The 112,695-nt window shown below is 36.5% G+C and overlaps 8 protein-coding genes across 9 annotated transcripts; 3 read left to right on the top strand and 5 right to left on the bottom strand.

The window, feature by feature from the left end:
* Positions 1-1,588: 1,588 nt before the first annotated feature.
* LOC146145671 (GLIPR1-like protein 1) lies at positions 1,589-11,710 on the top strand. The gene is made up of 10 exons (XM_083389787.1): positions 1,589-1,767; positions 2,342-2,458; positions 3,098-3,195; positions 3,798-3,945; positions 4,765-4,874; positions 6,184-6,299; positions 6,772-6,894; positions 7,737-7,875; positions 8,907-9,033; positions 10,091-11,710. The coding sequence occupies exons 1-10, from the start codon at positions 1,687-1,689 to the stop codon at positions 10,211-10,213; spliced, it is 1,182 nt and encodes a 393-aa protein (XP_083245913.1). The 5' UTR covers positions 1,589-1,686; the 3' UTR covers positions 10,214-11,710.
* LOC146145670 (uncharacterized) lies at positions 11,087-15,857 on the bottom strand. Its single transcript, XM_083390646.1, has 3 exons — positions 15,710-15,857; positions 14,930-15,072; positions 11,087-11,185 (listed from the first exon to the last, which is right to left on the bottom strand). Exons 1-3 carry the CDS (start codon positions 15,855-15,857, stop codon positions 11,087-11,089), a joined length of 390 nt encoding a protein of 129 aa, XP_083246772.1.
* Positions 15,858-19,049: 3,192 nt separating this feature from the next.
* On the bottom strand, positions 19,050-23,335 carry LOC146145669 (progestin and adipoQ receptor family member 3-like). Its single transcript, XM_083389795.1, has 8 exons — positions 23,194-23,335; positions 22,788-22,936; positions 22,333-22,495; positions 21,653-21,808; positions 20,979-21,067; positions 20,596-20,695; positions 20,405-20,495; positions 19,050-19,773 (listed from the first exon to the last, which is right to left on the bottom strand). Exons 1-8 carry the CDS (start codon positions 23,206-23,208, stop codon positions 19,631-19,633), a joined length of 906 nt encoding a protein of 301 aa, XP_083245921.1. The 5' UTR covers positions 23,209-23,335; the 3' UTR covers positions 19,050-19,630.
* Positions 23,335-24,428, bottom strand: LOC146145668 (methyl-CpG-binding domain protein 4-like). Its single transcript, XM_083389796.1, has one exon. It carries the CDS (start codon positions 24,028-24,030, stop codon positions 23,539-23,541), a length of 492 nt encoding a protein of 163 aa, XP_083245922.1. The 5' UTR covers positions 24,031-24,428; the 3' UTR covers positions 23,335-23,538.
* Positions 24,429-26,214: 1,786 nt separating this feature from the next.
* LOC146145667 (uncharacterized) lies at positions 26,215-28,741 on the top strand. The gene is made up of 4 exons (XM_083390645.1): positions 26,215-26,353; positions 26,603-26,683; positions 27,851-27,969; positions 28,581-28,741. The coding sequence occupies exons 1-4, from the start codon at positions 26,268-26,270 to the stop codon at positions 28,739-28,741; spliced, it is 447 nt and encodes a 148-aa protein (XP_083246771.1). The 5' UTR covers positions 26,215-26,267.
* Positions 28,742-29,631: 890 nt separating this feature from the next.
* Positions 29,632-47,392, bottom strand: LOC146145666 (inosine-5'-monophosphate dehydrogenase 1-like). 2 transcript variants are annotated; one of them, XM_083390360.1, is made up of 17 exons: positions 47,041-47,392; positions 44,437-44,538; positions 43,973-44,021; positions 43,663-43,764; positions 43,420-43,494; positions 43,196-43,267; positions 42,854-42,988; positions 42,478-42,565; positions 39,600-39,799; positions 39,082-39,172; positions 37,362-37,457; positions 36,235-36,285; positions 34,164-34,307; positions 33,237-33,381; positions 32,342-32,485; positions 31,579-31,662; positions 29,632-29,944 (listed from the first exon to the last, which is right to left on the bottom strand). In XM_083390360.1, exons 1-17 carry the CDS (start codon positions 47,232-47,234, stop codon positions 29,923-29,925), a joined length of 1,794 nt encoding a protein of 597 aa, XP_083246486.1. In that variant the 5' UTR covers positions 47,235-47,392; the 3' UTR covers positions 29,632-29,922. The 2 variants fall into 2 exon arrangements, with proteins under 2 accessions (XP_083246486.1, XP_083246487.1); XM_083390361.1 differs by lacking the exon at positions 36,235-36,285 and having other exon boundaries at positions 29,633-29,944.
* A 6,787-nt stretch (positions 47,393-54,179) lies between these two features.
* On the bottom strand, positions 54,180-98,802 carry LOC146145664 (neuronal cell adhesion molecule-like). Its single transcript, XM_083389592.1, has 26 exons — positions 98,668-98,802; positions 96,360-96,477; positions 93,739-93,840; positions 93,137-93,252; positions 92,173-92,324; positions 91,584-91,716; positions 89,919-90,030; positions 89,081-89,206; positions 88,020-88,225; positions 86,569-86,712; positions 86,110-86,257; positions 85,026-85,230; positions 84,474-84,654; positions 83,873-83,977; positions 83,581-83,781; positions 82,179-82,299; positions 81,580-81,764; positions 79,478-79,636; positions 78,565-78,702; positions 77,943-78,078; positions 75,531-75,682; positions 74,979-75,101; positions 72,880-73,041; positions 60,478-60,603; positions 59,482-59,551; positions 54,180-55,772 (listed from the first exon to the last, which is right to left on the bottom strand). The coding sequence occupies exons 1-26, from the start codon at positions 98,747-98,749 to the stop codon at positions 55,472-55,474; spliced, it is 3,804 nt and encodes a 1,267-aa protein (XP_083245718.1). The 5' UTR covers positions 98,750-98,802; the 3' UTR covers positions 54,180-55,471.
* Positions 65,351-72,735, top strand: LOC146145665 (uncharacterized). Its single transcript, XM_083389591.1, has 2 exons — positions 65,351-69,223; positions 70,065-72,735. Exons 1-2 carry the CDS (start codon positions 68,824-68,826, stop codon positions 70,649-70,651), a joined length of 987 nt encoding a protein of 328 aa, XP_083245717.1. The 5' UTR covers positions 65,351-68,823; the 3' UTR covers positions 70,652-72,735.
* Positions 98,803-112,695: the final 13,893 nt, after the last annotated feature.

Here is a 112,695-nt window from a genome sequence, read left to right as displayed (position 1 = left end):
GAAACAAGCACCTCAAAAGACATAAGCTAAAGTTTTCCTTTTTCACTACATAAAAATTAGCAACTGGTACCGAAACGAATTATAATTCACATCTATGGCAAATAACGCAACCTTACCGTGAAAGAACTTTTAACAGGATACATACCAGGATTGAGAAAAGTGGTGTTTCCTTTAAAATTATCACAAATCACTAAAATAAGAAAATTGTGACCAAAAATTAAAAGTTTTTTTGGTAAAATTAAGGACTTAATTATATCGCAAGTAGTATACCACAAATGACAATCACATATCAGAAAACATGACCAATTGGAAACTGGTAACCGAAATAGAGATCAGTTTGGTGAAACTGAACAAAAAAATCAGTTTACGTCATACACACTTTGCACCGAATTCACTACAGTTGGTGAAATGTGACATAAACCTGCGCAACGTAGGCCTATTGGTCACCTTTCCGTACGTTATGAATTTTTTTAAAAGTTTTACGTTTAAACTATCAAATAGCTTAATTTTATACTTTAAATATGACCACGAAACCTTGACGTGTCTAGGCCTATAGCCAACGAGCACCAAGAGTTAGCCCAATATAGGACCACAAAGAGCGTAGGCCTACCGGTATTCAAAATAGGTCTACTCTAAACGGATAAGTGCCGCTTAACCACTGAAGCGACTTACCTGCGCGATTAACTTATTTTTCGATCAAGACGTAAAATTGCTTTACTTCACTAGGACGAGATGCGTCTACCCTAAAGGCCATTTCCCAGAGGAGAAAATATTGTAATCAACTTCAGAAATTGATATTAGTGTTTAGGCGTATTTGCCAGAAAATAAAGAAAGAGAAAAGAAATAGTTTGGGTGGCGAGATAGGATATTATTAACAACATTTGCATACAGCGCTAAATGTGGCTGTGGGCATAATCATTTTTAAGCCTCTTGTTTAGGAACGGTAAATAACGACCGGAGTTTAGCAGAGTCTGTAATAAATTACAAACTTTGTGGATGAAAGCAACTATATAAGAAGAAGTAAGAAAGTAGGCATTCAGTTTAGGAGTACGACAAAAGTAAGCATTCAATTTACAGATTTTTTTCTTGTTTCGTTCTTTTTAAGAATTTATACGAGTTGTCTAGCTCTATTAAGAATCTTGATAAATGGCTAGTTCTGCAACAGCGCGACAGGTCATTTTCCTGCGTCGGGTCGTACGTTTAAAGGTAACACTGATGATGACATATTAATTAAACACTCGTATTTTCAAAACTGAAACGACTTATGCTTAACAGTTTGCTACAAAAGCATTGCAAACAAAAAATCGCATAGCGATTTAAATGTTGAAAAATCTAAACCAGTATAGGACCGATCTCAAGTTAAGATTTGCGTCCCTAATGCCGTTGATTGGGGGCAATCAAAGCCCGATTGGCAAATACATTAACAGAACCGAACGCCGAAAGGTAAAAGAAACTGCAGCGCCCGAAAAGGCAACTTTCTCAATTCTTTATAAAGCCTGGGAAGTCGGGCGTTCACGACATTTCAAGCAACGTCACATCATTTCCGTTTCCCATTCAGTCTGAATCCACGGGCGTACAGAGACTCTCCGTCACATTTGCTTACATGGAATTCAAGGTGTCCAGACAGACCGAAATAGAGCGGGTTGACATGATTTAGGCGCTGCAACAAGCAAGCAAGCATACTTAATGCCGCCGACCAGTTATAAAAGTCATATTGTACTCCTTCTTGCGGTATGTTTCCATTTGCAACTGACAACTGCGCAAAAGGTGAGTTATTATAGTCGGTCTTAAATTTATGACGAGTTTTAGAGATGCGACAATTGACAAGGAGGTTGAAGTTTAAAAGTACATTTAGACTAGTGGTTCATAATATGTGTGCTTTTACCCATAAATAACAACAAAATTCGGAGTGTAATTCTGACAATAATATCAGACGCCATATTAAAAAAAACGAAAAGTGGTATCCATGCTTCCAATTGTTTGGCTTTGTAAAGTTTATTTGAATGCAATTAATGTTTTATTATATTGTTTATTCATTACTGGATATAGCAGGCTTTAATTTTAAATGTTTAAATCGAAAAATTCTTTCACCGCTAACGACACTAAAACGTTAAGAAAAACTGATTTGTTTGGGCAATAAAAGTGTGAGTTGGATTCTACTACTTGTGAAATCTAAACTACGGCTCAAATCTAAAGCTATAAATTGCCCTGCACCACCACATTATGCCACAAATTGGTTTCAGATTAAGACTAAGTCCTATCTTTGAAACTTGATATTTCGGCAAATATTGCCCTGTAGGCTACCATGATTGGCAAATAAACAGTGTTGTTCTTCCCGAAGGCAAAACCAGGCAGCGGCCCCTTGGAGGTTCATTTGACCGACGATCAGATAACTGAGATTGTTGATGCTCACAACACGCTTCGTGCTACAAGATCGTCGTCCAACATGAGATACTTGGTAAAATCACTTATTTTTAACCACCCAGATCCGCAGAAACTTGTTAAGGGGGTTTAGTAAAATACTACACAAAATTTACAAGTCAGTCTTGGATCGTTTATGTATGTAGAAAGCAAGGTAGCAACTTCCCGACCTACAGTAGAAATACAACTGATGCCAAAGGCTCAACATAAAATAAAAATACGTAGCAGTTCAAATACAACTGACGCCAAAGTCTTCCAAGAGAGTGACAATTGACATAATTTTCCCACTATACCTACAGCTACAACCATGTCAATACTTTCATAATATAAGTGACGTACCTTGATAAAAGTAGTATTAGAATTATTGAATAGATTCTAGCTCATATTTGATTAAATGTTCACTCTACAAGTCCACAAGATAATTGTTTTTAATTAAAACACCGGAGTGTTCAATTTTGACGTCGTCAGGTTAAAATGGTGATTTAAAGACAGGCGCTAATTTTACTAAAAATGTGTCAACAGAGCAAAAAATCCAATTAAACAGATCTATCACTGAAATCGACATTTTTCTTACGTTTTATTCATATTCTGTTACCCAAGTTCAGTAGACCTATATGATTAATACATGCCTAGTCCTTTTATTTGTTAAAACATGATAAGCCACATATTTTGACAGACGTGGGATTCTGAACTTGCAAAGATCGCGCGGGATTACGGACAGAAATGCCAGTTTTCGCACAACCAAAAAGCAGATCATTCTGTGTTTCACAACAGGTATAGATAAATATAATTAAGACTTTTTGTTTGGGGCAATATTTTTATGGCCATAGTCTACTGGCTTTGCAATGAAAGAAGTATGGTTCAAAAGAAAGAATACAAAATTGATTCTAAATGTGATGTATTATGTATAACATAAATGTATTTACGCAATGTAGCATCTATGACGCAAATTGGATATAAAGTATCATCGCCAAAACTTACATACAAATGTCGTTTTTAAAGATTTTTTTGCCACCTTTTTGATAATAGGACTACTTCATAACAAAAATAGGCGTGCGTAATTTGTGAACCAGACTGAAAACTACACCCAAATATTGGAAACTGCTCGATACTGAAATAAATCAGCCAAAAATCATTAAAATTAATTTATCACCGTTTAAATGTGCCTAAATTGGGCTTAACTTGCGTGATTTTAGTAATACCTTGAACGTACTCTGGCGAAATTATCTTTTCCTTATCGGGTAACTTTATGCCTTAGCGGTTTTGCCCTTCGGTTTTTAGATCACCCACAGCTGAGCGAATGTTAGATTTTTTGTTTTATCTATCAGTTTTATTTGCCTCGCAAAAGGGACTATTCGGCAGTTATTGTTTTTCAGCATCGGAGAAAACATATACGTTTCGCGACGCCCGCTCATTTCGTTCCAACCTTCCACAGCGGTTCAACTCTGGTTTGATGAGACCAAGTATTTTCACTACAACGAACGAACGTGCGACGCCGGCAAAAAGTGCGGCCATTACACGCAGGTAAATGTGCTAATGTGTTGTGATGACTTCACTTAGCGGTCACGAAACTTTTTTCATAAAAGGACGAATAGCCTAACTGTTACGCCCTAACTGTCGCGGGCCGGATAACTGTAGGGATTTACGATCGCAGAAAAAGTTTTATGTCGAATGTTATAAACTTGATTAACGTTAAATGAGTAAAATGTAAATATCTATGTACTGTAAATTGTAGTGAGACTTAGTAAGTGTCGTACCTTTTAAAAATTTCATCAAAATTTAGTTTTAAATTCCATTCGACAACATTTCCCCTGACTCTGCACTTGATTTAATTTTTCAGGCAAAATGCTTGGACTTAAGTGAATTACTCAAATGGCTTGGTTGCTTTCGCCATTTATTAAGTGTAGCCTAGTAAATGTTTAAACTTGAATGTTTGCATGTGTTGTATTGCTCGGAATTGAATGCGTTTGCCATTATTATATAAGTTTGAATTGTTTTGCACGACGTAACTTTAATAAGACATTTTCATGAAAATTACTTGATCTGGGGCTTGACTTAAGGGCAACTGATGACTTGACTTAATGAAAAAATATTTTGCAAAAGCTTGGCCCCAAAGTCATTTCAAAATGACTTGTTTTCGACACTGACAATGCCATACCAAAGTTCAAAGAAAGACTAAAATTTTTTAAATTTTAAAGGTTTGCCAAAAATAAATGATATTGGGTTGCATCTAACTTATTTTTCGAATTTCCGGCCATTTTAATAATTTAATACCATTTAGCTTTTCAGATCTGTCGGCCTGGATTGAGTTTAACCAGCCAATTTGTGTCAATTTACGCACAGGTAGTGTGGGCCGATACGTCACAGGTCGGTTGTTCGCTAACAATGTGCGATTACGTCAGTGATTTCGCTCAGCCCGACTCGCATCTCTTCATCTGCAACTACGGAAAAGCGTAAGTGTCGGAAGAGTGTATTTGACATTTGAAATAGGGACTATAGTGTTTCTTAAACTGTGTGATGCGGCGCATCAGTGTGCCTTCAAAGATTCCCATGTAATCCCAGCCATAAGATCGAAATAAGAACAACATTAACGTCGGAATAAACACAGTTCTGAATAAGACCAAAACAGCACTATTATAGGCTTCCTATAGTCGTAATAACGTCCTAAATATGTCGAAATAAGACAAATGGCCAGAATCAGGCCCATACCACATTTTACATAACCACAACCCCCACCCTTAAGTATATCACTTACTCCCCTAATAATTTAGCTCTAATCCATTTTCTAACCTCACCCATTACCCACCCCTAACCGTTTACGTCTTTTTCAGACGATTCAGATCTTTATTTTGTTAGTACTACAGCGTATTTGGCTTTATTATGTCGTTGGTCTTAACTATGGTATTAACATTTTTTGCTGCTCTGGGTATTGTTGCTTCGTAGGTCCTATTGTGTCCCCCCTTCCAACGTAACGATTCTATCTTGAAATGTAAAATAATAAACATATAGAATGTTACCAATTAGAGATAACTGAACTGTTAAACTAAGGCCAAATGTTGGGGTAATAACACGAAAATATTACCTTTTTGAAGGGTTTTAATCATCTGTTTTGCTTATTGGAGCATGATAATGACGTCATTTTGGACAGTTTTGGTATAAATAATATATAGCTATCAGAATGTTAATCGTGCAATTCCTACTTGCAAGCACGCGAGAAAATTGAATGCCAATGCATACTCCATTAGGAAATTGATAACATTAAGACCTTTACGTCCCGCCTTTCGACGTATTGAGGGTTACTGTCAAGTTATAAACTTGTTGTTTTGTAGAAATTATGCCGTGTTTATCGTTTTATTTTTTCACATTTTATAATTTGTGAACGAAAAGTATTGTTAGAGCGACTTAGATTGTTAGTGAGGTAGGCTACAATGTTGGTTTTAGAGGAAAACTATTTCTTTACCAAGTAAACGGTGAAGTGCACATTTATATTTTTAGTATGAAACTGAACTACACTTTCGAAAGCCCACTACAGTTTTTGTGTAAACAATTTTGTGCTCTTTATAAACGAGTTTGACTTTAAATAATTTAGACCAATTTTGTCCAAATGTGTAAAATTTTGACAAAGTGTGACTTTTTTCAAGTCAAAAAATAATCGCCATAGTAAACACGCGTGCTGTTACCTTTTTATCAGACGGCCATACGAGTTTTCTTTTGATTGTACGCTACAATAACCGAGGCTAATTTCACGTTTACTTATCGCAGAGGTAACGTGTACACGTATATTGCGAGGCAGAAGAAAATGATGCAGCCGTTCAAGTTGGGTAGGCCCTGCTCAGCTTGCTCAGATCCCTTCGATACGTGCAAGGCAAAGCTGTGCTGTGAGTATGGATTTTAACCTTAATTTGTAATTTAATGCAGCGATTTCTGCATTAAAGGTTATAAAATGAAAAAAAAGGTTATAAAAGAAAAAAAAATTATCGGTTGACAAACAAGATAACTATAAAAGTCTCAGCTTTAAAGCATTTTTGGCCATTTATTGTAGCCTACTATAAACGATCGGTGTCATTCTCCCTTAAGAAATCAATTCCAATGTTGCTGAAACTTCAATTACCAAAGGAGCTGTTACTGATTAATATTATTATTCCTGATAGCAACTGTTTGTATCTGAATCTTAAGTTGAAGCTTCAAACCTATATTTCTCATCAGTCGTCATTAAACACTGTAATTATAAGATTATTTTTATCCACATCAAAACACTTTGGCCCATAACTAATATTTGCCTCAACATTTTACGAAAGGCTTTGTTCCAAAGCTTAAGTTTACTGTATGCTATTAAATTTTTGTTTGAAGATAATATGGAACGTGTCGGAAAATACGACAAAACACCAAGAAGATCATTGCCTCCACTAAACGTTCCTGACAATCAACCAGACACTGGCCTTACTGACGAAGAAGTGTTACAGTCGTCCCTGGGTAAAACCATCGTAACTAAAGTTCTTATAAAGATGTTACTAAACTGAAATTCTAAATCCAGCAAGGCTTCCATAATGTCTTTACTGCATTACTGCAAATATTTCATGTTGAAAATGGATAAAGAGTTATTCGGAACGGTCAAAATGATAGCTACTTTTCCATGGGCTTTGATATTCTTACTGCAACCTCCAACCATTATGCCCCATTGCAAATATTGTTATTTTTATTGTTTATTCATCTTTAAAAAGTATGATTATTCTTATTTCTAGATAATGTCGTCGTTTTTAACTTACGCCCACCTAATATCAACACTTAACAATGCAAATTAGATTCGTGGAGTGTTAAACTTGTTGCAGCAAAGGTTTGGCGACATGACAAAACACCACATTCAAATTTATATAGTAAATGAGCAAGGCAGTTACACTATTTAAAATCAGTAAAGTAGCCTTGCTTGCAAGCATTAACAGGGTACATGATTAAATAGTTATAGGCTAGGTATGGTAGGATGCATAGTTTTGTATCAACTAATAGCCTATTTATTTGCTTTTTTTTTTTACCTACAGGTAAAGAAGGTTTTGCTTTCGCTGACGTTGTAGGTTTTACAAAACTATTTAAACAATGATTGATTGTACTCTGTATGGTTTTAAGCTTTAGGCAAAAATTAAAGCATCGTACGGCATTTATTAGATGAAATTTTCATTTAGGCCTTACTGTGGTTAATACAAGGCCGTCACATAAAAGTTATCAACTTGAATCGATACCAAAAAAGTGGGACACTTGTACCAAGTCTGTTTTATCACTATTTTAATCAGGTTTAAACGATTAATTCTGTTTGTCATCAGGAAAAAGCCTCCTTACAGCCGTGATAATGCTGAGCATATTTTGCGCTGCCCTGATGGTGTACGTCATCTACCGTGAACGAGTTCGACTGAGCTTGAAGCTACAGATCATGAAAACAAGCACCAGACACAAAAACTTTAGGTAATTATCTTGTAACTGTAGCCTACAGTTAAATCAGTGGTTCTTAACCGGGGTGCCGTGGCACACTAATGTGCCATTTCTAATGCTCAAGGGTGCCGCGAAATATTTTGGAATCTTTAGGAATTTTATTTTTGCTTTATATTGCGAAGCCATTCACTCTTTGCGTATGATTAGAGTAAAATAAATCAACAAAAAGTCCTACATTTCGTAGAGTTTATTTGTATTGTTCCGGTTTGGTTTATTTGTAGTAAGCCACTTGACATTTTAGTGAGTTACCTACTCAACGAAAATTCAACTAGGGGTGCCGCAACCTTATTATGTTTTCTTTGGAATGCCACAAGCCGTTAAGTTTGCGAACCACTGTGCGTTGTAGTAAAATGAGGAAACTTCATGCCAAATTTCACGAAGTATGAACGCTTTAAGTTCAAGGTAGGAGGTCTCCTTAGTTGGACCTTGTCTTAAACAATAGGCCTAATTAGGTCATCTTTTATCCTTACGTCTAGCATTTTCGTTAATTGGTTTACTGTAGTGTCACTATAAACGAGGTTGAAATCGCACATAAAACTGCGCACAATGCGGAAAACACTCTTGATTTGTTGCACTTTAATCGTCACGAAATATTGTAAAAAAAAGCTTAACCATAGAACAAGAATTGGAATCCAAAATATTTTGAAATGTTTCAAGCCACCCTTTGAGCTAGAAATGGCATCTGAGCGTTTTGCACCCTGGTTGAGAACCACTGGCCGATAGTCTAGAAAGGTCACCATTTAGGTGATTTTTAAGTGCGAGCATCCGTCGGATATTGAAAACAAGAAAATTGGTGGGTTACCGAAACGCAAAACGAATTATCTGTTAAAAACACCTCAAATTATCAGACTCATTTTTCGTGAAACGTGCGTTCGCTCGATTAGCTTACTTGCTTTGCAAGAATATATTTTGTCAAATAAAAGTTTCAAATGTTCCAAACTTGTGCAGTGAAATTGGCGATAACGATCTTAACTTCTCCAACGCCGCAAATTATTTTGTCGCAGTAACCAGAACACACCACGGACATCACGTGCAACGACTCCTCGTCATTCCATAGGGAACCTTCACGGACTTCACAACGACCTAATATCGTCTCCGATGCCGCAGCAACCGGTCGTTAACATCAAGCTGGTAAAACTAACTATTTGAAACGCAGCGAAACCTTTAGAGCAGGATTTCTTCGAGAACTGTTCCTAGGGGTGCGGGAATACTGTCTCAGACTAAAAATATATTACTGTACTTTATTTTATCGCTCAGTTAAATATAAAACTAAATCACAGTTTGGTATTGTGTTACTGTGCTGCAGTTACTCGTATGAAAAATTAAATCACAATGGTTTTGTTATTTAAGCCAGTGTTTCTTAATCAGGTGAATAGTTCACCCCAGGGTGAACCAACCAAAATGGGTGAATAAGGGTGAACCGTCAGAAATGGGTGATAGCTTGCGAGCAGGGTAGATATTCCGGGTGTGCGGTTATATATGGACGAGATATGTTTATCATATCATGAGACAAGGTGAATGAAATCTGGAGATATATGCTAGGGGTGAACAAAACTAATAAAGTTTAAGAAGCACTGATTTAAGCAATTCTACAAAGCGGTGCTAGAATTGGTTGGCGATTTGAAAGGAGTTCAGCAAAGCAAAATAAGAACCACTGCTATATTGGGGTTTTAAAATGATTTTTTATGTTAGCTATAATGGCTGTTTTATTGGTATTTTAAAAATGGGGTCCAAATTTGGAAATCTGCTGTGTGGGAAGCCGTTACCATCAAATTGTAGGCTACAACTGTACGAAGAAAATAAATATTTATTTAAATAACGATAACCGCTTTTCGCAAGATTTTACTTTTGATAGTAAACTTTATTATTTAATTTAAAAACCTTCACAAGCTTTAAAGACAAAATGTGTCACATAATAGCTTTTACGCAACCGGCTTTAATGAGGTAACGTCAAGTTTTAGGACACATTTTTAACGTGCCTCTGCGAGTGAGACAAAAATGTGAAATTATTATGATTGGGCGTTTTTCATGATAGCCGAACATTTTTTATGCTGACAATCTTCTTGTCAAGTAGTTTGCTCTTATCGTGCGTAAATGAAATTAAAATATACTTTTGCTGAAACCAGCATAAATAGATCGCAACTAGATGTCCGTTTTAAAGCTCTTTCTAACTTGAAGTTGTGTTTAGACTCCACAGAATCGAAGCAGCGAACTGACCGTTCCGAGCAAGGACATTCTGCGACCAAACCGCCCACCTGTGCCACGAAAGCACCCAAAAAGACCACAAACTATTCATTTTGGAGAACGCTAAACACCTACATATATATTTATCAATAGGATTTTAAATCATTCGGAAGCAAGCAGTGTTTTTCACCGAAGTATATTTTTGATTTTTTGCGAGAAAAATGTTGTTAGCACATTTGTTTATGTAGTTCGTAAGCGATTTATGCATTTCAGTTGAAAAACGAAAATGCTATGCGAAATGCCTAGATAAAATGTAGCATAAATGTCGTTGAAAGGTGGCTACTAGGCATTTGACACATGCCCTTTACAGAATATAAATAAATAAATTGTTGAAATTAGGAGTTAACTTTTAACGGCCTAAAATTGATTAAAAACTAAACTTTCCAAATCAGGTTCCTGCTCGTTTTCATGCTTGCCACTGATCTATCGCTTCTTTCTTTTGCTGTACATTTTCGCTACACTTAAAACTAGTTTTATAAAAACGCGTGCGCTGTATAAAACAAATTACCGAAAATGACTCCAGTTTATAATAACGCAGTTTTGTCCAAATTACGCTTTCTGCAGTGTAACGATCGTATTTTGGATTATTTTATTGTGGAAATTGCAAAATGAACTATGGACTTACAACGTTTCCTAGAATTGAACAAAACAAATGTCGTTAAAAGATCAACAAACTTTCGCATTTTAAAGTTAGAAAAGGAAGGTTTGCATTAGGTCGGAAACAAATCAACATTTAATAAACGTGGGAAAAATATCTAAATCGAAAAGTTTGTAACTCGCCGTTGACCGTGAAACTAAAAAAGGAACAAAAATAAATAGTATATAGCGAAGTAAAAATTTGTCTGCAGTCTGCACGCATAAGGCTGATTCGTCCAAAAGCACGCGCTGCGCCCCAATGATACGGTGTTCCTACCATTTTAGGGGATTCTCTCTGTAGTTTTTACCGTGAAGCTACAGTGGAAGCTTCCTGCGGCATTTCCTGCGCCATTTCCAGTAAAAGCTGTTCCTCGGCATTTCTCCATTGAGGACGAAGGAATGCCTAAGAATAAAAAAGGTGATAGGTATTTCAATCAAGGCTAGGGACGTTGCGTTTTCGAGTTATAGAGTTTGTCGTCCTTCGACACAAATATATTGAAAAATATAAAGCGGGGGTGGGCAAACTGCGGCTCGCCGGCATGTTTTTTGTGGCCAACTAGTCGAATCGTAAAAACCCAAAATACTCCTCTAGCACAAAAAAAGAAGGCTACCAAGATACCGTTTATAAACGCTTCTTTCTTTTTTCTTTATTTCCGCCAGTATTTATAACGTAACACCAGACATACAATCCGGAGAGTTATAGTTGGCAAAAGACGGATACTGAAAAATATTGTAAATTCGTGAGTGTTATTTTTTATAACCGGTATTATTATTGTGTTAACTATTACTGTTATGTTATATTACAATTCTGTTGTTATTGCTGAACATGCATTATTTACCGGTTTTGTATTGGAATAATTTTGAGGCTCTCTCCTACTTGTATTTTCTGCAAATGGCTCTTCCATTGAATACATTTGCCCACCCCTGATATAGAGACTTGAGTTTAGTTGTGTACAATGTTAAGTATTTCTATCAATTTTTTTGCGAAATCGCCGTTTGACTTATAGTGTTGTGTGTAGCAGAACGTGCTCCATTGAAAAATTTGGTAAAAACGTTTTTCTGACCTTTTCTGACTGATGTAAAAATAACGCGTAGTCTGATATTGCGAAATTTTGCTACAGGGACAGTGTAGATTTGCTACAGGGACAGTGTAGGTTATTATTAAAAAAAGTATGTAAAATAACCTATTTGTATTTAGTGAATATTGAGTGACGATTTTCAGATAAATTGTGTCGTAAAGCAGCAAAATGTGGTGGCTTATTCGAAGAAAAACTCAGTAACTTATTTTCGGAAGGACGCTGAGTCTCGACTTAGGCCCGAGTCCGACCTCCGACTCTGTATTACAGTCATTTACGTAAAATAGGATGGAGATGGAGAAATCCACTCATAGGGGTGTCATATAACTCATCGAGCCACAACAGTTTGAAAACATTCACTTTTATGCCATTCCACCTTTACGCATTTTGACTCGGTTTATTATTTGGTACTGCGAATACTGTGGAATCGGGTAGTCATACTTAGTGCAATTCGAGTCCAGAAACCCGAGTCCGACTCCAGCAAAAAATACAGGAACTCCGTCGAAATAGCAAACAAAAAGACTGGAATTTGTCTACTGAAGGCCGTGAGAAAAATAAAGACTATTAAAGGGGCCTTTAACATCTAAAGGTTGTGCTCCCCTGCCATAGAATCTGACAAGGGATAATACAAATATTAGCTCCCGTGAAACGACCAGTATCTACTGCAGTGCTCTCAATCACTTTTTTGAATTCAAATCGGCAGATCTTTAACCTAAAATGGCTTCTGTGATAGGATTCAGACATTGCGAATATCGATTTAGATCATGTAAGTCGTATCGAACGGGATGTATATCTTCTAACCACAATTGTAATCGCTCAGTAAAACTACACGGAGCACCGGTTGAGGAGGGCGGACTTAAGTCGTCATTTACACACCAAAAGTATCAAAAAATCAAACGTAGCAAGCCATATCAGACGACTTTACAAAGTCACCTATAGTCAAGTTGGAAACGTAATGTGACTGACAAACAGCGAGCAAGCTTCTGACAAAACGCTGTATAATTGTGTTCCGGGTACGTGAGTACTTGTTTACCCGTTGGCCAACACACTGTTAGTCAGTATGAGTTTGCATTGGTAACCTAACAATCGTATACAGTGGCAGGAAGTTATCCTCGAACGACTGAACAAAGGTTTTGTGCAGACTATAGAAGCGTGTAATAGTTATACGGAATTATAAACACACGTTGTATTGAGCTATAACATAATTGATTGGTCCAGGTCCGAAGAGAAAAAGGGTGCCGACCTTTCTGGACAATTGTTCTGAAACCGAACCCCAAACCCAAGACCAGGGGTGGGCAACATTTTTGAGTCGCGGGGCAAAATCAAATTCAGAAGCTTTGCGGGCCTTCAAATTTTAACTGTGTAGGCTTTACGCATCTTATAATTATAACGGCAACCCTCGACTGTTAATAAGGGATAAAACGAGGATATTTTGCTATTTACATTGGAGAAGCAGTATTTTGCGCAATACGTATGATTTTACTTAGTCAAAATGACCACAAAAATATAAGAAATGGCCTCGTGTACAGTTGTAAAATAGGTCGGAGCTGATGATTTGCGTTGGCGGGCCGGATCTAAGTTGCCCACCCATACCCAAAACAGTTTGAAAGGTGTATAATAGGTAACATACTTAAAAAATTAATTCGTATGCGGTAAAACCCAATGTTAATAAAAATGTTTGTTATTTTGCAGTAATTTGCTGGTCACTTTTTCCCCCACTAACCCTGCAATATCGCCATCTAAGGGGTCTGTGGCATAAATTTCATCAAATTAAAGCCACTTTTTTGGTGCGAACCTAGACTTAACCAGCAATGTGTTTGAACTCTAAATAAATATTGGTAAAAAGCGTTTGTTGTTTTATAACCTATAGCAGAGGTCGGCAACCTTTTTCTAGTTGCGGGCCAAAACCAAACTCAGAAAGGTCTCTGCGGGCCACACAAAATTCTAACCAAGAATTGTGTTATTAAAATGTTAGAATAACCTTTAATCAGGCGGGCGCGGATCTTTTTTTGCACTTTAAAACGTGTTTAATTACAGTTGTGGAGGCATTGGCACAAAGCGCGAAAAAAGCATTTGTTTGATTTGAAATTCAAGTTCACACGTCGTCATCCATACTACTAATGTGAAGTGTAATAAAACTACTTTGAGGAAACGCGACAACCCTTATAGTTAATCTAGTTCAGTGTTTATTAACCTTGTTGTATCCGGGCGCACCTGGCGAGCGCGATTTTTTTTTGGTATACTGTCATTTTTATTTAATTTCTTGCAAGTTTTTATTAAATTCCCCACCCACAAATAAAAAAATAAAAATATTGCTCGTGTCTAGTTTGTCAAAGAAGCGGCGGGCCGGATGAATTACATTGGCGGCCGTAGGTTGCCGACCTCTGGCTAATAGGCAGAAACACACTGAGTTGCTATATATGCCATGCTGATTATACGAAAGGTGTTTTGGAGGACCGAAACGGTCCCCCAATTTTCTCCAGCGGTTTCCCAAATTTTGGACTTGCAACTTTTTGGTATTTAAATGAAACACTTGCGGTCTCTTAAAACTACTTAGCGGTCACCCAAACCAAACCTTAAAAAAAACCTGTATACGACCATGGACAGATTAAAACGATTACCACGTTTGTAATACTTTTAGTTTACTTAGGGTAAGCGCTGTGACATCGTTGAGCGTTTTAGATTAGGACATGCTTTAATATGTTATAATGGATCACAAAGCGATAATATTTGTTTAAAACAAATTGGAACGAACCTAGATTTATGTTTAATTTAGGAAAATAATTTTAAAACCTTAAAACGTTACATAAAAATTAGCCCTCAGCGTATAGTTGGCTTTGTCGCGTTCCAGTTGACATCACGAGGTCTTGTACATAACTTAGGAAAATTAACGCAAGGCGCCATAATATTGAGGCTGCTGAACGCTATACCCTTTATGTGTCATACTAAATCGGTTGAATTAGTCTATAAATAGCTAGCGCTGGGAACAAGTTTGGAGCGCGGTCATAAAAGATTGGCAACCAATTAATTATTATAGAGAAACAATATTATTGGTATGATAATAAACGTACCTCCACGTAAACGATAGTGGCGATGATAGCAAGGAAAACGGCCAGAATGGCGATATACAGGTTGAGAGGTCTGCCGACGAATCGAGACGAAACCCGGTTCTGCAAACGCTCCAAGGACCGACGACCCCTCTCCTGGAATTTACCTGTGGCACGAGTTTTTGCGTTTAGCACAAATAGGGCAAAATAGAACGTTGCTATTGGGTTGTATGTTTTCTAAAAGGCACGGTCATGCACATAAGTATCTGGGTCTGCGACATCAACGAAACTTAATAAGGTAACTAAAAGTGAGTATATAACATTTCAAACCGGAGTAACGCGATTGACATTGCTATTCCCTGGCCGATTTGATTTACAAGTTTTGCAACTACCGTTAAATTATCTGGATTCAAGTTTCTTTTAACCAGTAAAGAGTAAACCCAGTGATTTATTGTTGTAAAGTAACCTCACAAAACCGACATTTACTAACCCAGTGGTTCTTAACCTGTCATGGCTTATGGCACCCCTCAGAGATAACAAATAGATTGCGGCACCCCTACAAGATTTTTCCGTAGGTAAGTTACTCGAAGTCACAACAAAGGGGACTGGAACAACACACGTTAACTCTACACAGCATAGGAACTTATAATTAGATTTATTCCACTCTAATCTTACACCAAAAGTTGTGAGAGTTGAGCAAATATCAGATTCTCGAAGATTCTCAAATATCTCTCGGCACCCTTGGCCATTAGAAATGACACCCCAGGGTGCCGCGACACCCAGGTTGAAAACCACTGCACTAACCCCAGGCTCCCTCTTGCATTCGCCGAGTCAGTGGAATGGCACTGTAGAAGGAATGTCGCTTGCTACTGCTTCGACGCGTCTTCTTGGCTTGGCCTTCGAGGTCTTCGGTGGCGCTCGGCCCTGCCTTGACTTCCTCCACGTTCGACATTTCTGCAAAACGATATTTGGGCCTAGGGATGTCTGATACTTGATTTTAAAACCGATAACGATATTAAAAGGAAACTATATCGCGATCCGATCCGATATCAATGACGTCATTTACTATAATTAAAAAAACAAATTCCAAGATAAACAAAAACTCCAAGCCAAAAGCAATTTCCAGGTTATTAGATATTCTTCAGTTGTTAACCTATGTTTTTGATTAATTTACCTTTCAAGGTTGAGTTTTTGCATTTTATACCAAACATGCAAGAAATTTCTATATTATCTTGGTGTCGGATCGGCACCGATACCACCCTTGTATCAGACAAGTAGCGATACTGCTGCATTGGGTATCGGCTCCGATCCGATATTATCGCACATCCCTATATTTGGGCCTTCAATCAGGGTTGTTAAACTGGGTTCAGTGGACTCTTTGGGATGAAATAATTGCCTTCATAATTTTGAAATATTGAGGTGCTAGAGACGCTTTCTTTGGGAATATATTTTAACGAGGGTTAATTGCCATATGTCCAAATTTTCGCAGAAATATCCGGAATAGCCTATATTGATACACTTTTTTGTTTCCTTGTGGAAATTTTACGTTTGGTGTTTAATAAATAGAAGCAAATATAAAATAAATGTTACATAAATAGTATATTTGCAGTTGGTTATTCAACCTGCCATCAATGTGTCCGGGATTTCCATTGTCAAAAACGACAACCCTAAATTAAACTCCATTTCACTTTCACTTTGTTGAACCGAAAACAGTAGGTTTTAAATCTACAAAAACTATGTGGCGATCGACGCTAGTCCATGCGAACTATTTTTTTCCTCAAGAAAAGTTTAAAGACAACTAGCTTAAACAGATTTGTTTCCCACAATTAGTTTCAAGTGCAGTAGGCGTTAGTGGCGTTCAAAAAACTTAATTTTAAAACTGTTAGCTTTAAGATTTAAAAACTTCAAAAAAAACTAGTGGGTGCTGTTAGGCAGGGCTGCGATTGCAAATTAATTGCAATCCAATTTCAGCCTACTTAACCGACTCGGTTGAGCATCTGACCAGCAGTCCGTATTTTGAGTACCGGTAGGCTACCCCTGAGGCAAACCATGAGTAAGACAGTTTGGGCACTGGTCTATAGACTCCCACTTTTTTCAAGGGAAAAATAAATATGTCAGATTAAATATAGCAATAATACTTGATCCATCCAAAACTAAACTCGCACCCTAATCAAATAATGTTGGTACGAAATATAAAGCTTCAGACGAAAATGTAGTAGGATTCTAGACCAGGGTTTCAGTTTGTCTCATTAAAGCCTAGTAAACTAGTTTAACAACAGTTGCAGAAGTTTAAGTTATTACAGCACTAATCACAAAAATATGCTGCTGACATTTCCTTACCTGCGAGTTTCTTTTTTGCAAGTGCGACACAGTTAAAAAGAATTCAAACAATACTACCCTTCAAAAGTTTCAGCAGAAAGCTTTACGAATCTAAAGAAATTATACAATTAAACAAATATACGTAAGAAAGGAAAACAAAGCCTGATTCCAATCTTCATTGTGCAATCACTTTTGATGAATTGTTATTGAATTCACAAAATATAAAGATTTTAACTAAAACTTTTGGGTTTGAAGGGTACCGGAACGTGATTTATAACTTTTCTCATTTAACAAAATATTTCATTCTGGAAACAACAATCTATTACAGAAAGGTAGGCGGGATTTTTTTATGTATTTGATCGTAAAACTTTTATTTCTACAAATTCGTATTGTTTAATTTTAGTGTGTCCCCGCATTTATTAAATGGAATAACCCATTACGCACTGTTGGACATTAATGGTAGGTTTTTCACTAACAACTAGGTGGTTTACACTTCAATCATATGCAACAGTAAACAATATAAGGTCTACCCAGGTCCCAGACCGAGGGATGTTCGACTGAAATTAATGTCATGACATTTCAAAATGCGTAAAAAATTCAGCATAGCTCCGTTTTCAATGAATACAGCTAAAAGCGCAGAAAAACACGTCGTTAAAGTATTGCAAGCAGGGCCGGATTAACCATTAGGCTACTAAGGCTATAGCCTTGACTGAGCTCTGGGAAAATTCGGCCCTCAATTTTTTGAAACATTAATTTTTTGTATGTATTTTCATTTGTAGCTTGGTTTGCAAAATTAGGCCCTTCGTCTCTACTAAACAGTCTTAGGCCTACATTAACCTTAATCCGGTCCTGATTGCAATAGAACATTTGTGTCTAGTTGAGTGTTCTCGCAACCGCGTTGAACAATACACCACAAGAGCAAATGCGTTGGCCGTTCGGAACAAGCTGATCAGTTGCCGATTACGAAAAACAAGGCGCATACGGGAAGGAAATAGGAAAGAACGATTTTAACAGGTTTCCTTTACACAAGCGAAACCAACACGATATAATCACAAATATAAATATCGATGCTCACTTCCTACAAAGTTGTATTATTGGTAGGCCCGGTCGCATAGCATAGCCTACCAGGGTGCATCGGTGACAATCTGACACAAAGTTGATAGGCCTATAGGAATTCTAGCCATGATTTAGCGATCCACCCAGCAATTTCTATCTTGAAAGAATTTATCAGAAAACTAATAAAATTTAACAAAAAAAGGTGAGCTAACAACTGAGCGTCGCTAAAGCAAATTGCAGCCTAAAAACCTAAAAAAATGCCTTTCAACGTTTTGAGTTGATGCATTTTGCTTGTTTTGAGCATAGTAATGACTTCACTTGGTATCGGCCACAATGCTTTTCTACAACATTGAACATCGGAATAAAATGCAAGTATAGGCTATCGTACAAGGCCTACCTCTTCAAGAACCTGATGTTTGTTCAAGCAAAAACAAATTCCGACATAAATACCATCTCTGTGTGCTTAGTTAAATTCACCAGATAGCGGATATGTGAATAGAGATACTAAAACCAATTATTCTCATACTTTTGGAATCATCACCAGAAATATTACACGTCACAAGAATACTTTTTCAATGTGTCGCTACAAAAAACTTGCCCCAACAAAGTTTTGACAGACCCCACTTTAAAAAATACTGAACTGGAGACCACTGTTTAACAACCGAGCCCTTTTCAGAGTAGGTCCACGGAGCAGTATCAGCATATAATATTATAATTAAGCGTCAGTACTGACTTTGCGTGTTTTAAAAAACGTGAATTAGGAAGGTGCACAATTTGTTTAGTAGAGCCTGATTCGTATTGCAATGTTGAAAACCAATGTAGTATTAAAAGTGTAAATTTCCTTTTCACGCAAGGCAAAAATACATATCGATCAATATTCACCAATAAACCAGGACAAACTGATTGAATATCAAGGAAGCACCAAAATAATAACAAGTTTTTAGTGATTTACTAAATTGTTTAATTCGTTCATAATTCTGCTAGTTCATCCTTAAAACACAAATGGTCAGTAAAAATATGATAAAACTGAAACTTTGGTCTGTTAATGTATTTAATCAACAAAAATAAACAAACGAACATATATAAAAATATCCATCATACTAATATAAATTTCATTCACACAAATTGCTCCATAAAAGTAAAACACTGAATTACGGATTTCCCATTCAGCTCAGGTCAATAAATGGTCAATTATTTTTACAAAAATAATAGAAATACGTAAATACGTCACCAGTTAAATCATGCACTAATCCGTTTAGTAATATTTGAATCGACAAACTTAACAGTGTGGTATATATTGCAATTGGCACTGCATTACAATTGCTTCTTTTTGGTTAATATGAATAGAAGTTATTCTATAGCTTTAAGGTCGGGACATTTGGAAGCGATTCTGTATTGGACCAGTTGTATTCCAATGTTTCTCCAGTATAAAAACGCTGCAAGTGCCATCACATGCCACCAATTATGACTGGATCCGACAAAATTAAAATATCCTGAAAAAATACACACAACAAGTTTGTTTTTTATACTTCAATAGTTAAACTAGTTGATTCTCCAACACGAACATATTCAGATAACAGTGTTAAGTGTTGAAATGATCCCAGTCAATTGAGTCATTGTTTTTTTTTAACGACTAAATATTTTGGGTAAAAAGATTTTTTGTTGAAATGACTTATTTTGACCTTAGAATAAATTGAAATGACTTATTTTGACCTTAGGTCGACTAAGATTATAAATCAATTGCTTTGACTGAATACAATTTTCGTTCAACGGAATTTAATTTATTTTATTACTATATTGTAATGCAGTTGTAAAGCAGTTGCTTGCCTTCTATTTTACTTTGTTGGTTGTTAGCTGAAAAATTGCTAGAAAAGGAATAATTAACATCGTTTTTTAGTTTAAACCATTCACTTTACATGCTATTGGATTAAATTGGAAAATGGCTTGAATAGCAAAGGCTTGGAAGTATTTGAATTTAAGTCGTTTAAAAATGACTTGTTAACAGTATTGTAGTATAACAATTTTAATTGCCGGTTAGAATAGTAATTCTTATGAAGTCAGTGATAATGACAAAACACTTTCATAAACAAACAAAAATAAAACTATTTAGGCAAACATACAGACCTGGAAAGTATCTTTCTGGACATTTTGCAAGGTAAACCACAAGAGCAAGTGCAAGAATGCAATAAAATGTAAGAACTTGAGAAAAAAATAACTAAAAAAATAAATCATGTTATATATAATCTGATTTGGGGTATTTTATTGTATTTTATAACATAGATTTTTAGGTTTCACAACAAATTTAACATACTCACGTCAATTTCCATTTTTGGCGAAGACATATACCAATGAACTGTTGGAAAAAAGGCTGTCAGTACAACTACTGTCAGGTGTGCTATACGAATGTTATTCCATCTATATAGGGAAGTAGTTACTGTCAAATAATCGATCTATTACAGTTTTTCATTGTGTAAATTAAAAAAAAGTTGTATAAAAACAAAAAATCCTGCATGTATAAACTAACTACTAGTTATTATGTTAAATTTTAAATAAATAGGAAAGACCATTTCGGTCCAAAGAACACCTTAAAAATTATCAAGATTCAAGACTATACAAAGAAAAGCAAACTATTTTTAAATAACTTTTATTTTTGTTAGCTAACATTTTTTCAAAGATATTTTTATGAAATGACACTTACTCCGGCAGGAAATAGCGTGGTGTTACCATGAGACCACCAGATATAAGTGTCATAATAAGAATAAAGCCCACATAAGAATGCTGGACAACCTATAAGCACATTGAAAAAATTAAAAAAAATTAAAAGTTTTTCTTAAACACAAGATTATTTTTAAACACCTACAAGAGTGTCCACAAACACTAGTAGAAAAAAGATAATCATTTATGACTTTAATTTCTTTGTTTGGAGTCTTTGGACTCCCGGTATTCATTAACATAACCAAACAGTATAGATATAAATGTTTTTATAAATATAACAATTTCCTAGAGATTAACCGAAATAAGTTTTTTACACTAAACCGATAACCAATTTTTTATGTTTTTCCAAGCGATACCAGATACCGGTAACGGATTTTTTGTACATATACTTAAATACAACAAAAACTTTAATTAAATTGAAGCTATACTTCAAATTACATTCAGTTTATCTACCTATTTAATTATACAACTCCTATATTGCATATTAACTTGCATTTTGTTTTTTAGGAAACCTAATATAATAAGATCATATAGTAAAATCAAGGCCAAAATATTTGCTTAAATTTACAAATATATACTGATATATCAATAGGAGTGGAATATCGGTCGATCGTTACTTTTTACTCTTGCTAGTTTATTCCATGACCAACATGATACCTTTGAGCAGTAAAATCCATAGTACAGCCCACTGTTATAGCAGCCCATGATACCCATCAAAATCCCAAACAGATCTGCAGCAAAACACATTTTGGCCACCTTTTCGTGGACATGACAGTTGAAAGTGTGGAACAGAGTGGAACATGCCATACAACTCTGAAAAAGGGGGTTTTAAAATCCTTGTAATGATGAACACAAATTAAACTTTAAAAGTATATATAAATAATAAATATATATTTTTATATTAAATATGTTTACCAACATAAATGGATATCTTACAGGTAATTTTCTTTAGGGATTTTGTGTAAATATATGTCACAGCTGATGTAAACACTGTAACTACTAACAAGATTCATACCTATAATAAAATTATTCATTTTGACAATTATAATTTTTTATTGCATTTTTCACCAACGCATTCAGGCAATATATATGAATATATCTTCAAATAATTTGGCTTTATCCTGCCATTCAATTAAACAGCCAAGAAATCCTTACCATTTATCTTTTGGATTCACAATTATTGCTTATACACATTTAATATGCTGGTCATACCGACCAAAATGACAAGTCCTTTCAAAAATTGTTTACATTATATACATACACAGCCAAACAAACTAAACAATATGATTTCATCGACACAATTAGTTTTGGAAAAAGATAGTATAAAATATATTTACCAAAACTCCAAAATAGTATACAAAGAAAATAACATAATCAAGCCGACTTGCTGAAATTGAAGGTAGCGTAACAAATCGATCATAGAAAAATAACATGAAAAACAACAGAAATCCAACTGCATGTGACCAAATATTCATGAACTCATTTGACTTCATGAAAGCACTAAAAGAGAAATTTGATAAGATTATGATCTTATTTTAGATGAAAACATTCTAGTCGTGCCAAATAAGGAATTATGCTATCATAAGAGTTTCTAACATCAACTATTATATTGTGCATAACACCTTTATATAGAGACAGCAGTCACAACCCATATTTTTAAGAGCATGTATGTCTGAATAGAGTACATTGTTATGCAGTCCGAATATAATGTTGCATGTGCTATTTAGATTTTTAATTTTTTTATACAAGCTAAGTTTAACATGCTAGGTAAATGTAAGATTTGGACACCCACCTAGCCAAACATTGTTTGCCCGATAGAAAAGATCTGTATCCGTGGGTTATGTATTGGTTACTACATTGGAATGAAGGCACTTCTTTGAGAGAATACAACTTACATCCTGGCGTTTCACGAAACAAGCCTTCAATATTGTGAATTGATATCTAAAATAAATAAAAACTGTATTAAATAAGAAGTAAAAACTGTATTTACAGTATTAATATTAGTTTACTACACAAGAAAATTCGATGAATTAAGCAAAATAATATTAAAAAATTATATTCGCCAATTTCTGTAACATTAACAACATTTTTGGCTTGTTTTTAAATTAAAATAATTTGGCTTGAGAAATGCAATGCTTTATTTGATACCCAAACAAAAATCTATCCAAAACAAAAATTAAAAAATGAAATACACCAACCTTTGTTTTTGACATTGTAACTTCTAACACAATGATAATTCCATTCACAATATTAATTGCAGCATGACGTTAGAATATTTACATATCGGTTGAACAAGATAATTAATTTAATTAGGTTCCTTGAATGTTTTTAAAATTAAACTAAAAAAATAGTTTACTTTAAATGCAACAATCACAATTATTAGCAAGACAAGACCATTTTTTTACAAAAGCAAAAAATACATAAAACTATACTAAACATGATTGCAGTTTAAAAAGATAATTACTGGTAAAAAAGGTAATTAACCAACTAAATAAACATGTAGGCTAAAACGATTGCTATTTTACCCAAATCAGAAAGAAAAACTATTTATAGTTCTGTTTTAACCATTTATGATACAACACAAGTTTGCCATCATTTGGTTCTACAAGGGTACCCTCATTTACACAGAATAATCTATAGGAGTCATTGCCATATTTTCCAATGCCATGTAATTCAATCGGATATGTCCAACTGACTGTAATAAATTCCAATGAGAACTTTTTAATTGCTTTTGCTCTTAAATGATGAAGCCCTAGGGGAGATAGCAAAGCCGCTATGGTTTCAGTTGCTGTTTGACATGCGATTTCAGCAGTCGGACACAAATCAAAGAACTTCCAAAGAACGGGAATTGCACTTTGGCCACTTGTCTTGTTTAAGAAAATAGTGGCAATAAGTAGCTTCCACGGATCGTGAAATAAAGTCTCTTGAACAAGATGATAAGGTGATTTCGGTGGAATCCAATGTTTGTTTACATATTTTTTGTCCTCCGAAGTTGAGTTTAAATAGCTTTTTAACTGTAATTTTTGCTTTTCCATGTGTCCATAGGGTAAGTTTTGAACCAAGCCAGAATAAAACGCAGAATACTACATTGGTTAGCTTAAAGGTAAAATATATAAAATTACTTAAATGTTATTGTTGGTACAAATATACCTTTTGAAAATACTATTAAGGGTTTTAAATATAAATTACGTGTAATGAATATAATAGTAAACACCATATATAATATCTTCACAGAAAACAAATTAGAATAACTTCAATCGGGCTTGAAACTAAGTACTAGCATTATTCCAATAATAAAACTGAAAAACAAACATTAAAACAATTGCAGCATATAAAATTTCATCGTAAAATCTTGCACACTGCAACACGAACCCATTTCACCACATCATAAACGAAATTCCTCGGCATTTTGTAAGATTTCACAGAAATAAATTCCAGCTGACCGAATTTAAGAAAACAATATAAACAGCAATCAATCATGCATAACCGAAGTTACCCAGGCATAAATATCAAAGGCTTATAATTTATTTCCTGTAATAAGCAGGTTTAAAGTAAAGTATGTGCAACCTTAAAGAGATTTAAATTGAAATATCTTTGGCAACACTAACCAACACATTTTGCTGAAAATATCGTATTTACAAAGCGCCTCAAAACGAACATCTATATTTCAACAGGGAAGAAATTGCCCACCGTGCTATCTGAACTCCAGTGAATCGAAACTGAAACAAACTGTCATTGCATTTTAAAGGGCATACTGTCAGGTCGCTGATAAATTCATTGTGCATTCGAAAAATCCAGCATAACTCCGCTTTCAATAAAACAGCATACGGCGCAGTACAAACAAATCTCGCCAGTAAGGCGTGCATTTCCTTGTGTCTGGTTTGCAGTAGAATTTGAATACAACTAACTTCCAGGAAAAGCAAATGCGTTAAGGATTAATTGGTAAGTTGACTACCTCGGTAGGTAGGATACAAACGGGAAAATAAAATACCCCGAAAAACACAAAACGAACACGTTAATTAACAAAAGCAGATGCTCGCTCTCTACAAACATATCGTCAGTCCGTCCACCGCAAACAACACTAAGGCCTACTAGAACTAGTTTAGGCAATTTAAAAACACCGTTAACAGATTTTTTAAGCGGAATTTCAAACGTATGCGTGATAGTTATTACGTAATACATATCATGGACTCAAAAATCAGTAATTTTTAAACTTTGTGCTCGAAACATTTTAAAAGGAAAATATAAATAAATATGCGACAAAAACATACAGAGCTTTAATATAATATCGTTCAGTACGGTACATAATTTTATAAAAACCCTAAAAACCTAATTTTATTTGTATTGCTACTCCAAAGAGAGACTGAGAGAATGAAATGGTGTTGGATAAAGTAGCATTTTGATAAAATTTAAGTTAGACTATATTTTAGAACTAAAGCACACAACTAATTCTCAAGTGAGTTTAGTGTAGAATCAAATGGATTTATCTCTAATTCTTCGAATTAGCCGACTAGAGTTATATGTAGTTGTCCAAGCTTGTTGGTAGCACAGGACTATAGGACGCAAGTCAAACTCTGCGGTGGTAGTGTTTGGGAAAGACGCTTTTGGTGGGAAAGCTCCTGGTGTGGTAACCAGTGTACCAACATTCCAAGTCGCTATACGTCGATCGACCTTGTCAAATGTTTTCACAATAAACATATAATGTTTCGTTGGAGGCGTCCCGACAAAGGGATGACTGGTGTACGACACACGTTCTCCACTATAGAGTTACATGTCATTGTAATCGCTACCCCGCTGTAAATGACGAGAGATGAATGCCTATTGGAAGTATTGCAGCGATATGATATGGCCTGGTGCCGATGTACATTGCTTATTAGCGGCGATAAAGAACATAGCCTACTTAAATCGAGAGTACAGAGGAAGTTTTGGGGGATTTTCTTGCAAAAATAGACAAACGTTATATGCGGAATATCGCTAGAGCTATATATAAGTAAATAGAATAAAATACAAGCGGTTAAATAGTAATTTCCGGATTTTCAAAATTAGAAAATAGACAGTTTTTAGCGTAAACGAGAAAACGTGCTTTACAAAACGTTAAAAATGAAATTGATTTAAAGAAGAGGAGAATTCTATTTTCGCCCTAATAACGACGTTTAGCTAAAAGACCAAACAAGGTACCGGTAAATTTAGTTAATCTATTTAATACCCTTTGCAGGATTGGTCTGTATTTTATAAACACCCAAAATATTCATATCAACACCAAAACTGAAACATGGCGGGAATCGCTGATGCCATCAAACTTCGTGAGTTCACCAACCACAACCCACAGTTTCCAGTCAGCGAAGTTGAAAAAATAAAGTAAGTGGATATCTAATTAATAATAATTGATAAACACCCGTGTTTTTACACCAATTAAAAACTGAAAAAAGCGAATGTGTTTAGTTGTAATCGACATGTAGACCAACAAGCCGTTTTGGCATTATTAACGATTATTGTGTTAATTGCGTTCGTTGGGTCACCACTTTAAAACCATCTAAGATTTTTGTCGTTTGTTTTTTTTTGCAATAAAAAAGTGCAAATTTGCCTGTTTTTTTTTAAACTCTGCAGGGCGCCTATAACCGGAAAGACGGTAAATGGATTGTACGTTTGTCAAGTGGGCAGATTGCATAGATCCGACCCATCACAACCGTAAGTAGATTGTACTAATGTTGTAACGACTTAAGTCATTCTTGACCTGGGTGTATTTAAGTCACTGCTTTCAATTGACTTTAGGCTACATGACTTGTCCTAAGTTATTTTTTAAATGACTTGTCTTAAGTTATTTTTTAAATGACTTGTCTTAAGTTATTTTTTAAATGACTTGTCTGAAAATTTTTAAAATGACTTTATTGTTTACAAAAATGGATTATGCCCTAACTAGCAGTGTTGTAAACAAATCATTTTGAAATAACTTCAGACCTAGTAAAGTCATTAGTAAAATGACGCGTCGTAAAGCAAGGAAATTGTTTCATATGCAAAAATACGATAAGTAACATAAAAAATGACTAACGAAAACACTTCATTTCAACCCAAGTCATTTGTCCAAAAGACACTAGTCAAGTCTAGTCATTTGTCCGAATAACTTACGTGAAGTAATTTGTGTGAAAGACTTAAGTCAAGTTATTTGAAAGCAATGATTTAAGTGCACTTAAGTCAAGTAATTGATTCAAGTCATTACAACACTGCTAATTGGGTCTAAATATTTATTAAATTTTGTTAGCTTGAATAGAGGGTTTAATGGCGATTTCGAAAAACATTGTTATTTATGCTGTGGTTATTGGTCACAGTACGGTACACTATTAACAACAAAGATGGACCAACAGTTAACATTTTACCGACAAATTCAAGGCAGGATACAAAGGAATACTAAAGACAGCAGGCGGTTTTAAAGAGTCTTAGTTAAGGCTACGCGACTTGTTTAAGAACGGTACTTTGCCCGAAATAGCAACGTGTGGGCAATTAATTTTAATTAACAGCGCGCGGGTATTTTGGGCACAAGTTTAACTATTAGGATTTACAAATGACTGGTTTTAGAAATTAATATAAAAAAACAATTAACAACAACGCTTCTAGTACCTTATGTAGCCTATTCTCGAAGTAGCTATAATAACACGAAAGGTTAAATTATTTGTTTGTTAAGGGTAGACGCTATTTACTCTTAATTCTTTGATTTTTGTTTCGGGTGCTAAAAATTAATGTGCCCTAAATTAAATTACGCTAAGACAAAACAAAAGTAAAAAATGGCCTTAGTAAGACTTTTTTTTAAAGTCAAGTTTTACATCTCCTTACTAAACCGCGTTTCATTAATTGTTAAAGACTGGAAAATGTTGCTTTTGATCTCTCATTTCCAAGCCTTGCCGATGTGGGACCAGTCACAGTGGGTCCTTGGAATCGATTCGACACCACTTATAAACTGCATTTCCCACCAGGCTGCGGTAAGTGTGGAACTACATTAAGCAATTTGTTCAGTAACTGGTGGTGATGTAATGATAAAGTGCGTTACGTCCGAATTTTTGCCAACTTAAATCCAATAAACTTTTGTCGCGCAAATACTCTGTGTCAACCTCTTTAAATGTACGGGAGTACTAATATTCCAATTGCATATTTGGGATAACAGTTGAGTTTCTTTAAGTTACTAGTTGTAGTACGTCGCCGTTATTTTTCACGTCATGTCTGATAACTTTTACGCATTCCGTAACTTTTATGCAAGAAAATTATTCTACTATAAAGCCTGGTTTTAGAAATATAATTCACCAAATGTTTGTTTAAATTTCAAGACGCAAAAAATCACCCAAACGCGAAAAAGTATCTCAAGATTATTTTGTTCAATTTAAAATGTCACAATTCGCAAGGTCGTTTTGCGCCAACTAAAAGAATACAAGAACTTGAGTTTAGGCATGACAAAAAAATATAGTTTTCAGGGCGGGGCGTCGCCTCTTGACCCCCTGGAACCGCCCATTTGCCTATTTTATGTATTTCAGTCACCTTTTGCTGCACTCGTTTTATAAGGCGCTGTTTTACATATGCTTATCGTTGATTATTGCAGATCCGATCGACAAGCTGTACACCCCGACGGCCCACAAGGCACCCCTACCGGTGGGGGCCAAGTCCCCCCCGTCCCTTGAAAAGCTGAACCCCCTTAAGGCCAGAAGCAACATGCCCGCCAACAACACGAGAGACTGGGAAAGAATCGCAGAAAAACCGTGAAATAAATAAACCATACGAAAAACGCGTTGATTGATGCAGTTTTTTGAACAAAACAGCAGTCCTTAAAAAAGTTTCAATTCTTTAAATTGGAATTTCCTCAGGCCGGTAACGTTGGAAAGGAGTTTAGGGTAGATGTTAGTCCAAAACCACTCATGCTAATGTTTAGAACAGTAGATAGGTAATTCCCCAAACTTTTCTTATTTAGAAAAATACATGGTACGTTAGTAAGAGCATGTGAGATTTAATTGCACCGTTCTTTATAAAATTACTAATACTATAGCTTGATAATAAATTGCAAAGCCAAAAATGTGGAGTAGATTGACATCATCTTTATTAAGACGTTTCGATACGAGATTGTATCATATTCAGGTAATGTGATTGATAGTAATTTCAAGAATCTACTATAAGTAATTCAAGCATCTACTAATATTATATTATATGGAATACCATTAGGTGTCGTGTTTGACGACCATTGTCAACTTTTATGATCTTCTAAGTGAGGCGCTAGCTAGAATTTTTTAGGAAACACAACAGTAAGCTTTTGGGTAGAGAGGTAAAATTTAGCAAAAAACAAATAACTTTACATATCGTCGAGGTAGAATTCCAATTAAATAACAGGGTGCTTTTGATTGTGCTCTCACAGTATGTTGGTAACTGAAAATGTATTTTGGGCGACAACAAAGTATGTTAAAGATACAAAACTAGGGTTAATAGTTTAATTAAGGAAACCATTGGCTGGAAAGAAATACGAGGTTAGTATCTCTAAGCAACTTTTAGCCCTGATCACCTCAAAACTGAAAAGCGTGGACCTCTTAGTACACGCTGTCGACTAAAAAATGTTTCACCTTATATTTTTGAAAAAATAAAGAACTCAAAGAGTTTACTGAAACAGTAGTTCGCGCAAAATTCGACCGAGATTTCCTAACCATTGATTTTATTTCGGAAAAACAACAACGACGCAAATGGAAAAAGGGGGTGGGGTAGACTTAATTGGATGGCAGTTCCAAGACAAAAACGCGCACAAAAGCACAAAAAAACGCGCACAAAAGCAAGAGAACCAATATGTCAAACCTCTCGCGAGACACGATTAACACAGGGAAACAGAAAACAGAGTGGGGCCATTTTATGACGAATGGGGGTTTACCCAGGACCTTTTGGGCGGTAAATTCAGTACGCTCTTGTCATAGGTGCGGTTTTTCGTAGCTGAAAGAAAAAACAACGGATTTTGTTATTTCGATTTAATATTCGCTTTACAACACTTAAAAAACACAAAACTCTGGTTTTACAAGTTTATGATAAAAGCAAAAAACAACAACATATTAATGTGCGTTTTTTTTTCGGATTGACGATTACTATTTTGTGAACACGCGTGGCAATTTAAAGAGCAGATATTTTACCGCATTCTCCACCATCAAATAATTATTTACCGAACATAAAAACAGTTTTTTTTCCGGTTTAAAAAAAAGAAACAGGATACAAGTAGGTTAGTACTGGACTGAATTACAGGTGTTTCACTGTATTCACCGTAGATTTGTCAGATCACTATGGACTATGGATGCTTTTTTTTTATTTCAATTTTTTGCGTATATATGCCGTTGTTCAGAAATAAATTTAAATCTATCTATATTTATCAATAGAAACAGTTTACCGGTATATAACAAACGATTTTTTTATTTTTTAAAATAGGAGTAACAGTAAACGTGTCTAAATTATACAGCAGATATTTCACTGCGTTCTTCCTTGTTATGCTAGAGTTATTTTCACCATCAAATATTTAAGATATATCTCTAGTACAGTGGTCGGCAAACTTTTTTTGTCCACTACGAAAAACAATGGCGGATTTAAGATATTTCAATTTGGGGTAAAATATTACACGGCGCCCTGATGTCCAACACACTGCCATGTCATGTGAAACATAATATAAAACGAAGGTTATACGCGCGAAGCGCGAAAAAATTTTGTTAACGTATAGTTGGCAAAAAATATAGCCCGATAGCTCCCCAGGGCCATATTTGGCATGTGGACCTTTCCAAGCTGAGTGAATTTAAAAAGTCTATGCCACACCAACTTTTAAATAAAATCCAATAAATTTACGGCTTTCACGCGGCCCACAACTACATAAAAACACTAAACTATCCAAAAGTAACTCGCGGCCCACTAAAAATGGCTCTGCGGTCCACATTTGGGCCGCGGCCCACAGTTTGCCGACCACTACTCTAGTATGTCATTTCTAGATAAACACAAATCAAAGACAGATAGCTATCAGCACGCATGGCAATGAGGTAGACACAAATATGATTGGACTAAGTACAAATTACGCCACTGAATGAACGCGAATGAATGACGTCACAAACAAAAAACGGCAAATCCAGAATACTCACAGGGGTAAATACTTGCGGGTAGGCAACGAAAGGTAAAATACACAGAATTTGAGCCAGTTTTTAAGCTCCAATTAATGATGCCTATTTTATTATTGTTTTTTAATTTTTTTTAGTGTAAAAATAACGTTTGTTTAAAAAACTTCATTTTTATAAAATAGAGTGCTGTGTTCTGCGTTTAGAAAAAAATTAGGAAACACTACAGTAAGCCTTGGATAGAGTTCAAATTTAGCAAAAAAAAAATAACTGTTGCATATAGTCAACGTACAATTTTATATTCAAATAACAGGGTGATTTTAATGATTGTGGTCCTTAATGCTGATCTTAAAGATATATTCGATGTTAAGGGTAAATTCCTTCCTTATTGCTGATCTTAAAGGTGAATTCTCAGCATACAACGGTCTAATTTGGTGAGATATCAATTAGGTATTTATTGACCAGCATGTTAAATTAACTTACGAATGCAAGCCGTGGACGCCTCCTTCGATTTGCGCTGACATCGTCCTTCGTTCGAACTTTAACTCCCCGCTGTACATCATCGACCTGAAACACAATCCTTCTTGTTAACGCCTGTAATTATCAGTTGAAAAAGTATAGCACCGACAAATAGAAGTCAGCACTTTAAAGCGAGTTATCGTTTTTGTTGTAACATTGGTGAAAAACCGGTAGTGGTAATTCTTCTTCACCTTACTTTTCAACCATTTCTTCAAAATTAAAGCAGAACACAAATAAGGAAGGCAAATTTTCCGGTATCTTTGTGGCAGTTAGGGCAAAATTTAACGCAGCAGTGGCAAAGCGAAAGTGCTGCGTATAAATTCTTCCCTACATATAACCCACATTAAAAACAGCGTCGACGATTTGACAATGTTCGTTTACAATTCTAACCGCTGATATATTAGTTCAACCTAAAAACTACAAAGAGGTGGCAACAAAAAATATTTCAATTACGTTAGTATTACAGATACGTTGGTAATAACAGAAACTCGTTCGCGAAAATTTCTTCAAACTATTTCAAAGCCAAATTAGGGAACGACAGAAAAAGACCTTAAGTAAATTAGCAAACCTTCTATTTGAATAAGAGACTAATGATGTCTTATTTTGTGGCGAAATATATTTCTTATTTAAATGACCAAAACTTATAAATGACTGTTTTGACCAAGACAGAAAAGTCTAAAGAATATTTGCGAATAAAACACAACGATGTAGTTGCGAAAACACCCACCTCAGTTGCGATAGGCTTCTGCTTCCAATATCCTGGCATCCGTGTTGTATACCGGCGATGAGGTAAGGTATGAAGGTGTGCACGGATCCCTTGTCCTGTACAGCACCCGCCACCCCTTGCGCCACACGAATCTTGTCCTTTTCGCTGCGGAATTCAACGTTTGGAACTTTAAACTATACGCTTGTAACTTGTAAGGTTAGGGAAATTTTATCGAAACGCGATACTTGTTGGCATTTCATATTGCCTGGGAGTTTTTTATCAACTATGCAAATTACGCCCCAATACAACTAGAGTTAACAAAGATTTTGCGCTTTGCACGTATTTGAAAACCGTTCTATGTCGCGAGATAAAAAGGAAAATTGCCAAACAACCTCCAAACAATAGTGTTGTTGACGCTGTGGCATAAACAATTAAAAAACAAATAATTTACAAATAAGTTTGACGTGCTTACAAGAATACTAATGTTTCTTTTGAAGTTTGAGACCAAAGCCGCAAAAGTTATTTTAGGAACTTAGAACTATGCTTGTAAGGTTAGAGTAATTTTACATAAACGCGATTTTTTTATTTGAATCTAATATTTCTATTGTCCAAAAATTTTCCCTCAATCAACATTCTTCGAAAAGTGTGTCCAACCATTCACATTTGGTCGAAACAAATTCAATTATTTTGAATAATAGGGTTTTTTAACTAACGGTAGTAATGTAACAATTATCCTTTAAGTCTAAACTTTAGAAACCCCGCCAAAATTGGATGAAGCAATAATCCTATAAATAAAAAATAAATCAGCATTTTATTTTGTTAAGGCCAGGCTGGACGAAAAAACAAAAAAAAGAGAAAGGAAAACGATTTATCGGCGTGCCGAAAGCCTTTTAATTCTCACAACCGCAAATGTTACCTGTAGTATCTGCTCTGACTTGATTTGTTGGCCTCCATTGCGTCGATCGAACCCATTCCTCTGTACTTCTTGAGGCGGATGCCGTCTGAGTAAAAGTACTCGCCCGGTGACTCGGTGGTGGCGGCGAGTAGCGAACCCATCATAACTGCGCCGGCAAAAAAGGTAAGTAGGTTGACGTGTCGTACAATGGTACAATGTAAAGGATTCTACCTTTTTTAAACATAAGTCGTAACTGAAATAAGTTCTTTTGGGATATATTTGTTTGACCAACGTTTTGGCTGACTATTCAGAAAGCCTTCATCAGAGAATGTCACACATGGACAACAAGACGCAAAGTAAAATGACACAAGCTTTCTGAATAGTTAGGCAAAACGTTGGACAAACGAATATATACCACAAGAAATTATTTTAATATACTATGCCTGGTAGCAACAGCATATTTATCAGTCTAAACTTCAAAAAAGACGAAGGTCCGTAGCTTATAAAAGTAGCCAACAATGGGTTTATTATTTGACTAACCGAAAAGTGTGTTTAAAACGGACTAATATTGGCAGGTTTTTAGCCTGAAGTATGAAATATATTTTTTGCAGAAATAATTACATTTGTTGGAAATTGTTGCACAAGTGGAAAGGTTTTCTTCATGGCTAAGATGGTTTAAGAAATCGCAGCTATTCATCCAATGAACAGCAATTTTTTCGTTGAAGTTACAAAAGTTAGCTATATTTCAAAAGACGGTTTCGGCTCTTTAAAATACCTTGAAAAACAGTTCGCAGAATCTTTTAAATACCATTTCAACATTGGTATACAGTACTCAGTGTTGAGATGAAAAGAAAAGTACGACAAAAGAGGTATTTTCTTGGGTTACATCTAAACTTGCAATAAAGCGTTGTTCGCGAAAAGGCACTACAAAAACCAAACAAAAAATACCTGTCGATGCTCCCAATGATAACGCCTTGGTCACGTGTCCGACATTTTGTATCCCGCCGTCGGCAATGACCGGAACGCTGAAACGACGCGCATACTCCGCCACCTTGTACACAGCCGTCGCTTGAGGGCGCCCCACAGCCATCACTGGGAGAGAGAAAAAAGAAAAAAAGTTAAATCCTGAAACTTGATGAAAAAAAGGAGAGAATGTGACTTGTTTTTTTTTTTTTTTGAACAATTTTCGTAAAATAAAATAGATGGAATTTAAAGTGCGATCACTTTTGGCAGGTTTAGTTTATTTAACTTTGGCAAAAAGGTGGCAAATAAAACGCACATAGCAGTTCTGACGGAATTCATGCTATCCTAATTTAAATGTTATAGTGGAAACGTTAAAATGTTCATATAATGTTTTCTTGAATTTCGCCGAGCATCAAGTTTACTGTAAACTTTTTCTTTGCTTTAAAGTTGCTCTTTTTATTACGGTTAAAGCATGCCCGAAATTTCCAAACAACATTTCAAACACATTATCTTGAAAACGTGCTAATTCGGCAAATTAGGTTGCGTGGCAAATTTGTTAAAAAGTATCAAAGTTAAAGTCAAGCCTCACGAAAGTACGCAAACGGTAACATTTTATAATGACGGTAAATTTTAAAGTATTAGGAATCAACGGCCAACGTACATTTTAAAAACACACACAAACACACTTAAACAATCAAATGTTTAACAGGTTTTAGGAATATAATACACTAACTATTTTTCTTGACTTAACGCAGTAACGTGTAAGTTTGCGTGTCTGTAAATTTTGTGCTTGATCGCTTACAAGAAAAATGTTCAAGGTTAAAAATGAGCTTCGAACAACTCTCCACTTATATTTCAGGTCGATTGCAAACATTACTGATCTAGGTTTCAGCAAAGTTGTTGGTTAAATGAAATGAAGGGCGTGACTGTAGAAATGCTGCGAAATAAAACGTGATATTATTAAATCTGTAAGTTGATGATCCTCTAGCAGTGCGTCTATCTGACAATGGCTATGAGTGTGGCTATTACAAGAAACATATTAAGCTCTATGTCTAGGTGAAAGGTATCTTAAATTGGTGCAGTAAAAATCTGAAACTTTTTAAAGAAATTCTACGAATTGGAACGATACAGTTTAGCTAAAACAATTGAAGAAACTAAGTTAAAAAACTGCAGTGAAAAATGTTCTACCTTTTCAAAAACACTTTGTAAGAAATTTACTACAGAAAAGAACATATACCTGAAATAATCGAATAAAACATCATTGTAAACGACAATATAGGTCCTTATAAAAAGTTAAAATATTTTAACACAGACCATACAAAAACGCAAAAAAGTGTTTTATGCAGAATAAATGTGAAATTTACTGTTAAGGGTAAGAAACAGATTAAAAAGTCGCCTTTGATTTGACCCTTAAACGTCAAAATCAGATGATTTTCAGATGTCAACTTGTCACACAGGGTAAAATAGCAAGCAGCAATAACGCAAACGTTAGATGATCAAAACGCACGCTATTACTGGTAAGTCATGACACACTACAAAATCATTGTGGTTTGCAAATCAATACATGGTTTCATGGAAAAGCCGAACTTGCTTAGGCCGGATTCTGAAAAGCTGTACGTGGATTTCACAAGTGTAAGAGACCAAAACAGCAAAATTTGCAATGTGAAAGTTTCAATAAAAGCTAGGCTATAGTATATTCGTTATTTTTATTAAAAACAGCATTCTGCCGAAAAATTGCGTGCAATTCTAAAGCTTTCGGTTTGTAGAAATGTGGAAATACCATGAAATTTGCCAAACAAACTAAAAACTCGAAACAAAACCAAAATAAAGTGTTTTTTTTTCATTGAAAATGGGGCTTTTGAAAAAAAAATTAAAAAACTATTTTTGCACTTTTTTCTGCAACTTCTTAAAAACTGGTGGAAAATTGGAAAAACATTTTTTTTCTTTCAGTTTTATAAAAAATCCTAAAAATTTGCTCGACGTTAATGCGCCCGAATCCGTCCCTAGCAAGTTCAATTCTAGCGAAGTTTGTCAAGGCGGAAAAGCAGAGACTTACGGAAGGAGCCGCACACGGAGGGGTCGCCTAGGCTGGTGCACGACAACTTTGCTGAAAATGAATTGTCAGGCTATGGTGGAAGACGAGACAAGACATTATACAAGGCAGCAGGGGCGCGGCTAATTGCACAGGGCCGCGCCTTACTGCTCCTTTTTTACATTATTTATAAATTATTTCAATTTTTTTTTGTTTTTTTTTATAAATTATTTTAAGTTTTTTTGCGTTTTATTATATATTACATAGCGTACTGATCCTTCTTTATATATTTTTTTTAACTATTTTACAAGCTATTTTTTTACATATATATATAGTGTACTGGTCCTTCTTTATATTTTTTTTTTATAAATTATTTTGTAAGTTTTTTGTTTTTACATGTATAGTGTTTCTCTTCTGAGTTTGGAGCACCACGGAAACAAAATTGCGAAGATTTAACATTTAAAAGGACGTCCACTTAAATATACTGTTCATTTATGGCCGATACTTATTCATTTGGTATCGGATCGAACGTTTTGTACATATTCAATACCGTTGAATTAAAAAAAAAAAAATTAAAAAAAAAATTAAAAAAAAAAAAAAAAAAATTTAAAAAAATTAAAAAAAAAAATGTAAAGTACAACCGTCCGGTCGGATACCAAATGACCTCACTAACGTTTTTAAAATGACCAAATCTGTGAAAACAAAACGCGCAAATGAACTGTTTCTGGTTGTTAAGGCAACATTTGGTCTAGCACTAAAATATACTTTCAAACGTTTCCATTTCTAGGTAGAAAACTTTTTGGACGGTTAACCAAGGCGCAATAATGGCGAAATAGTTTGGCATTGGATCGGCACTGATACCATCCGTAATGCCAATATTACTTATCAAACAAACCTAGGAATTGCTAGTAAGTTTAAAATTTGGCTTTTTCATTCGCGCAGTTAAGTTTCTAACCTTATGTAATCACGGGCTAAATCGGATCAGTTAAACAGGACCTTCCGTAATATCAACATTACTAATAAAACAAACCTAGAAATTGCTAAAAAAATTAATCGCGGGCCTAGCTCAGATGAGTTTAACAAGTTACAATTCAATAACGGCAGACGGCAAAGTAGGGAGCGTTGTTTATGTCTAACGAGTAACGACTAACCTTCTTGCGTTATGCAGATAGACCCGCTGCCCATACCAACCCTGATACCGTCCACTCCAGCGTCGATCAGATTTTTCGCCTGGAAAGCTGTCACGACTGAAAAAAGAAACGAGAAAGTGTTTGTTTGCTACGGTTTACATGCGTTGCCTATCGTGTGTTTACGTTCTGAAAGTCACTGCTTTAAAGTGGACGACACACCTATATTATTATACAGTTAATGTGTAAAACCTATAAACAAATTACAAAATATCGCTATTTGCTAGTCGACTAAATGAAACTTTTTGCAGCTGAATCATCAAAAAAAAAGTTGTGCCCATACAGTTAGATAAGATAGGGTTGCACGCAATTTTGGTGAGAAAAAATCAATAACATTTAAATTTGTAGGTTTTTAAAGACCGACAAGTACATAACGAGAGGTGTTTTGAAGATAATTTGAAAACAAAACAGATAAATGCCATGTTCAACACAATCTTGAACATTGATCTTTTAACCGCAGTACCGTACTATCTAAAAACAAAACTCAAGCTAAATGTAACATAAATTTAAAGACTTTTGGAAAAAAACCTAGGGCTTTTCATAGACTTTTTAACATACAAATCAATTCAAAGACAATCGAAGACATTGAAACATCTTTAAGGCTTTGTGGAAAAAATTCAAAAAAATGGTGTCACTTAGAAATAATGGTCTACCCTGGACTAAACGGGCCGGCCCTCTTAAATAGTGGGTTCTAGTTGCGCAACTTCTTACCAAGTCACTTGGCTAGACCAGATAGAAGAACCAAACGTGACGTTGTCAACAATATTTAGCAGCAAGAAACACAATACTCTTGGGGACTGCGTTGCTCTACAGTCTATTGGATTGACATTGACATTGAGGTCAGCTGCGAACCAGCTATACGCATGAGGAATAGCGATTTGGGCCATATAGAAGCAAACAACCACCATTATAGAAACTGCGGTTGAAAGCGCACGTCAGAAAACGCTATTTGGGAGGCCAAGGGTGCAAAAATTAGATTAATGTTGCGACAAAGGGGAAGTGTAGCATTTTAACGTAGATTGTTGTCACCTAGTACTAACAGCTTTGAAAATTTTAGAAAGACAAAGAAAAAAACAATTATACATATTTATATACAATATAGTTAACTTTGTTCAAAAAGATTTTTTTTTTGAATTACATGTATATGTAATTGGATATTTACTTCAAAAGTTCATACAATGCCATTTACTTGCTTGATATCTATTCTAGGTAGTGTGAAAAACTTACCAAATTAAAAGTTTCACATTTCTTTGTCAAAGTCTATTTAAGGTAACGATGTGACTTTTCTGAAACTGTTCGACAAAAATTTATAAATAATGAAAACGTTTTTTTCTAGCCTGTCCTGCTTGCATCTTTAACTTACAAATTCGGTTGGTCCGCGATGACTTCCGGTGTACTAAATTATACGTAAGTTATCGTTGAAAAAAGGGCAGCTTCAGAAGCGCTAGATCACAGTTGTTGAACGCATATGAATGTGTAATTTTGTTGGATGAAAGCGGTTACACAATATGGGAGCTTGCTCAACCCATTTACCCGAACTACAACAACGCTTTTTCACCGGATAAACAGTTCCGGCTAATTCAAAAGCAACAAGCTTTGCCTGGGTACAATTGTGTTTTCGTGACGTTTCTAAACCTTCCTGGGGGTTCAGTGGAATTCCCATGGAGTTGCGTTATCAACTTACCGTTGCCGCCGATAACTTGAACGTCTGGGTATTTCTGCTTGATGTAGCGAACCATGTTGATTTGGTAAACCGAGTTTCCCTGTGAAGAGTCCTAAAACGAAACACGATTTTCTTAAGGTTTTTCGCCCCATATGATTATAGAACGATAATGATGGCTAGCTACTAAACTACTGAATTCCACAAGGCTTGTCGGTTGTTAGAGTATTTTAAAAGTTAGACTTAAATTAGAGTATGTACCAGTGTTGTTGTGACTTAAAGGGCACTTAAGTCACTGATTTCAAATGACTTACACGTTAAGGTATTAGGTAAATGCCCATTCTGTTATTAGCTATCTCGTGGATAGTATACACACTACACAGAGTACAGTATTGCATGCTTGGCTGCATGAGATTTGTAATGCAAATAGGGTATTTTCATAAAAAAAAAAAAAAAAAAAAAAAAAAAAATTCCGCGGCACACTAAATCTCTCATGATACAGTACAGTTTGAGAGAATCACTGCCTTATTAAAGCAACGCACCAGTACTACGGCATCCACCCCGGCGTCCACCAGCATATCCAGTCTGTACTTGTCCTCCTCCCTGGTGGAAATGGCAGCCCCGCAAAGCAGCTGCTTGTGGTTGTCCTTTGAGGCCAGGGGGAATTCCCGGTTCTTCTTCAGGTCGGTCCGCGCGATTAGCGACACCAAGCGGTTTTCCTCGTCGACGATGGGCAGTTTGCCTGGCAAAAATATTGGGTACAAATTTATTTATTAGTCATACGTGTCACCGATTTTTCGCCACTAAAACTGCGAAGGGATTTACATTATGCTGTTCCGAAAAAAAAAAAAACCTCAGCATTTCCTCTAAATTTAAAATAAATTATTCATAATATATATTAACAAATGAAAAAAATGACTAATTTTCCCACTCTTCTGATTTATACATGATTTTTGTGGCCATTAAACCTTTGTTGGTATATTATGGACACTTAACTTAACGGTTTTTGCAGAGTAGTCATGCTTTATAGTTTTAGGTCACTTTGAAGTGTTAAGCCTGGAAAGGAAATTTCATATGCTGTTTCGTGCGCAAAACCGCAACATTTTCGCCGGATTTTTTTCCGAGCGACACGAATTACATCCCTTTCTATCGTGCAATCTGCATCCTGGCAGCCGCAAACGCGAGCGTGTCGAATTGTGACGTCACGATGGAACAGATAATCACGTCGCTGCGAGATGTTTATTCGCGGCGGTCGCGCAGACCTGGCCGAAAAGCCGACAAACAGCGAGATTTGCAAGATTAAAAACGACATCTATGCTATCGGAATGCCTTAACTGGCGAATAATTCGCCTGCGGTGTTGCGCAAGTTCGCTTCAACTATCTAAAATAAACATTTTGATGCGTACGGGTTGGAGATTATACGTCGAAGCGCACATTTAGGGGGTTGAGAGGCGACTGCTCAGATTGGGAGAGGCGATTGCCTGGTCTGGGCAGGCAACATGTTTATGCGTTCTAGGCAAAACCAACAATAAACGGCCACCAAAAAACAGACGCACTAAGGTTTTATGACGCGTGATTTAACATGGTATGGCGTCAGTGTCTGGTATATCTACGATCCTTTTAAAGATTTTTTGAGTTTCAGAGATATGTGGTTGTTTTCGAGGACAAATAACAGCATAAGGTATCTGGTGTTGGTGATTTAGATACACTTCGCAGGGGTATGCCACCTAAGGACTGCAAAGCGGAAATTGTGTCCAGCGACAGGATTAATTTTGGGCCTATAATAATCTGACGAGTAGTTTTATTGCCTACTCGAATAAAACGTGCTTAATTGCACAGTAAATATGTTTAGCCTTTTATCTGTAATGCCTTGTAGAAGAGCACTAATTCTGTTATTTTGTCACTACCTGAGTATTTTTAGGGATTCAAAAATTTCTTTATTGAACACTACTGACTGATTATACCTGTAGAACACTTAAGCTTAGGCGATTCTGGTCGATGAAAAATTTGTTTAAAAATTCTAATATACATGAACGCAGTTGGCCGCAGGTCAAAATGGTTGCATACCCCTGCTCTACATGTGTGTAATTCATACAAGTCGCAGTGTCTTAATGAGGCTAGAGTTTAAGATAAAAAGAATCAACGCTTCAACACCCTTAATTATTTATTACGTACGTTTCCTTCGAAAAATTCTCGGCATGTTTTATTATGATAAAAAAATGTTTTGTGTTAACAAAGACACTACACTTTGCGCGTTTCTTCCCAGGCAACTTATTAAATGCCCAATATGTTTAGTCAAAGTTACATACTTCAGCGCTTTAAAACAACATTTCATTTTATCGAATTGTCTATTTTGTTAAAACCTAAGTAGAATTGCTTTGGTTCAATGTCCATTAAGTGCGCAGTTTGTTAACATAGAATTAATGGGAAAGTCCTTATCGTTCGTTTCGCTAAAAATAGCAGCTCCCTGGAAAAGGCGACCTGAATTCCATTCGCGTGAATATTAAACAAAGGTGCCAATGGACATACCTGACGGCGTCTGGCGCGTTTATCGACTCAAGGAGACAATTGGTTTAAATGTCAGCACCTAACAAGAACCGCGCGGTTATTCGGCAGACACATACCGATAAACACGCCACAAAAGCTTCCCTCTTGCCAATTTAGGAATTTGATTTGATGTTCTTAAAACGTTAGCTTGGTTTTAACAACACAATCAATAAGGTAAAACAATTACCTCTTCTTTGCGTCATGTCAATTAAAACCCTTTTGACAAGGACTTCAAACAATTTTTTTTATATATTACAAACACTAACTTGATTTATACTAAACACGCATAATAACTTTCGGTCGAAAAATAGCATATACATTTAGCAACTGGACAAGTTTTTTTCCTTTGAGCTGTCACCTTCTTGCAGACTTAACTGGAAACTAAATAGGTTACCTACATTTTTGGTTTTAAGTGGTTCATATAAATTAAAAATGCCATAAGGTTGAAATATATTTTATGTTTATGAAAGTAAAACACTATGGGTCATTTAGCAGACACATACCAATAAACATGCTACAAAAGATTCGACTTTTGCCAATTTAGGAATTAGATATGATGTTCATAAAACCTAAGCTCAAGTTTAATGAAAACAATCAATAAGGTCAAACAATTATGTCTTTTTTGCTTCATACCAATTAAAACACTTCTAAAAGAGACATGGAACAAAGAATTATTATACATTCCAAGCACTGACCTGATTTGTACTAAACACGCATAACAATTCACCCATTTAGCTGCTGAACAACTTTATATTTATGTAAATTAAAAATGGGGTTGAACCATGTTTTATCTTAAACGAATTGGTTCAAGTCTTTATGTGGATACCTGTGTTTTCAAAGAACACCTAACCTAAAAAAGTGTGATTTCATTACCTTTTTTGCTTTGTGCAAGAATGTGATTGGCTTCTTGCAAGGTCACCGAAGTGTCGGCAGTAATGAGTTGATCTCTTGGAGTCATTACCTTAAAAAATACAGCAAATTACAGCATAGAAACATACACAATGGCAATGGTTCAAAAAAATTAGCATAATCAGTAACCAAAGGGAAAGTACTATGGTTAAAAAAAATAGCAAAATCAGGAAACAAAGACAATGTACTATGCTTAAAAAAATAGCAAAATCAGTAGCACTCAAAATAAACTTTAAAGATTTCAGTCGTTTGGTTTAATACATCAGGATTAAATCAATTCAAATTTCCGTTTAATTTTGCTTCCGCTAAGTAAAAAAGATAACGGCACTTGACCACACACCTCTGAAACTACAGTGTTCGCGCTTTCAGGCTTGAGAAAATCAAAGTCCCTGGATGACACAAGTCCAATTAACTTTCCGTGGGGAGATCCGTCTTCTGTTATCGGAACACCAGAAAATCCAAACGATGTTTTCACCTAAACAAACCAAAGTAGTAAAATTTGTGATAATAACGAATAGTTTTGTTTATGGTGACACGCATAAAGTCATAAAGTGTGACACAAAACACATAAAGTGTGACATACATTACACACATAAAGTGTGAATGAAATCAAACACATATACAAATTTATAAACTACCAATAAAATGCAAAATTTTACCTAGAAATATAAAATCAACTTACCTCAATCACATCTTTGATGGTGGCTTTAGGGCTCAAAGTCACAGGATTTTGAATAAAACCTTGTTCATATTTCTGCAACAAATACAAATCAATTAAAATAAATTTTAGCATTTGACCGGAATTAGATAAATGGCTAATTCGACTTAAAAAAGGGCAATTAATATAACCTAAATGATGTTTGTTTGTTGAAGAAGTTTGTAATGTAAATAATATTGTACACTTACTTTAACCCTTCGAACTTCTGAAGCTTGAAATTCCGGTGTACAATTGTGATGAACGAAACCAATTCCACCCATTAACTAAATAAATAATAAGTTGAAAAAGTGAAAGTGAATGTTTGTCAGAACTAACACTACAAACCAACTTATTTGATAAAAAAAATGGTTACATGTTAATTTTTAGGTTATGTGTAAGGATTAAATTAACAATAATCTAATTATAATTTACAGAAAAAACATTTATCTTACAGCCATGCCAATTGCCATATCTGATTCAGTGACTGTGTCCATAGGAGAGGAAACCAGTGGAGTTTTAAGGGTTATTTTCTTTGTTAGGGCTGATGTCAAATCCTAGAAAAACAGTTTCATGAAATCTTGTAATATTTTAGGTACAGCATCGATTTTAAAAGCTTTGATTAGTTAAACAGTAAGATTATGCACACACTAAATTTGTGGCTTTGTCCGCACAAATAATTTTATAATTGTAGTCTTATGAAAAAAAACCTCTCTTTCTTACACAATTATAAAAGTATTAACAAAAAAACATTACACAACTTACAACTTGGTCTGGTGAAAAATCAATGAAGCCCGGCAGAATAAGGAAATCACTGGAAGTAAAAAGGGCCCATGTTAAAAAGTGGACAAACTTTAAAAATACAATACTACGAGGTGAATTAGTAGTGTGTTGTAAAGTAAAAAACAGTGCTGGGGTAGCATCTCACCTTTTCTACAGCAGCGAAACTAGTTGTAAAAATAAATTTGCAAGGAAGAAATAGATACGAGAGAATAAAAAAAGAATAGTTTACCCACCGAACCCAAATGTAACTTGCACAGTTGCACCCCAAACTAAATATTCTTAGCAATATAAACCCCTGGATGAAAATGTGGTAGGATTCTAGACTAGCATAAAAAAAACATAGATCAACTAAAGCATATTAGAAGTTACACAGATAATTAAATATGTAATGTAATATAAAGCATAAATGGGCAATCAGTGTGGCACAAAAACTTAAATGTCCTTACTTATATGTGAATCCGTCTCCATGATTCAGCAGTTGTGAGGCAGTCAGTCCATCTTCTGGGACATAACTTGTTTCACCGCTAATCAGGTATTCTGCCATTTTGCTGTAAAAACACAAAAGGAAAATTATTTCGCATTTTACAAACCTGTCTGCAAATCCCAGCAGTGGATTAAGCTTTTGTTTTGTGAGTAACTTTGCCATTAGTGAACTACCTTAACCATAACATGTAAACATTGTCTATAAATTGACAGGGTTTTTATTATAATCTTAAGCAAAGACAAAAGTCTGGCTAACCTACAAGGTTATCCGGTATTGGTCTAGAATCCAAACACAGTTCGTAAATTAACACACAATATTTGGGTTAGGGTGCCAGTTAGCGTTTGGGTGTGGGTGGGTTAAGTATTATTATTTAATATTATTGCAAAACCCAACCTAACCCAAATGCTAATCCAAACCCTAAAATAATTTGCGTTGTGTTAGGATTCTAAACCAACACCGGCTTATTTTAAGGGCACAACAAACTTGTTTTGTAGTGCTTTTGTAAAAGCAAAGTCGTAGCCAGGTTACAGGCTGCTTGGTCGTTATTGGTGCACTATGAACGGTAAATTACTGAATGGCGAAGGGCCACTTCCTAAAGTGTCCCACTTTTCTTGTCCTATACCACAGAGCTAAAACTTTTAATTTCCGCTCACACAACAGTTCAGTTAAAAACTTAGTCCGGTTGGTGATACAAAAACAAAACGCATACAAAATTGGGCATACCGTTTAATACAATACGCCTTAAATTAACATTGTTATACCAGATCATTGAGTGAAGCTGCAACTACAACAACAAGACAACCCTCGACTAAATAAAGCTAAAGCACGGGCGCTCATTTTAAACCTAATAATAAATCAACTGGCTTTGGCACAAGCTTAAGTACAATTGCTATCAAGCAGCTGTTTACGAAAACCTAGGTAAGTATGCGCTGATCTTGCCAAACGCAGCCAACTTAGACGCAAGCTCACACTTCGTGCTTTAATTGTGAAATAAAAGGACGCACTTTTTACCTGCTACAAACACAAGGCTACACTTTTTTCCAGTTTAATGTTAAGGCTGTATTTTCCATAGGAACAGGCTATCAGTTCTAGCGCTGTCTGCATTACGCTTGTCTACACCGATTCACGTCCACGTGTTAAAGCTACTTCAAAGTGGACGTCTAGCCAGTAGCCACTGCAGCCTTCTTCGCACAGCGCTAAACGTTTGTCGGCATCCGTTAAACGACGATAGTGGCAATAAGTAACCATCGCAAATTAACAACAACGTATAGGAAACTTAACGCACCATAATTATCGATTAAATTAAATCCTTTTGGTTCAGCCAAGGCTTATATCACTTTGTATAGGTATTGGTTCAGCGAAATAATTTGTCGCTCTCGGCCTTATATAACCTGACGACTAAACTGATCACTTGTACTTTCCAGAGCAGTGTTTAGAACTATATCTTAAATAAAAAACGTGATGTTCTAAACAAACTAATAGTACGGCCTTTAAATTTATACATAAACATTTGGTAATGTCAATATTATTTTTTTACAACCGCTCTGAAGTTACGCTTTTAGTTAGATATAAAATGGCGGCCAAACAGTTGCTAACACGTAAGACATCAATGTATTACTATGGCCGGCAGCGCAGTAAAATCGATTGTTGAGTTCGGCATTGCGTCAGCGTGAAAAGTTTCCAATTAATCATCCCCTTTGATTTTTCTTACTTTAATAGCTGCTTTTTTACTTCCATATATTCTTAATGTAACTTTTCAATGGACCTTTGCCTTAATCATAAATATCTCCAAAACGTCTGACAAAAGCAAACAATTGGCCCCTTTAATAAATTCAAATTTAACATTTTTTAAGTATTACAATCGCCCAAAACAGGGGTGGCCAACATGACTTTTTAGAATGTGTCGATTTCGTTTAGTTAAGTTATGGATTATTGCTGGTTCCAGACTCAAATTGTATGCCTGAGGGCCACTGTATAATTAATAATACTTTTGAAACAAAAATAAGTCTATGCCCAAATAATATTGACAACTGCCATTATATCGAGAAGTGTGTCTTTCTTTCATCCAATGCGTCTTTTCTCATATTCAAAACATATTCTTTAACTCCTGATATTTCAAACTTTAACACAACAGTAACGAAAAAAGTCAATCAAAATGCGGTTCTGGTGCTGCAACAACAAAAACAACTAAAATTGCTTTAAAGGTGTTGAACATTAAAACGACCTAGCCTATACCCTTTTTTCAGTCTAAATGTTGAATTTAACAGCTTTTCGATCAGACGCTTTCATTAAATACGTTTTAATCTTCCAACAAGGATATTACAGTGGCACAAAGCAATACGGTGCAACATCAACAAAAACACCTTAAGAATGCAAAATTTAAGTTGTTGCCAATTAACTTTGCCTCGAACTCCTCGATTAAGTTAAATTAGGTTAAATGTCTAGCCTAAACTCTTACAGCAATCAAACGGTTGCCTTACCAAAGGATACATCAATAAATACAGAAAAAATCTTTGATGCAAAAAACAATAGGACTACACACGTAAACAGCAAGGTTTTTACTTACTCTGAGTCGGAACGCTGCATAACTCGGTCGATGAACTGTCGAGAACGAAGGCGCGCGTTGGCTGGCAATTCCTCCGGAACGTCTAGCACGTCGCTGTGTGCCACGCCTGACTTGTTGTCCGTGACCTGCTGGCAATCGACAGGCGAGACGGCGCTCCGGCCTGTCGCGCATTCGCTTTTCGGCGCTTCAATCATCGTTTCCACACTGTTTTTGCTGCTGTTTTGGGCTCAGTGTAGCCGGCGGCAGGGCGTCGCGTAGATTTCGAGTATGATGATGTGTGTTAGGCTTGGCTGTCTGTCCTAAGAACACCGTTAGGTTGCGTGTTGTTGTGACCTGCTGAAAAATCGCGACAGGATAAGACGCGGTGACAACGGCCCCGGTGGAAAAGTTTGGCTTTTATATCGGGCCTGCTTTTTTTTCGCCAAAATTTGCGACGCCCGCAACGACAGCGCACGTTGCTCGTGACCGCAAAATAAACACGACACGACGGGAAAACTTTTTTGCCCGAAAACTGAACACCTTTAAGACCCGTGGAATGATACTAGGCGAAATCAGTGCCAATTTTCTAGCAATAGCTGTTCTTACTTTAACTTTAAACTTGACCCACTTTCACAAGTCGCGTTTTTGCAAAAAAAATGCGCCTTATCAGCAATTTTCAATGTTGTGTCGATAAAAAACTAAGCTGTTGAGTTAAGGCTTGAAATTCTCGTGTTCAAGCATAAACAATCATTCGAATTAAGATATACTGACGATGCCTTCGCTTGCAATATATGTAGGCCTATATATATATAAATCTTTCAATATCTATCAATAGTGTCTGACCCTGCATTGCTAGCTTTGCTGGAGTATTCTGCTGTTACTAATCAGGAATTAGTTTATCTTTCAAGGGCCAAGGTGATTTCTATTATCACATATTCAGTGCCACACTTCCGCAGAAAAACTCGAAGCGACTCAAATACACGGCAAATCCACATCTGCAAAACTAAGTGCGCAAATCGAAGGTTGCCGCCTTTTTTAGGAGTTAGATGTAAGTCGAGGAAAACACTGCCGAACCGAAGTTAAATCAATATTTCTGGGAAGTTGCTCCGATTAGCGACCGCATTTCGGTTTTTGCGCGATAAATGCAAGGTTCGCATTGCCAAGAGCTATACACAACATTTTTTTAACCGACGCATGTTAAGTGCGGCTAAAAGCACTCGAGACCAAATAAGCGGCGATCTCTTTTGTGTTAAATTTTTTCAAGGCCGAAAATAAAGCGCTCTTCTATACTCTCTGTAAAACATATTTTTTTATTAAGTATTAAAGCAAAACAAAACTACCGTTACATTGCACACACACGCTGGCGTTACATAACAGAATGCGGTTAGCTGCTACTATTGTAGTGCATTTCTCTATTCGATCAGGTTCTCGGCCTAAACAATATCATTCAACCCTTTGAACAACAGAACCTTTTATGAGTTCGATTTACAGCCCTAACTGATGATATTGCAGCTATAGTCCTGAGATGACATCAACAAAAAGGCAGAACGATTTACGACTGCGAATTACGAACGTTCACTCGTTAACTATTATTACGTACGTTTCCGTTAGGTTCTGCCCGCCCGTGTATAAGTTTAGAATTGATTCATACCGCGACAAATTATCCAGGCTGTCGTTTAGGTCTATTTCTGTCCAATGCGCGGAGTAATTTAACACGGGTAGAGTTTGTTTGACATTTTCAACTAACGACTGTCTGGCAAAACACGTCGGGAAAAAACAAAGTTTTACCTCCTCGGTTGCAAATGCGACACAAATCGCACTCTGAGCTCAGATTGATTTGCAATCTCACAAATTCAAAAAATATACTTGCTGGACTGCTGATGCAACTTAAAAAGGCCTCTAAACACCATTTCCCTCATACACTTTATGACGGCTCAGTTCGATTGTTTTGGGTGTGTGCGAAATGAAGGCTGGTTTGACAGAAAAAGGTTAGATCTATTTTTAAATCAATTTGCACTTTAACGATGTGAACACAAATCGGACAACACTCGACAATTTAACCCGTTTGAATTAGATAGAGACCGCACATATGCTTAAGGGTATGGAGTCTGTTTGTTATTAGCTATTGTGAGGAAATGTCGTTTGCTGATTTTCCCTAAAATGCGTCCAAAGTTCAGCAATTTGCCTGCAAATTAAATAACTCAAACTGCGTAAAAATCTGGCTTTTCGCGGTAACCAAAAATTCTTTGCAAATGACTTTAAGTGGAAAAGTTACTGCTGAAGAAAAAACGAATATTTTACAGAAAACGTGGGTTGTTTAAGATGAACCCGGCATTTGCGTGTATAGTGGGTCTGGTTGTTAGTTGCCCCAATTAGTTTTGGCTTTTTTGCAAAATAAACGAGACCTTGGGCAAAGCCAAGACGACTTGCTCAGCCTTCGTTGAGCACGGCAATGACGGAGATCGATGAATATTTAATTTACAGCAGGTTATAAGCATGTTGGCAACGTCTGCCTTACAGAAAAATGTACTGTGCAATTAACATGACTGAAAAATTGTGAAAAATCGACTGCCATTTCAAATTGTTGTCTTTTTAAACAGCTGCATTTTGGTGTGTTGTTGTTTATCCTTGTCAATCAATGTGAATGGTCCGTGCTGTTTTTAACTGGTTTACGGCTCTAATTTATATTTTACAACTTTCAATGATGAAGTGACGGCTCTCGTTTGCTTTAACCGGCGCCTTAACTCACATTTTATGCTTGTGCTGAAACAATTCGTAAACTCGTTTACAAGAATACTCCAAAACATTTTCAAATCAAACGTAAAAAACAGTGAGAAATTATTTCGCAATACACAACTTAAAATACGTATTTCGGCAAACTTTGACAAAGCAAAAGCGAATTACTCTTGTGCATTTGAGTGTGTAATTATGGAGAATTGGGATTTAACTCTCATCATTTGAAAATCATTGACCGTGCTGCTTTTTCTGCTGTTCAGCACTGCTGGTGAAACGCTGGATTTTTCCGGAAAAGCTGACGCAACATTTAATACACAATACACATGTAACGCCAAAGGCTTTATGAGACTGCGTTTGCCGCATACCTCTCAACTGCTGGTTGCAGGAGTAACATGTTTTTTGGCACTGCGTCAAAAAGTGACGCGTATACTATAGTGCTGAGCTGCAATGCGGAAGTGCGACCTGATGCTTGGTAAACCTGTCAGTAGTAGCGAGCACGACAGAAAGTATTTAAAGCGCATAATATTTGTTCTTTATGATCCAACAAACTTTCAAATGCCTTATTGTACACCGAGAGTGGGTTTAAATGTACACTCTAAGCGCCCTGTCATAAACATGCACTGCTTTCATTTATACTATGTCTGCTGACGTTGAAATGGTTTTGCTTTTCTTACAAGGTGTCATGTCCTTGCTTATTTTGAAATGTTAGATTGCCCTGCTCAGCTGCATATACGCTACGCTCCTTTGATGTAAACAGACTTTACCGCGTTAAGAACATCTCACCTATTTTAAGGATAGTAGTATCACGTTTAGTATCTATGCCGTAACTTTTAAGTAAACGGGCTGGGGTCAAATATGGGCCAAAACAATAACAATGCGTTTTCTGTACAGGCGTGTGCCCTAGTTGGGACAAGGTAGGTCATCAAACGAGACATTTTGAACAATTCTCATCTTTGCGTAACAAGATTTGCAAATATTATATTTGATTTTTATAGCCATTTAACAAAATCATACTTGATTCGCGTTGAAGCACGTTTTATAAAACAAAGGCGCTGGTCTAGAATCCTGCCTCATTTATTTTAACAGTAACGACCCAAGTTGACAAAGCTAACATTGAAAGGAAGGCATAATTATGTAAGAATAAATATAATAATAATACTTGGCCCATTCAAACCCAAACGTTAACTCTCACCTCGGTCCAAATATTGTTAGCAATATAAACCCCCGGACGAAAATGTGGTAAGGTCCAAGACCAGCGCCAACACAAATCTTAAATGCATCCAATCGCGCTCAGTAAACTACACCAAACGACTGAAGTGGTTCAACCTCGCTTCGTGAATCTACAAACTTCCTTTGCCTTTCTGACAACTGCAAGGACCGCAATCAATCGAAAACCTGCCTTTACCTGGTTACTCATTCACCGTAAGCTTAACGTTCAACACACCAGGCTAAAATGCCGAGAAACATTGACATGAAGCCGAAGAACCTGTTGTGCAAATTGCGAACCCAAATGGCCCCCGAGCACTAGCAAGGCAAATAAATCCCGCTGCATCTAATCTGCATTAGCCGCTGATTGCAGTTCAATCTAGGCCTAAATGCGCTTATGGGTGCGGCCGAGAGTGCTTAGCGCAGTGCTTAGAGAAACCACTGAATTTAATTGTTTTGTGGCGAATGAAAAGGGTCGCGTATGGAAGGTCGCCCAATACTTGGTAATGCAATGCCGCTTAGAAATCCGGTATTCTCGGGAAAAATTAACCGCAAACTTACTTGATTCATTTCTTTGAAATAACACTGCTCTAATTGTGAAATGTGCGTAGGGATACTGTTTAGTATAAAGATAATAAACATAGTTTATAAGCGATGATACTTGATTCAAATTTGCAGTATATACTCGTCCGATACACATTGATACCAAATTTGCAGTATATACTCGTCAGATACCTAAAGCGGTATCGGCACTTGTCCGATACTTATAGCGAATCGGCGGTATCCATACTCGTCCGATTCTTTATCCGAGTTGGCAGTATCGATACTCGTCCGATATTGTATCTGAGTTGCCAGTATACAAAATCGTCCGATACTTTCTTGGTGTTGGCAAACGGATTCCGAATAGCAATATAGATATCGATTTTCTTGACAAATACCAGCAGCTTAATATTTAAAATCGATAGCAATAATATTGTCGTCGTACATTAATACCTGCGTTTATATTACAAGTAAGTTATGCACTTAGATTTTCATCGGACACGCAGTTGTGTGCAATGCAATTCTACTTAATAGAAGTCTAAGTCGAGTAAAGAAACCATTTTTTTACGTCTGGGGAGGATTTATGAGGATACTTCATGCCTCTTGAAGAAACATCTCTATAATCACGATTTATATTAATTTCATATCCTCGCATAAGTAGCAAGTTTCGTTTCTCAGGGCTGTTTCTCAGATTAGCTCTGATAGGCTCTGATACTTACGGGGACGACCACGTGAAGGTACTTGCTTTCATCTCCAAATAACTGCTTGCGGACCATCACTGGCTGTCTAACAGCGACCCCAGTAAACAACCTCCCAGTGCTAGCAGGGATTGTGCCAACTGACATAAGGCGAAAGGGAGCAACATTTGCTCAATCGCGCAAGGCACTCTTGTGGCCTGACCATCTACTGCACAGCAAAATCTCAGGCTGTGCGCAGGCAACGCGACTGAAGTCACGACACTCCTTTGTAACCGCAGCACAGTCATTCAAGAAAGCAATCCTAACAAACAAGACAAAGCTACACGCATCCATCTCCGCGGCTCGCTACCACGCCCCAGAGCTGTCGAGAACAGCGAATGTGAGACGCAACCGCTTATTAACAGGAGTCGGCCGTTTTGCCTCCTCTATGTTTCAATGGGGCCTTGCCCCGTCCCTCTATGTTAGTGCGGAGCCACACAAACGGCAAACCACATCGTGGAAGAATGTCCAAACTTTTCCTGTCCCGGTGGTTGGGCAGCGATATTGGCCGCAAAACCCTCTACCACGCAGTGGCTCACAAGCCACTGCCCAGATATCTAACCAACACGAAAGAAGAAGAAGAAGAATATTAATTTGAATGAAATTCGAATTCATGGTTTCATGTTATCGTTTTTTGATTACAATACGTTTTGGCCAATTGTCACGCAAGATTTTACCAAAAAATTGGCTCTTTTTCCAAATATGATTTATGCATTAATTTCGATTTTTTTTAAATGTTCAAGTTATAGGGTTAGGGTTATCGTTTGATTTCGTATAGTGGTATAATTAAACTTAAATTTCAAGTTTTACACGAGTTTGCATGATTTTTCTCATAATTTGTTAAAAAAAACGAAATATCCTCTTCCTGATAAATGTTACACTTTTGTTTTTCCACATTCGATTTCAACCTTCTATCAGAAAGCCGGACAAATCAGAAAACAGGCCACGTCTTTGTCTTGGCAATAATGTCAGGTATTACACATTAAGTATATGTTGTTGGTAATTTTTTGTTTTTTACCTACTTTCTTCGGGATCATAGTATAATAGAGTTAGTGGACCGTAGGTGATTCCAAGTAAGGGGGGACTCACTTGGCTATATGCGTTGATATATGAAATGGCCGTAGTTTGATTAGCAAAAGCCAGAAAATAAATAAGGGTGAATTTTGTTATGAAATTTATCTCGCCTTATTGCTGAACCTTTAAGAGAGATCCTCGTCTATTTAATCCATAAACACTATAGTCTGTATATATAGTCTAGCAGTATACTTAGCAATTCCCAAACCTGATCCCTAACATTTAATATTTGCATATCAAAAGCCACAACTATTCGTGTGCAATTGATCTAGTCCTATTCCTGAACTCTAAATAGTTGTCAAAGCTAACATTGAAAGGAAGGCATAAATATGTAATAATAAATATAATAATAATACTTGACCTACCCAAACCTCAACGCTAACTCTCACCTCAGCCCAAATATTGTTAGCAATATAAACCCCCGGACGAAAATGTGGTAGAATTCAAGACTAGAGCCAAAACAAAACTCAAATGTATCCAATCGCTCTCAGTAGAAGACAGACGCTCGTCTACTTAGTACGTGAACACTATAGTCTGTATATAGTCTGGAAGTGTACTTAAGTAATTCCCGAACCTGATCCATAACATTTGATATTTCCATATCGAAAGTCACAACTAGTCGTGTGCAATTGATCTAGCCCTTGAACTCTAAATTCGTAGCAATATAGTCTACAATTGATCTAGCCCTTGAACTCTAAATTCGTAGCAATATTAGTCTATATTCTATAAAATTCAAGTCTTTTCAAGTAGTATAACTGAAAGAAGGAAGACCAAACAAAGCACGATTTGAGCGTGATAGTAGTACAGTTTTACTTTGACAGTCCAACACACACGTATAGCGTCTCTACAATGGCAGGTTGCCGGACCGAGGTTGTGCTTACGTCACAGTTAGAAGCAAAGTGGTGACGTCACAAAAAGCGAGGTTGTTCGTGAGTGGGCGTTTTGGGGGCGTGTGCGTGAGTGACACAAATACGACGTCTTGTTTTACTCGTGGCAAATACGGGCGGTGCGGGAAGCGACGAAAAAATGGACTTATATATGCGCGAATGTAGTTTGCAAAGTGTAGGGCGTTACAGCTCAAGTGAAGCTAAATAAACGTGCGGGCAGGGGTAGGGACTCCGAGGGTCACTTGCCTTGCTAATGAAACTCGCATGGCGATTTTAAGGTTGCAGAAGAATGAAACACTGCCACAATGAATGTGACCGCGATATAAACAAACTCGCACAGCTAAGGACTTCTTAAAGAATCTTTCAGGTAGAGCTGTCCTGACCAATTTACATGTATGCTCTAAAAACGATTTAGCTCCAATTTTTAGTAATAAATGTGGACGGATTGCTTTCGATTTAAAATTGTTCAACCTAAAATATATATATATTTGCGGTAAATCGACAAAAAGCCAGGAAGCTGAAGGGTTGGCAGTCATCGGCCAGATAAACTTATTGTACTGATTTTTAACGCGCCCAAAATATTGTGCAATAAATGTTGTACATTCCAATGTGCATTCAATGCGGCCTACAGTACTAGGTTCCCCTTCCTGCGTTTAGGCTTGATCAGAGTTAAGCGAACTCGGTGTAACAGTGTAGCATTCAATAAATATTAGTTTTTAAATAGGTGATAAAAAGCAAAAAAGATGGCGCGATTCGGTGAAAGAAGCGTTTCGAACGATTTTTCCCTAAATTTACGTAATGTGTGGCAACGTAAAACGAAGTTTACAGACAGACCTTAATTTCTTTGTACATTTAGGGTTTAAATTTGAAAAGCGCAAAACGTAAAACTCAGTGTGGCCCTATAAATGGTTAACAGTAAATAGCGGACAAAAAACATCGAAATGCTACAATATAAAAATGGTCCATGGAGAAATCGGTATGAAAATTCAAGTTCAAATGTCAGCAATGCACTGAAAAGTAATCGACTGCAGTCGGTTTGATTCAACTGTAGCAAAGAAAAGAAAAAAGGTATATATATTTATACACGCTTTGGCGTTCCCTTTAAATGAAAATAAAAAAAATCGCAACATTAAAAACAGTGTCTTATTCCGATCGAACACAGAAATAACACAACATAGAAGTCGTCCTTGGAGCTGTTTGCAGGTCCTTAAAGCACAGCAACGGCGGGCTTGCATCTTCCTAACCCCATCCGCCCCCCAAATGAAAACTCGATCAAACCGCGTCGCCCTGGTACTTTTCCGGACGCTCTACGTCATCATCCGGTGACGTAACAGTCGAAGAATTGTTGCCGCTTTCGTCGATGGTTCCGTACTGCCCGATGAAGGAGCCGTCCTCGTTGAATTCGCGAGCGTCGTCGTCGCCCAAGTGGTTGATCGAATCGCCGCCCACACTATCGCCTCTAGTGCGCAGCGGAGACACAAGCGGGGCACCGCTAGTGGGCGTGCCATTCATGTCACTCATCGGCTCGCTTGCGTCGGAGGTAAGAGGACGTTTGACCTCGTCCTTTTCGTCGCTGGAGATTTTAATGTTGTGTGAGTTAGTTTTAAATGCACGACCAAGGTGATGTCAGACACAAGGGAAACTTTTGTTTTCTAAATACAACAATTTTATCCCTGTTTAGGATTGAAGCATCCAGATTGACACGGGATGGTTTAGGTTCGTTTTATTTGTGTGTGATCCGTATTTCGGCTTTCAGACGGTAAGCAGGACGAAAATTACTTATTTCATGAGTATATATTATAATATTGTTATATTATATAGAAATGAAAAAAGCGAACCTTGAAATCCATAGTTGTTTGCTTATAGGCTACAGGTCTAAACTAATGTCTAACCATTTTAGATTTTATAATATCACCTGGTACATATTGGTTTACAATATTTTTAAATTATGGGTTTCCGAATTTTAGGGGTTTGGAATTTGTTTTATTTAAGGTTTAAATGTGTCTGGCAAAAAGCAAGTTTTGAGCAAAATTTTGTGAAAAACTTTTCGGTAAAATCAATTGTTGGAATACGTTTAAATCAGGTGAACTTCTATTCTGCTAACTAACTGTTTGGGTAATTTCATAAAAATAAAAATGTAGGATGCTTTGTGACGATTTCCAAAAATCCACTTAATAAAGTTTAACTGGAAAGCAAGTGCGAGGTTTTGCATTTAATATCGAACAGCACAACATCCAACAACACAAAACAATCGTACCAGTTTTAGTTGACGTTTTAAAATAAAACAACTACATGCTGTTCGACCAAAAGAAACACAACAATGGGACAACAGAATAAAGGATCTATTGAACTATTTATTTTATATTGATATCTTACCACTTTTTGACGATTCGCAAAGTTGTAAGTAACCTTTTGCTACTGTTTATTTGTGCTTTATCTTAACTAAAATTGAAAATTACTAAACATTTTGGCGGTAGTAAAGTTTACGAATTTTGGTAATTATTTTATACTTGCAATTTTACTTTTAGTTTTTAACTTGTTTGTAAATTCAATAAGTATAATTCCGTTATGAATAATAGTCGTTTGCAACGACTTTTGGGTTTATCATTGCGTTCAGTTGAGCTCTGCTTGAAAAGAACTTTTCACAATTTCCATGGTCAATCATTGTTCGAATACCGTTGCTAAACCCGTGACAGTTTATGCGGCCTAGATTTTCACAAATAACGACATGAATTACTGGTACCAATCGCGCAGTCATCGACTAACCCAAGTTCACAAGGTTACTCGGGGTTAAAAATCATGCCGTTTGTAAAGGGAGAAGTGTGGGGTACATATTTGCCTTCCAAACATACGACATGAGAAAACAACACTGAGACAACACAGTCATTTGCAATGTTTACCCGAGCTGAACTTATAGTAGCAATTGACAGGAAAGGTACTTACATTTTTCTGCAAAGAAATGGAAAGGCTGGTGTCAGCATTAAGCCGATTTAATAAATTAAAACAAAAAATACCTATTCTCAGGATTCAAATTGCTATTTTGTCGTATCTTTATGCAATTTTTAAATTATTTACATATGTAAACGCCTAGTTGTGAAGGAATTGAGTTGCAATCGCTTTTTAGCAGGTAGCTCTAATTATCACAGGCTTACAACCACATACTAATAGGGATGTCTGTGCCGATAACTGACTAAACTGATTCAAAGTTTTAGTATCGGTACTCTTCCGATGCTAGGTTTTATCGGTGCAGAGATCGCATAAAGTTTATTTCAGCTATGGTTTAAGATGAAGATAAGCCCTTTTCATTTGAAATAGTATGTTTGTTTTTTTAAATCAGAATATTAACAATAAATACAACAAAGTTTTCGAGCGAGGTTTTTTTTTCTCAACATTGCTTTCTCATGTTTTTTATTTCATCAAATTTCCTGGAAAATAAAAGTAAGTCATTTGGTTCCAGATCGAATTGGCGGTACTTTTACCCAAAATATCGGGTACCGGCCTCGGAATTAAATACAAAATAGCGGGCATCCCCACTAATTACTTCAATCAACTTTAATCTGTTAAAGCAGTGGTTCTCAAACTGGGGTCCGCGAGACAATTTTCTGGGGCCGCGAAGCACCTAACAAAAATCAACACGACGCTCCAAAAGAAGAAATCTGTGCATTAACATTTTCAGGCAACTTACTTTTCCAAACAAGCTGATTAGTTGTTTATTCACGTTATTGTACGCTTAAAGTTAACTTGCGCAATGTGACGTCATAGTGTTGCATTGTGCTAATGGGAATTAGCTGCTGCGTTGCCACTGTGAGCTGTACGGTAACGGTTTTAAAACTGTACATGATTGCTTTACTTAAATAACGTGATTCGTTAGAGGTTAACAAAGCCGAGCTGATAGAAAAGAAGCAAGTGCACCCGTCCCATTCATACCATTAAAAACAACGTTTTATTTTGTGTTTATTTGTTTATATTTTCAAGGGACCGTGAGCAATTTAAAAAAAATTTGGGGACCGTTGCGTAATTTTTTTAAAAAAGTTTGAGAACCACTGTGTTAAAGCTACTTTTCCAAAGCATAATGTTGACATTATATTGAGTTGTGTCTACATTTAGAATGACTTGCATTTTAAAAATGTAAATAATTAATAAAAAACAACTATAGGAAAGGACAAGTTTCGACACAAAAACTTGTAATCGATTTCTATTTTTTTAACTAAGGGTATACTTAGCAAAAATGTTTAAGAAAAAGAAAACATTTCCAATTCTTTGAAAAAGAGCTTTGAAAAAGAGTACAGTATAGCGTTGATTAATTAACAATGCCTCTTTGTTGGGCTTGAAAATAAAAATCATTGCTTGGTGTTTGCTTTGTGTTAAATGTTTCGCAGCTTGACGCTCGGCAATTTTATTGCCAACGACCTGATACTGAGGTCACTGCGGTTTCAAAGTCCAACGTAAAAAAGGATTACTTTTCTTTGGCGTCGACGCATGGACAGTTTAGTTGAATACACATGTTAGGTAAAGGTGAGGAAAATTCGTTTCTGTTGAATACAATTAACTATTTCACTAAGGTTGGAGGTTCAGGATAGGCCAGTTTTGAGTAACTTTCATTCGGCTATCTTTTTGAGAACTTTAATAAAAAATTAATTAAGGCGGATCAGTAATTTTATTTTATTTAAATGAATGCATGTTTATTAATTTTATTTTTTCATTAGCAGCTTACGGTTGGATGCGCCCTAATTTTAGAAACGCACAGTGATTTTTCCTAAAATAAAGAGTCAGGTCAGTTTAGAATGAATCACTAAAACCGGTGTAAATATTCTGAATCACTGTGATTTTTGAGTGAAAATGGCTTCATTTGAGTGAAATAGCGTCAAATAGGTGTAACGACGGCAGTTTAGCAGGTAAATCTACAGTGCTTCGCGATATAGCGCTTACACACCGTAAAATGCTCAAAGCAAGATTGTTCCTAATTTCATTAGGCAGCAACATAGTGGTCGGGTGTATTACATTCGGCTACTTTATACGCAATGAACGTGATCGTTTGGGGTACGTGTTTAAACCCTGAGTTGTGCGTGTTTTAGGTTTACAGAGCACATTGTTTCAGGTAAAGTCGGTTAACATGGGTCAACAAACTGTTAGTTAGTTTGAGGTTAAAATTTGGGTCGTAGTTAAGATTAAAAGGCCGAAAAAGGCCGCTTTAAGATCTGAATAATCCCGTTTGCCCAACGATAACACATAAAAGGCTGGCTTAAATTAGAAATTTATAGTTTAGAAAGGTTTAAACTCACTTGTATTCTCCAACTTCGTCACGGTTTGATGGTGTTGATTCAGTATTCAGTCGTCCTTCTTTTTCCGCCACTATAGGGGGATAGAAATCTATGTGTTATTTTCAGGTTATTCTTCAAGTTCGTTAAAAAGCTCACCGACTACAAAACTGTATATATAGAAGCATAGTTTCAAAGAAGCTATATACTAAATATACTACATTCTTTTATATACTACATTCTTTGTTTTAAGTTGTAAAAAAAAAAGTAAAATTTTGCCGCAACTTAAAAAAAAACAAATTGATCGTAGCGGTTTCAATCGCCAATACGGAAAGGATTTCGAAAAACGACGATTTGTCAGCACATATCTTTAGGGGTGAGAAATATCCACTGAATATTCGACTATGCTCTATAATGTAATGGGTTTTGGTGCAGCCCGTTTTTTTAAACTACTTTTAAATTTTAAAACTGGGTTGCAAAAGCTATTTACACAGTGGTACAAAATACGTTTGACCTCAAGGTATTTTAACAATTGCACAGCTCAGTCGAGTAATAGAACACGACACTACTCATGCTTAGCACTAGGAACGTCCGATACTTATATTTTTATTCCAATACCGATACCCGATATTTTTGACACAAAATATCGCGATCTGATTCGATACCTAATGACGTCATTTCTAAGCTCAAACTGGCAAAAAAGTTATACGAAATCGTTCGCAGTTCATCTTTTCCAAGCTACAATAGGACAAAACTTGCTTTCGCCTTAATAAGTTTAGTTATCCCAAATTTGTTTTGATAAATTTATACATTTTAAGGTAAAAGTTTCTGGATCGGATCGTAAACCCCAAAATTCCCGTACGAAATTGGTATCGAATCCGCAACGATACTGCCTGAATATCGGACGAGTAGCGATACTACCACTTGGCATCGGGTATCGGCGGCGATCCGATTTTATCGGACATCCCTATAGTCAGTACTAGGGAAGATTTTTTATTGCATTGCTGCAAAACGTCGTACCCGAATATTTTCCTCCCTTCCTGCGTCGCACCAGACAAACGATGAGAGCGACCAGAATGAGGAACAGGACTAGGGCGAGAATCACGAAAAGCCATATCTGGGTGCTCACCGCTCCCTGGTTTGGTGCTGAAACGATAAAAAAACGTCACATCGTAAGCAGGCGCATATACTCCACATGTCCAACTTTTCATAAAATAATACCCTTTTATAGTGTATTAGAAAACGGAAATACCAAATTTTGCGAATTATGAGGCAGGCAGGAAAATCTTCTAAATTTATATTTTACAGCATATTATTGAAAAATTAAAGGCATGACTCGTTTTAGTTCGCCACTTTCAGTTGATTTCGATTTTTGCAATATAAGCACATCGACAAATTAATATAACGCAGCTAAGTTAAATGTAAGTACGCAATGCAACTTTATAAATAAAATACTTATTATTTATTTTTTCAGATCGTATTAGAAAACAGAACTATTTAGTCGTAATTAATCTATCTTTAACCTGTTTTATTTCATTTGTTTGTTTGCAAATATTTACAGGCTGCTTAAAAAGTAATGCGGGTTACCCTAACAGTGAAGGTAAATCTATCCTGTGTACGTGTGCCCCAGCTAAATCACAGTTAATTTACTAGAAGGCAATTTGAAATTTTTGTTTTGAATTTAAAGAAACTCATCAATCACACATAATTTAAAACATCTATAAATCTAAACTATATGTGCATCCTTTTAATTAGTCAAATCGTTTACCGACCTTAAAACAGCGATAAGGAAACCAACCATTTTGGTAACTGAGCCAAAAATATCTCGCGCCGCTGTATTAACCGGAGGCTTAACGTTGGCTTTGATTTTAGCTATTTTTCAAGTTTTGAAATCACCCGCATAAAGGTCAAGTTTATGTCGCCACTCAAAGAGTATTTCAAACGCGTTGCGAACGTATTTTTAAACTCGTTTCGATCTGACATTTGTATCAGGCTTTTGAGTGATATTCGTAGAAAGTGAAGTGTTAGTCACGGGTCACAGTCGGCTTTTATAACCGGATTTGCCGTAAACTATTTTTATAAACATAATACCATAACAGGTCAGTGACCTTGCAGTTAAAAACGCTGTTTGACTTTAAGTGGGTTTCCTGGTTCCTGCTATTTTTTCCGCTAATTCAAAATAAAGAAGCGTTTTAAACAAACGGATCTAATATTTATAAAAAAAAATAAGACCAAGTTATAATTACGATTCATATTTCTGTCAGGCTAACTAAATTAAGTGAAAAATAATTTCGAAGAGATACGTTAAAAAATAAAATTTGGATTTTTATATCTTTAGAATTTAGATAACCTAAAATGTTTTTTCTGTTCAATATGTTTCTTAAACGTTTTATGGAAAACGTTTTGTTTCCTGACAGAATCTCCGTTAAAAGCACACTACGTTAAAAATTTGAAACGAACAGCATCAATATTTTTGAAAACAGAAACTAAGTAAAAGTGAGTTCAAAATCGATTCGCGAACCTTGATTTTTGATCTACAGACGCGATATATTTGCTGCAGGTCGTGACTTTCTCGAACGAATCGCAATTTACTGAATTTTTTACGGAACATGCGGCATGACCTGGCAGTTTTGCGAGACTGGCAAGTCCGGTTACGAGTAACCGCAGTCTACTTTTACCAACCGCAACTATAGCACCTTTTTTGGTTCGCCCATCATAAAGGCGACCAAGATACACCTATAGACTGGGGAAAGAAGCACCGGTTCAGATTGTAATTTTCTGTCGAACGTTTAATATTCATGGAGTATAAGTCGCACAAAAAATAAGACCTTGTTCATCGTAGTTTAAAATTGATTTTTTTCAATGCACGTTAACTGAAAACGTACATTAACTGAAGATGATATAAGTTGGTGTCGAAATGTCTTCATCAAAATGATGTCGTTCTACTCAACCTTTTTGGCTTCGATTCGTTAATTATTAAGCTACATTACAGATCTGCAGTGTTTTTTTAAGGTGTTTGGGGACCGGAACGGTCACCCAAATTTCTCCAGCGGTTTCCCAAATTTTGGACTTGCAACTTTTTGGTATTTAAATAAAACATTTGCGGTCTCTTAAAACTACTTGGCAGTCACCCAAACCAAACCTTAAAAAAAACCTGCAGATCTGTGTACAGTGTATGAGTGTACCCAACATTTGTTTTGTTATACGTCTTTTTTAGAACAGTGGTTCTTGTGGTGTTTTACCCAAAAGGTGTTTATAAATTCCAATTAAGCATTTTGAAATGGTTGAAGTTATGAACAGTACAGTATATAAATCAGGGGTTCTTAAACAACTTTTTTTTTTTTAACTTTTTTTGCAGCGGACCAATAAACAAATTTTTTGCCCTCGCGTTCATGGACCCCCTAAAACTGGTTCACGGACCCCAAGGCGTCCATGGACCCCAGTTTAAGCACCCCGGATCCCAATAATAAGTATATATTTCACTAGAAAGATCGTGTTATTCGCATTAAAATAAACGCGAAAAATTTACACCTTTTTGTAAGATTTTAGAGATGTAAGATAGCATCTGACATCAATGTTAAAATTACTTTCTAAATTTTATTTTGTAAATTCAATTCCCCACAAGATTCTTTACTTTAGATTTTCGAGTAACGCCTTCCGTACGACAGTTTTTTGCCTCTAGAAAGCAAAGCGTTTCTTTAAGACGTCGACTTATTAGGCAAAGCCGCGTTATGTAAATAAAACTTTCGTGCAGAAGCCAGGCCGTGTTTTGAGCGAAAACATCGCCATTACGATGTTTATTCGTCGTTTGGCCACAACGAAAGACGTTTGTTGAATTTTCTCTAAACTCTGTAAACAGTTTCTCGAAAGATGTGTCTATTGTTTTAGGACAAATTACAACACAGCTTTATACTTATTACGTTAACTAGCTCCCTGTAATTATTTTTGGGTGCTTTCAAGTGAATGACCTTGATGATGCAGACCTGTCCAAGGCCAAGTTTTGTATTGGTAAAGAGAAATAATTACCCAACTGACTATTTTGATTCGCATTACTCGTAGAAGAAACAGTTTATACAAGCTTGCCTCAGTTCGTATGACAAATTAATAAGAAATTGTCTAATGTCTTTAAAAATAATAACGTCCAACAACAATAAACTACTGACAGTATAGTTTTACCTAACCGTGAGAATGCTGCTGGAAAGGCAACCTAAATAAAATTTACGTTCTGAATTAGGAGATTTCAGGAGCGAAGGGCCTAATTAAAATCTGTTTATCTTGGCACACAGGTTGCGAGCAAACGTGGGCATTTGCGTAATCTCTACAACGCCTGTTGTGTGAAAGACATAGAGAATGTGACAAGTCGTGCGCAAATCTTGGTATACGTCGGTATAAGCGCTTGTGGTGTTTTTTACGGGTTCATCGTCTGTCGAGTCGCCAAGCATAAACAAACAACGGAGAACTCAGAGTTTTGTTAAGCGTACGAATATGTACAGACGAAATAGAAAAAAGAAATATACATTTTAGTAGGGTTTTAGTAAAATTGTGCCAATTCCTCCTCTTTAAGTGTCAAAATCATAATATGTGATAAACGAAAGTTGAAAGGTTTATTAAAGCTAAATATTTGTCTTTGATCTTTAAACAGTTAAGGTACACACTATGTACTGGGTTACGACTTATTTATATGGAAAGATTTGCTCATTGGAGACGATTTTTTGTTGACAAAAAAAAAACTATTCAAGTTTTTTTTATCTCGGTTGTCAGGTTTTTTAAGTTTTCCGGCAAATGAAATTAGGATTTTGAATGTCTTGGTTGTATGGGGTAGCTTTTAACGGAATAGGAGAAGGTTCGATAATATACAACTGCAATTTTTTAAATTTCCCGACTGTATGTACAATAGAAAGTTTAAATTTACTGGGTTTTGGTCAAAAACAGCCATTGGCGTTTTAGCGGGCGCCTTGCCCATACCGGTAGCATAAATAAACAATTACAAGGTATACCGGGTTTGCAGCATTAAATGCCTTTAAAGGCGGGAAAAGCTAGGCTGCCATACCTAATCACGCGTGACCGTAAACCGAGAGGCTGAACCGGCACGTGACCAGCTATCCAGGTTAAAGTTTAAAAGTCATTGGAAATAGGTCCAACAAACTTGGTTGTGTTTACAGCTTGTTCTGTAGTCCTTAGCTATGGCTTTAACGGAAACAGAAGTTCTCATAAAAATGGAAAGTGATACAGTAAGCACTGGAAGTACTTAGAGGACTTTAATTCTTTTAGATGGATGTGATGGGTGTATTATCAATCGTACAGTAGTTTTCAATTTTTTTTTTAAATGCACGAGGCCGCTGTTGTTTACTGAAAATTTTATAATGTATGTAGCGTTTATTGTACATTAAACTGAATTTTTATGTTACCTATTATACCGAAACAGTTAGAGTTTTTGAGAAGCGGTGAAAACAAAATAGTACAAACCAACTTGTTTTGTCCAGGCATTTTAAAGTTTTTTTTTCGGAAATTTAAACAGAAAAAGAAAATAATATCTATCCAAATAGAACAATTATATATCACTTGGTATAAAAAGTATCTTTAAGATATCAAGCAAGATGGAAATAACTTATCTTGCCGAAAATGATTCAATGATTCATACGATATTTATTAAGTTTCTATTTCTAAACGACGTGAGTAAATCTGCAAACGCTATAAATAACTGGTTGCTTGATTCATACGCCTGTTTGGTCGCGTTTATCTACGAAGCACTGGTTTAACATAAGCGAAAATCTGGTTCTACGGGTGTACGGTGCTGTGGCCTCTTGCTCTGGGCACACACGTGGTAGACCGTATTCGTTATTCGCCGCTTTTCGCTACTTAAGGGCAAAACCGGTCAGTCGAAACTGGAGCGAAGCAAGTGGGGCTTGCAATTCGTTGCTTGACTTGATTCAGCATAGCGTAGCTGCAGCCAGGTGCCTAGATTTTCTACCAACTGTTTAACCTAAGGATGCAAATGTCCTTACGTTTTTATAGCTTTGAAATTACAGTTTTTTTTTCAGGATGAGACTATCAATACTGTGTGCATGAATCTTAGATCCAATTAAGGCAAAGGTCTTGCGCTAAATTTTATGAGCAGTGTTCTTGGTAATGAAATAAACTGGTCGATATTCATAATAATTGAGATCCAATGTATAATGCAAGCAGCTATACTATAGAAAAAAGTTGCGGAAACCAAGGTTAAGTTTATTAAAGTTTACACTGAAGCTAGAAAATCGCGTTTTGCTGAATATATATTCGTTATAAAAATTAGGCAAATTTTTATGTTTTTGTTTGCTATTTGTATTTTTACTCTGGGTTCTACTTCTCTTTCATACAACTCTTTATTACAATTGACATAGCTTTTTTACGCCTTCAGACTAACAGAATTGAGATTAGCGAAAAGAAGGGAAGACATGTTTATCTTTAAAGAAAAACCTGTTCGCACTTTTGAAAGGAAAATTTTCCAGGTTTAAGCCGTTTTTAATCCAATATTACCCGGTTCCCAGGTATTAGGCTGCGGCCTAGAATAAAACGACGTTAGCAGTACTACACCCTTAAAAAGTTCAACATAGGTCGCATATCTCACCAAAGTGGATCTCTTGAAAGCACTTGAGGACAAAGAATGTTCCCTTTGTTTGTCCAAGTGCAGACAAAAATGCCATCCGTGTCTGGGGTTGGGTTTGTAGAAGCCGGTTCATTTATGTGTGTTTAGTGACTTGTAGTTCCAAATTGGCCATGTTGGCAATTAGGCCGTCAACAGTTGTATCTATACGAGTTTGAGCATATTCATTTAGTTTAACGGATGAAATGTTAGGAGTTGCTTCAACCCAGCACAAGGAGACAACATAGACCGGAAATGGTAACTGAAGTGTATTTTCTATTGCTGTAAAAGTAAGTACATTCTTCTGAGAAGAGCATTTTGTGGCCAATCAGTTTGAGTTTCGATATTTTTGGTGGTTCTTTCGTAAAAGCATTGCAGCTTATGAGAGAGGAAGGTTGGTTGCCAACATTTGGAGACTTTAAATGAGACTCGATTTTGTTTCCATTTCAGTATTGGTGTACCTTTGGAGCATAATGGATTGAGGTTGTATTCAGACGTCGAATGTATACCAAACCTTGTACTGAAGTATAGGTAACATATTTTGGATGCTGAAAAGTATTCCTATATTGTATGTGAACATCACAATATGCTACCAATGTACAAATGCTACCCATTTCTGTGTGGGTTCGATATTCATTGTACTTCTAAATACCTTTGGCGTTATAGTGGAATGTGAAATGGTAAAGGACAATCGAGGTGTCCGGTTGTATAAAAATAGAAAAGGGAAACGTAAAATGATTGATAAACTTGGAGCATAATGGTTGGAGGTTGTAGTAAGACGTAGTAAGGATATAAGCCAATACAGAAGTAGTTATCAGTTTGTACGTTTCGAATAACTGTTTATTAATTTTTAACAGCAGTGAAAAATGAATAAATGTTGAAAATGAAACAGAGGTATTTAAAACGTTCAAAATGCCAAATACTTTACTACGAGTTACAAACGGTTATAGAACATTTTTGTTTAATTTTGTGAAGTTTCCTAAAGCAATTGATCTACCATTCGACAGAAATCCAGATAAATTCAGCACGAAAAGGCAGGCAAGGCTTTCGGTAACAGTGACAAGAGGTATAGTTAAACTGCCCTGAACACAGAAACACAAGGTTGTTGTTTCCACACAGGGGACCGAGATTGTTGTTTGGTGCTATCGTGACGACTTGACTTTAACGCGCGCAAGACACGGCACCAGATCACGTTTGATTTGCCGAAAGACGCACATTATCGCGACTAGACGTTTGCTACGCCAACGCACCACGGGCGTTTAACTTTTCCAGCGACGTCCCAGCACCAAAGCTGACGTAAACTGGCACGTGTCGCGCTGTCGGGCAACCTCCATTACTACGTCAGAAAAGCAGGGGGCGCCGCGCTAGCTCGCTCGCTCGGTTTTTGGCAAGTTATAAAGCGGAAAATCTGCTGACTTAAGTTGTACAAGCTTCCGATTGGCGGTCGCTTGGTTTCGTGCGAAAAGCTTAAATACAGAAGCGCGCTTTGTTTTTTTCAGCTGTCTGCCGCTGCCGCCGGTAATTGCTTGATTGAGGCTGCTGGCGGAAACTCGCGAGCCCTCAACTGGGGTTTGTGGCTGGGCCCGAACGTAGGCCGCCAGTCGTCGGGCAATTAACTGAACATTCGTGAGCCCCCCACTGAGCATGGGTGAAATTAAAGCGAAATTTGCAAGACAGTGAAAGTTGTTCTTAAATATGTTGTTTCGACGTTTCTGTCGCAATCAAAATCAAGGACTTTTAAAGATGAAAACAGAAATATATTTTGTCGAAAAGAAATGAATCCATTTATTCAAATTCACTTACTTAAATTACGACAAAAAAAAAATTCTAAAAAATATTTGCTTCTTTTTGAAACCAATTCTTCGCAAGGGAGAAATCTTTGTTATTAAAATTTGATTTTGTATTGTAAGTAGTTTTGTTAGATTTGAAGTTTCGGTGTCCCAGTTTTAAGTTTCACTCTATTTTTTTTTAAATTCTAATTTTGGCTGTGCAAGAGCAAAGAGCTTGGTGGTCATTTGAAAGGTAGAAATCGCACGTTCTAAGTACGGTAACTAGAGCGTCTTGGTCTGATGAGTACAGCATGGGTGACACACGCCCCTTTACTCCCAAACGAGGCTATTCTGCAAAGAACTTAGGGTTGTTGAATGCAGGCTGCAGAAAGCCTTATATTTTATAGTTGTTTTTGTAGCGTAAAATAAACGAACTTGTGTGAAATAGGCGTTATTGCAGATGAGTTTGGAATCTATAGCAACCCTGGACGTTTAACCTTTTAATAGAAGCCTAATCAGGCTTGTCAGTTTAACCGCAGTTTTGTCGTAGTGTTTTTGCTAAATGGATAAATGTTTATAACAAGATTCATTCGAGTAGAAATAATGAAGTACCTATTTCGGCGAAATCGACTTGTCATTTAAGCATCCTAGAAAACAACTGACTTCGATTACTTCAGAAAAGTCGAAAAGATCATTTGTTTTCACCGTAAACTTTATTGGCCGATTTTGTTGCAGGTACTAATGCCTTTTTACGCTTCCACTTGTAATCTGATGAAACGCCTTCGGCTGCAAAGTAAGACGTCGGATCGTATTGCAGTCGTAACAGTGGGCCGCTTGCAAAACGACAAGAAGTCGAGTTAACTTTCAGTGCAAAAGCTGCGCCGACAAAACCGCTCAAACAGGGAACTTTCAAGCCGCTTACCGTCCAATTTGGGTCGCCAACAAAATCGGAAAAATGACTGTTAGGATACAGGGATGTTTTTACTGGCATGTTGCAGCAACACGTATGTAACTGAGACCATTGCGCGACGGGCCAGACCAAGAAGAAATCAGCAGCAGCAGCAGCAAACGTATCAAACGATCACTCAAACAAGCTACCTCGGCCGCAGAGCAAACCGACATCTCTCGTATTTTCTACTGGTCCCGGTTTTCGTCTTGTTTTTGGCGATGTGCGGGAATTGCACGCGCGCCTATCGAGAACGCCATAACGCTTTCGATTCCTCAAAAGTGGTTAAGATTTGGAGCGAGGACGGCGACCAACGGCGTTACCTCTGCGTCAGATACGCGCGTCATCGCAACGTCACAATGGGAACCTTGTACTGGGAGAAGGAACATTCGAGAAACTCTGAGGTTCAATGCTTACCTACGTGTCATAGTGAGTATGTGTGAGCGGTAACGCTGTTATATTTTTGTTTGAAAAGTCGCACCACCGATTTTTGTTACGATAGGACGGTTATAACAAAATTGCCCCATCTATGACTGTACAAGTTTAAATTCGGTATCGTTGCCTTAATAAATCAGGTAAAAATGCTGTTTAAAAAAAGGGCCAAGCCAACCTAGCAATTTTCTATATTTCGACTTTTACTACCTTCAAAAATTTTTTGACTGGATAAATACAACTAAAAGCAGAAAACATTTGGTAACATGACTATTTCGACTCATTTAAATTTTCATCGTTAAATCCGTAGTTATCACACTTACAAAAGTGATGCAATACATATGTTGAAACAAATTTTAGTTCGTTATCACGTAAATAGTTTTTCTCTTAACTGAAAGCTGTACTAATGTACTATATCACCTTAAACCTTTGAAATTTTGGTATGTACAAATTACTAGATTATCTTGTACGTGACAAAGAGTACGTTGGTGTTAACCTATTTGTAGACCAAAACAACCACAAAGGTTAAAAAAAAACTAAAACAAATTTATTAAGAGACAGAATACTGCCGTTACGCCAAAACGGTATCATTAGTCCTGCAAAGCAAAAGCAGCAGAGCTGATGATGTCGTTTTTGGTATAACACGTTGTTTTAGATCTATAAACTTTGAGATTGTTTTAGATCTTCTGACTTGGATAAAAGATAGAACTGAGTGTGGGAACAGTTGTATTTTTGTCAACTGGCAAGCAATAAAATGATGGCATTATTATTTTTCACCTATATCTAAACTACGATTTGACATGTGCGTGTACAAGCCGTTACACTTTTTACTTCGCAGATCTCTTCAACGTGCACTACACAAACCAGCCCAAGAAACTCATACTGGAGCCGTACGTAGACCCGACCCTGAAACGCGCGTCTTCCAGGTGTCGCAATGACCTTCCGGCCACGCATCAGCGCTTGCACATCCACACCAAGGGAAGACGCCGAAGGAAAACGCTGCCAGTCAAGAGCCTGAACTTCGAGGCTGTGGCTAAGGCGATCAGGAGCAGAGACAGCGACTTTGAGTTCGAATATGTAGCCTGCCCTGTGCGCAACACTAGCGTAGCCGACATGCCTGAGTTTCGCATACGGATACGCACCAAACTGGCGTACGTTAAGCTCGGTCGCGACGGCCAGGCGGTCGTCAAAATTCATAATCGCCTTTTGAAGTCGATCGTACGTGGCTTGAACGAAACTGGCAACCAGTACGATGCGTTTTTTAGGCGGATTTACGAGCACAAGTGCACCCATCGCCAAATTGTGAATAGCCTTCAGCGAGCTTTGCCGAATAGCGCCGACGTGGTAAAGTATAAGGGCTTTCTAGACGAGGAAACGTCGCTTTTTCATTTCGAAGAAACGGCCGTCGTCTACCAGAAGGGCTAAATTAAGCGCCCGGCCCGAAATTCGGTTCAACGGCCAAGGGTAATCGAAGGCTGGACGAAGCAAAGCGAAGCGGTACGTTGCAGAACGGCGCCACGGCAAAATGGCTGCATCACTGATAAAAGAGGGGATTAAACAAGGATTAGACAAATCCTGTAGGGGATATACGCTTGGCTGCGAAATCCACAACAGGGCGAAATACTAACTTGGCAATGCTGTACAGTGGTATTTACAATAGGATATTCAGTCGCTCGTGGTGAAGTCTAAAGGCTGCCTTGCGTAAGTGACCACACGAACTTTCAAGAAAAGCAACCACTGACAACAGTCGAAGGCTCGGATTTTAGAAAAGCAATGTGTTCTGCTGTAACGGTAATCTCTCTCAGACAACAGGTATGCCGTGCCCGAGTGGTCAGGCGTGTGTTTATCCTGCTGTCTTGAGATGATAAACGATTTTCGCAAACGCAACATCGCAATGCAATTTCCTACCGTTTGTATTTCTTGCGGGATAACTCTTGAATTTGCTAAATCGTTGGCTTGCCTAGTGTTTTTAACCACAGCAGTGTAGCCATCGTCTGTATTTTTTTCTGTAACTCAACCTCATTTGGCGCATATTTATCTGTTTGAAGGCCGGGCTACGTTATTTATAAACAATCTGTAGGAATTTTTGCCTACCTTGTAACATATTTTATAAGTAGTTTACATTCCATTGTTAAATCAGTTCTTTTTGTTGTTAGGTGAAGCAATAAAGAGCATTGTTGTAATGCTTGTTTAGACAAAAATAAGAAAAAAACCCACAAGATAGGAAAAATCCATTCAACCAATTTAGGAAAAAAACCTTTTTACAATTTTAGGTAAAGTTAATTGTCGAGCGAACCATCTAAAAATTGAAAGTTGCCCTTCGAGAAAAATGCAAAAATGCAATGCGCGCTGTTCATAGAAAATGTTAGTTAAAACTAAAAATGTTTGCTTGGAAAAACACCATTGGCGCTATTTAAAGATTTGATTCGTTTACGATTTTACACTGTGCGAAGATCTGTATATTCATTGGCTTTCGTCTGTATATTGGTTTATGCCCAATATTGCCAACATATGACTATTTGCGAAACACACGATTTTTGTTTGTTTTTGTACACCATGTTTCACGATTTTAGATCAAATAACTAAAGCTGGTGATATTTTTGTGAGTTTTTAAGTCAAAAATAGGGTTAGCCTTATAAATAGGAGACGTATTGGTTTTGTTAAATATTGAAATAGAATATGGCTATTATTTGCACTTATCATGTGGTTCGTGTATAAATAGATATTAGTCTTACCTCACAAAAACTATGTTTGGGACTGAGGTTAGTTGAATCATTATGTTTTGTTAAACTCAAACATCCACCCATTTCGGCCATTTTGATTTTCGAATATAGCATCTTTTAATCCGACAACCTTTAACATAAATCTCAACATACTGCGATTGGCGTATTGCTTTCCTTAAAATCAAACGTTTTAAACTTACCATAGCAACTGTTGCGAATAATTTTCATATTTTGTTATAAACACTAAACACTAATGCGTATGTTTTATCAAATTTACCAAACGACGGAGCAATAAGAAATGCTACTGTCAATGAAGAGGCTGTAGGTTTCCTTTCAATTTTTCGTTTGTAAATTATTGCTTGTAATTTATTAGGATTCTGTAAGCAAGAGTACCTGTGGCTATGCTATATACGTGTTTCTTTTGTGATAAAATGACAATGAAAATGCTTATTCAACAAGCATTACTTTGTTTGTTCTACATGTATTTTCTAACACGAAAGATGTATTTTACTTGCCTAGTGTGATAAATAAAATGTTCTACAAATCTATTGTAAAAAAGCCTGTATTAACAGATGATTCCATTCGTTTTACATGGTTTCCGTATGTTATAACAACAACATGTATACAAACAACGTTTTTCGTTGTTTTCTTAAACAACATAATTTAAGATTTGCCTAGCCTATCAGGCCAATCAAAGCTTTTTTTGGCTTTTTTACTGTTATCAACACATTTGTTAACTTTATTTTTCTCATTTTGACCTATTAGGGCAAGTTTGTGCAAAAGCTTGTCAATATAATAAAAAATTCGAATTGTGAACAGTGATGATTTACCACTCTTTGAATCTGGAATTTTAAAGATTTCTACCACTTATGAAATTTCGCTGGCCTATCATGATTCTGTCCTACACTAATTACAGTTTTATCAACTTACCTGTACCAGGATACACAGCGGATACAGGCTCCGACTTTGTTTCTCCGTAATCGTTAAAGGCGACCACTCTGAGTTGATAAACTGTGCCTGGTTCCAACCCTTGAATTAGAACGGGTGTGCCAGTTTGCTCAGCAGTGTAGGTATCTGGCGAGCGAGTCCATTCTAAAAAAATGACAATTTTACTCCAATGGGTTACAATTTGCGAATCAAAAGAGCATTGAAGCCTGTATCAGTGGCGGTGTAACGCATTATCATTTATCTCGGTGTTGAAAAAACGGAAAATAATACTAAATAGGGTTTTACCGTAAACGTGGGCTTTTTGTGGTTATGTTTTTGGGCTTTAACAAATCTCTGCGGTCTATATGATTCACGTTTTGCGTCACAGAATGAACAACGCGGTTAAAATACTCAGCCTAACTATAAATAGCAAGTTTGGTCCAATATAATCTATTGAGTGTGGGTGTGAGACTATACTAATATCTGTCACTGCCTAATAATGATTTAAAAGCAATATTGGAAAAGGGTAGAATTCTAGCCATAGTTTCCACTCTTTATCTTATAGATAAAAGTGATTTAGTCAAAACAGGATTCTTATTGTCAGTTCATTTAGACACCTCTACGATTTCTATATCAACCCCAATTTTTGGCAAGAAACAAAAAAGAAAACGGAAAAACAAAATTGCGGCCTTGGTCCATGAGCTTGACTTAAATACAACATATTTTAAAAATTCTGTTTTTATGTTTTGCCAGAAAAGGGATGCAGGGTAAAATATTAGAGTTTTCATCTTGCGTGACATTTCATGTTTGATAAACACGTAAATAGATGTACAGTATCTCGGTTAAAAACCGGTTTATTTGCAACGCCTGTTCCCCCAGCCACATTCTGCTGCACTTGCACAAATCAGGACATTCAAGATCTTAAAAATAACAGATGGACTTTGTACGGTCAAGGCGAAGCGATATACTCAAAAGTCAGGAGAAAATACCAAGGTTTCGCAAGAAAAGTAACTATATTTAGCGCAGACTTTTAAAAACCATTTCCTAAAATTGAATTAAAGTTAAGAAATATGTTTGTCTGCTCAATAATACAACTTGGCATTTTGGGCAATATGAATCTCTAACAAGATTATCTAACTTGCGAGGGTTGCCCACCAAAATTGTTGATCATCTCCAGTAGCACTGTCGATGTTTTTGGTCACAAACCAAAAGGGAAATATACAAAAGTGAACAATGCAACCCATTTTTCACGACAATGAAACATCCACGAAAAAAGCTTCGCTACTGTTAACTCCCGTTGCGTAATACACAGCTTGGACTTTGTCTCTTTTTTTGATTGTTTATGTTTAGATAACGGTGGCAGTGATTTAATCGTTTTTACACGACTTGACCTTAAAGCCGTTTATGGTGAACATTCTTTCCTGTATTTGTCTACACAAGTGTTTCCTAAACCTCTTAGCAGTTATCTGAATTACTGCCAGTATCTGAGATGGTCTTTAGCTTATAATATATAATCCGCATATTGTAGTGCTGTAATGACCGTGTACTTAAGTCACGGTTTTCAAATGACTTGACTTGACTTGAGCCTTTTGAACAAATGAGTTTTTTGTCTTAAGTTTTGCACGTAAAACATTTTGCTTGCAGTATGTTAAGTTTTTGTTATTTTTTTAGTAAGGGGTATCGCTCAAAATCGGACTAATTAACCGATTTAATAGTTTAACATTTCATTTATGACAAGGACTTGACTTGAAAATGACTCGCTCTAATATGACTTGACTGGGACTTGTCATTTATTTAAAATGACTTAACTCGGACTTAAGTTCTTTCAAAATGACTTGACTTGAACTTAAGTATTTTCACAAACGACTTGACTGGGACTAAAGTCATTTTAAAATGAGTTGTTTACAACACTAGCATATTTACATAATCCTTTTTAAGCGTGCTTAAACCATAGGAATAGTTAAATAACACTTGCAAACAAATGGCGACCTCAACTCCTGATAAGTAATATCCGTGGTGCAGCAATGCGAGTAATCAAGGTCAGACATGCGGACAGAACAGGTAAAGCGATATAAATTTCTAGTGCGATAAACCTTTTCTACCTTCGGAGCCTTTCACGCGATGTTCGACAAAGAACTTATCAGCAGGCAAACTGTCCGGCTCGGTCCAAGTCACCGTCAGGTTTTTATCGTCGGAAGAAGTGTTTAGCATCACTGCTCCAGGAGCTACACAGAACAACAAATTTGTGCATTAAATACTACTTTTACACATTAACTGCCTGGCGAGAGTCAAATTACTTATTTAGCGGGGTTTTTAAAACAGATACTCTAACGACAGATTGCACTATGTTTTGTGGTTTTTGTTTTCTATATTTAAAAATTTGAATGGAATCTCTAAATTTATATAATTTAATTATTTTAAACGGTAAAATCTTAAATTTTATGGCCAGTGAAAAAGTATCTGGGCATTTCTTTTTAATTCTAACAAGATACTCCAACAACATAAAAAAATTATGAAGTTTCTGAGTCTAACAAGTGGTAGGACGAAGTATAGAGTCTAACAAATTTAAGTACTTTAAACGTTTAAATCCTAAATTTACCGGCCAGAAAATTATTTGGGAAATTTACTCTTTAGCATACTTTTAGATAACTTACCACCAGGGGGCAGTGTGGACGCGAGGATGGTGACATTTGGTCCAATGCCCTTGGATGTCCTTGCCGCCACCGATATTTTATACACGTGCAGTGGCGTCATATCGACCAACGATAGTTTAGTGTCCGATAGCTCTATCGGCTCCGGTCTGATGCTGTAAAACGCCAATGTGAAAAAATACGATAAACATACGCACCTTAAATACTTTCAGATATTTTAAAACTTTAATTGTAAGTATCGTTATGTCTTCGTTTGATTCAATAATTGTTTTAAGGTTTGTTTAAATACGCAATTTTAAAACGGCTATAAAAACACTTAGGCCTATTTAGAGCTACACAAAGAAAAATGATCAATAGCCAATTGAAACGCTTCGTGGTGTAATACAATCTGTATTTTATAACCTTAAGGTTTTTTTTCTCATTTACACAAAATAAAAAATATATATTGCAGTTGATTTTTATATTCTTACATGGTATTAAATTTACGTAATTTACACAACTAAAATCCATTGCAAGTAAGCTATACGTTATAAATAGTTGTTTCCTAAGCTTAAATAAAAAAATGTTTAAGACTGTTAGAGGTAACTTTGAAAATTAAATCGTGTATGATTACAATACTCTCCACGACAAATGCATGTTTACTAAACTACAACCAGTATTATGATTTATTATGAAATCTGCCTCATTCGGCCAAGGTACTTAATCATTAAGACAAACACAGTTATCTATCTGGGACGGCCTTTGTTTGTACGAATTTGCAGGCGAGTTCGGCGTGCATTAAACAGTGGTTAAAAACGGCAAAGTTCTATTTCGAGATGTGACTCGTTTAAGCCAGTAAATATTTTTGGTGGAGCCAGTAAATGTTTTTGCGAAATGCGGTCAATGGCGGGCTTAACAGCATGATTTCAGGAAAAACCAATCAGATTAAACCCCTTCGACCTACCCTTATCGCACGAGGTAAAAATAAACCATCGGCATAAGTTCATTCGCTCAAGTATTTTGAATAATATTGTTGCACTGTAATAGTTATTTTCACATCGTTTCGGAACTGTTGTTCTACGAACAATGGCGCATTGCTATGTTCTGACACAACAGTATAGATTTAGAGAAAATTGAAATATACAGGTGCCTTTGGAATGACTGCAACGCCAATCAGTTCGCCTAATCAGGGTTGCTGTGAGAATTTCGTAATCGTTGGTCAGTACTAGATGACTGTGTCGTGCTATAAATAACTACGGGATTAATTGCTTAGTTGCAACAGCAGAATACTCTAGCAAAGCTAGCATCAGGACAGACACTATTGAAAGATCTTTAAAGTCATGAGCTATATATATTTCGCCACCAAAGGCATCGTCAGTATATCTAAATAAACAAAGTAACGATATAAGTATTAGTCAGATACATTAATGATTAAAAGATATTTTTATCTTATAACTTCTTCCCATGCCAAAGTTTAGCAACGATTTTTTTTTCTAATATTAAACGCGCTTTTATACAAAAAATAAAAACAGTATGATGTTATAATATCAGAAGTAGTTGTTTGTTGTCGTAATTGCTGGGATTGTTTTGTATTGTAAATAAACAACGACAATTGGCTGTAGAACAAATTTAGCTTTTTTTACAAATGGCTGTATTTATTGGGGTGCGTCATGTTGGACACCCCTGATATATATATTAATAGTGTGTGACCTGAATTGCTAGCTTTGATAGAGTATTCTGCTGTTCTAGGTGATTTGCAATATCACAAATTCAGTGCAACATTGCTTAGTTGGAAAATTAAATCAATTGATTAAGCTTTTGAAAATATGAAAGAAAGCGTATTCCCTAAGGAGCTCACGTTTCGTTGGTTTTCATTAAAAAGACAACGACGGGTTTCAGGAACTTTACAGTTTAAAGTACAAAGGTTATTACAGAAGGTTAGATGTTATCGACCAGCACTTAAAATCGAATTCAAAGGTTTCAAAACAAATCGTGATGCATTACTGTGATGTTATCTTTGACAAAACTTTAGCTCCTGCCGATAACAAATTTGAAAACACATTTTGAAAGGGCATATCTAAAATGTACCTTCGCCTTGCAATTAAGGAGGCAATTAAGGAATCGTGTTGTCTATACATATTGTACCAGCGGAAAGATTATCAACGTTTTGTAGTTTGATGTTAACCTTACTCAATACTATATTTTTACGCGTTAAGCCGTACAACAAAACTACAATTGGTTATCAACTGAGAAAAACAACGCCTTGAGTAGAGATCTTGCACCAACAAATGGTCGGTAACTATTTGCGAAGCACAAAATTAGCAGTGTTATCATTTTTTCACATGAGCTTTTTCATGAAAGTTGTATAAACCTGAAGTCCTTAAAGCCACAACATTTTGCCTGACGAAATATTATTGCTGAAATGTTTATGCAAACCTTGAGTCGTTGAAACAGGTATAGACGACACTGTATCCGATGATTTCTCCGTTTGTCTGCTCTGGGGCGCTCCAAGCGACCAAAAGGCGAGAAAATGTCTTCTTGGCGATACGGACATCACTTGGTGCACCCGGCACTAACAAAGCAACACGGAATAAAGCCGAATACACAGAAATTAACATTAAAAACAGTGTCAACTATCATAAAAACTTAAACTGCCTTGAAAGTACTGTATTTTATTAACCAGAAAGATGTAAAAGTTTCAAGATATTATGTATTTCTTTAATCAAGGATGAAATATAAGATAAGATATAAGAATGAGCGGAACTCAATAAAGTAGGTGTTTGTTTTTTAGTATAATCTATACTGGAAAATAGAGTATTCCATGCTCAGACTAATCAACAGACGTTTAAAATTTACGTCATTCCATTTATTTTATCCAAAAAAAGTGTAGGCCTACTGCATGGCTTAACACTGATTTTTTAAAGCGCAGTTGTTTTGAAAGGCAAAATAGTCACTCGCGTTGCTATTTTGCCTTTTAAAGTATTCAAGTTTTTCCCTCCAAGAAAAGCTTGTATCGAAGCCAGTATTGTTATACAAAACTGCAATTTGTCATACTTACAGCTCTCTGGCATCTGCTTGCGGACGATTTCTGACATCGGTCCAACCGCTAGGGTGTTAAAAACCGACACAGCGAACTGGTAGATCCCGTTTGGCGTCAGGTTTTCAATAATACCGCTGGTAACGTTGTCGACAGCAACTAAATAAAGAAAAACAAAAGATAAAGGCGAAGACAACTAGATTCCTTAGCTGGATGTTAGGCTGACAGAATGTTACAAAATCAAAGCGTTACATTGGCAACAACTGGCAATAATAAAACATATGAATTACAAAAGCGATTCACATGTATAAAGGGAACCTAATATATTTGGCTTTGGTCTTCATGGTTAAGCCATCGTATGCATTTTTTAATTCACAAGGGTTGCCGACGATAAAACGGAAACGTCTGTGGTGCATGGACAATGAAAAAACAGTGTTTTTATGAAAGAAACTAAATTAAACGTATCAAAACTCTAGTAAAGGTATAAGAACGACAATGATGTTTCTAAACCTTGTTTTGCGAGATAACGATAAAGATTCAGATTTAACAATACCGTGATTACAGGCGTTAGATTTACAAGTCGCAAATTACCCTAAGTCAGGTTTATTATCATATAAGTTATGCTCTTTCATATGAAGCAAGGACACGGGACCAGCTTGTTCCCGGGTGAGTCCTATTTTCTAACAAAGAACCAGTCGCTTCAATATAAACGTAGTATACGTTTTGGTCTTGGTGCATATTCCATGCAGAAATGAAATTCGACTAATTTTGATACCGGTAAAAAACTGACGCTATTGGTTAAGCCTTTATATATTTCGCCACCAAAGACATCGTCAATATATCCGAATAAACAACGAAATTTGTCCATCTTTTAATCATTAATGTATCTGACTAATACTTATATCGTTGCGTTGTTTATTTAGATATAACCTACCCTGACTCCAAGTGCCTCCGAATTCGGCGAAGGATATCTGGTATCCGCGCAGATGACCTTGGACGTCGGCCTCTGGGACCGGTTGCCATGACAACATGGCCCTGGTCGGTTCGCTGTCCGACGTTTCCACGACAACCTTGGCTGGAGCCGAGAGTGGAACTAAACAAGAGAAAGAGAAGATGATTTCGTGTACAAACAGGTAAATTAGAACAGTGCTTCTTAAACTTTTTTAGTTTCGTTCACCCCTAGCATCTATCTCCAGATTCCATTCACCCTTCTCTAATGATATGATAAAACTATCTCGTTTATATATAACAGCACAAAATGACTTAGGTGGTTTCGATTTTTGTTAATATCAACTCAAGCTAAGTTTTACCATTGCAAATCTACAATTTCACGAGCACAGAAATATAAAGCAACAAAAGCACAAAACAAAGTCACCAAATTGTTGTACTTATGCTAGGCCTACCATATTTTAGCACCCAAAAAGAGGACATTTTTTTGCCTGCAAGTAAAACGATAGTATGAATTGTTACGTTTGAGAAATACGTGCCATATCCACACCTTTTTTCAGCAGCGGCACCCTTTGTAATTTTCCTATAACTTGCACCCCTACGAAAAGCAATTCGGAATTTTTAATTAAATATCACTAAGACAACATGAAAATAGTGAAGTTTGTTGTCAGTCGCGCGAAGCACGAAAAAAATTGGATTTAATTGGTTGAATTGGCGCTAAACTGTAAAATCAGGAGGCTTTTCGCAAAACATTGCGTCCCCTTTTGCTAGCCTGTTATCCAATTATATAAAATGTGGATAAAAAATAGTTCAAACGGTGGATGACTTTTATCGTTTATCTAATTGTAATTAAATAGGGCCGTTGTACCTTCGATGATATGAAAACGTGAAATGGCACTAAAAGAGACTTTGTGCTCAACAAAGTAAACAAAATTAGATAACAGAAGATTCGCAAATTTTTTTGGCAGTTTAAATGTTAAAGTTAGCTAAAACAGAGTTTGTACAGCGCTGTAGGAGTGGTGTACAACCAAAACGAAAACGATACCATTAGAATCATAGCAAAAAAATTAAATATTAACCTAGAGCTCGCCTACCCCCCTACGAATTGCTTGGAGCCCCCCTAGAAACCCTTTTTAAACCAGCAATTCAGCATCTTTCATGGCTTAAGTATTTTTTTGGATATAAATACAACCTCTCGCCTAAAAGTCTTGTTGAAAGTATAAGCAACTAAATCGAAATGGGAAAAAAGAGGAAATTTAGACATTTTTCGGAGGACCATTCAGTTTTCTCAAGAAAAGGGGACAAATCCTCCTAAAAGAGGACATATGGTAGGCCTGTTTTATACACTCAGTACAAACCAACTTAACTAGTACAATAAGCAAAAAAACATCAAAAAACAACAGTTCAGTAGTCGATTTACTTCAAAAAGTTGTTTACTATAGTGACTATAGGATGCTCCTGAACTTTCGTTCACCCTTATTCACCCCTTTTGGTTGGTTGACCTCTGCAAAATTTTTATTCACCCTGGGGTAAACCATTCACAACTTTAAGAAACACTGAATTAGGACGTTTCGTTGGAAGCGGAATTTTTTGATGTGTTTTTATAAAGACTTTGATTCAAGTATTCTGCGAAACGACTAAACTTAAAAAGTCCCAGAACTATGTGAAGAGTGGTGGTTTTAAACGGGAATTGTTGTTGTTTGTTTGAAAGGTAGAGTTGTTACACAGGAAATTTGCGATACATTTGGCCAATTAATATACTGTAATTTGGTTTTTCAACATATTTAAAAGTTTTTTAACATATTCTAATGTGAATTGGCTTTTAACATATTTAGCTAATTAAAATACCGCGATTTTGTTTTTTTAACATATATTTAAATCGGGTCGTGCGAAAGATCTAGAAATTATGTTTTTGCATAAAACCGAAAAATGCTTTTTTAAAACTCCCGCAAAAATGTTCAAAGCATTTCTGTTTTAAATAAAAGCTTCAAGGGTACACATACAGCTAACAGTCCGCTTAATTGTTTACAAACTTTAATATCACACAAAACACATAGTTTAAGACGACCGTAAACACTTTTAACTCACCGTCTTCTCCTGAAAACCCGATGACAGCTATAGGCTCGGGCGAATTGCCCTCATCGTTGAAACAGCCGACCTTGATACGATACTCGGTGAAGACCGGTGTGTCGATCACCGTGTATCTGGTGCGGGTGCCTTTGACGTCAGCCACTTGCCACGTGTCGTTTGCGCATTGGTCGATACGACAGAAACTGTTTTTTTATAAGAAGTATAACAAAACATGTGCTTATCAAAGGAAATAGATGTTAAGGTCACTGGGTTAGTAGTAGAACTCAAGTTAGAGGTGTTTATACGCGCGATGTAAGTTTGATTTCTGTTGTTCGATCAGTTAAAGTGTTGGCAATACAGATATTAGCGATAATTTTTCCACTTGTAATTGTAATCATCCTGCTGGACTGGCAGTAAGACGTTGTGCGATTGTAATGCGTTGGGATAACAAGTACCCTTTTAAATGACTTAAGGTCATTTTACGAAGCTTTATTTACATAAACTATGCTAACTAACTATAAAAAACAGTTTCGATAATCATTTTGTGACTTCTAAAAGCAGCATTTTTATCGGAAAATATTAGACATTAATTTTTCGAAATCGACAAAAACACTAACCTGACTTTGTATCCGAAACCTGGTCCGTTTTGATCAATTCCTCTCACTTCGTCCCACTGAATGATCAGATTGTTGCTAGTTGTGCCTTTACCCTGGACTCCTGTTGGGTTAACCTTTGGCGCTGCATATCAAAAAACAAAAAATGATGTAATCGTAGAAAATATTTCAGGCAGTTTTCAAGGCTGTGAGATAAACATTTTTATTGCACCGATGCGGTTCGTCCGAGGTAGTGAGTTCGAACCTCACCACAAGCTAGACTATTCTATCCTGGTTTGCTGAGATAATTGATCGACTGATTCGGTTAGTCTTTTGAGGGCTTCCCGTGTATAATTACAGTATTATGCGAGTGCCGTTGCCGTTTATGGTAAAACGCTCAATAAAATTTGGAATCGTCAGTTCCAATCAAAACCTAATTTACACGGAAAATTTCCCCTTACAGTATTTGGGAATCCAAGGTGATTGATTAGAATGTCTGACAATGTCGGTATCGGTACTTCATAGAGTGGTATCGGCGTCCAACCTATACCAAATTAATATAGTAATAACAACATTGATTTAAGATCAAGCATAGCAAATCTACCAGGAAAAGTAAATTTAGTAAAAATTAGTAGGTTCACAATTAGCGTTAACTGAACTTCGAAACGCAGAAGAAAATTTGACTTAAAATCCGTGAAAAGTTGCAGTTAGTACTTTCAGTTTTATATATTTTGCTTGTTTGAGCATAGCATTGACGAAATTTTGCATCGGATGGACCGCGACACTTTTTGTCCAAAAAAAGTTGGGGTTTGGGGCTAAAAGCTAGGCATCGGACATCCCCGGAGAAAATACCGAAAAACAACTCAACGACAATCAGCCACCTTCGATTCCAAAGTGATGTCGACTTTTCCCGTGTAAATTATGTTTTACAGAAACTGACAATTCCTTTGGTTGAGTGTTTTATCATTAACGATAACGACACTCCCATAACACTGTAATACAATAATACTTGGGGATACTTCAAGATACTAACCGAACCAGTCGATCAATTATGCAAGCAAGTCAGGTTAGAAGAATCTGTCCCAGTGATTTCCAAACTGTGCGTCGCGAACCTTTTTGTATTTTTGAAAAATTAGTTAATTTGTATACCCAATAGACAAACAGGCAAGCATTTAGACCTAAATATGCACTGTCCATTACAATAATATTGAGACAATAACATATAGTTTGTCACGTGTTAAGGGCGGTTGTAAAATTGCTCTATTGTTGTTCTGTTAAAGGTGTGCCGCGAAATATTGAAGTTTTTTTAGTGTGCCGCAAGCTAAAAAGTTTAGACACCACTGATCTAGTCTGTGGCGAGATTCGAACTAACGACCTCGGACAAACCGCATTGGTTTTAGAAAATGACAAAAGCCAGCCATCTTACCGCCCACCGGAGTCTCGTATCTCATGGAAGGTGAGCTTGGTATTCCCCAGCCCACTGCGTTCCTGGCCAGAATGCGAAAGCGGTAGTTTACGTAAGGTGAGAGGTCGGCTGCTACCGAAGTGGACCCGGGTGATATTCCATCCATGAGTGTTTGCCAGAAGTTGGGCTGGAACACGTTTTCTTCGAACTCGATCTTAAACTCTGCGAATGAAGGCTTATTTTAGCGCAAATTTTAGCTAGAGGCTATTGTTATTTTTTAATCAAACGATAATTAGAAAAAAATGAAAGATACCTTCGATGGGTGCAAAGTTGTCATTGGGCGCGGTCCACTGAAATTCGATCAAAAGTGGATCGGTGTTGAGGCTGTATCGGAAACCTTTCGGCATGCCAGGTGAATCTGGGTAAAAACACGTTCATAAAAGTTAAAAGAAGCAATACATTGTAATCTAATGTATTTTATAAAAGGTAACGATGTTTGGAAGCAACGGTTTTAACCTGTTGTTAGTTTTTAGATTAATTCATGAATTGATATAGTATAACAACAAACCGAAACCCCGCTTGAATGGCGATTTACAGGGGCTTGCAGGGGCTTACTGTGACAATTAAACTTCGTTTCAAAGCATTTCTGTCATTCAAATGGATTGCTTATTAATTAACTGGTTGCAGGACATCATTTTATTAGTTTTGAAAAGAACTATTGGATATATATTGGCTGCTTATTATTCAATAAAACTAAATGGTTAAAAAAAATGAGTTCATCTGTGAAGTTGCCTTTTTAGACTTTTTGTTTTTATTCGCCATATTTGTGTTTTTATTTCATTACAGTCCCCCCTTTAGTAATAATCGCAACCAGAAAAAGCCTTTTAATTTCGAATTTGCAAAATTCTACTTGCCTTGAACAACCAGTTTGATTGCCGTTTTAGCGCTGTCCAGTGATGTTCTGACCGAAGCGACATATTCCCCGGCATCTGAGTACTTTGCATCGTTGATGCGACGTTTTCTTCCCTCTCCTATAATCACTCCGTTCCTCTCCCACTCAACTGACCTCGCCGTTAGCTGGGGGTCTGTGATCACCTGCAAGATATTTTTTTATGTTTTAATTGCAGTCCAGAGATTCTCAGTCTTTTCAATGCGTCGTTTAATTCAAATTTTTCGCGCCCCTTTAATAGTGATAAAATTAACGGTGGTGACATTTGTCGTGGTATGCATTTCTACAAGAATTTTTATGGAATGTTAAACTCGTCCAATATGAGGCTAGTAGTTACTATTAACACAGTGTTCCCAAACGAGCTTAATAATATTTATTTATTTAGAAAGCTCGCCGATTTAGTAGGTAAAAAATTACTGTGCGTTGTCCTAATGCTTTTAACAACGTTTGCATTATAATAAATAAAACATGTGTAGCGTTTCCAGCAGTTTTCAAAAAATGCGCGCCACAATCGTACCTTAACTTCCATTGTGACGCTCTTGCCCACTGTGACGTTATAAACGTGTCCACGGACCGGAACGATCTTAGTGGCCTGTAGAACGTCGAGCGTGAAGTCAACCGTAACGTTACCGAACGCGTTCTCGGCGTAGCACTGGTACTTTCCCTGATCCGATACCTTCACGTTTTGGATAACCATTGTGTCGAGGGCGGGTTGGGCAAACCTGGATTTAATATTGTTTTTAACAACAAATTTCAAAAATTGTCTGGGATATAAGGTTTACAGAGTTCTGATGTCGAATTTGTCAGTCACAACGACCCACTGAACAAGTTGGAATTAAAGTGTTTCCTAAAATATTAAAAACAAGGTGTCATCTAGCCCATGTAAAAGTAGGTAACTAACCAAAACCTCGTACGTAACTAACTAAAACCATGATTTATGCAACAATTTTAAATATAAACTAGATTTTATTATTCCAATTTTATGCAAAACAAAATCGAAGATCCCGATCACTTTTGCGTGTTCTTGCTTTATTTGTTGCCCTTTTTTAGAAAATATTGTTTTTAGAAATATTGTGATATTTAGATCATAGTTTTTTATAGTTTGTTGATCTTTATTACTTGACGCGCAGCAAGAGCGCTGTTTTCCAAGGTCCGCATTAAGGCACAATATTTCTTTCGGGAGACAATTTTGATTTGCAACAAGGTAAATTTTTTGGTAAATTATAAATCAACTTTGTGCAATTGGTTTCTATCTGTTTGAAGAGTAAAACGAGCAAAGACGCATAAAGAAATACAAATGCATAACGTATACACTCAAAGTAAAACTAATAAAAAACAAGTAGGCCTAAACAAAAGTGAAAAAATATGAATTAAAAGAAATAAAAACGCAGTAATTAAATCTTGATCCCTATACTAAAAATACTAAAGCCTATACAGAAGTAGGTATCATTCTGAAAACAATGCTACCTACTCCTGTAGGGGCTTCGATATTCTTACTATACGTCTTAGTGCAACCTCCAATCATTATGCTCCAAAGTTAATCCCTACTGTATATCGTTATTTTTCCAACTAAAATTCAACTTTAAATTGTAGATGCCTACCCTTCCTGAAACATTGCCTCTTCTCCGTTCCTCAGCCAAGTTATCATTGGAGGGGGAGACCCGAAAATCAAGCACTTGAGTTGGATTGATTTGCCGGCCACTTGCTTATAGCTGTCAATGTTGCCAGCCAGCGGGATAGGCGCCGATGCTGCAATGTTTTGTTGTATTGTATAGTTAAAGTAATAAGGCGGATCTATAGCTTTACCGGGTGAGAAATGCGAAATGGATTATTTAGGCTGCACTGAATATGTGATATTAGAAATCACCTTGACCCCTGTAAGATAAATGTTGACCTTAGTTCCTGATTAGTAACAGCAGAATACTCTCGCAAAGCTAGCCAAGTCAAACAATATTTAAAGAATATACTGACAAAAATGACAATGCCTTCGCTGGCGAAATATATATATATATATATATAATTATTATTTAGGCCTTTTAATTTCAGCGTATTGTACTCACTTAAGACGTTGACAAACGCCTGTTCGATCAAAGACCCATGAACGTTGGTGGCAATGCACTGATAAACCGCCGAGTCTGATCGTTTGAGGTTCGTCAAGCTGATGAGGTTGGGGGTTACAATTCTGTTGGGCATCGGTGGCATGTCTGAAAATAAAAAATCTTTGTATATGGTCGTATTGGTCTAATCTGAATAGGGTTATAAGGTGGTACTGTATAAAGACCAATTGTATTAAATTCTCGACGAGCTTTCGCACAACCGTGCTTCGTAGAATATATTTCTATTTTGGCGTGATAAGCACTGTTGTGCGAAAGCTTGTCGAGAATCAATGCAATTTGCCTTTGTATAGTGCCACCTCATTACCCTATTTGAAATAAGATAAAATATTATTTCAGGTTTTTGCAACAAGACTACACCGAACGAGCTAAAGCCAATTCAGAAAATTGAAATTCGAACTTACAACCTCAATCTGCCCAGTCAATAAGTTACCAACTAAATTTTATAGTTACAACGCCGGGTTTTAAACTTAGTGAATGTACGATGCTGTGGTGTTATACGTAAAACCATATCGATTAGGCGACTAAACAAATTGGGCCAACCTCCCTGATTTAAAATACCAGCCTTTGCTAGAGGGGGCTTGTAAAACAAACACTAACTTTTTAAAACAAACATGCTTTAAAATCAGTGCGCTGGCAAAAGCACAATGTTTTCCCTGTAATTGTGCGTATTTTAAGTGCCTGCAATATTACGTCTATACTATTACCAAGTAGGCGTAAATATCACCAATTGGATAAATTCGTCGGCAGTTATCTGCCCTTACCCCTATCAAGGAAATAATTAGGCACAAAACCAAACAGATGGATATTGTGTAACGCAAACACAACCTATACCCATATAACATCGATTTTGGCATTAAATATTCATGTAAACCCTAAAAAATCGCAGGTAGCCTACATATAGCCATGACGAGCAAGAAAAGTCAGCAAAATCAAAACAGAGCAGCTTGACAAGACGATAGCTCATCTTCGACATATATTTGGAGTACTTAATATTACGTCTATACTATTACTGTGTGGGTTTACGGCACAGCAATGGTTAAGGTTGACAGTTATATATCATCAACGGAAGCAATTCTTCGCAGTTTATAGTAGGGATGTCTGATAAAATCAGATCGGAGCCGATACCCTATGCCAGTGTTTCTCAATCTTTTATCGTGGCGACCTAAATATTAGAAAATTGTAGATTTGCAATAGTAAAACTTAGCTTGAGTTGATCTTAACAAAAATCGAAACAACCTAAGTCATTTGTGCTGTTATATATAGACGAGATAGTTTTATCATATCACGAGACAAGGGTGAATGAAATCTGGAGATAGATGCTAGGGGTGAACAAAACTAAAAAAAGCACAGTCCTATGCCAAGTGGTAGCATTGGTACTCGTTCACGTCACTTGCCTGCAATCGGTTTTCCGTTAACTCGCCATTCTGTCGTCGGGGTTGGCAGTCCCTCGACGTCACAGCGTATTTCTACGTCGCCGCCCGGCACTTGCACTACGTCATTCGGCTTGTTGACGTCAGAGGCGAAGAAGGGCCGTGACTCGATGACGATACTGATCGTGGAGTTTGAAGCCGCGTGGCCCGGAAGGTTGCTAGCTGTGCACCTGAGTAAACGTTTGTGTTCTATCAGATTGGATTGACTATACTCGTAAGCAGACTTGGACAACTAGATAATTATAGGGTGCACTATGCACGCATCTGTAATGTAGCTTGATAATGAATTGCAAAGCCAAAAAGGTCGAGTAGACCAACATCAACTTGATTATTATATCATCTTCAGTTAATGCGACTGAGAAGCAATTTAAGCATCACTTATAAGAGATGGGACGCAATTGCTATCAGTCTGAGTTTCGAAAGTCGGAGCATTATTGAAGATGATACAAGCTCGTATCGAAATGTCTTTATAATCAAGATGATGTCGATCTACTCGACCTTTTTGGCTTGGCAATTGATAATTCTAGTTTTAAGATTCGATGAATTAGAGCAAAATGCAGCCATCCTTCGCAAAACTAATTGAAATTTGTCCCGTTCGCAACCAGGACGTACCGGAACAACGTTGCCGTAACATAATTTCTGTCGGTATGAAGTAAAAAATAGTCGCATTTTAATTATTTTGTTGTTAATAACCATATATAAACAGGGATAGCAAACACGTCGATTGTCTGGTCAAGCCTAATAAAGCGTTCTTTGGCGTAACAAATCAACCTCCAGCGCTGGCTTGGAATGCATTTAACGCTCAAAATGTTTAATAAGTGTTTTTGTGACTTTTTTACTGAACCAGTCGATCGCGAGTCTCTAAAAAATGTTTCAGTTGACCGGATTCAAACAAAAGTTAGCTACACCTGATATATCATATAAAAATCGAACATAGTCGATATTTTACTTGAAGGTCTGGTTCTATCTTGGTGGACCATTGCTATCGGACAATTATACAAAAGAAAATGAACCGGCGAACTTACATGTATTCAGCTGTGTCGCTGTAGCTGGCATTCCTGATAAGCACAGTGTGTCCAAAGTCTTGCACTTGGTATCTATCAGCCGGCCATTTCCCACTAAGCTTTGACCATGAGATAGTAGGCGTAGGGCTGCAAATATTTGTTTTAACGACAAATTAACAAAGCATTATTAAGCAAAGTATGTGATAGTCAGATGACTCGTAATGTATGTGTGTTTGTTTGCGTTTTGCGAGCAGTATTTCTCAAACACAGTGCCTCGGCACTCCAGTTAATATCACGCGTGACAGGAAATTATTTTGAATTAGAAGAATATAATCAATTATGTTAATTAAAAATAAAAATAAAAACGGAAAAAATATTATCAATCAAGTTAAAATACATCAGTGTTGTGATGACTTATATCAATGATTTTGTGCACTTTGGTTACTATTTTTTAATAACCTAACTTTAAGTTTTTAAGGTTAAATAACTTGACTTGACGTTAGTCTTTCAGACAAATGCCCTGGGTTTAAAATAAAGCATTTTCATTAGGCTTTTTTAAATATTGAATTCTGCACGTAAATTTTTTAGTTTAGACTTTGCCCATATACAGACGAGTTTACAAATAATAAATATGATTTGACTGAGACTTAACTTGCTATTTATTGAAAGAGACTTGACGTGGACTTTAGTTGTTTTACAACTGACTTGAATGGAACTTAGTCATTTAAAACAGTTTACAACTCCGATAGACATACAGGGAATTGCGCCACAAGCTGAAAAGCTTGAACCATACTGATTAGTTACTGTTTTAAAGGGGAAAGTTAATTGTAGAGCATTTTAAAAACAACTTTAAACTTACTTTCCGCCAGCTGCACACGTTAGCTTTAAGGTGTCCCCCCGAAGTCGGATTCGTGGTTCAACTTCGGTTTTTGGCGAGATTATTACGGCCGTTCTGTCTCGCACCGGTGACTCTGTAATACGTTTTGGTTCGTTTTTCACCATCAAATTAAGTATGACACTTATTATACGGCATATAAAAGAGCTGATGATAGCCTATACTTATGGGCAAAATATAGTTTCCTCGACAAACGTTTAATGCTACAGTTTACTCGTTTTTCAACCTTCTAGTTTTACATGTTTGACAAGACCAAACCTGCTGTCAACTATACAAAAATATACTGTCAATTATATAAACTTTTTTACAATCAATAAACGTTCTAAAAAAAAATATTAATAATTTTTTATAAAATATTAATAATTTTAAAATAGCCAATAGAAAAGAAAATTACAAGGGCATCAAGCAGGACAAAAATTCACTGGTATGATTTTGTTGCCTATCGCGGTTAATAACATGGGTTTTGTCAAATATCATATTGGTTATTACGTAACCTTTATTGGGTGATAATTTGTGTCTAACTGACTGGCGACATTAGAAAAAAAATAATAAAATAATTTCGCCAGCAATTTGATTAAAAAAGAAATTCAAAGCACCGAAAAATTTTATTTTAGTTTGCGTCGTTTTGTTTTGCAATTAGGCTACACAGATTTAATTGGCTCTTCCTTTCTCTGTAATTAGCCACCCAGTAATCTCCTAAGTCAATTACGACGCTGGAGAATTTCGCACAGCGGTAAAACTCGCCAGAATTTAATTACACGCTGCAACAAGAGAAAAACTCGGCGACAAAACAAGCAGATGGAAATTGTGATAACACCGAATTGCTAACACGAACCGGCCAGAAGTATTGATTTGTGCATTAAATATTCATGTAAACAGTCAATAGTCTTCCAGGCATCAAGCCCAAAATCGCAAAGCCTGAGATATTGTGTGCACAGGAAAACCAATTGTAAATCTTTACTTGGAAAGAGTTTCTCTATTTCAGGACCTGGCTCAATATTTTGGAGCATAATGGTTGGAGGTTGTAGTAAGACGTAATAAGAATATCAAAGCCCATACAGAAGTAGGTATCATTTTGAACGTTTCGAATAACTCTTTATTCATTTCAACATAAAATGTTCAACATCAAATCAAATGACATCAAATGTTGAAAATAAATAAAGAGTTATTCGAAACTTTTAAAATGATACCTACTTCTGTATGGGCTTTGATATTCTTATTACGTCTGGCTCAATATTGTTTCGCTAAAAACAAAGTTTTTCTTTAATATTGTTTCGTTTAAAAACTTTTTATGGATAGAGTCAGCGATACTGTCCTTAAGCAAATTATGTTAGGGAAAAGCGACACATCAACTATATTTCACCGAGCGTAGCCTACTGCTGAACGCTAAAAACCAACAATAACGAAATGTCGATATTATGGAAACACAATATATTGTTGTCTGTCGGATTATATATTTTTTATTGATGCTTCAAGATTTTACCTTTCTTTAGCCTTTCGTTGTTTTCGCTGAATTTACAATGATAATGATATGAAATTAACTATTCCCGAAGCTTTTAGGAAGCAAAAAAACATGTCAAAATTATGCACTTATATAGTCAGTATAGATGATCTAACAATCTAATTCACCTGTATCGACATTCAAGGTGTAATGAGTGCCATCAGTCGATTTCCTCGTAGCCAGATCTTTTACAAGGCAGTAAAGTTCCAGGCCGTTGTCTTCAGCAAGTACGTTGGCAAACACGAGTAAGCCATCAGAAGTCTGCCAAAAAAAAACGCTTAGAACACTAAACAAAAAATGCGATTTTACAAATGTTTACTATAGTTTTAACAATAAGCAACATAAAGGCACAATTCACGCAAAAATCTCTTTAGTATAGAATGCAAAAGAGATTTCTCAGTAGCGTACACCGCTATCAAATTTACAAAACCCTGTTGACTATAAAAACGCTAGACAAAATCCGAAGTTTAAGATTTTCTTCTCTTCTATACTGCAAATAAATTTCAATTAGCCGAAAAACAGTTTTGCTCTAGTATAGTTACTGCTATTCCTTGCCTAAACTTCATGCTTTAAACTCTCAATGTATTTTAGCTCGACATTCAACAGTGGAACGTCATATTTTTTACCATATGAAGCCGTCTTGCCTAATTCGTCATTTTTCACTGTTTATCAATTAATCGCCCGCATTTTATACCCATTTCTAAACTTTTAACTTACCTGTGAAATTCTGTTGGAGAGTGAAACGCCGGGTCTTTTAAAACTCCAGGAAATGACCTGACCGGGCACGCCTTCGAAGTCGCACTTAAAGTCGACTGAATCTCCGACACGAACAGCGTAGTCCTTGTCGTTGGGACGTTGGTATGGGGTTTCTGGGAAGTACAGGACAATGAAATGAACCAGTGCTTATCAGCCCTTGGGTCGTATTGCTATTTATGGTTGAGACAAATGACAGCTAGGAGATTGTCGACAATACAGTTTAATTTATTTTATGTAATATTTGAAGAATCAATTAAATTATTCGTAACATTCTGCATCCCAGCAGCCATATTGGTTTTAAACAAGTACTATTGGGGATAGCTTATTTTCTTTGCGATTATTAATTTGCAACCACGCCTTGCCAAGGACTGAATAAATTCTTCAAAGAGTTGGGCTGTCATAAGAAACGCAAGACTGGTTAAACAGCAAGGCACAGAAACGGTGGCACTGTAATAAAACATTGGTAGTGGTAAATAATACTGAGGGGAATAAAACGGTAAACAGAAGAAATAAAACACTTAAAAGGGTTTTACTTCAGTCATAACAATCGTTGATCTAAATTCCAAATAATTTTACGGTGACTCATTTTATTTAAAAAAAAAATGGGAACATCTTATTTGTTCAGTAACAAAATCCGATTAAGCAATTAAAAGTTTGTAAACATAATATTTCTAACACCGATGTCAAATAAATACTGTTATTTATAGCAGCGGCTTTTCGAGATTAATTCTTGTGTTTTAGTTTTAAATATACTCAAAATGATTTGTAAATATTATTTAACATTTAATCTCGTTACAGTAACAAATTAGAAGCAGACAAAAGTGAAACAATCAAAATGTAAATTAGCTATAGCGGAATTTATTTTCTTTTATTTACAGAAAACTACGTCTGGTAAGAAGGAAAGCTTGTAAGCAAATCAACCTACTTGCAACTTTTATGGTCGCCTTTCTGGACATTGCCCGACCGAGGCTGTTCTCAGCAAAGCATTGGTACTTCCCCTCATAGCGGGTGAGCTCGCTTTCGGAAAGCTTGTCACTGCCACTGCAAAAAGTCAAGTTGGAAGATAAAATATTTTGGGTATACATGAAAATAATAGAGCGCAAATATACAAATTCACATTTAACTTGTTTAAAATGCACAAATAATTTGTTACACGTAGCAAAATTTAAGTTAGGCAAACTGATAGCAACTGTAATTTTAAACCGAATTGGCTTAACCATACAAGGCGCCAAACAGAGGCCCGGCGCAGAAATAGAAATGTACACCTAACTTATTTCAAAACGGCTTATACACCTATTGATGAGAATACAATTTTTTATTTCCCAAAAGTTAACCGATTTGACATACATCAGTTAATTCCCAAAATTTAACCGATAAATGAAACAAAATCTCGAATGACGTTATTACTGTGAAAAGAGATTTCATTGATTTAGTAATTTATAGACGCGTTTTCTTGCTAAGTATAGTCTGAGACAAGAAGTGCAATGTATAAGTAGTTTAACTTTATCTTTTTAAATAAAAACTCACACAAAGCGAATTGTTCCGTCCGTCTGTGACATCACAATCGTCCTGTTCTCCCTTCCCTCTATACCGACATCTAGCGGAATGTCGTCCATCATCCAAGAGTAACTAAACAAATAATAACGAGGATTATAGCCTTGTTGGCAACAGGACAATTAACTATTACGTTTTTGACATTTGTAGCTTGTGATTTTAGATATTTTCCTTATTTTAACGAATTAATTTTTTGATTAGATCGGAATCAGATGTCCATTTAACACTAAGATGTCCATTTTACACTAAATTACAATCTTGTGTTGGAAGTCAATAATTAACTGCCTATCACTGTCATTCGATTAAACATATATATGGTTACTCATTATCCGTAAGATGAAATCAACAAAATCCTGTATCGAGAGAAAGAAAATCTCAAAGTTTGCCTCCCAAAACTATTTGTCGACCTTAAAAACAGTGGAATATATGTTTTATCAAAAATAAATCCAATCAAGAATTGTGTCATCAATTGACGATCTTCATTACAGATATAATAAATTACGTTTCAAGGACGCCCCAAGGTAGTATCCAAACAATATCAATGCTATAGTCTAGGCGAGAAAATGAAGAAATATCCGTAATAATCGATAGCTCATTTGCTTTAATAAGGAAAAGATCGATTGCATGAAAAGCTAGCAATAACAACCTGTATAGAAATACGAAGCCTACACCTTCAAAATCGGTAATAATACGCACAATAATGTGTGTTTTGCTTAATATTTATATAATAGTGTCAATAAGTTGATCAAGTTGGAATTTGAAGATGAAGTAGATTTGGATTGTGAAAAAGTTCTAACTTTCAAACTTAAGGTGTAAAACACAGTCGGGCACTTTTCGACTATCAATATAATATGACAGTACAAAACAACACACTTGTATTCCAAAAGGGCTTTATGTACGCTGTGACCAAGGATATCAAACGCTTCGGCGATAAAACATTGTTGTATTTGCGCATTAGGCAGACAAAAGATCCAAAGCAAACAAATTACAGATTAAGGGAAGAGATGGGAGAAGGATCTGGTTAAGCAAAACAAATGTTTCCTAGAAGTCATTCGCAAACTGAAGTTGACAAACCTTAAACCACGATTAGATCAAGTAGTGATGCGGTATATCGTATGGGCTAAGTCGTGGGGGTTTTGTATACTAGAACAAGTTAAACCTTTTTTCCATGAAGGTGTGAATCATAGGTTGAAAGTCACGTTAAACAACTCACTTTTGTCTCTTTTCTCTTCGTTACAAGTTCCCTTGCAACGGAGCGTTTTGTGGACTTTTTAAATATCGTTCTATAATTCCAATTAAATGAGAAATAATTACAGATTTTCATTTCCTTAAAGTCGTTGGTGATTTTAATGGGGTTTACAAGCAGTGGTACGTTTTGGACTTTTAAAAATATAGGTCTTCCCATAATTTCGAGTAAATGAAACAGTTTCGACTTTTTTCCCCTTAAAGGTGTTAGTTATTTAATGGGGTTTAAACTTGGTTGTTTTATATTCATTTTCCTTTCCTATTATTTTCTTTGCTTCTTCTTAATTGGTGAGCGTTCCGTAGACTTATGTCACTCTTTATTATGATTTTCTGGGAGAAGTTCAAGTTTTTAATTTACGTTTAAGATGTTGGTGATGCGTTATTTTAATTTACTTTCCCTAATCATTTCCTTTACAAATTCAAATTTTCTTAACCAGTTATCTCTCCAGTTCAACCTCTGATCAAGCCTATTTTCTTGCTAGGTAATGCAGACTCCTTGAAGAACACTTGAATCGCGTTCCCGGACCATATACTTATGACCCGTGTCGACGGCCGAAAACTGGAGGCGTTAAACTCGCGCGCCAGTAAATAAACAACGACTTCATTTGCCGAGGTTGATGTGCAAACAGGCAAATGGGCAATCGAAGTGGCTCGAGGGCCAACACGTTGCCACGAGTGCTGTCTTGATTTACTTGCTTCGGTAATTTGGAATGCGGCCGCTGTTTTACACTACACCATCAGGAGTGATTATAAGCGATTCGAAAAACAAACGCTGTTAACGAATGACATAAAAAACTAAAAGTCCATTTCTTCAACGCAGTGGTACGCTGTTAACGAAGATGAAAACCTCATTGATTTACAGTTAATGCAATTGCACTTCAAATATTTTTTAATATGTAAAATTGGTAAACTTAACTAAAAAATAATACAAAACGCAACATATAGCAAGCAAATTGTTTTACGTAGAAAATTAAGATAATTACTCAATATTTTATAGCATAAAATGCCTAACGAAATCATTTTATTTTAACCCAAGTCATTGTCCAAATAACTTAAGTCAAGTGAAGCCATTTGTCGAAAGACTTATGCCATTCAAGTCATTTGTAAAAAGTGACTTAAGTGCACTTAAGTCAAGTAAGTGACTTAAGTCAAGTCAAGTCAGTGACTTCAGTCATCACAACACTGATCAAGGCTCCTTGGTTGGAATGCCAACCATTGAACTCATTTTAAAACAGGGGAAGATGGTCCGGTGTGTATCGTGAAAATATATGACGAGTCTGTTGAACTCAAGGTATGTTCTTCTGCATTTGGATTTTTTAAACTAACTGAATTTTAAATTGCAAACCTACCCTCCAGATGTGATCACGTCGGGGTATGCGTCGGCCGCGCATTCCAGAACAATCTCCACTTCTCGGATGGCGTAAAGCGTTTCTTTGGGTTGCAACGTGATTCGTGGTGGTCTCGGCACTAAACGAGAGGAAATGAATTAGAAATAAAGACAAGTGGTTGAAGATCGCATGAGACAAATTACAGAAACAGAAGACAACACTTAGTACGGAAGCCTTTTATAGAGATAACGGAAATCGGCCAATCAATCAGTTTAAAAAAAAACATTTTTTTAAAAACACATCTATAGCAGCAGCGTAAATAGTCGCAATTTAACTTTGCGAAGTTTTTTTGAGACAAAGTATAGCAAAACACATTTATAAAATGCCTGAAAAAATAAAAAGCTTGACCTTGGTGATAGATTTGGTGACCTTGACCCAAACCTATCGTTTGATGGTGAGTAAAGGTTGGTACTAACAAACAAATATTCGTAAACGCAAAAAGATTACAAAATAGAAAAAAAAACTTCCCAATTGGTGAATATATAAAACAGTTCCAACTCTAAACGTTTAGAATACGGCTGCATTACGTCAACAGAACTTTGAAAGTGACAGCGTAGGTGGCAAGAAGGTAACATTCGTGTTTTTAAAAACAGAAAAATGCTTGTTTTAGGCAAGCCTTGGCGATTAAAATATTAGTAAAATGATGAAGCGCATTTCCATGCCGGGTGAGTTTTAACAATTTCCAGGCACAGTTCAGGCCACATAAACAACCTTGACATGACATTGCGTGTACGACACCTGACAAAATGACGTTTGATTCGAGCAAATACTTACTTATGCGTCGAACTGCGTTCCAAGTAAGCAAAAAACAAAGAACAGATAGGTTTATGTTTTTAAACACATTGATGTTCAATCATATGTTAAAGTGGTCGACATTAAAGGTTAGTTGGATGTGAACAATTACAAAAGACTGTTTAGCTGCCACATAACTAAAACTATAAGTATAAAAATTCCAAAGTTTGATATTTTAATTTGCGTTTCTTAAACAATTACAGGATTTGCTGTACATCAGGTACAAAAAAGCTGTTCCGCGGCAAAAACAACCATATATCTTTTATCGGAAACAAATTGAATGACGTTTTACTAGTGCAATAGTTTAAACCGTGCCGCAATCTTATCATTTTAATCAAATCTCCACGTAATGTATCTCATTAAATCGACAAATTTGAAAGATGGGATTGGAATACATTTCCCGGTGGACTACAAGACTTTGATTGAAATGGTCGATCATATAAGGCTATATAGGCTACGTCATTGGGCGTCGAAACGCGTGAAGATTAAGAGGTGTACAATTTCACGAATCTTGTCGATTTGCTGAGAACGATGCTATTAAGTTTACGGGATAGCGATTACACAATGTAAAGCTAAAAACGGAAATTTTCACACTTAACTGTGTAATGTACAAAATGAAAGATCGCATATTTAGATACCCTATTTTACACATTTTCTCTATACTCTAAATTGAAAAGTCATAAGGCGGTAGCCTACTTTTGAAAGGAATGACATAAACTGAGATAAAATGCTAGCACAAAAAAAAATTGACAAAGAGCATTACAGCTTCATATATAAGTGTTTACTAACAACGCTATTTAAGGCGGCAAAAAAACTTTCGAAAATTAATAAACGCGTTTTATGTAAGCGGATTTGGGGTTTTCTGGTTTTATTTGCTTTGTACGCCATGCCCGGCAAAGTGAAAATCTATTAGAGGTGTTACGTTTTAGTTGACTTTCATGTAAAACAAACCCCCCCCCCAAACCCCCGTCGCGAACAAGTAAGGATTTAGAAATACTTTATCTTCGCAACAAAGTATGATCATAGTAGGCCTACTTAAAGTTATTACTCAATATTAAGGTACTACATTTTAGTGGTTAGCCGTGCAAACAGACAAATAACGAGACATTTTTATTAAGGCGGAGATTGTAAATAATAAGGTGGGTTACCAATAAAAACGTGTTTCATTTAATAAAATTGAAATTAATTATATTGCTTGTCTTTAATAAAACCATATTATGTAAAACCGTTAAGCTTAAATCTAATAAAACATCTCAATCATACTTTAAAAAATATTTTGTTGAACCATTTTAAATCTAAGTTTACGCTAAAAACGTTTAACATAAAGCATTAAGCATGGCATATTTTCGCTTGCAATGGTATATCTGAAAAAGCTTACATAGTTTGTGAAGGGTAAAATCGTATTTAGACCTTAATTGCATGTCGAACGGCGGCAGTTTTAAATTATTGATTGCCTACAACACACAAACTAATGTACCTTCTGGTGGAATTTCAACTGTTGTGGCGCGTCCGTTGCTATGCAACAGTGAAAACAGTGTCACAAAAAGGACAATCTTCATAATTGTGCGATTTTGCAAAAATCCTTGGTTGCTTGACCTCTGGTCATTCGATTTCCAAACCACAGACTGAATGGGAAGATCAGTTGGCAATTATAAACGATGTTATCCTTGTGAATAAAACAACAAGAAAACATTTTTTATTTTTATTTTGCACTAAAAGTCACACATCAATGCCTTGAATATAACTAAACTTTCATTGCTGTTGACTCAACACAAATACTTTATTAAGCTACAGAAATGTAAATCGAAGTTGTTAAAGTATTGACTTTTAAGTAATTCCTAACGTTTGCTAAATTCTAACCTGAAAGTGTATAAACCCGAATGGCAGTTGCACAATATATGCTACTACTGAAGAAAACCCTATATGTTTACCTAAGACTTAATCGGTTATTTGCAAAACAGATTACACATTTAAAGGATTGAGGCTACATTTATCATATGTCGACTGCGACCGCCAAGTTCAGACTAAATTACATCACATTTAAAGCCCGACGACTCGGTTCTTTATCCAGATAAGTTGAAATTCAATTGTATCATTGTAAGTTGTTCTTTTACGAGTGGCTCGAACAGCACTTGAACCCCGACAACTCAACTCGTCTCCATTCAAACCAAGCAACTGCGAAGCATATTCACTACAAACTAACAACTGTACACTGCTGGTTTGTTGTGTGATAGATGCTTATCTGCTTATACAGCTGTGCGATTTCTGCACAACGGCCAAATATTTTAAATATGCTGTTTCTACCAGGCATAGTATATACTGAAAATAAGTTCTTCTCATACTTATTTTGTTTTATTTGACTATTCACCAACTTACCAGGATGCCTTCATTATAGGGATGTAACAACACCAACAACACGCCCAATGAAACAACACCACGGTCAAACGCCTTACTCAATGCAAAACCGAAAGATATGCGTGTTTTTTCTTAAATAAACTGAACAACTGCATGTTGATATTACAGTCACTGCATTTATACTGCCCTGAAAACATTCGTTAAATAAATGTAAAAATTTCAACATGAAGAAAAAATGTCACGGAGTGAAAGTGTCAACAAATGTCGACGACTGGCGACGGACGAAAAGGTGGCATTATACGCACTAAGGCAATTCCAAAGTCTAGCAAACTGCACTTACAATGAACTGAACGGCTGTCTCACAACTCTTAGACTTAACACCCTAATTTTGGTTTAGCATTATACGATAAACAAAGTAATTTAAGAATTATATTGCTATACACGTTTAATTACTTTAAAAGCTTGTGGAATAGACTTCAATACGACATATGTAAACAACACTACTCCAACATGCCATGTCTGTAAAAAAGGCGTTTTGAGAGTGCGTATATGCTATCGAGTGAAACAGAGATTCGTCAGCACATATTGATTCAGATGGCTTTTAAACTTATAGTGAAAAAACAGTCAAGGGGAAAATATTTTAAACGAAACTGCGTGAATCTTTGAAGCACACATAGGTTAGGATAAAAAAACAGCCAACGGGCTTTTAGGTAAAATATTATTCTAATGTAAGATGTAGCAAATAAACTAAAACTCACAAGAAAATTCACAAGAAAGCCTACACCTGTTACTGAGTAGGCTGTTTCTTACCTATATTTCGAACATTACACAGACTACTTTGGTTCAATATATTTTTATGAACGTACACCGAAAAATGACAATTCCTATGGTTCAGTTGTTTAGGCTCTTCTAAGAAAATAGAAGATCTAAAATAATTTATTTTCACTACAACTTAAAATACATTAGTTCCAATGTTTTTGGGGGATAAAAGTTGTTCAGACTTTCAAGAAAATATAGCATTGAAAAGAGCACAAGATCTCATAAAATCTCACCGATGCACAAAATTCTATTTGGCTTTAAAAAACAGCTGCATCTTAAACTTTAGAACAAATAGGCGAATAGTATTTCTGATCCATTTCGGAAACTAACAATCGACAGTCTTCTTTATACCGTCCGTATTCTCCAAAGGTATATCGATTGTGCATGGCCTTGCGCATCAGCTTTATATTCATGCATAATTTAGGCTTCCAATTCCTGGCAAGGCCGTAAAAAAACGCAAAGCTGAGTTGGTTCGTCGATTACCGCTCTCCGTTACATTTGAGGAACTTTAATTTTCGACCGGAAGTATGTTTAACTTGAAAGTTTGAAGCACAAACACGGCCACTATAAATACTGTAAAAATATCTCAATTTACCAAAATTTTAATCGTATAATTATAAGGAAATATTCTGCGTGTTATGATTACTTCAGCAGGCTATATAATATCTCTAGTTTGCACCGACAAGGCCTTGATTTGTTTAATTCATATTTTAAATTTCCCTTAAATTGGTTAGAAACTCCAGTTAAGGAACACCAATCAAACCACCTTCGTGACAGTATTGCTAAATAAGTCATTTTAACTAGGTGACAAGTCATTTTTTTTTAGTCAAATAAATGGAGCCACAGCATGTTTTAAAAGATTTTTATTTGACCGATTTAACTAGTAAAATTAGTTTAATTTAGTACTTTTTCGACATTTGCAAAATTTTAATTTGTCCCTGTAGACACCAGTTCGCTCTTTATGGTGGTTTTCTAAATCACACTGAGAAACCAACACATTCTAAGAACTGATGAACTAGAGAAAACTGAAGGTACGGTATAAGAGGTAAGCTTGAACTCGTGTTAATACTGATTAACGACATAATATGGCGGTCTGCAGTTCACCTAAAACACACTCTATTTAAAGGGGTACTTCACAAATTTTGTAAGAACACAAACCAACAAGCAACTCGTCTAATCTTGAGCGAAACAAAATCAACAAGAACAACTGATCCTAATAAAGGAAGTCATTATCTACAGTTAGTTATTTCAATTCCTGCTTCCAATGATAGCTACCCAACAAAACAGTTCCTACAGAAGAACCTTCTGAATCAACAAGACGTGTAGCCATTTCAACATATCAACAGTTCCACCTACGTATTCCAATGTTTGCTCATCCCGGTAAAAAAGGTCTTCTACCAAGTCAGCGCTGTGAAAAAAGCATTTGAATCGTCGCAGCGAGCCATTCCCGAAAGCGCAAACTGCCTCGTAAATCTGTTTACTCAAATAGACACGGTCAAACAGTTACGTCAGATGTTTTTCGTTTCCAATGTAATGTCTTTTCCGTGGTTAAAATGGAATATTAGGCAACCTTGACCTCTAAAACAAGTGCGTAGAAATTTCTTAAATTCGAGTGTTCCGCCATAAAGTTTAACATGAAGTACACCTTTATGAGGGCGTGCTTTCTGAAAGTAAGTAATGTTATCATATTTTCGCTTGTGTTGCTACCTTTAAAAAGTTACTGATTTGTAACATGAGCTGCGAAGTTAATTTAAATTGACTAGTGTTGACAGCTGATATAACGTAGCCACTGTAATGTTTAAACACACAAACTTAAAAAATAAGTATACGTTTGAGTCTTGACAATGGGTGTAAACAAAACCGCGGAAATATAATATATTCTTGAGGTGTGAGCTCTAGTTGACGACAAATCACAGTCAAAATGTCATATAATGAATGAAGAATTACTAAAAAGGATCAAAATGTGCTACTTCTACATTGGCGCTCAAATATCATTCTACGTCTAATTACAACTTCCAGTCATTACGCTTCACAGGTAAAAAAAGTAAAACGATTTTATTATACAATGTTTCCTTAATTATAAAAAAAGACAAAGCAATCGAAACGGGGTATCCCCCGATTTTGACAAGGTGCGAGTCGACCCTTTTAACGAGAAACGATTGTCGGACCATTAGGGGGACCTTATCCGATTTCATACTCGCTTCGACAGCGGGATTACCGCCGAGCTAATGACGACATAAAGAAGAATGACCGCTCGCGAGCGATTTGCGCTACTTGCAAAGAGAGCGTGCCATATGTCTTGCTGACCGAATGACGGCCGATGAAGAGCATTACACTGTCGTAGATTGTATTTATCAGCCGGACAAGTGCGAACGTGGAAAACTGGGGATTTTAACGCAAAGTTGTACAAACACAAATCGTTTGCATATGTATAGATAATGCACTGAGTGAACATATTGCATGAGTCCCTATTATATTTAGATAAGGTACGATATTTAGCTTTGCTGAAATTTTATAATAATTCAAAGTTCAATCTATTAAAGCCATTATAAATGCAAGGAGAACATAAACAAAAGCTTTTCAATTTTCTTCAAAAATATACTTGCACAATTCACGGCGAATTGCAAACAAATGGTTAAATTTTACAACAAAATCACTTTGCTATAACGTAGCACATCTTAACCGGCGATTTTCGAATATTGAGGGTACAGTATTGAACTACAGCTATAAGGCCCCTATTATTAAAACTTGTTCGAAATCCAAAAAAAATATCAGAACACCCAAAATTGCTGTGCACACTTTGCTCGCTAAGTGCTCCATTAGGTAAAAATGGTTAAGAAACACTGCTCTAACTAATGACCTTAGCCCCAACTGACAATATAACAAAAAAATACTAAACCTTATAATTCTTAGTATATACGAAATCCTATTGTGAAAAACACAACAAAAGTACCTTAAATCGAACGAAAATAGTGCTATTGATTAAATAATTAATTAAATAACACAAATTATTGTACATAAAAGTGTTTCATATTATTTTTTATAGTCTTCCCACATCGTCAATATCAATGAAAACCTATAACTAAACACAAAGTCCCCTTCTTATAACCGTGCACTTTTATTTATTCTTACAAACAATCCTCGTCTATCCTCTGGTAGTTATAGTTTCTATCCAACTTTGCCAGGCCTCATTAAGGCCCAACCCATAGTCAAGCATTCTTTTCAGCACACATAGGGCATTAGTCATGTACACGAACAACAACATGGCCGAATCGCCGCCACCGGTTTCTAATCAGTGCCAATTCACCGCGTTTAACACGATGGGTTTTAGTGCAGTGACAAGCAGGGGTCTGGTCAACGTCGCTCTGACCGTGCTTGCGCAATCTCGGCTGCTTGTACCGAACCTTGATAACCGCTGCGCCAATCGATGCGTGATACATGAACGACACTGGGTTGAATTAAAAAAAAAGGTATTGAAATCTTGACAAGCTTTTGCATAACCGTACTACACAAACTAATTTCTACTTTGACCTGATTAAGCACGGTTGTGCGAACGCTTGTTAAGATGTCAATACAATATGCCCTTATATAGTGCCACCTGATTACCCCATTTAGAATAAGACAAAGACGGCCATTTACAAAAAATGAACGACGTTTGTACACGTTGCCGATGGTGTTAGTGCGATTGGCAGCCAAGTTTAAAAAGGACGACGCGGAAATCTTCGTAAGTCCGAGGATTTGCGAGCTGACATCTCTATGATACGACTTCGGTTACCTCGGATACGTTTATGTCTCCTTATTAATCAAGTGAGTTTTGGAACCTTCCCTTGTCTTTTCCAACCCACTAACGCTATACTTTGAGGTCCCCAAGTTAATGCTTACTATTTCGCTGTAAGATGCGTTGACTTTCTTCTTTTTTATGCATCTTAATGGGCCTAATTGCTGACAAATCTACAGCACTGCTTGGAGATGCGATTTTAATATACTGCGTGGTTATAGAAGCCGGTAAACATTACACCTTTACACCTTATTTTTTTTAACTGACGTGCGATTTGCTGTCTTTCGCAAAACATATTGGATTTAAAATCACTAAAAGCACGTCAGTTAAAAAGTGAAAAAGGCAATTTCGAGCAAAGCTCAGTGGTGTTCTTGCAAAAACACACATTGCTCACGTCAAATACGAAAACTTTGATTTTGACGCAAAACTAAATTTCTGGCTATTTTCCATGTAGCTACGACATTAGTTTAACCCTTTAAACTGTATGGGCGTATTCCCACTAGTTTGTTATGTTACTTGCTATGCGGTTTCTGCTATATTTAAACCCCTTAAATTAATCGAGATTAACAGTCACCACCGGCAATAACAACAAATCAGGGCCTTTTCACTTGCGAGAAAGCGTGTCCCTGATTGGTCAAGCCCGCGGTCAAGGTCGGGCGCACATGAGTGGTTTTGTCGCCATGCCTCCTTCCGGCCTAGTAACTTTAAACAAAAACAAAACCCGAGCCCGCATTCTTTCGTCATAAACACATCTGTTTCACGCAGAGTTGACGTTATATATAACCCTTTTTTAAACTACGCCACAGGATGTAACCTATCACGGAAAAACGAATTACAGCATTTTTCGCCGGTGTAGTTTTTGTGATGTAATTTGAACCTACGTATTGATTCAATCCTTATCGATTTTTGGCCAGAGTCAATGTCAACTGCTGTAACCATTACATTTTGATCGAAATTCCAAAATGCACATTTCACAGTTTCGCTTGCCAACCACAAAATGAATAGGGATGGAAAAATTAGTTTCCAATATTGAGTTTGTTTATCAAGTGGTTTTAAATAATAAAACGAGTTGCATTTTAAAGATGGTAAATATTTAAACCAAGAGAAAACTAATTTAAACGTCTTAATGACTCAACTTTCTCTTGTTAGCATTATTTAAATCGATTTTTTAGTTAACAGTGTATATCGCATGCTGGTTGCTACTCGACAGTAAGTTGAGAATGGTGTTACTCATGACGAGTTTAAGTACTCAGATTGGTCGAGTAACTAATATAAATTTGCTAAAAACACCATAATACACATCTAAAAAATCCAAAATCGAACGAAGCTATTTTTCGGGTATTTTTTTAGCAGGTTTGCCGAAAAACGATTTTCGCATTAAATTGCGTCGAATTTTTTTTCACGAAGACAGGAGACGCCGTTCGCCGTTGGTTTTGTTTTTTCCGTGGGGTCCCGGCGGAGTTGGGCAAAAGCAGCAAGGCACTTTCATCCCGGCGAGAAAGCACTGCGCCGTGTAATTCATTTAGGCGGGGCTGGCGACATGATTAGTCTCGGTCGGTGGCAAAAGACACAAAAACGCAAGAACCGTTCCACCTGAAAAGAATAACTACAGAATGCCCAATACTTTGTGTTTGAATCAGACACCCAGACGCGATAATATAGGCAAAACGTACAGCCGAACCGATAGGATACCAAACTAGAATGGTTAAATAAGCAAATCTAATGAAATTAAAACATAAACGAATTGGGTATTGGGTCGTTACTGATACTACCCTAGCTACGTCCGTGCTGACGCGCGATTTTTTCGCCAATTAGCCAATACACAAAGTAAACGTAACTCACGTCGAAAGCATTAAGCAAAGTCAAACAGCAATAAAAAATCACTATTACTGTTTATCCAACGCTCAAACTGAAAGCGAGAAATTTCGCGATTCGGCGTTAGTTAGTAAATTATCTTATATTCGATTATCTTATAACCAATTTTTTCAATCACTCTTTTTGGTTTAAGCCGGATACGTAATTGATGATTCCTTACAGCAAGTATATATCCACATTTTTTATTCACCGACGCAAATATCCCAATGCAATGTCAACGATAAAAGAACATGATGTTGCAATAAAATTACGTAACGACAAAACCCTCGTCTTTTAAGTTGTTTTAAAAAAAAGGTTTTTGGGGGTGCTTAGATTAGTCATGTACAGTACACAGCTCCAATGTGTAACGATATCAGTCATGCGGTCTACGGTTCCGCCCTCAAAGCATATATTTGCGCACGCTTCTTCAATTTATCAACTTCACGGTGTGCAACTGTCTGAACACCCAAAAGCCAAACTTGGATAATGCTATGCTAACAGCTTAACTCAACGCTGAATAATTCATACTCATAGGCAGTCACCTTGACTTTCGTGTATTAAAAAATTGTCGAAAATTTAGTAACATTGCATATTTTAATGCTCGGTGATTGACACTGCATGACATTAAAATGTAACTTTTTTTGGTAATTAAATTAATCGAATAATTATATACAAACATAATAGGGTACGATATGCAGTTTCTTATACGAATATTATTTTTTGCACGGTAAATAAACCAAGTTTACTACCAAAGAGCAGACAAATTGTGTACTTTTAACCAATATGTCATACTTTTTTTCGCTGTACATTCATTATTCTGCCAGCTGTCACAATTTCGATTTAAACAGCTATAACGAGACACCCTTGTAAAAATAAACGATGCACTGCCATTACCGTAAACGACCTTTTTAAGCTTTGTTTTGAGTTCCGCTATCTTTTAAAGTGGAAACGACTTTTCGCTACCTTTTCATCAATGAAAACAATTTACCTTTGTCGGGCAATTCACAAGTTTCACCATATAACTGATTTTAGAGTTAAAAAAACATCAAAATTTATTAAAGTTTCAATTGTTTTTAATTCAACGTAAACATGTTTGTTCTCCAAATGCACCTATGCCTCATTCAGTTCAATTTTTTCAGTTTTTTTGCACTGCTAACGACGCTACAATGCGCTACAAGTGTAGACTGACATCTGTCAAAACAGAGCGGTCCATTTCGTACTAACGAAATCGAACGAAACTACATGCGTTAACGGGCGTGAAATCGCCGCAAACGTTTGCATCAAAACAGCAAACCAACCGAAATGGAAACTGTTTATAAGTCTGCCAAACCTACCCGTCACACTTCCAACTCTCTAAAAAGAACCGCGTCTCAAACTGCAAACAACTGCGACCCGCGCAAAGTGTGACCAACCGACATCTGAAATCCATTACAAGCAACACCTAAGCAATTAGCACCGAATTTAATCCAACGAGAAACATACGCGGGTCCATTAGTGGGCAACACACTCGTACAGACGCACTTTACAGGAAAACCAAAACGGCTGACCTGTTGCTGATTTAACAAGGTTATTAACCAACTGAAAGTCACTAAAAAAAAACAAGTGGGGTATATTTCGATCATTATCGTTAACCATTGGAAACTTCACCAGTCCGAATCTCACTTCTCCTTTAACATACAGGACGCTTCCATCGTAATTTGTTTTCTTAAGCAAAAAAGAAAGTTGTCGTCATCTTTTGACAGCAAAGTTCTGTGCTCAATATGCTGTAGAAGGCAAAATTGTTACTTGGTGTCGGCTGATTCTGTTTACTTGTATCAATACAAATGCTCAACGCAGAACGTAGATTCACATTGGCGCTTAGGAAAGGTTAACTGCAACCAAGGGTTACCCAAATACAGAAGACACAATCAGTTACCACTCTAAGGGGAACGTAAAAAAGCAATTAAACAACACAAAAATAAGGTAAAGCTTATGAGTTAAATGTTTAGGCCTACTATGTTCCAAAATTTATACTAGTTCTAATAATTAACAAAGAATGTAATTTCCGTCAGGAGTCTTCGAACTAAGCCCTAAAATATTCATGCACACCAAAATCAAACATTGCCTCAGCTTGACGATTTCTTAGAGGGATCTGTCTCCAACACACTAACAAGGCCACTAAATGATCGAAGCGCCGACGCCGTACTTCTGACCTTCGCCGAGAGAGACAGTGAGACACAGAGACAGCTTGCAAACGATAACAGACGGGCCTATCCACTTGTCCTGCCACTCGCGACCAAGCACACAAGCTGAATAATTCATGCACGCCAGCTCGCGTACAGCCTCAGCCCGGGCGGGCAGTGCATTTAGGCGATCGATATACAACGCTTTTTCGCGCCCTATAACGAACCCTTGTCGCAGCTGCAGGCTTGACGTTTAAGCAATGGGCTTGTTATTGCAGAATTTGTGGGCTTTTTTGTTTTTGATTTTAACCAGCTGGCGAAATCGACCCCTGCCTTGTTAAAGCAGAGGAAGAAATGATTTTTTCAGAATGTCGTACGGGATTAGTCACGTAACCGTGGATACCTGAGGTAAACACATTAAAACAGGGTCACTGTACATTTTAGAGGGGTACAAAACAACAAACGAAAATTCGATTTACTCCGAGTTTAAAAAAAGGTTCAACCACACGCGTTGGTAAATTTCAGGCAAAATTAGGTGATTTATGAAAATCCAACGCATGGCAACTTTGTAACATTTTCTAACAAATTAATATATTTGGTTTGTTGAGTGCTTAAACGTACTCGCTGATCATATTATTCTAATTTAAGCAATCGGGTCACCCTTATTTTAAAACGTTACCCTTCTACGCAAGGTCATGTCGTTTATTACACGACAGATTCAAGTAAGTGTGTAAATTGTGTCAAAACTGAGATAGATTTTTTTTATAATCAAGAATCAAGATAATACGCGATCGTTATCAATAGTGGAGGGGCAAAATAATACGTCATTTCAGCAAGGTTTAAAATAAATTAGACGCCAACCTGTTATTTTAAGTAGTTCCCTTGGGCAGGCAAAGTGTGACAATTTTAACCGGTATTCTAAAAACGTTTAAATCGGGGGAATCCCCACTAGGCTAATATGTGCCTTGCGATTGGCGAATACAGTAATGGCTGGCGCCTTCGTACACCGCTTAACATTGAGTGGGGCGCGCTTAACATGCTCGAAAGTGAAGTGTACAAATAGTCTACGGACCGCTTCGAGAGTGTTGCACACTGTTAAGTCAGCACTTTCCAAAATGCCAGCCGGCGTTGATAACATAACACAAGGTAACTGGCTAAAGCTTTTATTCTGTAATAAACAAGCACCTCCTTCCAGTGTTGTTTTTGCAGTGCAAAAAACTAGACCACAACACAGTTACAACTTCTTTACCTTTAACTTGAATCTTTGAAGGACAATATTTTTGTTTAGCAAGGCTTTAGTTTAAAAAGAAAAAGTATGCTGATAATCTGCTACAGTGGTTCCACTAAAAATATTGCAGGTTTATTTGAGTTCAGATTGTCTAGGTATTTTTGCAACCTGCACTTGTCTCTCGTATGTTAAAGCCGTGTAATCGGTTTGAGTAAGATCGAAAAGCAAGTCTGTATTCCAATTACCAAACGCTGTTCAGTTTGACCTTATAGCATACCTATCAGCTAAATGTCAGTAAAATACGAACATTATTTAAGCAAATTGGCCCTCTGCAAGCTGTTTAGAGTGTCCCTTCAATTCACTGTCAGTGAAATAAGCTTTCAAGCACATCCAAACTAACAACTTCTAGTTGCAATCATTTTGGAATAAATCTAATGGGTCTGCAGCCTAATCTCTCTCATGTTCTAATACACAGGGTATAGTGTAATCGGCGGCACACCCAGTTGTAGCCAAAGAGTTAATGTTTAACCAACGCCGGGCGATGAGGGTTTAGGCGCGATTTGTCCAACAGTCTATTCATTGCAGTGTTTATCAACCTTTTCCACGCCTCTTTGCTATTTGAAGATTTTTAAATGTATACGCCCTATATATGAGCTATATGGTGCTAAATATGCTTCAAAAATAGTTGTAGAGGGGGCAATAAAAATAAAAGCAATTAGGCTACTGTTTAAACCAATCTAAAAAATAGAAATTTAAGGGCGCGATAACCAATACTGTTTTGGTTTACGCAAAATCTTGCCTAAAGTCCATTTAAAGAGTCCTCCTATACCGCAACAGGTTAACTCAGGTTAACAAAACCCTAATCTGTCGCGTTTTTGCCGTTCCTTAGGACCGTATTGAAAATTACGGGCTTTCTACAACTGCGCTGTGTTATTACAAGCTGTTCACAATAGATAAAAGCTGTAATACACGCCGGGCGTACGACGCACAAACCTATTCAAAAAGCGCCCTTTCTCTTTGAGGATTACATCGACCCTACAATACTGCTACAGCACTCGAGACGGATTTACTCTTAGCCAGGCTGGGCCAGCCATTTCGAGATCAAGAGCGTATTTTTCCCTCAAAACTTCATTTATAAACTTCCAAGAACACAAGAACAGAAATTAATATCGACTGACTTCTTCCCAGAACCTTAGCATTTGCTCCTAAGCTAGATTTATTCCAAATGCTGGACAACGCACCAACAATAATGTGTAAGCTACATAAACGCCAGTTGGAATTTATAAACCAGAATTTATTAAAAATTCCATTGCAATCATCCTGTCAAAGTTTCAGATTATTCGAACACTCAATTTTGCATAAAAAAATATAGGGTCTGTCTGAGCTTGAACCTGCAAAAATTGGTGACTAGAAAGCCGAATTAGACTAACATTACCGCACATCCTAAAATCATAAATATTATATGTAATTCGTAGGAGTAAAACCGGGTAAAGAGATATATGGGAATCGAAAGGCGCGGGTTTGCACTCCTGTTCAAAGCTAAACGAACACTATTTCATTTGTAAAGACTCAGCCCAGAATCCGAAATCACGCCCACGGAATCCCGAAACAGTTGATCTCACACTAAGGCGCTATCGTTAACCAAAACATAGGTTTAGAGTCGAGCGCTTGGCGTGGTAACAAATGCTGCCGGGCGCCGCGCCACAATGGCCAATTGTGTACAGGTTCAACATCGCGCGTTTTGTCCGCGGCGCGCCACCCATTGTGACGTCACAAGGGTGAATCGGTCCGCTTATGAGGCTAAACAGGAGCTTGCGTCCTATGAGCGGAAATTTAAGCGCCGGTGTCTATAGGCGAAACGCGCCTGGCCTATTGCTTTGTAGGCGATTTACACATTTCAATACCGGCTGTACACATTGGAAAGTCGGTTTATTAGGTAACCCTCACGTCACTTGATGTGGTTAGGTTAACCCTTTCCTTACGTCCCTGCTAAACCACGTTATTAACTTAAACCTTTTGCATCACCAAAAACACCAAAGCCCCTCAAAATATTGTGGTGATATAAACATTTCCAAATCAAGTTATACAATCGAAATAGAGGTTAGGCTAGCACTCTCTCCTTTAAATTACGTCATGACGTGACGTCATACAACCAATATATTTTGCATTATCAAAAAATGTAAAGTCTGAAATTACGATGAAGTGTTTCGTCATTTATGTATTTCCAAAACGGTCGTATAAAATTGTAGTGTCGGCTATATCACATAAGGGTTGAGTAAGCACTCCCTTTGAGACCTCGCAAAATTACGTCATACCCGCAAAATTACGTCATACCGTTAAACCGGACTTGCATTATCAAAAGTCCTGAAAATGTGACGTCACAAGCTACATCTAAGCGTGACTTCATAAAATTTGACCCAATGAGTAACACACAGTTAGGTTTAAGTTTTACACTGGACAGGTGTTATTTCCAATACAAAAGCTATAACGATGTATAGATTCGCGCAAACGCCTTTATATTGTTTAAGTTAACTTTTATTGTCGATGCTGCGATAGGACATACGGCATTTTGGGGCTTCTAGTAACATAATGAGATTAGTAAAAATCGCAAAAAAAATTGCATTTACTTAGTTAAAATATACCAAAAAGACATTTTTTGGGGGGCATGCGCATGTGGTTGTGACATTTTACATACACAATTAGATTCGCGCGGAACTTGACTAGGACTTAGCTTAAGGCCAAGGAACTTGACTAGGCAAACGACTTGAGTAAAGCTTAAGTGTTTTTCAATAGTTTTTTGTAAAAAGCGGGTTTGTTTTCACCCAAATATTTTGCTTGTAACTTGCTAACTGCTTTGCTTTGATGTTTGCTAATTAACATATTGCCCACGATAAGACAAGTTTAGCCTACCAGTTTCAATAATTTTTATTTTAGAAATCGTTGGCAGAAAAGAAAATCATTACATTTTTAATTGTATTAAAACTAAATTAACATCAACGAATTGATAAGTATGTTTTTTATAGTTTAAATTAAGCATTTTTGCAGTCAGACGAAAGTATTGCACTTGTGGCACAAATGCAGCAAAATTGAAAAAAGAGTTACAACCAGATGTGTAGGCTATTATCAGTTATCACCATAGTATATAACCTGGCTTGTTAGCCTCGAAACTACACTGATAAAATGTAGGCAAAACAGTTAAAAAATATATGTGATTTTGGCAAAAACAGTTAAAAAATATATGTGATTAAAAAGCGCTAGCCTTATACCCATAGCAACAGGTCTTTTCAATTCCGTTGTAATTCTCCACCA

The sequence above is a fragment of the Ascidiella aspersa genome, chromosome 5 (genome assembly GCF_963924565.1).
Source record: "Ascidiella aspersa chromosome 5, kaAscAspe10.2, whole genome shotgun sequence".
NCBI classification, from domain to species: Eukaryota; Metazoa; Chordata; class Ascidiacea; order Phlebobranchia; family Ascidiidae; genus Ascidiella; species Ascidiella aspersa.
Note: the sequence above shows the minus strand (reverse complement) of the source record. Positions and strands in the feature narration are given on the sequence as shown.

What these genes read in the sequence shown, in the direction of transcription:
- LOC146145671 (XM_083389787.1), top strand. Translation starts at nt 1,687, where the DNA reads ATGCCGCCGACCAGTTATAAAAGTCATATTGTACTCCTTCTTGCGGTA. An exon ending in CGTCCAACATGAGATACTTG is followed by an intron (nt 2,459 to 3,097) that starts GTAAAATCACTT and finishes ATATTTTGACAG; the next exon opens with ACGTGGGATTCTGAACTTGC. An exon ending in CATTCTGTGTTTCACAACAG is followed by an intron (nt 3,196 to 3,797) that starts GTATAGATAAAT and finishes ATTGTTTTTCAG; the next exon opens with CATCGGAGAAAACATATACG.
- LOC146145670 (XM_083390646.1), bottom strand. Translation starts at nt 15,857, where the DNA reads ATGTCGAACGTGGAGGAAGTCAAGGCAGGGCCGAGCGCCACCGAAGAC. An exon ending in AATGCAAGAGGGAGCCTGGG is followed by an intron (nt 15,073 to 15,709) that starts GTTAGTGCAGTG and finishes CTCGTGCCACAG; the next exon opens with GTAAATTCCAGGAGAGGGGT. An exon ending in CCACTATCGTTTACGTGGAG is followed by an intron (nt 11,186 to 14,929) that starts GTACGTTTATTA and finishes TTTTATTCTTAG; the next exon opens with GCATTCCTTCGTCCTCAATG.
- LOC146145669 (XM_083389795.1), bottom strand. An exon ending in TATACTATTTTGGAGTTTTG is followed by an intron (nt 21,809 to 22,332) that starts GTAAATATATTT and finishes CCCCTTTTTCAG; the next exon opens with AGTTGTATGGCATGTTCCAC. An exon ending in CCACGCTATTTCCTGCCGGA is followed by an intron (nt 20,696 to 20,978) that starts GTAAGTGTCATT and finishes TTCCCTATATAG; the next exon opens with ATGGAATAACATTCGTATAG.
- LOC146145668 (XM_083389796.1), bottom strand. Translation starts at nt 24,030, where the DNA reads ATGGAAAAGCAAAAATTACAGTTAAAAAGCTATTTAAACTCAACTTCG.
- LOC146145667 (XM_083390645.1), top strand. Translation starts at nt 26,268, where the DNA reads ATGGCGGGAATCGCTGATGCCATCAAACTTCGTGAGTTCACCAACCAC. An exon ending in AGATCCGACCCATCACAACC is followed by an intron (nt 26,684 to 27,850) that starts GTAAGTAGATTG and finishes TAATTGTTAAAG; the next exon opens with ACTGGAAAATGTTGCTTTTG. An exon ending in GCATTTCCCACCAGGCTGCG is followed by an intron (nt 27,970 to 28,580) that starts GTAAGTGTGGAA and finishes TGATTATTGCAG; the next exon opens with ATCCGATCGACAAGCTGTAC.
- LOC146145666 (XM_083390360.1), bottom strand. Translation starts at nt 47,234, where the DNA reads ATGATTGAAGCGCCGAAAAGCGAATGCGCGACAGGCCGGAGCGCCGTC. An exon ending in CAGAAGTTCGAAGGGTTAAA is followed by an intron (nt 43,268 to 43,419) that starts GTAAGTGTACAA and finishes TATTTGTTGCAG; the next exon opens with AAATATGAACAAGGTTTTAT. An exon ending in CTCCGTGTGCGGCTCCTTCC is followed by an intron (nt 34,308 to 36,234) that starts GTAAGTCTCTGC and finishes TCTCTCTCCCAG; the next exon opens with TGATGGCTGTGGGGCGCCCT.
- LOC146145665 (XM_083389591.1), top strand. Translation starts at nt 68,824, where the DNA reads ATGTTTTTACTGGCATGTTGCAGCAACACGTATGTAACTGAGACCATT. An exon ending in ATGCTTACCTACGTGTCATA is followed by an intron (nt 69,224 to 70,064) that starts GTGAGTATGTGT and finishes TTTACTTCGCAG; the next exon opens with ATCTCTTCAACGTGCACTAC.
- LOC146145664 (XM_083389592.1), bottom strand. Translation starts at nt 98,749, where the DNA reads ATGAAGATTGTCCTTTTTGTGACACTGTTTTCACTGTTGCATAGCAAC. An exon ending in CGCTGTGTATCCTGGTACAG is followed by an intron (nt 60,604 to 72,879) that starts GTAAGTTGATAA and finishes TTATCGTTTCAG; the next exon opens with CACCAAACCAGGGAGCGGTG. An exon ending in GAAGGGAGGAAAATATTCGG is followed by an intron (nt 59,552 to 60,477) that starts GTACGACGTTTT and finishes ATCCCCCTATAG; the next exon opens with TGGCGGAAAAAGAAGGACGA.